We start from the raw sequence: 144,179 nt of genomic DNA on the forward strand, positions 1-144,179 counted from the left end.
GGCAGAGGCCGTCACCGCTGTGGCCCTAACACCACGGACAGGCACCCAGTGCCACAAGAAGGTGAACGACCTCATCAGAGCAGGCAGGGTGAGCCTCCCCATATCCCCCATATCCCCCCCTCCCCCATATCCCCATATCCCCCCTCCCCCATATCCCCCCTCCCCCATATCCCCCCTCCCCCATATCCCCCCTCCCCCATATCCCCCCTCCCCCAGATCCCCCCCTCCCCCATATCCCCCCCTCCCCCTTATCCCCCCTCCCCCATATCCCCCCTCCCCATATCCCCCCTCCCCCATATCCCCCATATACCCCCTCCCCATATCCCCCATCCCCCATATCTCCCCCTCCCCCATATCCTCCCTCCCCCATATCCCCCCTCCCCCATATCCCCCCTCCCCCATATCCCCCCTCCCCCATATCCCCCATATCCCCAAGTGAATCCAGCCCTAACCTTAACCTCTGCAATGCACGCGCAACCGATGGCGTGCATTCATATACCTGCCTAACACTGTTGCCTTTTACCCCTGCCACCACCCCCCCCCCCCCCACAGGAGAAGCGCGCACACAACAATAGGGAGCATGTGAGGACTGGAGGAGGGCCCGCTGATGAGAGGCCACTGACCGAACACGAAGAAAGGGCCCTGGAACTGGCTGGCGGACCTGAGGACCGGGAGGTTGCTGATGCAGAGGTCGGGGCCCCACGAGCAAGTGAGCCACCAACAGCCCGTCCCCATATCCCCCCTCTCCTATATCCCCCTCCCCGTATCACCTGATCACTGCCTGATGTCTAACCATGCATGCTTCATTGTGTATCGCAGGACCAAACGTCCAGGCACCCATCCCCGCAGATGCACACCGCCCGCAGGATGCCCCTCGGAGACCACAGGAGACGGAGAGACCCGCACCCTCCAGCATGCGACGCCCGCAGGATGCCCCTCGGAGACCACAGGAGATGGAGAGACCCGCACCCTCCAGCATGCGACGCCCGCAGGATGCCCCTCGGAGACCACGGGAGACGGAGAGACCCGCACCCTCCAGCATGCGACGCCCGCAGGATGCCCCTCGCACACCACGGGAGACGGAGAGACCTGGAGCAACAGGGAGACGACACCCCCGTCACGTGCGGGAGCGACCACCCAGCGATGAGGGGGGCAGCCACAGGCCCCCGTCACATCCGAGCCAGGACACCACTGCCCAGGACACCACTATCCAGGACACCCCTACCCGGGACACCACTACCCAGGACACCCCTACCCGGGACAGCACTACCCGGGACAGCACTACCCGGGACAGCACTACCCAGGACACCCCTACCCGGGAAGACGAAATACCGGACAGTGACTCAGAGTGGATGGGTGGAGACGAACCCCCACCCCAAAGTGCCATGGACTCAGAGTGGGACGAAGAGCACGACACAACGCCACTGCTGTCACCAACACCCTCCACCATCGCAGAAACACTCACCACGGTTGGGCACTTTAGTGATGAGGCGTCTGGTACACTCACTGGTGCGCACAACACAGCCGTCCCGGTACAGCAGGTGGAGGTAGGAGCAGCAGAGGGACCGGGCAGTCGGAGGGCAGCCCAGGCCAAGCGAACATCTGCCGCCCAGATGGATCCCGGGTTCCTGCAGTTACCACACCCACACATAGATCCGATGCAACCACCGACACGGAGACGAGCGAATAGGGTGACGGGTGGCTTGCGGCGGCTGCGGTCACAGGTGGAGGAGTCCACCCGCGTCCAGGAGCTGGGAGTGGTCCCGGTCATGCGTGCCACCCAGGCTGACACCGCACGGGTGGCGTCCGCGGTGGAGGCAATGGGTGAGACGGTGTCAGACATGGGGAACGGTTTGCGAGGCCTGGGGCCTTCCGTGCAGGCGGCGTCTGTGGCCCAGGAAATGGCTGCCCTCTCACAGGAGGCCATGAGCCAGTGCCAGCGCCAGATGGCAGAGGCCCTCAACGCCATGGCCCAGTCTCAGCAGGCCATGGCCCAGTCTCAGCAGGCCATAGCCCAGTCTCTGCAGGCCATGGCCCAGTCTCTGCAGGCCATGGCCCAGTCTCAGCAGGCCATCGCTGAGGGCATCGGCGCCAGTGGCCATGTGCGAGCTGGCGTCGCACTGTTGCAGACAGGGTTCGACAACCCCCTGGGCTCCATGGCTGCAAACCTGCAGACCCCTATCGATACCAGCACGGGCCTCCAGGACTGGCAGCGCCAGATGTCGGGGGCGCGTCGGATGGCCAGTCCGTTCGCATCCCCCACCCATGTAGAGGCCTGGGGGCCATCGGGCACCCCGAGGGAGGAGGAGGTGGTGTGGTCCGTCCCGGCTCCCTCTGTAGGGGAGGTCCCGGTACACCGCGACACCTCGGACTCCCCCCCTTCCGTCCCAGGTGCATCGGGTGGGCAACGGGCAGGACAGGCTGGCAGCTCGCCATCCCAGTCGCCCGGGCCGCAGCCTGGCCCATCTAGGCCAGGACGCCTCAGGAAACGGCCGCCAAAGGGATCCGGTGTCAGAGGGCAGGAATCACAGGAGTCCACCTCCAGTTCTGCTGTACCGTCTGGGGAACCACGTAGACGTAGTCAAAGGGCCCGTAAGGCCAAACAATTAGACACTGAGTAAGTTGGCACGGGTGCAGGGCACAGATGAGTTTTAGGGGCTAGGGCACGTGCATGAACTCCTTTGGTTATTAAAGTCAATGTTACACCTACCGAAGCTGCCTTTTGCTCTGTCCAAAGTGTGCGGGCGTGTCATGTACGTTGAGCGCAAGTGTGTGTGTGAGACGGGTGGTCTTACCTCAGCCCCAGGTGAGTCTGCCCCCTTCCCCCTGGGCCGCCATCAACATCCCCCGGGCAGAGGACGGGACCGTGCGCTGCAGTGTCACAGCCGCATGCAGGGATGGTCCGGGTGGATGGTGGTACTGTGGCCATGGGTCAGACATAGTCCAACGATGTAGAGCCAGGAGCTCATCGGAGGCAGGTTGTCATCATCCTCCATGGCCTGTGATCGACACGCGTCCACCCGCAACTGGGTGAGCCCGGCCCGTTGTGCCGCCGGTGGATCGGCAATTGGGGGTGGGGGGGTGGTGTGCATGCGGGTGGGGTGTGTGGGGTTGGGGAGGGGGGTGAGGGTGCTGGGTGGGTGGATGGGTGGTGGGTGTGGGTGGTCGGCTGTTGTCATGGTGTGCGGTCTGTGGCCATACTACCCGATTCCCACGCCCATCTAGTCAGTGAAGCGGGCGGCTATCAGTCTGTCCCGTGCCCGCTGGGCCAGCCGGTAACGGTGGACAGCCACCCGCCTGTGTCTACCCCGTCTGCCCTGACCATTGCCCCCATCCCCCTCATCTGGGGAGGACTGGGCCTCTTCCTGCTGCTCCTCCACTCCGCCCTCCTCTGCCTGCGGCACATCGCCCCTCTGCTGGGCTATGTTGTGCAGGACGCAGCACACCACAATGATGCGGCCGACCCTGTCTGACCGATACTGGAGGGCGCCCCCAGAGAGGTCCAGGCACCTGAAACGCACCTTCAGCACGCCAAAGCACCTCTCGATCACTCCCCTTGTCGCTACATGGGCATCATTGTAGCGGTTCTCCGCCTCATTGCGTGGCCTCCGTATAGGCGTCATCAGCCACGATCGCAATGGGTAGCCCCTGTCGCCCAGCAACCAGCCCCTCAGCCGGGGATGGCGTCCCTCGTACATGCCGGGGATGGATGACCGCGACAACACGAATGAGTCGTGTACACTGCCTGGGTGACGGGCGCAGACGTGCAGGATCATCATGCGGTGGTCGCAGACCACCTGTACGTTCATTGAATAGGTCCCCTTCCTATTAGTGAACACGGCCCTGTTCTCTGCAGGTGGCCGCACGGCGACGTGCATCCCATCGTTCGCGCCCTGGACCATGGGGAACCCGGCAACGGCAGAGAAGCCCATGGCCCGGGCATCTTGGCTGGCCCGGTCCACGGGGAAGCGGATGTAGCGGTGCGCCATGGCATAAAGGGCATCTGTCACTGCCCGGATGCACCGATGCACCGATGTCTGCGATATGCCGGACAGGTCCCCACTCGGTGCCTGGAATGACCCCGTTGCATAAAAGTTCAGGGCCACCGTAACCTTGACGGACACGGGGAGAGGGTGTCCCCCGCCAGTGCCACGCGGTGACAGGTGTGCCAGCAGGTGGCAGATGTGTGCCACGGTTTCCCGGCTCATCCGGAGTCTCCTCCTGCATTCCCGGTCCGTGAGGTTCTGGTATGACTGCCGGGGCCGGTACACACGGGGCGCCCTCGGGTGTCTCCGTTGCCGTGGGGCCACGACGTCCTCCTCCCCCTCCTCGTCCTGTCGGTCAGGTGTCCCTCCAGCTTGGGCGGCTGCCGCCTGCCCCTCTGCGGCAGCCTGCGCCGCCTCTCTGGCACGCTCCTCCCCCTCCTCCTCCTCCTCCTCATCCAGGGCAACATAGACATGAGCAGCTGCCACCACGGCGGCCAACATCGCTGGATGGTCTGAAAACATGACGGCCTGTTGGGGGGGGGAGGGGAACGACGACATGTCATCATTGCCCATATCCCCTCCTCCCCCCAGCCAGGTGGCATGGACCGCATGGGTCCAACTGTTGGAGGCTGGCACCTGGCCAGGTGGACCAACTCATTTGCCCTCCCATCACCCACCCCGGCACGGACCACCTCCCCAACCCCCAACCTCCACCCCAGCACGGACCCCCCCCCAACCTCCACCCCGGCACGGACCCCCTCCCCAACCCCCAACCTCCACCCCAGCACGGACCCCCCCAACCTCCACCCCGGCACGGACCCCCTCCCCAACCCCCAACCTCCACCCCAGCACGGACCCCCCCCCCCCAACCTCCACCCCGGCACGGACCCCCTCCCCAACCTCCACCCCGGCACGGACCCCCTCCCCAACCTCCACCCCAGCACGGACCCCCCCCCCCAACCTCCACCCCGGCACGGACCCCCTCCCCAACCCCCAACCTCCACCCCAGCACGGACCCCCCCCCAACCTCCACCCAGGCACGGACCCCCTCCCCAACCCCCAACCTCCACCCCAGCACGGACCCCCCCCCAACCTCCACCCCGGCACGGACCCCCTCCCCAACCCCCAACCTCCACCCCAGCACGGACCCCCCCCCAACCTCCACCCCGGCACGGACCCCCTCCCCAACCTCCACCCCGGCACGGACCCCCTCCCCAACCTCCACCCCAGCACGGACCCCCCCCCAACCTCCACCCCGGCACGGACCCCCTCCCCAACCTCCACCCCAGCACGGACCCCCCCTCCAACCTCCACCCCGACAAGGACCCCCTCCCCAACCTCCACCCCGGCACGGACCCCCTCCCCAACCCCCAACCTCCACCCCAGCACGGACCCCCCCACCAACCTCCACCCCGGCACGGATCCCCTCCACAACCCCCAACCTCCACCCCGGCACGGACCCCCTCCCGGCACTCCCCCGGAGCCCAGCCTACTCTAACCACCACCCCCCCCCCCCCGCCGCACACACACACAAGCCGAGACACACCTCTCCTCACGCAATCAGTCTGCGGCCACGCCATTTCCTGCCCAGAGCCAACCCCCCAGGCCGTCACTCACCTCCTCGCTGGTCGGCGTGAGCCTGGAGCACCGGGTCACACCGATGAAAAGGAGGTTTGATTGACGTCGACGTGAACGGTCATCACGTCGACGGGACTTCGGCCCATCCGGAAGGGAGAATATCGGCAGGCCGAAAATCGGCTGCCTTGCGCAGACCCGTGACATTCTCCGCGGCAGCGGCGCCATTAACGCCCCGCCGACTTTTCTCCCTTCGGAGACTTCGGCGGGGGCGGGGGCGGGATTCACGGCGGCCAACGGCCATTCTCCGACCCGGCGGGGGGTCGGAGAATGACGCCCCTTATCTCTTGTGCCAGATCACCGGAGAACAGGGTTCTGTTACAGGTGAAACAAATGTGGACTTTGATGGCCGCTATACAGGGGCACGCGATGACGGTGTACACCAAGGTGTTTTGTACATTTGGCAGGCCTGTCAGACAGCCTTCTCTCACTGCAAATAGCATGGAGGATTCTGTCTGCAACATCTCAAAGGGCATTGCCTACTTCTTGGACACTATTCTTTCCTGTGAGGAAATGATTGTTGACTCCATGAAGCCCTTGCAGGCCTGGCCATGGTGCAATATCCAGTGGGTTCCTGTCTAATAGAATTCCTACAGTGCAGAAGGAGGCCATCAAGTCTGCACTGACCCTCTGAAAGAGCAACCGACCTAGCCCACACCCACAAACTATCGGCATAACTGCACAGCCCCACCTAACCTTTGAACACAATGGGCCAATTTAGCATGGCTAATCCACCTAACTGCACATCTTTGGACACTATGGGGTCATTTAGCGTGGCCAATCCACATAACCTACACCTCTTTGGACACTGGGGCAATGTAGCATGGTCAATCCACCTAACCTGCACATCTTTGGACACTAAGAGGCAACTTAGCATGGCCAACCCACTTAACCTGCGCATCTTTGGACTGTGGGAAGAAACCAGAACATCTAGAGAAAATCCACGCAGACACGGGGAGAATGTGCAAACTCCACACAATCACCCAAGATCGGCATTGAACCCAGGTCCTTGGCGCTATGAGGTGGCAGTGCTAACCACCATGCCTCCCCAGGAACATAGGGACGTAGGAGTAGGAGAAGGTTATTCAGCCCATCGAGCCTGCTCTGCCATTCAATTAGGTCATGGCTGATCGTCTACCTCAACACCACTTTCCTGCACTATCTTCATATCCCTTAACCTCATTAGTATCCAGAAATTAGCAACTTCTGATCTGAACATGTTCAATGCCTGAGCTTCCACAACCTTCTGGGGTAGAGAATTCGATGGATTCATGACACTCTGAGTGAAGAAATTCCTCTTCATTTCAGCCTTATTGGGAAGGTCAATGAGGTATACATATGTTAATGTATGGTCAAGGAAGTTGATAGTGGCAGACAGCCGAATACATAGAGGTATAATTGGTCCAACAATCAGAAGCCAGGGAGGCAGATAACCCAAATGGCCACCTTCTGCACTGTAGGAATTCTATGATTCTATTCCATGGTTCAAGGAAACCCATGCAGACACAGGGAGAATGTACAAACACCACATAGTCACCCAAGTCTAAATTGAACATCAGTCCCTGGTGTTGTGAGGCAGCAGTGTCACCCATGTTATTATGTTTCTGCCTTATTTACTTCAATTATCTTATTAATTTATAATTATTTCATAATTAAATGTGTTTTGATGCTTCAGTAAGTCATTTGAAGAAGCTTGTAACATTTAATGTAAAACATTTAACAAAATAATTTTAGAAATACTAAACTTTGAAACCAGTTAACATTTAACTTAACATTTAACTTTATCAGCTGAACAATTACATTAAATTACCTCAACTTTTACAAATTTCTCCCAATAAAATTCATTTTCTCACTTAAACACAATGGTCAATAAAATATATTTTTCCACATAAACACAACAGTTCTGTCTATTTGTAAAGGGAGGGATACAGGGAGGGAAGAGGGGAGGGAGGGATGCAGAGATGGAAGAGGGGAGGGAGAGAAGAGGGGAGGGAGGCAAGGGTTTTGACGTATCAATTTTTAATGTTACAAGCTTAAAGCAGCAGCTGCTGAAGCACAGTATCCTGCTCATCAAAGACACCTTGAAGACTGATCTCAATAAATGGAATATCGGAGTCAATGCCCAGGAGATCTTTGCTCAGAATAGATGTACTTGGAGGAACCTGATTGAAGCGTCACAATTCTTCGAAAACACCCAACGAAAAAAAGAGTCCATAAAAGAAGCCTGAGAAAGGAATCCAAGGACCGATTCCACCTATTGGAAACTCCGGCCAAGTGAGTGATTGAAGATGCGGCTCCAGGATTAAGTTCATCAGCCTCGCAAAGACCCACAGAACCTGTGACCAGTAACACGGAGCACCTTAGGTGGACAATCAGACTCGTTAGTGAGTGATCACCGCATTCTATCCATTATAGTTCATTTAATGAATTAATATCCTCATGACAAACCAAATTTTTGTGTTAAATATTTTTTTCACTTTCTGTGACTCCAAACTGACTTTATACAGCAAAGCACCCTTTTAATGGAATTAACAGCATCATGACAAACTAAAGTTTAAAAAAATGTATTTTCCTTTCACTTTATTTGCATTTTCTTCCCAGTTAAGGGGCAATTTAGCATGGCCAATCCACCTACCCTGCACATCTTTTGATTTGTGGTCAGGCATGGGGAGAATGTGCAAGCTCCACACTGACAGTGACCCGGGGCCAGAATCAAACCCGGGTCCTCAGCGGTGTGAGGCAGCAGTGCTAACCACTGTGCTTTTCATTTGCATTTTAAACATATTTATGAATGCTACACACTGATAATATAAACATTAATCTACCAAAACAATGTCTCCCGATGTCTCCTGCCTCAGCTGGACTGAAAAATAAAAGTACAAATAAAATGTATAAAAACTCACCTAATATTGGGGCAAATTGCCCAAGCTAGTGCTGTCCCTGCATTTTACATTGAGCAGCTCCAGCACAGCGCATGACTTCAGGCAGGGAAATAAAAAATGGCCGGGTGTTTAAATGCCGTGCGCTTCCAGTGCGCATGCCCATATGCCCGCACTTCTGGATCGTCACGCCACATATGTGTGGTGGACCAACGACTTAAGTTGCTGACTGGGGAGGAAGTTACGGACCAATTATCTCTGCAGGCTGCAAAAGCACATTAACTCTCCAGGGACCTCCCTAGTCAATCCACTGTGTATTAGCACAGACTGATAAACACATTCTTGTATCAATTTCACTTACTGGCTGCTAGAATCACCCAGGCTCTGCAAACAGAATTGTTTTAAACAAACACATTCCAATCTCAGGCTTTTGACCCTTAATTTGCCCACTACATTTTCAATCCAATTTTCCTAACATCATCCAATTGTCACACCTTGCTGACAACTCTCAGCCAGCCAGGCCAGACCGTCACACCTAGCTGAGATAATGCAGTCTGAAGCCAGTTCTCAAATTCCAGAGCTGGTTAAAGGTATCCTGAAGTTAGTGGACTTACAGTAGACTTACTACAGTCACTGGGATAGCGTTGCACAGCAGCAGTAGCGGAGGTAAAGGCACCCACAAAATAAGCACACAAAGGAATACAGAAGAGTGAATGGTTCATTTCTGTTTGTAAAAGTAAATGCAATTTTGGATACAGTTGTTATGTTAGTGGAGTTTAAAATTGGAAGTTGGCCAATGCGAAACTCTAACGTGTGTCCCAGTTGTATTGTAAAGTGGAGAACAGTGGAATAATGGTGGTAAAGGGAATTTGTCATTTTGGCAGAGGAGCCTGAGCAGATTCTCTTGAACAACCATCTGGAGTGAAGGTGCCCTGCATGCCTCCTCCCTGTCCCCTCTTCTTCCTCTTCCCAAGGTATCCTCAAGATGGCAATGTTGTGGAGGATGCACCAAACCACCACAAAATTGATGACATGCACTAATTTACACCATAATGGTCACCAATGTGGGTTCATGTGTCAGAAACAGTGCTTCAGCACACAAAGTCTGTAACAATGATGTCCCTGGTGGCTCCGCCGCTCTCGTGAGACTACCAACTGTGGTAACCATCAACCATGTGTTCTTGAGCGGCCATCTTGGTGTTATCAGAGGTGGGAATGACAGGCTGCCTCAGAATGACAGGGATTGGGACTGTTGCTGATATGATGTACTGCACATTTGGGACTTCTGTAGTGTCCAGGGACCAATTTTACAGCAGATGAGCCAGTCAAAATGCCCCTCAAGTAATGCATTAGAATTGTGTGCTGATAGGTTAATAAGGCTCTCACAAGAATTGCAAGACAAACATGTTTTTAATCCAGTCAAAGCTCGTCTGTCTTTTTCAAGGTGTGATGAAACATTGATTTAACCTCTATAAAGTCAAAGCAAACACAAACAAAGAATGCACCAGACCGCAAACCAGGCAAAAGCCAGTGCTGAAACTCACACCTTCTGCAGTTGGGGTGAGGTAAATGTGTAACCTGGGAGGAGGATCTGTTAGACTATCTGAACAATATTTACAATGACTTTTGTATTACCTTCTGTGTAAACTGAATAGTAATCGGGATCAGCCACTGATCTCTAACTAAACGCGGTAGAATGAGAACACTTCACAGCAAATTATCCATTCATGTGTCCCATTCATTGTACACTGCAGCAGATGCCACTCTTCCAGTTACTGTCCCTACCCAGAGGCCTACCAAGCTCAGGTCTTCCTCAGTGGTTCCTTTGACCTCAGGTGGATCCCATAAGACGTAGAAGCAGAAGTACGCCACTCGGCCCATCGGGTATGCTCTGTCATTCAATGAGATCCTAGCTGACCTGATATCCTCAAGTCCACTTTCCCGCCTTATCCCCATAACCCTTGATTCCCTGATTAAAAATTTGCCTATCCCTGTGCAAGCTTAAAGAAAGAGGAGTCTGAAGCTCCACTGAGTTTGAATTTTTGCTGTAGGAACAGGCAACAATTTCTCGATCCCTCCTAATAGTACCCATAACAGATTAAATAAGCTATACCGCTAATGATAAGCCCTTTGCCTGAGCTCTATCGTTCTGCTTTCACCCTTTTAGTTTTGAGCACATGTCAGGTTCAGGCCTCAATGTGTTCGCTCACCTCATCTAAGTTGATGTGTTCTTGATGCTGTGACTGACCTGTGCACTACTGGTAGAGCTGTTGCCATGGAAAAATGGCCCTTAATTGCCCCTTTAAATATTTCAGTTTACTTCCTGCTACTGCTGCGCAGGTTCCTGACAACACATACAACCTGTACCATGCCTTTTGTGACCAGTGGGCACCACGGGGGCTGGGGTGCATTATTGACCCACAGAACAACATTTTGATTTGATTTGATGAGTTACCTTTGAGACGTGGTCTTTTTAGTTACGATACCCCTTTAAGGGTACCTTGATCAATTTTTCTTGATTTGTTCGATGTCGGAGCCAGGTCTCTCGATGGCTGGCGTGACCTGGGGTAACGGTGGTAACGGCATATGAGGTGGCAGCATAGGTGCCCGACTGGGCTAGATCTGGGCGTCTGGGACTGGGTTTGGTGTGTAGGAAACGAGGCCGCGGAGATGGTCCATGTGTCGATTAGATTAACGCCCCTGTGCCTGAACTCGATACGAGACCAGCCTTGTCTGTGCCAACATGATGCCTGGAATCCATGTGGATCCTTCTCCGAAGTTCCGGACGTGTACCAGATCGTCAAGGGAGAACGTGCACAAAGGCATAAGCCAGCCTGCATCAACCTCGGTCCTGTCCTGGCTATAGCAGATTTTCCCGCCAATGTCTGGGATGACCAAAACTCAACCAGGTGCGAAAGCAGCGACCCATCAGCAACTCGGCCGCAGAGACTCCCCCCGTCGTGCCGTGCAGTGTAATTTGGCAGCAAAATAAGAAACGTGCCAGTTGAGTCTCCCAGGAATCGGCATTCTGCTTCTTCATGCCGAGCTTAAAAGTCTCGGCGACCCGCTGCACTAATCCATTTGATCTGGGTGATAGGCGCGGTACGCACATAGCGAATTCCATTTGCCACTCCTCAAAGGGTTTCCCTCCCCAATCTATACCCAAGTTGGGATTTATATACAAGTGAGGGTTCCCCTAGTTGAGGGGATGCCCCCCCCCCCCATTACCAGGGAAGTTCAAATTCCATGGAGGTTATGGGGAATTGGAATGTTGTTATACTGTGATATGGGGGGTTAAAACACTGGAAAAATGGGAGGAGGAGAAAACATTTGATACCATCCCATGACTCCTTTTTCACAAGCCACCACAGCCCCCACTACCAACCCCTCCAAACCCAGCTCCAACATTCTGAGAATTTTCCACCCCTCCAACATCTTTATCTGAAGAATATCAAGTATTTTTTAGTAATTTACCAAACAAAATAATAAATGTAAGAGCATATGCATCATTCAGAATATGATCACTTTCTATGATAAGAAAGTTAATGACTAGAGGGATAAGCTTCAATTAACCAAATTACCCATTCTCATTCCTGGATTTTACTGACCTCTCTCAGCCTACCAAAACATTTTTTTAAATGCACCAAAAGGGAAACCTACTATTAACCACAAGAACATAAAAGTTCAGCTTCGCCAAGAAATAATACAATTTGGGGAAGTTCATTACAAATATTTTGTTGGTGACTCAGCGTGATTCACTAAAACAGGGGCAAATGGGAACAAGCAAGTTAATTCCAACCTCATCAATCAGATTTGAATCATGATGTGGAGATACCGGCGTTGGACTGGGGTGAGCACAGTAAGAAGTCTTACAACACCAGGTTAAAGTCCAACAGGTTTGTTTCAAACACTAGCTTTTGGAGCACTGCTCCTTCCTCAGGTGAATCAAACACCACTTCTGGTTCACATTTTATTGTTTAAGCAGTCATAAAATTTATTTTTACCCTGACTATATATTGTAGATACACACACCAACAGATTACACCATAAATATATAAAACTGGCCCGTGCTTTTTTAGATATTTTTCATTCTCTGTCAAACTCTAATGTTGCACTAATGTTTGAGCCTCTGGGTTACAATCTGATGGATGCGATGCTAGTTCCTCACTGCATGTATCAATCTGGGGTTGTGACTGGCGTGAGAGACCTATTGAATACAAGCAGCTGTCAGAGTTATCTAGCCGCCTTGCTGTGACCGTGTTAATCCCTACCACAACATCTAATCGTGATTTGTTATAGACCCATTCAGTGCAATCTTGGGGAATTAGGGAGGTGCCTACTTCTCCAAGGAGACGCGTTAAATGCATTACTGTTGGTTATCAGTAACTCGTGTTTTTATCAGACAATCATCTCATTTGTTCACAATAGTAAATGGTGGCAGGTGTGGCAAAGACAACTGCCTAACAGTCGCAGGACCTGTTTCACATTAGATAAGCCAACTTCACACATTTGTGCCTCTCCCACACAGAAGCAGCAACAGTTTTATTAAATATCGCACATTTTGGAAAGGTGAGACTTTATTTTTGTTGCTTAGATTCTGACTGAAAACTGTGTTAAAGCTGGGTGGTAGGTTAATGCAGGATATTTCCCATACAAATATGTGGCAGGACCTGTCTTTCTAGTTTTCAGTTCAAAATGTGGTCTGAAGTTTCTTTTCCTTTAACAGAAACTTACTTTGTGTGTTAGGTCAACATTTTTTTTTTCTAGTCACAGTTCAAATTTGCTGTAACTCAAATCGATACTAACAAATAAACCAATCCTGATAATATAGTTTCAATTTGTTCCAAGGCTGACTAGCCAAGCTGGATGGTACTATCAACGGGTTGAAGGCAATTACGTATATGTTCAGGCAAGTAGTAATTTCTTTAGGTGCTGGCACATCTTAGCAGGAAAGTGAAGTTGATTTTTGAAACTGTAGTGAAATGCATCTGAAAGGGTAACAAGAGAATGAATAATGTCTGAAACTTTGACCTGAAAGAACGACTAAAAACTGCAATTGGCTTTGTTTAAAATGTTTTTTGATTGGATTTGGTTATGGGTTACTTTTACAAATCCAGTTACTTTTCTTTCTCAGATAGTCAGAAGTGGAGAATATACAAGAGTTTTTTGGGAGAAATGTGTGCTTCTACCGTGTAATGAGTTACAAACAAAAATACTACGATAGACAAACTGGCTGTAAACTCCACCTGCAATAGTGATCCCTTGATGTTAATAAGAATGTTGTAAAACAGTTGGGTGTTCAGTTTTAACCATTTGAGAGAATTCTAGTTTGTCAATTAAGCCTTGCAAAGGTAACCTTTATTACAGCGAAACAATGATTTTTAGTAGGGGAGGGCAGCCACCTCCTGCACAAGACAGACTCCAAGTGGTGCCATATATTTCTGAAAGAATCAGTCCTGTCTCAAATCTGGCTGCAAAGTGGAATATGTTTCAAGCATAATAGTAAGTTATGAATATTTTGTAAAGCATGTATGTGAAGAATAATATGCAGAATTAAATGAAGAATATTATGCAGAATATGCCTGTGCAGGGCAGCAGGGTGGCACAGTGGTTCGGGTGGCATGGTGACACAGTGGTTAGCACTGCTGCTTCACAGCACCAGGGACCCGGGTTCAATTCCAGCCTCGGTGACTGTCTGTGGAGTTTGCACATTATCCCCGTGTCTGCATGGATTTTTTTTGGGTGCTTCGGTTTCCTCCCACAGTCTACTTGCAACTATAAAGATTATTATATGGGCAGCACGGTAGCACAAGTGGATAGCACTGTGGCTTCACAGCGCCAGGGTCACAGGTTCGATTCCCCGCTGGGTCACTGTCTGTGTGGAGTCTGCACGTTCTCCCCGTGTCTGCGTGGGCTTCCTCCGGGTGCTCCGGTTTCCTCCCACAGTCCAAAGGCGTGCAGGTTAGGTGGATTGGCCATGATAAATTGCCCTTAGTGACCAAGAAAGTGTTAAGTAGGGTTATTGGGTTACGGGGATAGGGTGGAAGTGAGGGCTTAAGTGGGTCGGTGCAAACTCGATAGGCCGAATGGCCTCCTTCTGCACTGTATGTTCTATGTTCTATATTATATTATCTTTGGACTGTGGGAGGAAGCGGGAGCTCCCGGAGGAAACCCATACTGACACGGGGAGAAAGTGCAAACTCCAAACAGTCACCCAAGGCTGGAATCGAATTTGGGTCCCTGACGCTGTGAGGCAGCAGTGCTAACCACTGTGCCACTGTGCTGCCCTTTCTGTACAATGAGTTCTTATTGGATTGCTTCCTTGCCTCACTGAGATGTGCTGCAGTCAGTTGATGGCTGCTTCTCTATTCTAGCATTGTCTGACTAATGGATGTACTGCCTGGAGGTCGCAATGTCTGTGTCATCGTGTCTTTAGAGGTTGAGGCTTTTCTTGTTGCTGATTCATCTCTTGGCTGTCTTCCACTGGAGGTGTGGTTTTTACCACCTGACTGGTTGGCTGGTCTAGTCAGCAAGGAGTTTCTGGCATCACCAAATAATCTGAACAAGCCAGCTTTGCAAAGAGTGAAGACCTGAAGCAATTATGAAAATATAGAATGTTTTTCTGCAATTTCCCCCATGTTGTGATTGGTCTGGGCCTTGGATGAATCCAAACTGTTCAGTGAAGGTTGATTTTTGATCCATGATCATTTAAAATTAAAAGTATGTACAGACTTAAATGCGTAAGGAAATCCAAGATGGTGCAGCCCATACGCTTCTTCTCATTGAGGTTTCCCGTGCTTGTCAGTTTTGGTAGGCTCCTGCAGGAATGGCGGTCATGATTTCTCTGTTAATGTTTCCGCAGCGGCTCTATGGATTGACTTTTCTGAGTCTTCCCAATAGTATCCAAATATTCCATGGTTATTAACCATTAATTCCCAGTTTTGGGTGGAGCTTAGAGTCATAGAAGCCAACAGTGCAGAAGGAGGCCATCCGGCCCATCGAGTCTGCACCGGGCCTCACCCTACCTAGGCCTAATCCCCACCTAACTTGCACAACTTTGGACTTTGGGAGGAAACCGGACCAGCCAGAGGAAGCCCATGCAGACATGGGGGAAAGTGCAAACTCCACACGGTCACCCAAGGTCAGAATCAAACCTGGGTCCCTGATGCTGTGACGTTACAATGCTAGCCACTGTGCCACCTTGCCGCCCAATGCTACAATGCAATTTTTTTAAAAATTAAATTAGTTTGGAGTGAGCTCAGCCCCCATGTTGTCAGACGCCTACTCGGGACTCGGACTACTCCCAGTACTTCTTAAAATGGCAATTCTGACTGCTGCTGACTGATAGGCTTTTTTAATCTCATTCTGGCCAAGAACATTTTTGTTTAGTTCAACCCGCTAGGTCTTCTGACTCTGCACTCTTTAGTTATTGAAGTTGGACTACCATGGTCAATGGAACTTTTTGTTGCAGTGTTGAGTTTTATTTCTGCCTTCAGCTTCCAGTCCTGCTTTGAAGCTTTTCTCTGGTGATCCCACTCTGTGCCTTCGCTTCAGGTGCTTTCCATCAGGTCAGACTGCTGCTCTTTACTTAGTAATGCTTTCAGGATTTTGGGTTCCATCCTTCACTGTCACCATGTTGTAAAATGTATGTATCATGAAGTGGTTCTGAGTCTGGTATAGTTCAACAGTAAGTGTTTATTACCAGCTGCGGACTGACCCATAATATGCAGCCATCTGTATCTTGTGTGAGTTGTGTTCTGGATCTTAAATTAAATATTCTATCTCTTGTGAATTTTCATCCCTGCACTACAATGTAGAGCAATAATTAAAATAAGTTGATGGAATTGCTGAATGGAAATGGGAATTAGTTGATCATAGTGCTTTTTTAAAAATTCCTTTAAGGAGCGTGAGTGATGCTACCAAGGCCAGCATTTATTACCCATCGCTAATTGTCTTTGAGAAGGTGGTGATAAGCTGCCCTCTTAAATCATTACTATCCATGCGGTGTAGGTACACACGCAGTGCTGTTACGGAGGGAGTTCCAAGATTTTGACCCAGTGATAGTGAGGGACTGACAATATAGTTCCAAGGCTGGGAGGCACTTGAGTTGGTGGGGATTTGCAGTGGCAGTGTTCCCATGCACTTGCAAGTCCCCACTGACCAGTGTTTGTAGGTGGTAGAGGTCACAGCTTTAGAAGATGCTGTCGAATGTGACTTGGTGAGTTGCTACAGGTTCCTTTGGTGTGTCTTTTCTTGATTGTGCACCATTTACATAGATGAACATCACGTGTTGGTCGTGTATAATTTTGTTGTGGAGGAGCTGTGTATCAATAACGCTACATTAATACAGTGGAACAATTGCAATTGTATCCTTACCGTCAGGGTTGTAACACTAAAGGGGGTGATAGGTAACCATGCCAAAAATGTTTTAAAATGAAGTACATACATTTGGCTTTCATAAGTATTACAGAAGAGAAATATTTGTTAAATTGCTGTTTAGTATCTTCATAAATTAATTTGTCAAGCTTTCCAATGTAAAACTCAGGTCTTCCCAAACTTTTGTACCATTATATTTTAGTACAAGTACAGCACATCTTGACAAATACACTTCTATATGTGACACTGGTGGAAACACTCAGCAGGTCAGGCAGCACCTGCAGAGAGAGGAGCAGAGCTAATGGATTTGATTTTCCCTCATGCACATGTCCCATGCTGCTCCAATTTCAAAATTCCCTTTCCATTCCTGGTCCATGTCATCTTCCCCTGTATGGGAAAAGTGTTGGCTCATGAACCCACACGCACATCCTGTAATGCCGGGGTTATAATTATAAATGCCTACGGGCAATTTGAATTTAAAGCCCCAAAGTATTTTAGTCACAAGAGGAAGGATCTTGAAGTCTGTGGGAATCTGCAAGGTAAGTCAGTTCATAATCCTTGGGAAAGGTGCTGAGAAGTTGGGGATTCTCTGACAAGTATGTTTAAAAGGCCTTGACAACTGCAATTGCCATTATTAGATTCTATCTGTTAAGTTAAATATGTGTTTAATGCAGTGATTGATCCTTGGGATATATAGCAAGACGGTAAGTTGGCTATACATTGACCACTGTTGCATATGTGTTGAGATGGCTCAGAGTACTTTTCACAACGTAGAAAGTATTCTTCTGCAATCAAATTATTGAAAATTGCATCAGAGAACTGTCATGATTTGAACAATGATTTAAAATTCTAGACTGCAGAAAGTTAAAGAGAACTCATCTTCTGCTCCTGGACTCTTTTGAATGACATGCCATCAGCTGTAGTGTAGAAGAAAAAGCTTGCCAATTGTTCCTTCAGTTTCAAAAGGATACATTATATTGAGCTCCAATTGTGTTTTTTGACAAAACTAGGGTCATTGTGAATGCTTGGCTGAATTTCAAAAACCATTCAAGGTCTGAACACAACAGGGTAATGTTGACACAGTTGTCCAGGGGAAATAAGAAATTTGTGTAATTGACAGTTTTATTAGGTTATAATGGAATTATCTATTTTCCATGGAGGTTGAGGGTGGGATAAGTGGTGAGAGCTAGGTGGCCAGACAGAGAACCGAGGTGAAACTTATAGCCAGCCTACCTTGGCAACTGCCCACCTCTGTCGCTGCCTCAGGCATCCTTCGGGATAAAGTAGACCTGAAACTTCCCCATCCATATCTCACGCAGATGAAAATTCTGTCAGAGTGAGAGGAAGTGATGGATTTGGGACTGCAAAGTCGGGAAGAAGTGGAGGGAAAATTGTAGCTCAATGATTCAGATCAACTACCTTTCATCGTGCTCTGATGATCCAATGACATAAGGGAACAACAATATAGTTCCAAGTCAGGGTGGTGTGTGGCTTCAGAGAGGAACTTGCAGGTGGTGATGTTCCCATTTATCTGTTGCCTTTTTGTTTTAAATGGTAGAGGTCACAGGTTTGGAAACTGCTAGCTAAAGACCCCTGAGTTGCTGCAGTGCAGATTGTAGAAGTATACACTGTTACCACTCGACAAGGGTGGTGGAATGAGTGAATATTTAAGGCAGTGGATGGGGTGCTGACACACCTGGCTGCTTTGTCCTGGATGACGTTGAGTTTCTTCCGCGTTGTTAGATCTGCACTCATCCAGGCAAGTGGAGAGTGTTCCAGCACATTCCTGACTAGTGCCTTATAGGTTATGGAGAGCACCAAGGGAGTCAGGGGGTGAGTGACTCATCAAAGGATATTCAACATCTGGCCTGTTGGGGTTGTAACCATAGTATTTATGTAGCTGGTCCTTAAGTTTCTAGCGAATGGTAATCCCAAGATGTTGATGTTGGGGCTAATGCAATGCTATTGAATGTCAAAGGAAAATGCTTAGACACTCTCTTATTGGAAATGGAGTTCCTCAGGGTAGTGTCCTAGACCAACCATCTTCAGTTGCTTCATTAATCACCTCCCTTCCATCATAAGGTCAGAATTGGGGGTGTTTTTGCAGATGACTGCACAATGTTTAGCACCACTCGTAGCTCCTCAGATAATGAAGCAGTCCATGTCCAAATGCAGCAAGACCTGGACAATATCCAGGCTTGGGCTGACAAGTGGCAAGTTACATTCATACCACACAAGTGCCAGGCAATGACCATCTCTTACAAGAGAGAACCTAACCATCGCCCCTTGACATTCAATGGCATGACCATCGCTATATCCCCCACAATCAACATCCTGGGGGTTACTATTGATCAGAAACTGAACTGAATATAGCCATATTAATACTGTGGCTACCAGGGCAGATCAAAGACTAACAATCCTACAATGAATAACTCACCTCCTGACCCATCATCTACGAGGCACAAGTCAGGAGTATAATCAAATACTCTCCACTTGCCTGGATGAGTGCAGCTCCAACAACACTCAAGAAGCTCGACACCTTCCAGGATAAAACAGCCCGCTTGATTGCTCTCCCTTTCACAAACATTCAAACCCTCCGCCACCAAAGAACAGTAGCAGCCTTATGTACCATCAAAAAGATGCACTGCAGTAAGGTTTTTTAGACAGCACCTTCCAAACCCACGGCCTCTAATATCTGGAAGGACAGGAGCAGCAGCTACCAGGGAACCCCACCACCTGGAGGTGCCCGTCCAAGTCACTCACCACCCCGACTTGGAAATATATTGCTGTTCCTTCATTGTCGCTGGGTCAAAATCCTGGAACTCCCTCCGTAACAGCATGGTAGGTGTGCCTACACCTCAAGGACTGCAGCAGTTCAAGAAGGCAGCTCACCACCTCCTTCTGAAGGGCAACTAGGGATGGGCAATAAATGCTGGCCTAACCAGCGACGCCCACATCTGTAAATTATATTTTAATAAATGGTGGTTGCCTGGCACTTGTGTGCTGCAAATGACACTTTCTCACACATTAGGATTCAGTCATTTTGAAACCTTTCTGAAAGTAGGATAGTTTATGGAAGACTCACTTCTGTTTTTAATGAGAAACCAGATCGAAAAACTGCTATCACAGAACTGTCTGCCAACCTCTCTTTATTGAAGAATCACTGCTCAAAGCCTTTATTATTGCCACCTATACCGGAGATTACATATGTTTGTGTTAGGACAGCCTGCACTTATTTCAACAATAGCTATTGGGCAAACAATCATTTTTATTGTAATTCCTGTGGCTTTAAGCAGCTAGTCACACACCCCAATCACCACATACTTTATGGAAACATGCAAAGGGGACTTTGTGGGTGTGTGTGGGTGTACGTCTTCTGCATTTTAATGAAAATGTTTTATGTGCCATACCTGCAACATATTGTTTGGCTACAGATCAGGTTGGATAACAGAGTCAGAAATTGTCCAATATTTAGCCTGAAGGCAGACTATTGGAATTAAGTGTGATCTCGACTGGAGTAAACTGCTTTGCATGGTTTTAGCTTTGCGCTCACTGCTAAAGAGCTACCTTCAAATTTGAATTCCTGAATCGGATGCGCTTACCTCCTTTCTAAGTTTTGATGTTAAAGGGCCTCCTGTTCATTCTACTATTTGCAAATACTGCACTAAGTTTGCAAAGAGGAGCTTGAAGTACATTTGTGGTTGATTAGTTACTCATAAGTATTGAGATGCATCTGTCAAGGTCTCGAGTTTTTGGACTGGGATCCGAAATGACAGCATTGAGCAAAGCTGCAGAAGCCGGGATGTTAAATTTCAATTTGCTTTCGGCTCTCAGGAGAGATACGGGCAATTATTCTATCTGCTCACAGACCAGCACTGCAAAGTGAGCAGGCGTTACTCTGTAAGGAAAGAACTAGATCTTAAAGGAAGATGGACACTATCAGTTGAGAAGTAAAGCATTTAGATGCTGAACAAGGTGTTATTAGTTACAGAGAGTGAGCAGACGAATGAATGGTGCCTGATAAAAGATGGCTATGGGTATTATATGACCGCTGGAGACATTTGCAACTGTTTCAAGAGGACAAAGTTCATTCCAGAAAATGTTGTCTTAGTTTGACAAGATGTGGAATGCACAGTTTGACGTATATTAACAGAGCCGAAAATTGTTGGATCACTCGTGGATTATTCTGGATGCCCCATATTTATTGGAACTCCATCCAAATTGGAATGAATAGTGCAGCTTACTCATAAAATCATTGCGCCTTCCGGTTGGGCGTTTAGTTTGTGAATTGGTGCTGCAGGGAACATTGGATAACTTACAACCTAGTTGTCATCCTGACCACAGGAAGATGCATTCTTTTCTGATCTCTTTCTCTCATTGCTTCATTGTCCTGTCAGGATGCAATAACTTGGTACACCGTCATCCTACTTATCAGGGTACTCTATGGCCAGCAGCATTTCCTAAATATACAATTATTACATGTTGAACAATCCAATAGAATGTTTATTTAACTGCAGCAATTAGTTTAATACAGGATTTCCCAAAGTTTCCAGCCGAGGATCCTTTTGACCTCCCAAGGGGTACTGAAGGAACCTCTGAGAAACATAGGGCGCGATCTTCCGGCCTCATTACACTCACGCTCAAGCGTAACGAGGCCGGTGAATAGCGGGAGAGGCTAAAAGCAGGAACCGCTTTAGGCGCCAGTTTGCGATGCAACCGGCGCACTCCCTAGGCGAAATCGGAATCTCGCCGTAGCTTGGCGAGAAACCAGTTGTTATCACGTAAGCCCCATTTCCATACAATTAACGAGAGTAACCCCATATCCAATGGCCTCTCATCATTCAGCGGCCTCCCCAGCAAGTACTCACACTGCGCCGATTTCAAAAATGTGAACCTGCTTGGAAGGGTTTCTATGGGGAGATGAGGAGGTGAGTGGCCATCTTTGCTCACAGGCAAAGAGCCCAGGGGCGCTGGGCTAGCTGCCCCTATCCTCAGTAGAGGATGGGGGACCCTTGGCTGGGGCGGGGGACCGTCCGCTGGGGTGGGCTACCATTGGAAGGAGGGGGTACTCTGGGGGGCCAACCGGGGGGGGCAACTGCTTGCTGCACCACCATGCCAACCCCTGGATCGTGTGTACCCATTCGGGGGGCAGCACTTGTCCCTGCCCATCTGCCCATAACTCCACCGACTGCCAAGGCCTCTGGCTGCGCTGATGAAGGCTTTAGCCTCAAGGGAATTGATAATCGTGGTTCAGTGAGCATTTCACACAACCCAAGTGGATTCCACATGGATAAGCGTGCCGTGTAGCATGTGGGAGTCAATGCCTAGCATCCCAATCAGACCGCGATGCCTGGCCACTGTGCCAGAACACTGCGGGAGGCAACACCACACACGCAGCAGCCAACGTCCAAACACCCAGGGGATGGGACACGACTCCGGAGGACATGTCTCTGGAGGGTGGGTGAGTGCCAAGGGAAGAGGACCAGTGCCCAGTCTTGGTGGTGTTGTAAGCAGGTATGCAAGGTACAGGTCTGAGGCCTGATGTGTTGGGTGCTTTGGATCCGTGGAACACATACATAAAATAGAACAACACTATTTTATTAAGCTAGAAACTGTTGAACATACTTTCACTGTGGGTTAACACGATGTTAGATTAAACTAAAGACCTATGCCTATTCTAACCAGTCTATGCACTCAGCACATGGTGAAGATCTGTGCTGTAAGCTGTAAGCTCTGTCCTTCTGAGAGGCTGCATCCCGAATGAGTGGGAAAACTGATGCCCTCTGTCTTTATAGTGAGTGTGCTCTAACTGGTGATTGGCTGCGGTGTTGTGTGTGTTGATTGGCCTTGCTGTGTGTCCATCAGTGTGTGTGTCTGCACCATGATATACTGGTGTATATTATGACAAGGCCCAGTGAGGGGGGCCCGCTGTGGCCTGGAGTCTCAGCAGGGCGTTTTGGGTAGGGTGATGGGGGGGATCAATGGGGGAATAGAGGGTCCCAGGGTGGGAGCCACTGCTGTTTGTCAGCCTAACACCCTCTCTCAATGCCTTACAGATATTGAATGTTATGGCCAGGATGATGATTGTTGTAGTTGTCCTAGTGATACTGGTACTACGTCACACCGGAGAAGGCAGCAGCAGCAGCATCTGTAGATTCTCGAGGCAGCGGCCCATGTGCCGGACCCTGCCCCACACCCTGAGGACCCGGCCGTCCATCAGGCTAGGGAGGGATGCAGAGGAGGCGTCCCGCGACGGCCAAGGGTGTACAGGCATCGCTGGTCGTTTGAACAAATGGCGGACAGCACGTGCCGCAGGAGGCTCCGTCTTAACAAAGAGATGGTGCGACACCTGTGCCATATCCTCACAGACCTGGCACCATGTGGAGGAGGAGGACACCCGCTCCCGGTGGCCGTCAAGATCACTGCAGCCTTGAACTTTTTGCCATGGGATCATTCCAGGGTTCGAGTGGGGACCTGTGTGGTATCTCACAGGCCACAGCCCACACGTGCATTTAGCAGGTCACAAATGCCCTGTATGCCCGGACGGAAGACTACATCATTTTTGACATGGACCAGATCCAACAGGATGCCCGGGCAGCAGGTTTCTCCACCATCGCCGGAGTCCAGGTCCAGGGAGTCATAGATGCCACGTATGTTGCCCTGTGCTCACCGGGTTATCTGGGGGTTCCCAATGTTAACCAAAAGGGGTTCCACTCCTTCAACATACAACTTGTGCGCGACCACCAATTGCAGATAATGCACGTGTGTACAAGCTTCCCAGGAGTCTCCATGACAGCTACATCCTGGGGCAGTCGGACATCCCTAACCTCTTCGAGGAGCACCCCAGGATGGCCTGTTGCCTTTTGGGGGATAAGGGGTATCCGGTGAGGACCTGGTTAATGACACCGGTATGGAGGCCGGAGACCGAAGCTGTGATTGAACGGTACATCAGACTGCTCAAGATTCGATTCCGATGCCTCGACCGCTCCGGAGATGCCCTCCAGTACACCGCCCAGAGGGTCGCCTGCATTGTTGTGGTCTGCTGTATCCTCCACAACCTGGCACAGCAGCGGGGTGACGAGCTGGAGGTTGGTGATGAGGAACATGTGGCCATCTTGGAGGGGGACGAGGACGAGGATGGTGAGGAGGCGCAGGATCAGCGGGGACTGTAGGACGAGGCCGGGAAGGAACCTGAGGCCCAGCCGGAGGCTGCAGGACAGGCGGTAGCGGTGAAGGTCGAGCAAGCCTGGAGGGCCATGGAGGCCCTCATACTCGCCCGATTCACTTAGCACGTGGCCTGGTCCATCTGCACATTCTTACCCACTCGCCACCCCTATTTCCCACCCTCCCAGAGTATGTGTCACATCACTCCAGGGTGCTGGGACTGTCAGCGGGTCACTGTTGAGGGCAGGGGGGTGATGATAACCCGCAGAGAGCTGGGCGTTGCTGCTCAATCTGTGCCGTAGCCTGACCCCTGCCTGTCAGCTGAGTGCTTGCTCACACTCATCACCTGCACGTGGTGATGCATTGCGGAAGAAAGTGACAGAGGGATGCTACTGGTTGTACACAAGGGTGTTTATTTTCCAATATGTCCCCATTCTCCCGATGGTGCAGGACCCACCCCCCCACACCACCTCACCCCCCCAACAACCCCTCACCCCCTACCTACCACATCCCCCCCTCCTCCAGTGCCCTCAGTGATCCTCGATGTACTTTGCCCTCCTTCGCCCACTCCCCAGGATGCACATCTGAGGTGGAGACAGCCAGCTGCTTACCTCGTCCAGTGGCCTTCCCTGGCTGGCATCATCTGGTGGCTCTGGGCCCGCCCCGGCTCACTTGTCCACGGTGCATACACTGCCCGTCTCGTGTGCTGATCCCCGAGATACGGCCTCATCAGAGGGGTGGAACTCGGGGGAGCTGATGGCGCACCATAGGATGGGTCCGGGTTGGCACTCAGCGCCCCGTCCTCCCAGTCGGTGACCGTAGGGCCCTGGGGTTCACCTTGGGATGGAGGGGCACCTGGTTTGAGCCCCGGCTGCTCCAGCATTATCTTGCTCTGCCAGTCCTGGAGGTCCCCATGGCCCACACCATCATGTCGACACCCTCGGCGATGCTCCTCTGCAGTGCCTCAGTCATGCCCACCTGTGACTGGGACAAGCTCTGCAGTGCCTCAGCCATTCCCATCTGAGAACGGGACATGTCCCACAGAACCTCATCAAGGTCGGCCTGGTACTGGGTGACATCCCCCAGCGAGTCGGACATTCTGCCGAGACCCTCAGCCATGGCTGTCACCGACTGCCTTGGACACCTTCACTCATGGTGTCGATGTTGTGCACCAGGCTCTCCACTGTGGTCGCCACCCTAGCAGTGTTGGCCTTGGTGCCACTCAATGCCAGCGCTATCTCCTGCACCCGTAGCCTCTGGGACTCCTCCAATCAGCTATGGATCTGCTGGAGTGATGCTGACATCTCCCTCTGAATGTCCTGGCAGCTCCCTATCATCTCCATCAGCTCTGGGTAACCCTGTTCCAGAGGCTCAGCATCAGGCTGGGGCCCAGCTGGGTTCAGGGATCCAGCAGCCCTCTGAATGCTGTCTCGCCTGAGGGTTCCTGCCTCCACCAGATGTACATCATCAGCAGTGCGGTGCTCACCAGATTGTGTATCAGACGTCTGTCCACTAACATGTCTCACCGAGATGTGTGTGTCTGCGCTGGTGGAGGGTGGGGATGGCAGCTGTGCCGCGACTATAACAGTTGCATCCTCGGAGCTCTCCTCCGAGGTGTTCTCAGAGTCAGGAGAGGGGCCGCCCGGGACGGGCTGGCACCGTCGGCTGAAGGAGCTGCGGGAGAATGGACATGTGGTCAGTGGGAGGGATGGGTCAGTCAGTAAGTCAATCACTACTCACATTTGACAGGTCCTCCGGGTGGAGCCTGGTAGTTCCTCACCTCTGTGGCGTCCGTCAGCCTCCATGTTGGTGACTGCCCAGTCCTCAGCCACAGCAGTCATCTCCAGGACCTACTCCTCGCAGGAGGTGAGGATTCTCAATTCCGGCACCCCACCGCCAGTCTGGGCCCTCTCCCGCCGATTATGGGAGAGCTTTTCCTGAGGAAGCACAGAGTGCCGTAAGCCACACGCATGATTCACAGTTGTTGGGGGGGGTGAAGGGAAGGTTGGGGTGGGTGGAGGGAGGATTGAAGGGGGAGGTGGGTGGAGGAAGGATTGAAGGGGAGGGGGTGGAGGGAGGGTTGAAGGGGGAGGGGGTTGGGTCGTTGGTGTCTACTCACTCTGGCTGCCCGGAGTAGGTCGTTGACCTTCCGACACTAGAGGCCAGTCTGCCTAAACGTACTGCTGCCGCCACCTCCTCCCAGGCAGCACTGGCTGCCTTGTGGCTGACTCTCTGGGGGAACAGGACATCCCTCCTGGCCTCCACCACGTCCAAGAGCCTCCCCAGGTCAGCAACCCCGAATCTAGGGGCTGGTCTCCTTGGCGCCATTGTTGCGAGCTGTCTGGGGATTGGTTGAGCAAGTGCAGCTTAAGTGCAGCTCGACCTTGTTAGCGGGGGGACTGGCTAGCGCGGTCCCAGTGAATCAGCTCACGAGCCGGCATTCGGGGCGAGAATCCCGTGAAGCCTCGTTATATGGAGCATTTTACGTTGAATAGCGACCCCGGTCTCGCTGGGCCGAGGCTGGGAATCCCGCGACAATTCCCACTCGCTACCAGACTGAGACATTTTCCGGAGAATCGTACCCATTCTTATTGTGTTGAAGAGCCAAACCACAAAAAAGATTGTTTTACAACAGGTAGAAACATTTTTAAAAACTAATTTCTGGAAGTGTTTTCTATTTCTTGGACATATACATTGACCCGTCTAACATACACTCGCACACATTCACCCCCTCACTCTCACACATTCACCCCCTCACTCTCACACATTCACATCCCTCACTCTCACACATTCACCCCTCTCACTCGCACACATTCACCCCTCTCACTCTCACACATTCACCCCTCTCACTCTCACACATTCACCCCCCTCACTCTCACACATTCACCCCTTTCACTCGCACACATTCACCCCTCTCACTCGCACACATTCACCCCCTCACTCGCACAAATTCATCCCTCTCACTCTCACCCATTCATCCCTCTCACTCGCACACATTCATCCCTCTCACTCTCACCCATTCATCCCTGTCTCTCGCACCCATTCACCCCTCTCACTCTCACCCATTCATCCCTCCCACTCGCACCCATTCATCCCTCTCACTCGCACACATTCATCCCTCTCACTCTCACAAATTCATCCCTCTCACTCGCTCACATTCATCCCCTCACTCTCACCCATTCAACCCTCTCACTCGCACACATTCATCCCTCTCACTTGCACACATTCACCCCCTCACTCGCACACATTCACCCCTCTCACTTTCATACATTCATCCCTCTCACTCGCACACATTCACCCCCTCACTCTCACCCATTCATCCCTCTCACTCGCACACATTCATCCCTCTCACTCTCACACATTCATCCCTCTCTCTCGCACACATTCATCTCTCTCTCTCGCACCCATTCGTCCCTCTCACTCTCACACATTCATCCCTCTCACTCTCACCCATTCATCCCTGTCTCTCACACCCATTCACCCCTCTCACTCTCACCCATTCATCCCTCTCACTCGCACACATTCATCCCTCTCACTCTCACCCATTCATCCCTCTCACTCGCACACATTCATCCCTCTCACTCTCACCCATTCATCCCTCTCACTCGCACCCATTCATCCCTCTCACTCTCACACATTCATCCCTCTCACTCTCACCCATTCATCCCTCTCACTCTCACCCATTCATCCCTCTCACTCTCACACATTCATCCCTCTCACTCTCACCCATTCATCCCTGTCTCTCGCACCCATTCACCCCTCTCACTCTCACCCATTCATCCCTCTCTCTCGCACCCATTCATCCTTCTCACTCGCACCCATTCATCCCTCTCACTCTCACCCATTCATCCTTCTCACTCGCACCCATTCATCCCTCTCACTCGCACACATTCACCCCTCTCACTCGCACCCATTCATCCTTCTCACTCGCACCTATTCATCCCTCTCACTCTCACCCATTCATCCCTCTCACTCTCACCCATTCATCCCTCTCACTCTCACCCATTCATCCTTCTCACTCGCACCCATTCATCCCTCTCACTCGCACACATTCACCCCTCTCACTCGCACACATTCATCCCTCTCACTCTCACCCATTCATCCCTCTCACTCTCACACATTCACCCCTCTCACTCGCGCACATTCACCCCTCTCACTCTCACACATTCACCCCTCTCACTCTCACACATTCATCCCTCTCACTCTCACACATTCATCCCTCTCACTCGCTCACATTCACCCCCTCACTCTCACACATTCACCCCTCTCACTCGCACACATTCACCCCTCTCACTCTCACACATTCACCCCTCTCACTCTCACACATTCATCCCTCTCACTCTCACCCATTCATCCCTCTCACTCGCACACATTCACCCCCTCACTCGCACACATTCACCCCTCTCACTCGCACACATTCATCCCCTCACTCGCACACATTCATCCCTCTCACTCTCACCCATTCATCCCTCTCACTCTCACACATTCATCCCTCTCACTTTCACCCATTCATCCCTCTCACTCGCACACATTCACCCCCTCACTCGCACACATTCAGCCCTCTCACTCGCACACATTCATCCCCTCACTCGCACACATTCATCCCTCTCACTCGCACACATTCACCCCCTCACTCGCACACATTCACCCCTCTCACTCGCACACATTCATCCCCTCACTCGCACACATTCATCCCTCTCACTCTCACCCATTCATCCCTCTCTCTCCCACCCATTCATCCCACTCACTCTCACCCCTCCATCCCTCTCACTGTCACCCATTCATCCCTCTCACTCGCACACATTCATCCCTCTCACTCTCACTCATTCATCCCTGTCTCTCGCACCCATTCACCCCTCTCACTCTCACCCATTCATCCCCCTCACTCGCACACATTCATCCCTCTCACTCACACCCATTTATCCCTCTCACTCTCACCCCTCCATCCCTCTCACTCTCACCTATTCATCCTTCTCACTCGCACCCATTCATCCCTCTCACTCACACCCATTTATCCCTCTCATTCTCACCCCTCCATCCGTCTCACTCTCACCTATTCATCCTTCTCACTCGCACCCATTCATCCCTCTCTCTCGCACCCCTCCATCCCTCTCACTCTGACCCATTCATCCCTCTCACTCGCACACATTTATCCCTCTCACTCTCACCCATTCATCCCTGTCTCTCGCACCCATTCACCCCTCTCACTCTCACCCATTCATCCCTCTCACTCTCACCCATTCATCCCTCTCACTCGCACACATTCATCCCTCTCACTCTCACCCATTCATCCCTCTCTCTCGCACCCATTCATCCCTCTCACTCGCACACATTCCGCACTCTCACTCTCACCCATTCATCCTTCTCACTCGCACCCATTCATCCCTCTCACTCGCACACATTCATCCCTCTCACTCTCACCCATTCATCCCTCTCACTCGCACACATTCCGCACTCTCACTCTCACCCATTCATCCTTCTCACTCGCACCCATTCATCCCTCTCACTCGCACACATTCATCCCTCTCTCTCGCACCCATTCATCCCTCTCACTCGCACACATTCCGCACTCTCACTCTCACCCATTCATCCTTCTCACTCGCACCCATTCATCCCTCTCACTCTCACCCATTCATCCCTCTCACTCTCACCCATTCATCCCTCTCACACGCACCCATTCATCCCTCTCACTCTCACCCATTCATCCTTCTCACTCGCACCCATTCATCCCTCTCACTCTCACCCATTCATCCTTCTCACTCGCACCCATTCATCCCTCTCGCACGCATTCATCCCTCTCACTCTCACCCATTCATCCCTCTCACTCTCACCCATTCATCCCTCTCACTCTCACACATTCACCCCTCTCACTCGCTCACATTCACCCCTCTCACTCTCACACATTCACCCCTCTCACTCTCACACATTCATCCCTCTCACTCTCACACATTCATCCCTCTCACTCGCTCACATTCACCCCTTCACTCTCACCCATTCATCCCTCTCACTCGCACCCATTCATCCTTCTCACTCGCACCCATTCATCCCTCTCACTCGCACACATTCACCCCTCTCACTCGCACCCATTCATCCTTCTCACTCGCACCTATTCATCCCTCTCACTCTCACCCATTCATCCCTCTCACTCTCACCCATTCATCCCTCTCACTCTCACCCATTCATCCTTCTCACTCGCACCCATTCATCCCTCTCACTCGCACACATTCACCCCTCTCACTCGCACACATTCATCCCTCTCACTCTCACCCATTCATCCCTCTCACTCTCACACATTCACCCCTCTCACTCGCACACATTCACCCCTCTCACTCTCACACATTCACCCCTCTCACTCTCACACATTCATCCCTCTCACTCTCACACATTCATCCCTCTCACTCGCTCACATTCACCCCCTCACTCTCACACATTCACCCCTCTCACTCTCACACATTCATCCCTCTCACTCTCACCCATTCATCCCTCTCACTCGCACACATTCACCCCCTCACTCGCACACATTCACCCCTCTCACTCGCACACATTCATCCCCTCACTCGCACACATTCATCCCTCTCACTCTCACCCATTCATCCCTCTCACTCGCACCCATTCACCCCTCTCACTCGCACACACTCTCCCCTCTCACTCTCACACATTCACCCCTCTCACTCTCACACATTCACCCCCCTCACTCTCACACATTCACCCCTTTCACTCGCACACATTCACCCCTCTCACTCGCACACATTCACCCCCTCACTCGCACAAATTCATCCCTCTCACTCTCACCCATTCATCCCTCTCACTCGCACACATTCATCCCTCTCACTCTCACCCATTCATCCCTGTCTCTCGCACCCATTCACCCCTCTCACTCTCACCCATTCATCCATCACACTCGCACCCATTCATCCCTCTCACTCGCACACATTCATCCCTCTCACTCTCACAAATTCATCCCTCTCACTCGCTCACATTCATCCCCTCACTCTCACCCATTCAACCCTCTCACTCGCACACATTCATCCCTCTCACTTGCACACATTCACCCCCTCACTCGCACACATTCACCCCTCTCACTTTCATACATTCATCCCTCTCACTCGCACACATTCACCCCCTCTCTCACCCATTCATCCCTCTCACTCGCACACATTCATCCCTCTCACTCTCACACATTCATCCCTCTCTCTCGCACACATTCACCCCCTCACTCTCACCCATTCATTCCTCTCACTCGCACACATTCATCCCTCTCAGTCTCACCCATTCATCCCTCTCACTCTCACCCATTCATCCCTCTCACTCGCACCCATTCATCCCTCTCACTCGCACACATTCACCCCCTCACTCGCACACATTCATCCCTCTCACTCTCACCCATTCATCCCTCTCACTCTCACACATTCATCCCTCTCACTCTCACCCATTCATCCCTCTCTCTCGCACCCATTCATCCCTCTCACTCGCACCCATTCATCCCTCTCTCTCGCACCCATTCATCCCTCTCACTCGCACCCATTCATCCCTCTCTCTCGCACCCATTCATCCCTCTCTCTCGCACCCATTCATCCCTCTCACTCTCACCCATTCATCCCTCTCACTCGCACCCATTCATCCTTCTCACTCGCACCCATTCATCCCTCTCACTCGCACCTATTCATCCCTCTCACTCTCACCCATTCATCCCTCTCACTCTCACCCATTCATCCCTCTCACTCTCACCCATTCATCCTTCTCACTCGCACCCATTCATCCCTCTCACTCGCACACATTCACCCCTCTCACTCGCACACATTCATCCCTCTCACTCTCACCCATTCATCCCTCTCACTCTCACACATTCACCCCTCTCACTCGCACACATTCACCCCTCTCACTCTCACACATTCACCCCTCTCACTCTCACACATTCATCCCTCTCACTCTCACACATTCATCCCTCTCACTCGCTCACATTCACCCCCTCACTCTCACACATTCACCCCTCTCACTCGCACACATTCACCCCTCTCACTCTCACACATTCACCCCTCTCACTCTCACACATTCATCCCTCTCACTCTCACCCATTCATCCCTCTCACTCGCACACATTCACCCCCTCACTCGCACACATTCACCCCTCTCACTCGCACACATTCATCCCCTCACTCGCACACATTCATCCCTCTCACTCTCACCCATTCATCCCTCTCACTCTCACACATTCATCCCGCTCACTCGCACACATTCATCCCTCTCACTCTCACCCATTCATCCCTCTCACTCTCACACTCACACATTCATCCCTCTCACTCTCACCCATTCATCCCTCTCACTCGCACACATTCACCCCCTCACTCGCACACATTCACCCCTCTCACTCGCACACATTCATCCCCTCACTCGCACACATTCATCCCTCTCACTCGCACACATTCACCCCTCTCACTCTCACACATTCATCCCTCTCACTCTCACCCATTCATCCCTCTCACTCGCACACATTCACCCCCTCACTCGCACACATTCACCCCTCTCACTCGCACACATTCATCCCCTCACTCGCACACATTCATCCCTCTCACTCTCACCCATTCATCCCTCTCTCTCCCACCCATTCATCCCACTCACTCTCACCCCTCCATCCCTCTCACTGTCACCCATTCATCCCTCTCACTCGCAAACATTCATCCCTCTCACTCTCACTCATTCATCCCTGTCTCTCGCACCCATTCACCCCTCTCACTCTCACCGATTCATCCCCCTCACTCGCACACATTCATCCCTCTCACTCACACCCATTTATCCCTCTCACTCTCACCCCTCCATCCCTCTCACTCTCACCTATTCATCCTTCTCACTCGCACCCATTCATCCCTCTCACTCACACCCATTTATCCCTCTCATTCTCACCCCTCCATCCCTCTCACTCTCACCTATTCATCCTTCTCACTCGCACCCATTCATCCCTCTCTCTCGCACCCCTCCATCCCTCTCACTCTGACCCATTCATCCCTCTCACTCGCACACATTTATCCCTCTCACTCTCACCCATTCATCCCTGTCTCTCGCACCCATTCACCCCTCTCACTCTCACCCATTCATCCCTCTCACTCTCACCCATTCATCCCTCTCACTCGCACACATTCATCCCTCTCACTCTCACCCATTCATCCCTCTCTCTCGCACCCATTCATCCCTCTCACTCGCACACATTCCGCACTCTCACTCTCACCCATTCATCCTTCTCACTCGCACCCATTCATCCCTCTCACTCGCACACATTCATCCCTCTCACTCTCACCCATTCATCCCTCTCACTCGCACCCATTCATCCCTCTCACTCGCACACATTCATCCCTCTCACTCTCACCCATTCATCCCTCTCACTCGCACCCATTCATCCCTCTCACTCGCACACATTCCGCACTCTCACTCTCACCCATTCATCCTTCTCACTCGCACCCATTCATCCCTCTCACTCGCACACATTCATCCCTCTCACTCTCACCCCTCCATCCCTCTCACTCTCACCTATTCATCCTTCTCACTCGCACCCATTCATCCCTCTCACTCACACCCATTTATCCCTCTCATTCTCACCCCTCCATCCCTCTCACTCTCACCTATTCATCCTTCTCACTCGCACCCATTCATCCCTCTCTCTCGCACCCCTCCATCCCTCTCACTCTGACCCATTCATCCCTCTCACTCGCACACATTTATCCCTCTCACTCTCACCCATTCATCCCTGTCTCTCGCACCCATTCACCCCTCTCACTCTCACCCATTCATCCCTCTCACTCTCACCCATTCATCCCTCTCACTCGCACACATTCATCCCTCTCACTCTCACCCATTCATCCCTCTCTCTCGCACCCATTCATCCCTCTCACTCGCACACATTCCGCACTCTCACTCTCACCCATTCATCCTTCTCACTCGCACCCATTCATCCCTCTCACTCGCACACATTCATCCCTCTCACTCTCACCCATTCATCCCTCTCACTCGCACCCATTCATCCCTCTCACTCGCACACATTCATCCCTCTCACTCTCACCCATTCATCCCTCTCACTCGCACCCATTCATCCCTCTCACTCGCACACATTCCGCACTCTCACTCTCACCCATTCATCCTTCTCACTCGCACCCATTCATCCCTCTCACTCGCACACATTCATCCCTCTCTCTCGCACCCATTCATCCCTCTCACTCGCACACATTCCGCACTCTCACTCTCACCCATTCATCCTTCTCACTCGCACCCATTCATCCCTCTCACTCTCACCCATTCATCCCTCTCACTCTCACCCATTCATCCCTCTCACTCTCACCCATTCATCCTTCTCACTCGCACCCATTCATCCCTCTCACTCTCACCCATTCATCCTTCTCACTCGCACCCATTCATCCCTCTCGCACGCATTCATCCCTCTCACTCTCACCCATTCATCCCTCTCACTCTCACCCATTCATCCCTCTCACTCTCACACATTCACCCCTCTCACTCGCTCACATTCACCCCTCTCACTCTCACACATTCACCCCTCTCACTCTCACACATTCATCCCTCTCAATCTCACACATTCATCCCTCTCACTCGCTCACATTCACCCCTTCACTCTCACCCATTCATCCCTCTCACTCGCACACATTCATCCCCTCACTCGCACACATTCATCCCTCTCACTCTCACCCATTCATCCCTCTCACTCGCACCCATTCACCCCTCTCACTCTCACACATTCATCCCTCTCACTCTCACCCATTCATCCCTCTCACTCTCACCCATTCATCCCTCTCACTCTCACATATTCATCCCTCTCACTCTCACCCATTCATCCCTCTCTCTCCCACCCATTCATCCCACTCACTCTCACCCATTCATCCTTCTCACTCGCTCCCATTCATCCCTCTCACTCGCACCCATTCATCCCTCTCACTCTCACCCATTCATCCCTCTCACTCTCACCCATTCATCCCTCTCACTCTCACCCATTCATCCCTCTCACTCGCACCAATTATCCCTCCCACTCGCACCCATTCATCCCTCTCACTCGCACACATTCACCCCTCTCACTCTCACCCATTCATCCCTCTCACTCGCACCCATTCATCCCTCTCACTCGCACCCATTCATCCCTCCCACTCTCACCCATTCATCCTTCTCACTCGCACCCATTCATCCCTCTCACTCTCACCCATTCATCCTTCTCACTCGCACCCATTCATCCCTCTCGCACGCATTCATCCCTCTCACTCTCACCCATTCATCCCTCTCACTCTCACCCATTCATCCCTCTCACTCGCACACATTCATCCCTCTCACTCTCACCCATTCATCCCTCTCACTCGCACACATTCATCCCTCTCACTCTCACCCATTCATCCCTCTCTCTCCCACCCATTCACCCCTCTCTCGCACACATTCATCCCTCTCACTCTCACCCATTCATCCCTCTCTCTCACACCCATTCACCCCTCTCACTCTCACCCATTCATCGCACTCACTCTCACCCCCCATCCCTCTCTCTCGCACACATTCATCCCTCTCACTCTCACCCATTCATCCCTCTCTCTCGCGCCCATTCATCCCTCTCACTTGCACACATTCATCCCTCTCACTCTCACCCATTCATCCCACTCACTCTCACCCCTCCATCCCTCTCACTCTCACCTATTCATCCCTCTCAACAAACAAAGAACAAAGAAATGTACAGCACAGGAACAGGCCCTTCGGCCCTCCAAGCCCGTGCCGACCATGCTGCCCGACTAAACTACAATCTTCTACACTTCTTGGGTCCGTATCCTTCTATTCCCATCCTATTCATATATTTGTCAAGATGCCCCTTAAATGTCCCTATCGTCCCTGCTTCCACTACCTCCTCCGGTAGCGAGTTCCAGGCACCCACTACCCTCTGCGTAATAAACTTGCCTCGTACATCTACTCTAAACCTTGCCCCTCTCACCTTAAACCTATGCCCCCTAGTAATTGACCCCTCTACCCTGGGGAAAAGCCTCTGACTATCCACTCTGTCTATGCCCCTCATAATTTTGTAGACCTCTATCAGGTCTCCCCTCAACCTCCTTCGTTCCACTGAGAACAAACCGAGTTTATTCAACCGCTCCTCATAGCTAATGCCCTCCATACCAGGCAACATTCTGGTAAATCTCTTCTGCACCCTCTCTAAAGCCTCCACATCCTTCTGGTAGTGTGGCGACCAGAATTGAACAGTATACTCCAAGTGTGGCCTAACTAAGGTTCTATACAGCTGCAACATGACTTGCCAATTCTTATACTCAATGCCCCGGCCAATGAAGGCAAGCATGCCGTATGCCTTCTTGACTACCTTCTCCACCTGTGTTGCCCCTTTCAATGACCTGTGGATCTGTACTCCTAGATCTCTTTGACTTTCAATACTCTTGAGGGTTCTACCATTCACTGTATATTCCCTACCTGCATTAGACCTTCCAAAATGCATTACCTCACATTTGTCCGGATTAAACTCCATCTGCCGTCTCTCCGCCCAAGTTTCCAGACAATTTAAATCCTGCTGTATCCTCCGACAGTCCTCATCGCTATCCGCAATTCCACCGACCTTTGTGTCGTCTGCAAACTTACTAATCAGACCAGTTACATTTTCCTCCAAATCATTTATATATACTACAAAGAGCAAAGGTCCCAGCACTGATCCCTGTGGAACACCACTGGTCACAGCCCTCCAATTAGAAAAGCATCCCTCCATTGCTACTCTCTGCCTTCTATGGCCTAGCCAGTTCTGTATCCACCTTGCTAGCTCACCCCTGATCCTGTGTGACTTCACCTTTTGTACTAGTCTACCATGAGGGACCATGTCAAAGGCCTTACTGAAGTCCATATAGACAACATCTACTGCCCTACCTGCATCAATCATCTTAGTGACCTCCTCGAAAAACTCTATCAAGTTAGTGAGACACGACCTCCCCTTCACAAAACCACACAACTCACTCGCACACATTCACCCCTCTCACTCTCACACATTCACCCCTCTCACTCGTACACATTCATCTCTCTCACTCTCACACATTCACCCCTCTCACTTTCATACATTCATCCCTCTCACTCGCACACATTCACCCCCTCACTCTCACCCATTCATCCCTCTCACTCGCACACATTCATCCCTCTCACTCTCACATATTCATCCCTCTCACTCGCACACATTCATCACTCTCACTCGCACCCATTCATCCCTCTCTCTCGCATACATTCATCTCTCTCTCTCGCACCCATTCATCCCTCTCACTCGCACACATTCACCGCCTCACTCGCACACATTCATCCCTCTCACTCGCACCCATTCATCCCTCTCTCTCGCATACATTCATCTCTCTCTCTCGCACCCATTCATCCCTCTCACTCGCACACATTCACCCCCTCATTCTCACCCATTCATTCCTCTCACTCGCAACCATTCATCCCTCTCACTCTCACACATTCATCCCTCTCACTCTCACCCATTCATCCCTCTCACTTGCACACATTCATCCCTCTCACTCGCACCCATTCATCCCTCTCACTCGCACACATTCATCCCTCTCACTCTCACCCATTCATCCCTCTCACTCTCACCCATTCATCCCTCTCACTCGCACACATTCATCCCTCTCACTCTCACATATTCATCCCTCTCACTCGCACACATTCATCACTCTCACTCGCACCCATTCATCCCTCTCTCTCGCATACATTCATCTCTCTCTCTCACAAGTCATGAATGGGTGCCATTCATCCCTCTCACTCGCACACATTCACCCCCTCATTCTCACCCATTCATTCCTCTCACTCGCAACCATTCATCCCTCTCACTCGCACACATTCATCCCTCTCACTCTCACCCATTCATCCCTCTCACTCGCACACATTCATCCCTCTCACTCGCACCCATTCATCCCGCTCTCTCGCACACATTCATCTCTCTCGCACCCATTCATCCCTCTCACTCGCACACATTCACCCCCTCACTCGCACACATTCATCCCTCTCACTCTCACCCATTCATCCCTCTCACTCTCACCCATTCATCCCTCTCACTCTCACCCATTCATCCCTCTCACTCACACACATTCATCCCTCTCACTGTCACCCATTCATCCCTCTCTCTTGCACCCATTCATCCTTCTCACTCCCACCCATTCATCCCTCTCACTCTCACCCATTCATCCCTCTCACTCTCACCCATTCATCCCTCTCACTCACACACATTCATCCCTCTCACTCTCACCCATTCATCCCTCTCACTCGCACACATTCATCCCTCTCACTCACACCCATTCATCCCTCTCACTCTCACCCATTCATCCCTCTCACTCACACACATTCATCCCTCTCACTCTCACCCATTCATCCCTCTCACTCGCTCACATTCACCCCCTCACTCGCACCCATTCATCCCTCTCTCTCGTACACATTCATCTCTCTCTCTCGCACCCATTCGTCCCTCTCACTCGCACACATTCACCGCCTCACTCGCACACATTCATCCCTCTCACTCTCACCCATTCATCCCTCTCACTCTCACACATTCATCCCTCTCACTCGCACACATTCATCCCTCTCACTCTCACACATTCATCCCTCTCTCTCCCACCCATTCATCCCACTCACTCTCACCCCTCCACCCCTCTCACTCTCACCCATTCATCCCTCTCACTCGCACACATTCATCCCTCTCACTCTCACCCATTCATCCCTCTCACTCTCACATATTCATCCCTCTCACTCGCACACATTCATCACTCTCACTCGCACCCATTCATCCCTCTCTCTCGCATACATTCATCTCTCTCTCTCACAAGTCATGAATGGGTGCCATTCATCCCTCTCACTCGCACACATTCACCCCCTCATTCTCACCCATTCATTCCTCTCACTCGCAACCATTCATCCCTCTCACTCGCACACATTCATCCCTCTCACTCTCACCCATTCATCCCTCTCACTCGCACACATTCATCCCTCTCACTCGCACCCATTCATCCCGCTCTCTCGCACACATTCATCTCTCTCGCACCCATTCATCCCTCTCACTCGCACACATTCACCCCCTCACTCGCACACATTCATCCCTCTCACTCTCACCCATTCATCCCTCTCACTCTCACCCATTCATCCCTCTCACTCTCACCCATTCATCCCTCTCACTCACACACATTCATCCCTCTCACTCTCACCCATTCATCCCTCTCTCTTGCACCCATTCATCCTTCTCACTCCCACCCATTCATCCCTCTCACTCTCACCCATTCATCCCTCTCACTCTCACCCATTCATCCCTCTCACTCACACACATTCATCCCTCTCACTCTCACCCATTCATCCCTCTCACTCGCACACATTCATCCCTCTCACTCACACCCATTCATCCCTCTCACTCTCACCCATTCATCCCTCTCACTCACACACATTCATCCCTCTCACTCTCACCCATTCATCCCTCTCACTCGCTCACATTCACCCCCTCACTCGCACCCATTCATCCCTCTCTCTCGTACACATTCATCTCTCTCTCTCGCACCCATTCGTCCCTCTCACTCGCACACATTCACCGCCTCACTCGCACACATTCATCCCTCTCACTCTCACCCATTCATCCCTCTCACTCTCACACATTCATCCCTCTCACTCGCACACATTCATCCCTCTCACTCTCACACATTCATCCCTCTCTCTCCCACCCATTCATCCCACTCACTCTCACCCCTCCACCCCTCTCACTCTCACCCATTCATCCCTCTCACTCGCACACATTCATCCCTCTCATTCTCACCCATTCATCCCACTCACTCTCACCCATTCATCCTTCTCACTCGCTCCCATTCATCCCTCTCACTCGCACCCATTCATCCCTCTCACTCTCACCCATTCATCCCTCTCACTCTCACCCATTCATCCCTCTCACTCTCACCCATTCATCCCTCTCACTCGCACCAATTATCCCTCCCACTCGCACCCATTCATCCCTCTCACTCGCACACATTCACCCCTCTCACTCTCACCCATTCATCCCTCTCACTCGCACCCATTCATCCCTCTCACTCGCACCCATTCATCCCTCCCACTCTCACCCATTCATCCTTCTCACTCGCACCCATTCATCCCTCTCACTCTCACCCATTCATCCTTCTCACTCGCACCCATTCATCCCTCTCGCACGCATTCATCCCTCTCACTCTCACCCATTCATCCCTCTCACTCTCACCCATTCATCCCTCTCACTCGCACACATTCATCCCTCTCACTCTCACCCATTCATCCCTCTCTCTCCCACCCATTCACCCCTCTCTCGCACACATTCATCCCTCTCACTCGCACCCATTCATCCCTCTCACTCGCACACATTCATCCCTCTCACTCTCACCCATTCATCCCTCTCACTCGCACACATTCATCCCTCTCACTCTCACCCATTCATCCCTCTCTCTCACACCCATTCACCCCTCTCACTCTCACCCATTCATCGCACTCACTCTCACCCCCCATCCCTCTCTCTCGCACACATTCATCCCTCTCACTCTCACCCATTCATCCCTCTCTCTCGCGCCCATTCATCCCTCTCACTCGCACACATTCATCCCTCTCACTCTCACCCATTCATCCCACTCACTCTCACCCCTCCATCCCTCTCACTCTCACCTATTCATCCCTCTCAACAAACAAAGAACAAAGAAATGTACAGCACAGGAACAGGCCCTTCGGCCCTCCAAGCCCGTGCCGACCATGCTGCCCGACTAAACTACAATCTTCTACACTTCTTGGGTCCGTATCCTTCTATTCCCATCCTATTCATATATTTGTCAAGATGCCCCTTAAATGTCCCTATCGTCCCTGCTTCCACTACCTCCTCCGGTAGCGAGTTCCAGGCACCCACTACCCTCTGCGTAATAAACTTGCCTCGTACATCTACTCTAAACCTTGCCCCTCTCACCTTAAACCTATGCCCCCTAGTAATTGACCCCTCTACCCTGGGGAAAAGCCTCTGACTATCCACTCTGTCTATGCCCCTCATAATTTTGTAGACCTCTATCAGGTCTCCCCTCAACCTCCTTCGTTCCACTGAGAACAAACCGAGTTTATTCAACCGCTCCTCATAGCTAATGCCCTCCATACCAGGCAACATTCTGGTAAATCTCTTCTGCACCCTCTCTAAAGCCTCCACATCCTTCTGGTAGTGTGGCGACCAGAATTGAACAGTATACTCCAAGTGTGGCCTAACTAAGGTTCTATACAGCTGCAACATGACTTGCCAATTCTTATACTCAATGCCCCGGCCAATGAAGGCAAGCATGCCGTATGCCTTCTTGACTACCTTCTCCACCTGTGTTGCCCCTTTCAATGACCTGTGGATCTGTACTCCTAGATCTCTTTGACTTTCAATACTCTTGAGGGTTCTACCATTCACTGTATATTCCCTACCTGCATTAGACCTTCCAAAATGCATTACCTCACATTTGTCCGGATTAAACTCCATCTGCCATCTCTCCGCCCAAGTTTCCAGACAATTTAAATCCTGCTGTATCCTCCGACAGTCCTCATCGCTATCCGCAATTCCACCGACCTTTGTGTCGTCTGCAAACTTACTAATCAGACCAGTTACATTTTCCTCCAAATCATTTATATATACTACAAAGAGCAAAGGTCCCAGCACTGATCCCTGTGGAACACCACTGGTCACAGCCCTCCAATTAGAAAAGCATCCCTCCATTGCTACTCTCTGCCTTCTATGGCCTAGCCAGTTCTGTATCCACCTTGCTAGCTCACCCCTGATCCTGTGTGACTTCACCTTTTGTACTAGTCTACCATGAGGGACCATGTCAAAGGCCTTACTGAAGTCCATATAGACTACATCTACTGCCCTACCTGCATCAATCATCTTAGTGACCTCCTCGAAAAACTCTATCAAGTTAGTGAGACACGACCTCCCCTTCACAAAACCACACAACTCACTCGCACACATTCACCCCTCTCACTCTCACACATTCACCCCTCTCACTCGTACACATTCATCTCTCTCACTCTCACACATTCACCCCTCTCACTTTCATACATTCATCCCTCTCACTCGCACACATTCACCCCCTCACTCTCACCCATTCATCCCTCTCACTCGCACACATTCATCCCTCTCACTCTCACATATTCATCCCTCTCACTCGCACACATTCATCACTCTCACTCGCACCCATTCATCCCTCTCTCTCGCATACATTCATCTCTCTCTCTCGCACCCATTCATCCCTCTCACTCGCACACATTCACCCCCTCATTCTCACCCATTCATTCCTCTCACTCGCAACCATTCATCCCTCTCACTCGCACACATTCATCCCTCTCACTCTCACCCATCCATCCCTCTCACTCGCACACATTCATCCCTCTCACTCGCACCCATTCATCCCTCTCTCTCGCACACATTCATCTCTCTCTCTCGCACCCATTCATCCCTCTCTCTCGCACACATTCACCCCCTCACTCGCACACATTCATCCCTCTCACTCTCACCCATTCATCCCTCTCACTCTCACCCATTCATCCCTCTCACTCGCACACATTCATCCCTCTCACTCTCACATATTCATCCCTCTCACTCGCACACATTCATCACTCTCACTCGCACCCATTCATCCCTCTCACTCTCACCCATTCATCCCTCTCACTCGCACACATTCATCCCTCTCACTCTCACCCATTCATCCCTCTCACTCTCACCCATTCATTCCTCTCACTCGCAACCATTCATCCCTCTCACTCGCACACATTCATCCCTCTCACTCTCACCCATTCATCCCTCTCACTCGCACCCATTCATCCCGCTCTCTCGCACACATTCACCCCCTCACTCGCACACATTCATCCCTCTCACTCTCACCCATTCATCCCTCTCACTCTCACCCATTCATCCCTCTCACTCGCACACATTCATCCCTCTCACTCTCACCCATTCATCCCTCTCACTCGCACACATTCATCCCTCTCACTCACACCCATTCATCCCTCTCACTCTCACCCATTCATCCCTCTCACTCACACACATTCATCCCTCTCACTCTCACCCATTCATCCCTCTCTCTTGCACCCATTCATCCTTCTCACTCCCACCCATTCATCCCTCTCACTCTCACCCATTCATCCCTCTCACTCTCACCCATTCATCCCTCTCACTCGCACACATTCATCCCTCTCACTCTCACCCATTCATCCCTCTCACTCGCACACATTCATCCCTCTCACTCACACCCATTCATCCCTCTCACTCTCACCCATTCATCCCTCTCACTCACACACATTCATCCCTCTCACTCTCACCCATTCATCCCTCTCTCTTGCACCCATTCATTCTTCTCACTCCCACCCATTCATCCCTCTCACTCTCACCCATTCATCCCTCTCACTCGCACCCATTCATCCCTCTCTCTCGTACACATTCATCTCTCTCTCTCGCACCCATTCGTCCCTCTCACTCGCACACATTCACCGCCTCACTCGCACACATTCATCCCTCTCACTCTCACCCATTCATCCCTCTCACTCTCACACATTCATCCCTCTCACTCGCACACATTCATCCCTCTCACTCTCACACATTCATCCCTCTCTCTCCCACCCATTCATCCCACTCACTCTCACCCCTCCACCCCTCTCACTCTCACCCATTCATCCCTCTCACTCGCACACATTCATCCCTCTCATTCTCACCCATTCATCCCTCTCACTCTCACCCATTCATCCCTCTCTCTCGCACCCATTCATCCCTCTCACTCTCACCCATTCCGCCCTCTCACTCTCACCCATTCATCCCTCTCGCTCGCACACATTCATCCCTCTCACTCTCACCCATTCATCCCTCTCACTCTCACCCATTCATCCCTCTCACTCGCACACATTCATCCCTCTCATTCTCACCCATTCATCCCTCTCACTCTCACCCATTCATCCCTCTCTCTCGCACCCATTCATCCCTCTCACTCTCACCCATTCATCCCTCTCACTCGCACCCATTCATCCCTCTCTCTCGCAGCCATTCATCCCTCTCACTCGCACCAATTTTATCCTCCCACTCGCACCCATTCATCCCTCTCATTCTCACCCATTCATCCCTCTCACTCGCACACATTCATCCCTCTCACTCGCACCCATTCATCCCTCTCACTCGCACACATTCACCCCTCTCACTCTCACACATTCACCCCCTCACTCTCACCCATTCATCCCTCTCACTCGCACCCATTCATCCCTCTCTCTCGCAGCCATTCATCCCTCTCACTCGCACCAATTTTATCCTCCCACTCGCACCCATTCATCCCTCTCACTCTCACCCATTCATCCCTCTCACTCGCACACATTCATCCCTCTCACTCACACCCATTCATCCCTCTCACTCGCACACATTCATCCCTCTCACTGTCACCCATTCATCCCTCTCACTCGCACACATTCATCCCTCTCACTGTCACCCATTCATCCCTCTCACTCGCACACATTCATCCCCCTCACTGACACACATTCACCCCTCTCACTCTCACACATTCACCCCCTCACTCTCACCCATTCATCCCTCTCACTCGCACCCATTCATCCCTCTCTCTCGCATACATTCATCTCTCTCTCTCGCACCCATTCATCCCTCTCACTCGCACACATTCATCCCTCCCACACGCACACATTCATCCCTCTCACTCTCACCCATTCATCCCTCTCACTCGCACCCATTCATCCCTCTCACTGTCACCCATTCATCCCTCTCACTCTCACCCATTCATCCCTCTCACTCGCACACATTCATCCCTCTCACTCTCACCCATTCATCCCTCTCACTCGCACACATTCATCCCTCTCACTCACACCCATTCACCCCTCTCACTCTCACCCACTCATCCCCCTCACTCTCACCCACTCATCCCTCTCACTCTCACCCACTCATCCCTCTCACTCACACCCATTCATCCCTCTCACTGTCACCCATTCATCCCTCTCACTCGCACACATTCATCCCCCTCACTGACACACATTTACCCCTCTCACTCTCACACATTCACCCCCTCACTCTCACCCATTCATCCCTCTCACTCTCACCCCTCCACCCCTCTCACTCTCACCCATTCATCCCTCTCACTCTCACAGATTCATCACTCTCACTCGCACCCATTCATCCCTCTCTCTCGCATACATTCATCTCTCTCTCTCGCACCCATTCATCCCTCTCACTCGCACACATTCATCCCTCCCACACGCACACATTCATCCCTCTCACTCGCACCCATTCATCCCTCTCATTCTCACCCATTCATCCTTCTCACTCGCTCACATTCATCACTCTCACTCGCACCCATTCATCTCTCTCTCTCGCACCCATTCATCCCTCTCACTCGCACACATTCATCCCTCTCACTCGCACACATTCATCCCTCTCATTCTCACCCATTCATCCCTCTCACTCGCACCCATTCATCCCTCTCACTCGCACCCATTCATCCCTCTCACTCGCACACATTCATCCCTCTCACTCTCACCCATTCATCCCTCCGACACGCACACATTCATCCCTCTCACTCGCACCCATTCATCCCTCTCACTCGCACCCATTCATCCCTCCGACACGCACACATTCATCCCTCTCACTCGCACACATTCACGCCTCTCACTCGCACCCATTCATCCCTCTCACTCGCACACATTCATCTCTCTCACTCGCACACATTCATCCCTCTTACTCTCACACATTCACTCCTCTCACTCGCACCCATTCATCCCTCTCACTCGCACCCATTCATCCCTCCGACACGCACACATTCATCCCTCTCACTCGCACACATTCACGCCTCTCACTCGCACCCATTCATCCCTCTCACTCGCACACATTCATCCCTCTTACTCTCACACATTCATCCATCTCACTCGCACCCATTCATCCCTCCCACACAATCATCCCGCTCTCTCGCACCCATTCATCCCTCTCACTCTCACCCTTTCATCGCTCTCTCTCGCACCCATTCATCCCTCTCACTCGCACACATTCACGGCTCTCACACGCACCCATTCATCCCTCTCACTCTCACCCATTCATCCCTCCCATTCGCACCCATTGATCCCTCGCACTCACACCCATTCATCCCTCTCACTCGCACCCATTCATCTCTCTCACTCTCACCCATTCATCCCTCCCACTCGCACACATTCATCCCTCCCACACGCACACATTCATCCCTCTCACTCTCACCCATTCATCCCTCTCACTCTCACCCATTCATCCCTCCCACTCGCACAAATTCATCCCTCTCACTCTTACCCATTCATCCCTCTCACTCGCACACATTCATCCCTCTCACTCTCACCCATTCATCCCTCTCACTCTCACCCATTCATCCCTCTCACTCGCACACATTCATCCCTCCGACACGCACACATTCATCCCTCTCACTCTCACCCATTCATCCCTCCCACACGCACACATTCATCCCTCTCGCTCGCACACATTCATCCCTCTCACTCGCACCCATCCATCCCTCTCGCACCCATTCATCCCACTCACTCTCACCCATTCATCCCTCTCACTCTCACCCATTCATCCCACTCACTCTCACCCATTCATCCCTCCCACTCGCACCCATTCATCCCTTCCACTCGCACACATTCATCCCTCTCACTCTCACCCATTCATCCCTCTCACTCTCACCCATTCATCCCTCTCACTCGCACCCATTATTCCCACTCACTCACACCCATTCATCCCTCTGACTCGCACCCATTCATCCCTCTCACTCACACACATTCATCCCTCTCACTCACACCCATTTATCCCTCTCACATGCACCCATTCATCCCTCTCACTCGCACCCATTCACCCCTCTCACATGCACCCATTCATCCCTCTCACTCGCACCCATTCATCCCTCTCACTTGCACCCATTCATCCCTCTCACTCTCACCCATTATTCGCCCTCACTCTCACCCATTCACCCCTCTCACTCGCACCCATTCATCCCTCTTACTCGCACTCATTCATCCCTCCCACTCTCACCCATTCATCCCTCCCACTCGCACCCATTCATCCCTCTCACTCGCACCCATTCATCCCTCTTTCTCGCACTCATTCATCCCTCCCACTCTCACCCATTCATCACTCCCACTCGCACACATTCATCCCTCTCACTCACACCCATTCATCCCTCTCACTCGCACCCATTCATCCCTCTCACTCGCACCCATTCATCCCTCTCACTCGCACCCATTCACCCCTCTCACTCGCACCCATTCATCCCTCTTACTCGCACTCATTCATCCCTCTCACTCGCACCCATTCATCCCTCTCACTCGCACCCATTCACCCCTCTCACTCGCACCCATTCACCCCTCTCACTCTCAGCCATTCATCCCTCCCACTCGCACCCATTCATCCCTCTCACTCGCACCCATTCATCCCTCTTTCTCGCACTCTTTCATCCCTCCCACTCTCACCCATTCATCACTCCCACTCGCACACATTCATCCCTCTCACACACACGCACTCATCCTACTCACACACATATGCATTTATCTCTCACACACTCAGTTCTCTCTAAGGCCCGATTCCCCCATCCCCCCACCATACCCTTCGCATGCCCTGCTCCCCTTTCTTGAGTCCAAAACCACCCTCCCCCTCTCTGTCGGCCCTGCACTCCCCTGCTCTCTAACCCCTCGCAGGCCCCACTCTCCCATCCCTCGGAGGCCCACAGAGCCCTGTTTGGTAACCCCTACCATCTCTCATTTCATATTCTTGTACGTTATGTTGGGAAGGGCAAACATGAATTACATAGCTGTACAGAATCTGTTCATTTATTTTGATGGAGTAAAACCTGAAAGAGATACATTTACAACCCTTTCCCAGGATTGCAGTAACTAATTAACAATTAGATCATTGCCCAAAGCTCACTCCAAAAAATTTCCTCAATCTCAATAAAGAAATGATTGTATCTGCTGAGTCCAGTACAAGGGGGTAAGACATACCAGCTTGGTAGGCAGATCACAGGTTCCAAAAACGCTTCACAAGCAACATAAGAACATAAGAACTAGGAGCAGGAGTAGGCCATCTGGCCCCTCGAGCCTGCTGCACCATTCAATGAGATCATGGCTGATCTTTTGTGGACTCAGCTCCACTTTCCGGCCCGAACACCATAACCCTTTATCCCTTTATTCTTCAAAAAACTAAATATCTTTATCTTAAAAACATTTAATGAAGGAGCCTCTACTGCTTCACTGGGCAAGGAATTCCATAGATTCACAACCCTTTGGGTGAAGAAGTTCCTCCTAAACTCAGTCCTAAATCTACTTCCCCTTATTTTGAGGCTATGCCCCCTAGTTCTGCTTTCACCCACCAGCGGAAACAACCTGCCCGCATCTATCCTATCTATTCCCTTCATAATCTTATATGTTTCTATAAGATCCCCCCTCATCCTTCTAAATTCCAACGAGTACAGTCCCAGTCTACTCAACCTCTCCTCGTAATCCAACCCCTTCAGCTCTGGGATTAACCTAGTGAATCTCCTCTGCACACCCTCCAGTGCCGGTACGTCCTTTCTCAAGTAAGGAGACCAAAACTGAACACAATACTCCAGGTGTGGCCTCACTAACACCTTATACAATTGCAGCATAACCTCCCTAGTCTTAAACTCCATCCCTCTAGCAATGAAGGACAAAATTCCATTTGCCTTCTTAATCACCTGTTACACCTGAAAACCAACTTTCTGCGACTCATGCACTAGCACACCCAGGTCTCTCTGCACAGCAGCATGTTTTAATATTTTATCATTTAAATAATAATCCCTTTTGCTGTTATTCCTACCAAAATGGATAACCTCACATTTGTCAACATTGTATTCCATCTTCCAGACCCTAGCCCATTCAATTAGCCTATCCAAATCCCTCTGCAGACTTCCAGTATCCTCTGCACATTTTGCTTTACCACTTATCTTAGTGTCGTCTGCAAACTTGGACACATTCCCCCGCATCCTTCTAAATTCCAACGAGTACAGTCCCAGTCTACTCAACCTCTCCTCGTAATCCAACTCCTTCAGCTCTGGGATTAACCTAGTGAATCTCCTCTGCACACCCTCCAGTGCCAGTACGTCCTTTCTCAAGTAAGGAGACCAAAACTGAACACAATACTCCAGGTGTGGTCTCACTAACACCTTATACAATTGCAGCAGAACCTCCCTAGTCTTAAACTCCATCCCTCTAGCAATGAAGGACAAAATTCCATTTGCCTTCTTAATCACCTGTTGCACTTGAAAAACAACGTTTTGCGACTCATGCACTAGCACACCCAGGTCTCTCTGCACAGCAGCATGTTTTAATATTTTATCATTTAAATAATAATCCCTTTTGCTGTTATTCCTACCAGAATGGATAACCTCCATTTGTCAACATTGTATTCCATCTGCCAGACCCTAGCCCATTCACTTAGCATATCCAAATCCCTCTGCATACTTCCAGTGGCCTTTGCACTTTTTGCTTTACCACTTATCTTAGTGTCGTCTGCAAACTTGGACACATTGTCCTTGGTCCCCAACTTCAAATCATCTATGTAAATTGTGAACAGTTGTGGGTCCAACACTGATCCCTGAGGGACATCACTAGCTACTGATTGCCAACCAGAGAAACACCCATTAATCCCCCCTCTTTGATTTCTATTAAATAACCAATCCTCTATCCATGCTACTACTTCCCCCTTAATGCCATACATCTTTATCTTACGCAACAACCTTTTGTGTGGCACCTTGTCAAAGGCTTTCTGGAAATCCAGATATACCACATCCATTGGCTCCCCGTTATCTACCGCACTGTTAATGTCCTCAAAAAATTCCACTAAATTAGTTAGGCACGACCTGCCCTTTATGAACCCGTGCTGCGTCTGTCCAATGGGACAATTTCCATCCAGATGCCTCGCTATTTCTTCCTTGATGATAGATTCCAGCATCTTCCCTACTACCGAAGTTAAGCTCACTGGTCTATAATTACCCGCTTTCTGCCTACCTCCTTTTTTAAACAGTGGTGTCACGTTTGCTAATTTCCAATCCCCGGGACCACCCCAGAGTCTAGTGAATTTTGGTAAATTATCACTAGTGCATTTGCAATTTCCCTAGCCATCTCTTTTAGCACTCTGGGATGCATTCCATCAGGGCCAGGAGACTTGTCTACCTTTAGCCCCATTAGCTTGCCCATCACTACCTCACTGGTGATATCAATCCTCTCAAGGTCCTCACCTGTCATAGCCTCATTTCCATCAGTCACTGGCATGTTATTTGTGTCTTCCACTGTGAAGACCGACCCAAAAAACCTGTTCAGTTCCTCAGCCATTTCCTCATCTCCCATTATTAAATCTCCCTTCTCATCCTCTAAAGGACCAATATTTACCTTAGCCACTTTTTTTTGTTTTATGTATTTGTAGAAACTTTTACGATCTGTTTTTATATTCTGAGCAAGTTTACTCTCATAATCTATCTTACTCTTCTTTATAGCTTTTTTAGTAGCTTTCTGTTGCCCCCTAAAGATTTCCCAGTCCTCTAGTCTCCCACTGATCTTTGCTACCTTATTTCCTTAGATATCATAGATTATCATAGAATTTACAGTGCAGAAGGAGGCCATTCGGCCCATCGAGTCTGCACCGGCTCTTGGAAAGAGCACCCTACCCAAAGTCAACACTTCCACCCTATCCCCATAACCCAGTAACCCCACCCAACACTAAGGGCAATTTTTTGGACACTAAGGGCAATTTATCATGGCCAATCCACCTAACCTGCACATCTTTGGACTGTGGGAGGAAACCGGAGCACCCGGAGGAAACCCACGCACACACGGGGAGGACGTGCAGACTCCGCACAGACAGTGACCCAAGCCAGAATCGAACCTGGGACCCTGGAGCTGTGAAGCAATTGTGCTATCCACAAGGCTACCGTGCTGCCCCACACGGGTCCACAGTCGATTTTCCCTCTTTTTACCGTCCTTCCTTTTTGTTGGTATAAACCTTTGCTGGGCACTGTGAAAAATCACTTGGAAGGTTCTCCACTGTTCCTCAACTGTTTCACCATAAAGTCTTTGCTCCCAGTCTACCTTAGCTAGTTCTTCTCTCATCCCATTGTAATCTCCTTTGTTTAAGCACAAAACACTAGTGCTTCATTTTACCTTCTCACCCTCCATCTGTATTTTAAATTCCACCATATTGTGATCGCTCCTTCCGAGAGGATCCCTAACTATGAGATCCTGAATCAATCCTGTCTCATTACACAGGACCAGATCTAGGACCACTTGTTCCCTCGTAGGTTCCATTACATACTGTTCGAGGAAACTATCGCGGATACATTCTATAAACTCCTCCTCAAGGCTGCCTTGACCGACCTGGTTAAACCAATCAACATGTAGATTAAAATCCCCCATGATAACTGCTGTGCCATTTCTACATGCATCTGTTATTTCTTTGTTTGTTGCCTGCCCCACCATTATGTTACTATTTGGTGGCCTATAGATTACTCCTATCAGTGACTTTTTCGCCTTACTATTCCTGATTTCCACCCAAATGGATTCAACCTTATCCTCCATCGCACCGATGTCATCCCTTACTGTTGCCCGGATGTCATCCTTAAATAACAGAGCTACACCACCTCCCTTACCATCCACTCTGTCCTTCCGAAAGGTTTGATACCCGCGGATATTTAACTCCCAGTCGTGACCATCCTTTAACCATGTTTCAGTAATGGCCACTAAATCATAGTCATTCACGATGATTTGCGCCATCAACTCATTTACCTTATTCCGAATACTACGAGCATTCAGGTAAAGTACACTTATGTTGGCTTTTTTACCTCTGTTCTTAATCTTAACACCTCGATCAGTAACCTCTCCTAAGTTATATTTCCTCTTAACCTTTCTCCTAATTTTCCTTGTCGTCGAACCCATATCTTCCTGCAACAACCTGCCACGTCGCTTACCATTAATGTTTTCACTTCCCGTTTTATTTCTTTTAGTATTCCTGGTCCTATTCACTGAGCTCCCCTCAGTCACTGTACCTTGTACTGTCGCCCTTTTTGATTTTTGACTATGGCTTCTCTGCCTTACACTTTCCCCCTTACTGCCTTTTATTTCTGTCCCTGTTTTATTACCTTCCAACTTCCTGCATCGGTTCCCATCCCCCTGCCACATTAGTTTAAACTCTCCCCAACAGCTCTAGCAAACACCCCCCCAGGACATCGGTTCCAGTCCTGCCCAGGTGCAGACCGTCCGGTTTGTACTGGTCCCACCTCCCCCAGAACCGGTTCCAATGTCCCAGGAATTTGTATCCCTCCCTCTTGCACCATCTCTCGAGCCACGTATTCATCCTCTCTATCCTGACATTCCTACTCTGACTAGCTCGTGGCACTGGTAGCAATCCTGAGATTACTACCTTTGAGGTCCTACTTTTTAGTTTAACTCCCTGAATTGAGCTTGTAGGACCTCGTCCCGTTTTTTACCTATATCGTTGGTGTCTATGTGCACCACGACAGCTGGCTGTTTACCCTCCTCCCCCCAGAATGCCCTGCAGCCGCTCCGAGACATCCTTGACCCTTGCACCAGGGAGGCAACATACCATCCTGGAGTCTCGATTACGTCCGCAGAACCGCCTGTCTATTCCCCTTACAATTGAGTCCCCAATCACTATAGCCCTGCCATTCTTCCTCCTGCCCAGCTGCGCAGCAGAGCCAGCCACGGTGCCATGAACCTGGCTGCTGCTGCCTTCCCCTGGTGAGCCATCTCCCTCAACAGTATCCAAAGCGGTATATCTGTTTTGCAGGGAGATGACCGCAGAGGACACCTGCACTGCCTTCCTACTCTCGCTCTGTCTTTTGGTCACCCATTTACTATCTCCCTCAGTACCTTTCACCTGCTGTGTGACCAACTTGCTAAACGTGCTATCCACGACGTCCTCAGCATCACGGATGCTCCAAAGTGAGTCCATCCGCAGCTCCAGGGCCGTCAAGCGGTCTAACAGGAGCTGCAACTGGACACACCTCTTGCACGTGAAGGAGCCAGGGACAGTGGATGTGTCTCTGAGCTCCCACATCTCACACGAGGAGCATGACATGGGTCTGAGATCTCCTGCCATGTCTTAAAACACAGTTCACTATAAATGTAAGAGCATTATCGTCATCCTCCAGACCACACAAGAGCACTCAACTATATCCGGGGAAACTGGCAGGTTCTGAAAGAGTAACAGCATCTGTATCAAGCCCTGCAAATATGAATGTGTTTTCTCAAATCTGGCATCCCATACACCTTTCGTTGTTCTGCTATGTACATTCACTTGGCAGCACCTGTGCAAACTGCACGTGGTATCCTAGACCTTGATATCCCAATGCTGTTTACTGTGCTTACTCATCATTAGCTGCTTGTCGCACCAGCTATGACTCAATTGGTAGCACTCTCACCTATGAGTCAGAAGGTTGTCAGTCAAGTCTTGCTCAAGCAACTTGAGTGAAAAAATTTAAGGTGACTGCAGGACTGCTACACTATCAGAGATGTCATCTTTTGGATGAAATGTTAAACCAAGCCCTTATCTTCCCTCTCAGGTGAACATCATTTCCAAGAAGATTGGGTGGCCCTGTGGATATCTCAACCAATGTTAACCAACTCAACCAATATCACTGAAACAGATTATCTGGTAACTTTCACAGCTGTGCATAAAATTGGCTCCCAAATTTCCTACAGGAAAGCAATTGTGGAACTTCAAAAGTAATTCATTTATTATGAAAGGCACCAATATAGAGGCGGGTGTTTCTTTATTCCCCATACCTCCTGTCACTGCACTGGACAGGAAGTGATGTCGTAATTGCACGCCTGGAACTGCAAGGCACCACACACGCATGTGCAGCACCACTTGCATCATCGTCGTCGGGCAGGTGAACATTTTCCACCCACATGCTCATCTCATTCACCTACCCACTCATTGTTTGCTTGCCCTCATTCACTCCACTTACTGCTTTGCTTACCACCCCACTCCCAACTCTGGCCTCTTTGTTCACCACACTGCTCACTGCCTGTGGACAGCGAGGGCACAGGGCGGTGAGTGAAAGGGAAGCAGTGAAGGGTTGGGAGTGGGACCAGTGAGGTAGCCAGCAGAGAGTTGCAATCACAATCCCAGGAATTTTAATTGGTATTTTGGGGTTCAATATTCTGTGAAAACTATAATCCTTAACCAAGGTAAAAAAAAATATTTTATTGATGCTACACTTGTTTAAATGTCTTTACGTGACTCAATACTATGGATCATCCTATTCTTTGATGCAGGCAGCTACCTGTGGCTGAATTATGTCACAGGCACTGTGACTGCACATCCAGTGAATGCGCCCTCTGCAGTGGCAGCAAATGCAACCATTTTATTACTGATGTGATTTTATTACTGAGCCAGGGACTTACTACCGTGAGATGACACCCCCACAAAAAACATGCTTAATGGCAGAATCTCGCCATAACTGTCCTCCCATTAAACCACAAATCCACTCCACATTTTGTTTAGATCTTGTATAAGAACCAAAGGACACCTAGAGGCTTGCAACCATGAAGGAGCATTATTTGGACAGTTGGTTGAAGTATTGACTGCATTAGTACTTTAGTCATTCTCTGCCTTCAAAGACATCAATGTGTTCTTTTTGCCTTTACTTCAACAGGGTTCTTAAAGGCCGCTTCAAAGTTGCAGCTGACATCAAGGACTCCCAGGTACTGATATGAAGCCAACAATGGCACAATCCATGCGCTTGAGATCCCCCTTTGAGTTGTGTAAAATAATTCTGTAGTTTGGAATATCAATCACTGGACTCAATTTGGTTAGCCTACAGTTGTAAGACAATGGTGTTAATTTTTATGCCCAGTGCAATGGAGGACTTAGCAGGAATTCAAGTACGCTGTGAGGACTGATGGCCTGCCTGATTCCCCGTTTATCAATCATTATGGACAGTTAATTATACAGGTTTTACTGGTCTGTGCACAAATGCCTAATGTGTGCCCAGGTCTCTGAAATGGACTCCTGTTGTATGTAATTCTGTGTTGAGAATAGTATTTTGTAAAGTCTATTCTAAATCCCTGGGGAGAATAGCAAGAATATAATACTACTGAAAAAGGAATGTTGCATTTCTTTTCTAAATGGCTATAACTGATGCTCTGAAATTTATTCTTAAAGTATCATATACTCATCATTATTGAAGATACTGAATAAAATAAGTGGCAGTGGACAATTTTGCCTTACTCCTCTTCATATTGGGGGATTTTGGAGTTTGCATTCTGAATCAATAAAAGATTCAGTCGTGTACTGCAATGGAATTCAGTTTCATCAAAAAGGCTGTGTGAGGTATTCGTACTAACATTGCACAAAAACCCACAGGGGCAATCTAAATGTGTTTTCTAACATTTTGTACTCTTGTATAAAACACAACAAGTATGGGGCGGCATAGTGGTGCAGTGGTTAGCACTGCTGCCTCACGGCACCGATGACCCAGGTTCAATCCCGGCCCCGGGTCACTATCCATTTGGAGATTGCACATGTCTGCAAGGGTCTCACCCCCACAAGCCAAAGACGTGCAGGGTAGGTGGATTGGCCACGTTAAATTACCCCTTAATTGGAACCAATAAAAAATAAAAAACACAGCATGTATTATATGTTCCTATATATAACATGAAACATACAGTATAGAAGGAGGCCATTCGGCCCATCGAGTCTGCACTGACCCACTGACCCTCACTTCCACCCTATCCCTGTAACCCAATAACCCCTCCTAACCTTTTTGGTCACTAAGGGCAATTTATCATGGCCAATCCACCTAACCTGCACAAGTTTGGACTGTGGGAGGAAACAAGAGCACCTGGAGGAAACTCAAGCAGACAAGGGGAGAATGCACTAATTCCACACAGTCACCCAAGGTCGGAATCAAACCCGGGTCCCTGGCGCTGTGAGGCAGCAGTGCTAACCTCTGTGCACAGTGATCCCTTTAGCCTAGAAGGTCCTGGAGATGCCTCAGGTAGGATGGGTGTCAGTGACTTTTCTGGTTATTACATTATGTATATCAGATACTTTGGATGCCTAAGGAGGAATTAGAAAGTTGGATTAAGTCCACATCAGGAGGACACAAAGAGACCACAAGGAGATATGAATATCAAACCTGTAAATGATAATGTTCAAGGGGCGTAGATATACCTTGGGCAGCATGGCAGCACAAGTGGATAGCACTGTGGCTTCAGAGCGCCAGGGTCCCAAGTTCGATTCCCCACTGGGTCACTGTCTGTGCGGAGACTGCACGTTCTCCCTGTGTCTGCGTGTAAGTATAGGTTAGGTGGATTGGCCATGCTAAATTGTCGCTGAGTGTCCAAAAAGGTTAGGTGGGGTTACTGGGTTGCAGGGATAGAGTGGGGCATGGGCCTAAGTGGGGTGCTCTTTCGGAGGGTAGGTGCAGTCTTGAAACTAAAGAAATTTGCATGCCTGCATCGACTCTCACAAACCTCTACAGATGTGCGATAGAGAGCATCCTATCCGGCTGCATCACAGCCTGGTATGGCAACTGCTCGGCCCAAGATCACAAGAAACTGCAGTGTGGTGAACTCAACCCAATGCATCACACAGGCTTGCCATCCGCACGTTGATTCTGTCTACTCCTCCCGCTGCCTCAGGAAGGCAGACAGCATTATCAGAGACCCCTCCCATCCAGGCTTTGCCTTCTTCCAGACCCTTCCATCAGGCAATAGAGACAGAGGTCTGAAGACCCGCACATCCGGACATGGGAACAGCTTCTTCCCAGCTTCGAAAGGGGCTGGTTTAGCACAGGGCTAAACAGCTGGCTTTTAAAGCAGACCAAGGCAGGCCAGCAGCGCAGTTCAATTCCCGTACCAGCCTCCCCGAACAGGCGCCGGAATGTGGCAACTAGGGGCTTTTCACAGTAACTTCATTTGAAGCCTACTTGTGACAATAAACAATTTTCATTTCATTTCATTTCCCCACAGCTACCAGGCTCTCCCTCGGACTGATCTGCTCCCTGTAAGATTTAAATTCACGATGTCCGAAACCGTGTATTTACTCATGTATTTGCTTTATTTGGCCCCTTAAGACCATAAGACATAGAAGCGGAAGTAAGGCCATTCGGCCCATCGAGTCCACTCCACCATTCAATCATGGCTGATTTCAACTCCATTTACCCACGCTCTCTCCATAGCCCTTAATTCCTCGAGAAATCAAGGAAACTAAGGAAATTCAGCATTGTCATGATATTCAGATAAGCATCATGGTGCAAACACACACACACACTGATGGACAGATCAACGGACCAATCAACACACATGCAACATCACAGCCAATCGCAAGCAAGGGCACACGCACTATAAAACGGGGAACACCACAGTTCCCGCTCATTCCAGCAGGAGACAGCTCAGGGCACAGAGCTCACAGCGTGCCACTCAGACATACACCATGTACTGAGTGCCTCTCTAAGATAGTGTTAGGGTTGGGTCCACAGTTTAAAGGGTAATGAACGAACCACAGTAACAAGTTTACAGATGTTGTTATTGATAGTAATAAAACAGTTGCACCATCTGCAACCATGTTGGTTTGTCTGTGTAGCAGAGTACCCAACACAACATAGTACCAGGATTGGAATCCAGCAACTGTGAGACCTGCCTACACATCTTCAGGAATCCGCCATCCTGCGCCATGGACACCATCAGCCCGCCGCAGCCGCTCCAAATCGCTGGAAACCTCGGCGTCAACTGGAAGCTGTTTAAACAGTGCTTCCAGTTCTTCCTGGAAGCCACAGAAAGGGAGAATGCTTCAGACACCAGGAAAATCGCCCTTTTCCTCTCCACGGCAGGGCAACACGCCATCCACATCTACAACTCCCTGGTGTTCGCGGAAGGTGAGGACAAGACGTAGTACAAGACGGTCCTTCTTAAACTCGAGCAACACTTCAGCGTCGAGGTAAATGAGAGTTACGAGAGGTACCTCTTCCAGCAGCGCCTGCAGGGTAAAGATGAGCCTTTTCAACTTTCCTAACACACCTCCGTATCCTTGCGCAGTCCTGCGGTTACCAGGCCACCTCCGATTCCATGATTCGGGACCAGATAGTCTTTGGGGTCACCTCGGACGCCCTATGCCAGCAGCTCCTCAAAATTAAAAGCCTCACCCTAGCCACTGCCATCGAAGCCTGCGTCCTCCATGAAAACGCGACCAGCCACTACTCCCAATTTCAGGCGGCCGAATCGGCACGGCAGGGGTCCTACACGGCCGAATCGGCACGGCAGGGGTCCTACGCGGCCGAATCAGCAAGGCTGGGGTCCTACGCGGCCGAATCGGCACGGCAGGGGTCCTACGCGGCCGAATCAGCAAGGCTGGGGTCCTACGCGGCCGAATCGGCACGGCAGGGGTCCTACGCGGCCGAATCGGCACGGCAGGGGTCCTACGCGGCCGAATCGGCACGGCAGGGGTCCTACGCGGCCGAATCGGCACGGCAGGGGTCCTACGCGGCCGAATCGGCACGGCAGGGGCCTACGCGGCCGAATCGGCAAGGCTGGGGTCCTACGAGGCCGAGCGGGTCCAGGCGATCAAATTCCTCCCGGCCCGTGGCCCGGACGAGGGTGGCCATTTTGCGCGTTTTCCGCGGCCTCCCGCGCTTGTACGCGCCAAAAGACACGTCAACGCAGAGGGACGTGATGCGCAGATGTGCTCTACGCAGGACCGAACTGCGCATGCGCGATGGCGCAATGAACGCCATGACGTCACGACGTGCGGCATCTGTGGATCTGCACATTTAAAGCGGCAATGTCCAGCAAAGAACCGACAATGCCTCCGCTGTGGCAAGATGGGCCACTACGCTGCCTGCTGTCGAGCAGCTCAACCTGCCAATGCTCCCCAATTCCGCCAGCCTCGCAGGGACGTGCGGACCATTCAGCCTCCATACACTGTGTCATACCCTGACGATATACAAACCGGTGATTCAGACGACCCGGAAGCCTTCCGCGTTGCGGTCATAGACAGGAATTGGATGTCCCCAAGCAGGACACACCAGCCGATGCCAGTGGACAGTGTCAGTCCGGGTGATGAATGGTGTGCCATCCTAATGGTCAACCGATCACCAATCACATACCGTTTAGACACTGGTGCCTCCACCAACCTTATTGCATGGTCAGCCTTCTACGCCTTGAAGGTCAGACCACCGATTTGGCCATCCCGTTGTAAGATGGTCGACTACAACGGAAACGCTATCCCGGCCATGGGATCCTGCCAGCTCCAGGTGACACACACTGCATACACAGCATCACTGTCCTTTGAGATAGTTGGATCATCGAAGGACTCCCTGCTAGGCGCACAGGCGTGCAAGATTCTCCACCTCGTTCAGCGGGTACACGCTCTGTCTCCAGAAGGCACGTCAGACTTCCCGGATGCAGAATTTAGGGCACAGCTCCACTCGCTCCTCGTCCACAACCAGGAGGCATTCGACGGCATGGGCACACTGCCCTACACTTACAGAATACGGCTCAAACCGGACGCCACCCCGGTCATTCACGCACCTCGTAGAGTCCCAGCGCCACTCAAGGATCGCCTCAAGCAGCAGCTGCAGGATCTCCAGGACCAAGGAGTGCTTTCCCGGGTCACGGAGCCCATGCCATGGGTCAGCTCCATGGTGTGCGTAAAAAAGCCCTCTGGCGAACTCCGGATCTGCATCGACCTGAAAGACCTAAACAACAACGTCATGAGGGAACACTACCCCATACCCAAACGGGAAGAGATCACGAGGGAAATGGCCCGGGCTAAAATTTTTACAAAGCTTGATGCCTCGAAGGGTTTTTGGCAGATTCAACTGGATCAGTGCAGCAGGAAGCTGTGCATCTTCAACACTCCCTTTGGCAGGTACTGCTACAACAGAATGCCGTTTGGCATCATCTCGGCATCCGAGGTATTTCACAGAATCATGGAACAGATGATGGAGGGCATCGAAGGGGTGCGCGTCTATGTTGACAACGTCATCATCTGGTCCACCACACCACAGGAGCACATCAGTCGTCTCCAGCGTGCTTTGCTCGGATACGAGAACACGGCCTGCGCCTCAACCGAGCCAAGTGTTCTTTTGGCCGAACTGAGCTAAAGTTTCTGGGGGACCACATATCCCGGTCAGGAGTGCGTCTGGATGCAGACAAAGTGAGCGCCATTACAGCCATTCCGCAGCCGACAGATAAGAAAGCAGTGCTACGCTTTCTCGGGATGGTCAACATCCTGGGGAAGTTCATTCCCAACCTTGCCTCCCACACAACGGCTCTTCGCCACCTAGTGAAGAAGACCACGGAGTTCCAGTGGCTGCCCGCACACCAGAAGGAATGGAAGGAGCTCAAGATTAAGCTCACCACCGCCCCGGTATTGGCGTTCTTCGACACCTCTCGAGATACGTAGATCTCGACTGATGCCAGCCAGTTCAGCATTGGGGCGGTACTCCTGCAACGGCATGACACTGCATCATGGGCCCCGGTCGCCTATGCTTCGCGGGCCATGACCCCCACAGAACAGCGCTATGCGCAGATCAAGAAGGAGTGCCTGGGTTTGTTAACCGGCATAGATAAGTTCCACGACTACGTGTATGGTCTCCCTCAGTTCACCGTGGAAACCGACCATCGCTCCCTGATCAGCATCATACAAAAGGACCTGAATGAGATGACCCCTCGCCTCCAGCGCATTCTGCTCAAGCTCCGGAGGTACGACTTCCAACTGGTCTACACCCCGGGAAAGGACCTCATCATCGCGGATGCCCTATCCAGAGCAGTGAGCACACCATCCGATTCGGAGGGGTTCGTTGGTCAGGTCGAAGCACATGTGGCCTTCACATCGGCCAATCTGCCAGCTGATGATTCAAGTCTGGCCCGTATTCGCCGGGAGACTGCGGCTGACCCCCTTCTACAAAGTGTGATGCGCCACATAGAACATAGAACATAGAAAATACAGCACAGAACAGGCCCTTCAGCCCACGATGTTGTGCCAAACATTTGTCCTAGATTAATCATAGATTATCATTGAATTTACAGTGCAGAAGGAGGCCATTCGGCCCTTTGAGTCTGCACCGGCTCTTGGAAAGAGCACCCTACCCAAACTCAACACCTCCACCCAACACCAAGGGCAATTTTGGACACTAAGGGCAATTTATCATGGCCAGTCCACCTAACCTGCACATCTTTGGACTGTGGGAGGAAACCGGAGCACCCGGAGGAAACCCACGCAGACACGGGGAGGATGTGCAGACTCCGCACAGACAGTGGTCCAAGCCGAATTGAACCTGGGACCCTGGAGCTGTGAAGCAATTGTGCTATCCACAATGCTACCGTGCTGCCCTTAAGAACAAAGAAATCTACACTATATCATTTTACCGTAATCCATGTACCTATCCAATAGCTGCTTGAAGGTCCCTAATGTTTCTGACTCACATGACGGGAGGGTGGCTCAAAGGACAGTGCCCACAATTCTACAATGTCCGGGACAACTTGGCCGTCATTGACAGTGTCCTCCTAAAGTTGGACCGGATTGTGATTCCACACAGCATGCACAGGCTGGTCCTCGACCAACTACACGAAGGCCATCTCGGGGTTGAGAAGTGCAGGCGGAGGGCCCGAGAAGCTGTCTACTGGCCGGGCATCAGCGATGACATTGCCAACATGGTGCTCAACTGTCCCACCTGCCAAAGGTTTCAGCCAGCGCAGCCCCCTGAGACGCTTCAGCCCCATGAGTTGGTGACGTCCCCCTGGGCGAAGGTGGGTGTGGACTTTTTTCAAGCGCTTGGCAGGGACTACGTCATCATCATAGATTACTTTTCGAATTATCCAGAGGTCATACGCCTGCACGATTTGACATCGTCCGCTGTCATCAGGGCATGCAAAGACACCTTCGCTCGCCATGGCATTCCGCTTACTGTCATGTCGGACAATGGGCCCTGTTTTGCAAGCCAAGAATGGTCTTCTTTTGCTGCTTCGTATGGCTTCACACACGTGACGTCCAGCCTTCTGCATTCCCAGTCAAATGGCAAGGCGGAAAAGGGCGTTCATATCGTCAAGCGACTCCTCTGCAAGGCTGCTGATGCCGAATCTGACTTCTGTTTAGCCCTGCTGGCCTATCGCTCGGCCCCACTAGCCACTGGCCTCTCACCAGCCCAGCTGTTGATGAGTCGTGCCCTCAGGACCACTGTGCCATCCATTCTTGTTCCTACACCCGACTATGCTCCAGTACTGCAAAGGATGGGACAGCAGCGTGCTCAGCAGAAGGTGGCACATGACACTCGGGCAACTGATCTTCCTGCCTTGGCGCCTGGAGACAACGTCCGCATCCACCTACCAGAGGGTGGCTGGTCGGCAGCTGCCGAAGTTCTCCGATGCGTGGCTCCCCGCTCGTTCCTTGTTCGCATGCCTGATGGCTCCATTCGCCGGCGCAATCGCCGGGCTCTTCGTCTGCTTCCGCGCTCGGTACGTGATCATACACCGGTGCCACGCCCTCCTGTTGTTCCTGATGTCGACTTTGTTGTGCTTCCTGCCACACTCCCCATTCCTCTGTCGCCTGTGGCCAGACCCATTCCTCAGCCGGTGGATCCTGACCCACCCTTGAGGCGGTCAACCCGAATTCGTCGCCCACCTACTAGGCTGGACTTATGAGCCTTTTTGAACATTGGACTCACTGAAGTTTTATGCCACAATGTTAATATGTTTCTCTTTTTGTCGTTACAGGAGTTTGTTTTGATGCTTGATGTTTACACTTGTTTTGTTTATGGTACAACCTCATTGCTATGTTGCACCTGACACCTTCCTATGTATATAGTTTAGCCTCATGTACATGTTGTAGATATTGCACACACACACATTCAGCTGCACTCAGTACACATCTATATTAATTAACACATAGGTACATATTTTTGCAAAAAAGGGGATGTCATGATATTCAGATAAACATCATGGTGCAAACACACATACACACTGATGGACAGATCAACGGACCAATCAACACACACGCAACATCACAGCCAATCACAAGCAAGGGCACACGCACTATAAAACGGGGAACACCACAGTTCCCGTTCATTCCAGCAGGAGACAGCTCAGGGCACAGAGCTCACAGCAAGCCACTCAGACATTCACCATGTGCTGAGTGCCTCTCCAAGATAGTGTTAGGGCTGAGTCCACAGGTTAAAGGGCAATGAACGAACCACAGTAACAAGTTTACAGATGTTGTTATTGATAGTAATAAAACAGAAATGTACCATCTGCAACCGTGTTGGTTCGTCTGTGTAGCAGAGCACCCAACACGATAAGCATGTCCACATTGACTCTTACCAACTTTTACAGGTGCACCATAGAAAGCATCCTATCTGGCTGCATCACATCCTGCTATGGCAACTGCTCGGCCCAAGACCATAAGAAACTACAGAGAGTTGTGAATACCGCCCAGTCCATCACACAAATCTACCTCCCATCCTTTGACTCTGTCTACACCTCCTGCTGCCTTGGGAAAGCAGGCAGCATAATCAAAGACCCCTCCAACCCGGCGGACTCACTCTTCCAACTTATTCGATCGGGCAGGAGATACAAAAGTCTGAGAACACGCACTAACAGATTCAAAAACAGCTTCTTCCCCGCTGTTACCAGACTCCTAAACGACCCTTTTATGGACTGATGGACTTATGGACTGATCTGATCTCCACTGAGTAGTACTACACTCCTGTATGCTTCACCCGATGCCTGTTCTAAATATTTACATTGTTTATTTTATGTTTGCCCTATTGTGTGTTTTCTTTTCATGTACGGAATGATCTGTTTGAGCTGCACGCAGAACAATACTTTTCACTGTACCTTTGCACACATGACAATAAACCAATCCAACCTTTGCTCCAGCACTGTGAGCATGACTGAATCTATGTAAACACTCACAACTTACACATGTGCAGTGGCAATCCAGGTTTTGTAGGCAGTCTAATCTCGCTATAACTGTATAAACACTGCTAGCAATGCACTTAAAAACTGGTTAAACCAGAAGGGTTTCATTTCCATTACAAAAACAGAAAATACCGGACAATCTCAGCATGTCTGAAAGCATCTGTGGAGAGAAAAGGGAGCTAATGTTTCGAGTCTGAATGACTATTTGACATTTCCATTAACTTTTGAATGCTGAAGTGGTTTAACCTGAATTCAAATAAAATCCTCATTGGTGACAAATTCGACAGTGACTCACAGTGGTTTAACTTTCATAAATGTAACACATTATTCCAGTTAACTGGATTGGATTCACAATAGGACATTCTTGGTCCATATACAGATAATGAAAGTTTTATCACTGAATTAGAAGGCATTGACAAGCCCCCGAATTTTCCAACAAGGAGTGTATTATACATTAATTCTGTGTTCTGATATATGTTACAAATAAAACCATCTTCTCCCACTGTCTCACATTATTCAATCAATTTATTATCTGGTAACCATCCCTCCCAAATGTTTGTACTCCCATTAAATTGATTAGGCAATAAGTTATGTAAATGTGGAGGATATATTCTGAAAACTGATGGAGTACAATTTGTATCCATAAATAGACTGATATGGTAACTCATAATGGCTTGACAAATGCATCATGATTAAATAAATTCCACCCAACAGATATTATTGATTTTGTTGCTAAATTGACAGTCAGTGCTGGGAGGGAAATTCAGTTCTCAATTCGGATATTGCACTGTAATGTTGAAACAAATTCTGATATTACAGAAATAAAGCAATTTACATGTCACCAACTTTTACTGTACCATTAACCCCAAAACACGAAAATAAACACCAAAGTATAATTTGTACATTTTAAATACTAATTCTACTCCCGCTGTCATTGCATACCATTTTCTTTTCTTTCATCTTTTATCAGATGAAAGGTCATCACCCTGAAACCATAGAAGCAGAGAATTGTTGCAGTGCAGAAGGAGGCCATTCGGCCCATCGGGTCTGCACCGACCCTCTGCAAGAGCACACTACCCAGGCCCCCTCATCCCCGTAAGCCTACCTAACCTGCACATCGTTGGGCAACCTTAACTCTGTGGCCGGCATTTCCTGGCCGCTCAAGATCCCGCCGACGGCGCACCCGTCGCAGGTTTCTCAGCGGCGGGACCAGAAGACCCCATCGTTGGCTAATGGTGGGCTGCCTCCACCACCATGAAAGAAGGAGCGGAATGCGTGAGAAATCCCTCCCTTGTTCTTTCTTCACAAATGCTGCCTGTCTTTTTGAGCATTTCCAGTATTTTCTGTTTCGATTTCAGACTTCCAGCATCTGCAGTAACTTAATAATGTCTGAATATAGTGACACTCATCTGTTAGAAATCTCAAGTAAACATTTCATTGTTGGAAGGGTTAAAGTGAACCGTATAAAATTAAATAGGTCGAAGACAGGTGGAATAACATATTATTTTCCTCTGTGGTTTGATTCCAAAGAGATGGTCACTTAGCCAAACATCTTCAGTGTTTGCACTTCAAACTTCAAAACAAATGTTAAAGTAGTCACATCAGTAGTAGGCAGCTCACCACCACCTTCTCAAGGGCAATTAGGGATAGGCAGCAAATGCTGGCCTAGCCAGCGAAGTCCTCATCCCCTAAGAAATGAACAATTAAAAAAAACATTATTTTAATGTTACCATTTCTGAGCACTGGTGAGCTTTCCATTGATTACAGCTTATAGAGAGCTGGGCTGCCAGGGAATGTGGGCTGACAGCTTGGATTGCGGAAATGTTATTCTTAGCTACTTCATGAAGTTGCATGAAATATGGCATGGAATTCAGCCTGGAAATGGTTCCAATTGGGTAGTCAATAATAGAAAGTACCTTTTTTCAATGTGGAGTGACAAATGGTAAATAAAATGACCCGATGGTATTTGTGAGCACCCACAGTCATTTAGCATAGATGGTCAGAAACAGGCCATTCGATGCATCCTGCCTGGGCCAGCCCTCTTGAGTTGCCAATTAGCCTCACTCTCCTGCTCTTTTTCCAGAGCCCTGCAAATATTCCCCTAAGTGGAGATCCAGTTCTCTTTGGTGACCAATCCTCCTGCCAGACCAAACCGCTTCTCCACAACTACCCTGTCAAAACTCCTCATAACTTTGAAAATTTCAGGCAGCACGGTGGCGCAGTGGTGAGCACTCTGGCTCATGGCACCGAGGTCCCAGGTTCGATCCCGACTCTGGGTCACTGTCCATGTGGCGCTAGATTTAAAAGGATGGAGCTCAGAATCAAGCCGGAATGTCTGCAACTCAGCCCCCACGCGGCGAACTCAGCGGCAACCTTCAAACACTGGCTGGCGTGTTTTAAAGGAGATCTCGGAACGGCCGAAAACACACCCACGGGAGAACAGAAATTGCACTTGAGGTGAGCCGGGAAATTTACACCCTCATCGAGGACGCGGACGACTTCGATGCAGCAATGGAGCTGCTAAAAGGATATTATATTCACCCGGTAAACCAGGTCTACGCCCGAAATCTGCTAGCAACGGGGCGGCAAATCCCAGGGGAATCGCTGGAAGAATTCTACCGTGCACTCCTGGCGTTGGGGAGAAACTGCAGCTACCCGCAGGTTTCGGCGAGGGACCACACAGAACTCTTGATCCGGGACGCTTTTGTAGCAGGTATGCTGTCCTCCCAGACCCGCCAGCGATTGCTGGAAAAAGACACCCTAGGCCTCAAGGAGGCATGGGCCCTTGCAGGCTCCCTGGATGTGGCCTCCCGAAACGCCCGCGCTTACGTTCCCGACCGCAGCTGACCCCGAGACATCTCCCATCCCCCCACAAGCTTGTGCTGCAAGGCGGCCTGGCAACCCCGGGAGGGACCCGCTGCTACTTTTGCGGGCAGGCCAAGCACCCCCGGCAGCGCTGCCTGGCCTGCGCATCCACCTGCAAGGGATGCGGTAAAAAGGGCCACTTCGTGGTGGTATGCCAGGCCCGTGCGGTCGCCACGCTCCCTTGTGGTGAATGCGGACTGCCACCACAAACCTCTCCACGGTCCCCATGCAGCCAGCGGGCGCCGCCATCTTCCTCCTCCAGGGCCATGTGTGGCCCCCGGGCACCGCCATCTTATCCCGCGGATGCCCCGTTCGATGGATGGGTGCCGCCATTTTGTGCACCCCCAGCCATGTACGACCAATGGGAGCTGCCATCTTGGGTGGACTCCCAGGACCCCAACTCGGCTGACCACACACCGCCCGAAGAGAACACTCAACTGCTGCGATTAGCCTCAGTGACCCTGGACCGGTCCCGGCGTTGAACACTCTCAACTGCTACAACAACAGTACTAATCAACGGGCACGCGACGTCCTGCTTAATCGACTCTGGGAGCACGGAGAGCTTCATACACCCCGACACGGTAAGGCGCTGTTCTCTCCTAGCCTCCGGTTCCCACTCAGTAGAGATAAAGGGGTTTTGTGTAGCAAACCTCATGGTCCAAGGAAGGGAATTTAAAAATTACCGGCTCTACGTCCTTCCCCACCTCTGCGCTGCCACACTCCTAGGTTTAGACTTCCAGTGTAATCTCCAAAGTCTAACTTTCAAATTTGGCGGCCCTATACCCCCCCTTCACTGTCTGCGGCCTCGCGACCCGCAAGGTCGATCCGCCTTCCCTGTTTGCGAACCTCACCCCGGATTGCAAACCCGTCGCCACCCGGAGCAGACGGTACAGTGCCCAGGATCGGATCTTTATTAGGTCAGAGGTCCAAAGGCTACTGAGGGAAGGAGTCATTGAAGCTAGCAACAGTCCCTGGAGAGCTCAAGTAGTGGTGGGAAAGACCGGGGAGAAGCATAGAATGGTCATCGACTACAGTCAGACCATCAACAGGTTTACGCAGCTGGACGCGTACCCTCTCCCCCGCATATCGCGCATTACAAGGTCTTCTCCACGGTGGATCTTACGTCTGCCTACCACCAGCTCCCCATCCGGACTAGTGACCGCAAATACACTGCCTTCGAGGCAGATGTGCGGCTCTACCACTTCTTAAGGGTTCCCTTCGGTGTCACTAACGGGATCTCGGTCTTCCAGCGCGAGATGGGCCGAATGGTTGACCGGTACAGTTTACGGGCAACATTCCCGTATCTCGATAATGTCACCATCTGCGGCCATGACCAGCAGGACCACGACACCAACCTCCGAAAATTCTTCCAGACCGCAAAGATCCTTAATCTTACGTATAACAAGGATAAATACGTGTTTAGCACCGACCGCCTAGCCATCCTCGACTACGTAGTGCGAAATGGAGTTATAGGCCCCGATCCTGAACGCATGCATCCCCTTATGGAGTTCCCCCTCCCTCACTGCTCCTAGGCCCTGAAACGCTGCCTAGGGTTTTCCTCTTACTATGCCCAGTGGGTTCCCAACTATGCGGACAAGGCCCGTCCCCTGATCCAATCCACAATGTTTCCCCTGTCGATAGAGGCCTGCCAGGCCTTCAGCCGCATCAAAGCAGACATTGCAAAGGCCACGATGCGCGCCATGGACGAGTCCCTTCCCTTCCAGATCGAGAGCGACGCGTCTGACGTAGCTCTGGCCGCCACCCTCAACCAAGTGGGCAGACCCGTGGTCTCCTTCTCCAGGACCCTCCATGCTTCCGAAATCTGCCACTCCTCAGTCGAAAAGGAGGCCCAGGCCATAGTAGAAGCTGTGCGACATTGGAGGCATTACCTGGCCGGCAGGAGATTCACTCTCCTCACTGACCAACGGTCAGTCGCCTTCATGTTCGATAATGCACAGTGGGGCAAGATAAAAAACGATAAGATCTTGCGGTGGAGGATCGAACTCTCCACCTACAACTACAAAATCTTGTATCGTCCCGGGAAGCTAAACGAGCCTCCTGAGGCCCTGTCCCGCGGCACATATGCCATCGCACAAGTGGACTGCCTCCGAGCCCTCCACGAGGACCTCTGCCACCCGGGGGTCACTCGCTTTTTCCACTTTATCAAGACCCGCAACCTGCCCTGCTCCATCGAGGAGGTCAGGTCAGTCACCAAGAACTGCCAAATCTGCGCGGAGTGCAAACCGCACTTCTACCGGCCAGAGAAAGCGTACCTGATAGAGACTTCCCGTCCCTTTGAATGCCTCCGCATGGACTTCAAAGGCCCCCTCCCCTCCACCGACCGCAACACGTACTTCCTGAACATGATTGACGAGTACTCCCGGTTCCCATTCGCCATCCCCTGCCCCGACATGACCGCAACCATCATCAAGGCCCTCCATAGCATCTTTACACTGTTCGGGTTCCCCGCTTACATACACAGTGATAGGGGGTCCTCCATTATGAGCGACGAACTGCGTGAATTCCTGCTCAGCAAGGGCATCGCCTCGAGCAGGACGACCAGTTACAACCCCCGGGGTAATGGACAGGTAGAGAAGGAGAACGGAACGGTCTGGAAGACCGTCCTACTGGCCCTACGGTCCAGGAATCTCCCAGTCTCCCGCTGGCAGGAAGTCCTCCCGGATGCCCTCCACTCCATCCGGTCACTGCTTTGTACCGCGACCAACCAAACACCTCACGAACGTCTCCTTGTCTTCCCCAGGAAGTCCTCCTCTGGGACCTCGCTCCCGACCTGGCTGGCAGCTCCCGGACCCATCCTGCTCCGAAAACACGTGCGGGCGCACAAGTCGGACCCGTTGGTCGAGAGGCTCCATCTTCTCCACGCTAACCCCCAGTGGCGTACCCCGACGGCCGACAAGATACGGTCTCCCTATGAGACCTGGCGCCCGCCGGATCCCCACGCACACCCCAGGCACCAGTCCCACCTTCCCTCCGACTGGTGCACCTTACAGGAGGATCGTTCCTTCCGCCGGCCCCGTCTAGGCCCCCCCACCCACCGACGCACCCCGCAGACGCTCCCTTCCCAGGTCAACCATTTTCCCCACCAGCGTCGTCTAGGGGTGTTGAAGCTGCTACAGAAATCAAGGCCACGATCCCGGAGTTACAGACGCCCGAGCCTCCACCGGCGTCACCACCGAAGCTGTGACGATCACAGAGGACGACCAGGGCCCCCGATCGACTGATTACTTCATTTTAAAGTGTATACTTAATTTTGAATCTGTAAATAGTTACAAAACGCTGTACGGAGGTATTACGGTACCTCCATAACTATAATTTCTACCACGTTACCGTGTTGTAATATCAAGCCACCACCCCCGCCGGACTCTTTTTTAACAGGGGGTGAATGTGGTAGTCTGTGTAGAGGTATTACGGTACCTGGTAATGCTGGAACACCATTGGTAGATATTGTATGTTTCCATTGGTCAAGCTGTATGGTAGCTCCACCCTGCAAGGCGGGGTATAAGAGCCCGTGCCGTCCCCGCAGCCTTCTTTCTGTACCTGAGCTGCTGGGGGAAACATCTAGCTTATTAAAGCCTTCAGTTGGACTACAACCTCGCTTTAGTGGTCATTTATCGTACATTAAGTACAAACTTATTCATGAAGTAAAGGATGCTTCAGTTTTTTTTTAAAACAGCTTCATCAACTTGCCTTTTCAGAGATTTGTGTGAGTGTGTAAATCTCCAGGCCTCTCTGTTCCTCTATCCTCTTTAAAATTGTACCATTTAGGTGAAACCGCCATTCCTCGCTAGTCCTTCCAAAGCGTAACACTGCACACTTCTTCTCTGCATTATATTTAATCTATCAATCCTCTGCCCATTGTACCAGCCCATATCCCCCTGAGGTCTGCCAACATCTTCCTCACTGTGTGCTATATGTCAGTGCCTCATCTGCAAACCATGAAATGATGTTCAGTTCCAGCGCATTGATATATATCAAAAGGAGTGGTCCTAAAATCGACCTCCTTCAGTTTGAAAACAATTGTTCATTAGTATTCTCTTCTTTTGATTTGATTTGATTTGATTTGATTTATTGTCACATGTACCGAAGTGCAGTGAAAAGTATTTTTCTGCGGCCGAGGGAACGTACATAGTAGACAAAATAATAATCAACAGAGAACATTGACAAATGGTACATCGACAAACAGTGTTTGGTTACAGTGCAGAACAAGGGGCCAAACAAAGCAAATACATGAGCAAGGAGCAGCATAGGGCGTCGTGAATAGTGTTCTTACAGGGAAAAGATCAGTCCGAGGGAGAGTCGTTGAGGAGTCTTGTAGCTGTGGGGAAAAAGCTGTTCCTATGTTTGGATGTGCGAGTCTTCAGACTTCTGTACCTTCTGCCTGATGGAAGGGTCTGGATAAGGCAATGCCTGAGTGGGAGGGGTCTCTGATAATGCTGTCTGCCTTCCTGAGGCAGCGGGAGGTGTTTACAGAATCAATGTGGGGGTGGCAAGCTTGTGTGATGCATGGGCTGAGTTCACACTCTGCAGTTTCTTGCGATCTTGGACCGAGCAGTTGCCATACCAGGCTGTGATGCAGCCGGATAGGATGCTCTCTATCGCACATCTGTAGAAATTTGTGAGAGTTGATGCAGACATGCCAAATTTCTTTAGCTTCCGTAGGAAGTAGAGACGTTTTTGAGCTTTCTTTACTGTTGCATCAACGTGAGTGGACCAGGACAGACTGTTGGTGATGGTGACCCCCAGGAACTTAAAGCTATCGACCATCTCCACTTCGCAGCCATTGATGCAGACGGGAGTGTGTGTCATGCTGTGATTCCTGAAGTCGATGATCAGTTCCTTGGTCTTTCCAACATTTAGAGAGAAGTTGTTTTAGGTACACCATGCAACCAAGTAATTTATTTCCCTTCTGTAGTCTGATTCGTCGTTGTTTGAGGTACGGCCCACCACAGTCTTATCATCCGCAAACTTATAGATTGAGTTGGAGTTAAATCTTGCCACACAGTCATGTGTGCATAGGGAGTACAGTAGAGGGCTGAGCACACATCCTTGCGCAGCTCCGGTGTTGAGGACTATTGTGGAGGAGGTGCTGTTGCCTATCATGACAGATTACGGTCTGTTGGTGAGGAAGTCGAGGATCCAGTTGCACAGAGAGAGGTCAAGTCCAAGATTGCAGAGTTTGGTTATTAGTCTTGTTGGGATAATGGTGTTGAAGGCAGAGCTGTAGTCTATGAACAGCAGTCTTACATAGGTGTCCTTGTTGTAAAGGTGCTCGAGTGTAGATTGCAGAGCCAGTGAGATAGCATCTGCTGTGGACCGGCTGCGGCGATAGGCAAACTGCAGTGGATCGAGACTGTCTGGGAGGCAGGCATTGATCCGTCTCATGACTAACCGCTCAAAGCATTTCATGATAACAGACGTTAGGGCCACCGGTCGGTAGTCGTTGAGGCAGGCTACCTTGTTTTTCTTTGGTACTGGTATTATGGTTGTCTTCTTGAAGAAGGTGGGGACCTCAGAGCAGAGGAGTGAGGTGGTGAAGATATCTGCGAACACACTTGCCAGGTGGTCTGCGCAGGCTCTGAGTGCTTGCCAGGGTCTCCGTCGGGGCCCGTCGCTTTCCGCAGATTCACTTTCAAGAAGGCAGCTCTTCTCTCTGAGGCTGTAATAGTGGGTATGGGAGTGTCCAGGCCTGTTGGGGCGGGTGGCACTGATACATTGGCTGACTGCTCAAAGCGGGCATAGAACTTGTTCAGATCATCGAGTAGGGATGCTCCAGCTCCAGATATTCTGCCTGGCCTTGCTTTATAGGCTGTGATCTTGTACAGGCCCTGCCATAGTAGTCATGGGTTAGTGTCGTTGGCCTGGGACTCTAGTTTGATGCGGTATTGTCTTTTTGCATCCCTGATAACTTTCTGTACCTGGTGTGGGTCGTCAGACTTGAACACCTCCGTCCAGAACTTCAGCAGGGAATGAACCTTTTGGTTGAGCCAGGGTTTTCGATTGGGGAATACCCGTATTGTCTTCTTTAGTACACCGTCCTCGACACACTTATGATGAAGTCTGTGACGGTGGTTGCGTACCCGTCCAGGTTAGCTGCCGTGGCCTTGAATATGGACCAGTCCACAGACTCCAAGCAGTTGCGGAGGATGTCCTCAGATTCCTTGGACCAGCACTGCACGGTTTTCTTGACTGGCTCAGCACACTTGAGTTGCTGTTTGTAAGCCACAAGTAGGAATACCGACTTGTGGTCGGATTTGCCGAAGTGAGGTCGGGAAATAGAGCGGTCGGCTCCTTTGATGCTCATGTAGCAGTGGTCCAGGGTGTTTGCGCCTCTGGTGGAGCAGGAGATATGTTGATGGAGTTTGGGTAGGACTTCCTGAGGTTGGCCTGGTTGATGTCTCCAGCCATGATTGTCAGGGCTTCGGGTGATTTGTTTCTTGGTTGTTGATGGTGGAATGCAGTTCGTCAAGTGCTTTCTTCACTTCCGCCTGGAGCGGGATGTAGATTGTTGTGATGAGTACAGAGGTGAATTCAAGTGGGAGGTAGAAGGGGCAACACTTCACGTTGAGGTATTCTAGGTCTGGGGAACAATGGCACGTTAGGGACACCACGGAGACATTCTGTCTCACACCTAGTTTTGAATCCGATGCTGCAACTGCCTCTTTAAATCCATGGCTTTTTCTAAAAACTGATAAAACAAGGTAGTCATCTCTGAGGTTTATAATTTGTATGCGAATCATTAGATTAAATCATTGGCCTGAAATCAATTCCATGCAGATTATGTTAATTATGCGCTGAAGTGAGATGGGGTTGGATTTTTACTCTTGTGGTAGAGACCTCTTATTCCCAGGTGAACATCCCATGCAGTTGAAGGAATGGTAGCGATTTGCGGAATTGTTAAATACAAACGTATATTAATAACTTTTTGAGTCAATTAAGTGTTACCTTTGAGCAAGGGTGTCAGTTTCATGAATACTGTTGATTCCAGAACCTGCCTATGATGCTCAAGGTTGCTGTGTGTGCTTGACTGAGTCTTTTGAACTTCAAGCTGCAGCAGCAGAACCATCACCTGAACTGGTACGCGTGTAGAGGGATTGGGGTCTCAGCGGCTGGGAGACTGAAAGATGTCACTGGGAGGGAGGCTGAGGGCAGCCACTGGGAGGGAGGCTGAGGGATGGCACTGGGAGGGAGGCTGAGGGCAGCCACTGGGAGGGAGGCTGAGGGATGGCACTGGGAGGGAGACTGAGGGATGGCACTGGGAGGGAGACTGAGGGATGGCACTGGGAGGGAGTCAGAGGGATGGCACTGGGAGGGAGACAGAGGGATGGCACTGGGAGGGAGGCTGAGGGATGGCAGTGGGAGGGAGGCTGAGGGCAGCCACTGGGAGGGAGGCTGAGGGATGGCACAGGGAGGGAGACTGAGGGATGGCACTGGGAGGGAGGCTGAGGGATGGCATTGGGAGGGAGGCTGAGGGATGGCACTGGGAGGGAGACTGAGGGATGGCACTGGGAGGGAGGCTGAGGGATGGCACTGGGAGGGAGACTGAGGGATGGCACTGGGAGGGAGGCTGAGGGATGGCACTGGGAGGGAGACTGAGGGCTGCCACTGGGAGGGAGTCAGAGGGCTGCCACTGGGAGGGAGTCAGAGGGCTGCCACTGGGAGGGAGGCTGTGGGCTGCCACTGGGAGGGAGGCTGAGGGATGGCACTGGGAGGGAGACTGAGGGATGGCACTGGGAGGGAGGCTGAGGGATGGCACTGGGAGGGAGGTTGAGGGCTGCCACTGGGAGGGAGTCAGAAGGCTGCCACAGGGAGGGAGGCTGAGGGATGGCACTGGGAGGGAGACTGAGGGATGGCACTGGGAGGGAGACTGAGGGATGGCACTGGGAGGGAGACTGAGGGATGGCACTGGGAGGGAGACTGAGGAATGGCACTGGGAGGGAGACTGAGAGCTGCCACTGGGAGGGAGGCTGAGGGCTGCCACTGTGAGGGAGACTGAGGGATGGCACTGGGAGGGAGACTGAGGGAAGGCACTGGGAGGGAGACTGAGGGAATGCACTGGGAGGAAGGCTGAGGGATGGCACTGGGAGGGAGGCTGAGGGATGCCACTGGGAGGGAGACTGAGGGATGGCACTGGGAGGGAGACTGAGGGATAGCACTGGGAGGGAGGCTGAGGGAAGGCACTGGGAGGGAGACTGAGGGAATGCACTGGGAGGAAGGCTGAGGGATGGCACTGGGAGGGAGGCTGAGGGATGCCACTGGGAGGGAGACTGAGGGATGGCACTGGGAGGGAGACTGAGGGATAGCACTGGGAGGGAGGCTGAGGGAAGGCACTGGGAGGGAGACTGTGGGCTGCCACTGGGAGGGAGGCTGAGGGAAGGCACTGGGAGGGAGGCTGAGGGATGGCACTGGGTTGGAGACTGAGGGAATGCACTGGGAGGGAGGCTGAGGGATGGCACTGGGAGGGAGACTGAGGGATGGCACTGGGAGGGAGACTGAGGGATGGCACTGGGAGGGAAACTGAGGGAAGGCACTGGGAGGGAGGCTGAGGGATGGCACTGGGAGGGAGACTGAGGGATGGCACTGGGAGGGAAACTGAGGGAAGGCACTGGGAGGGAGACTGAGGGATGGCACTGGGAGGGAGACTGAGGGATGGCATTGGGAGGGAGGCTGAGGGATAGCTTTGGGAGGGAGGCTGAGGGATGGCACTGGGAGGGAGGCTGAGGGATGGCACTGGGTGGGAGACTGAGGGAAGGCACTGGGAGGGAGACTGAGGGATGGCACTGGGAGGGAGACTGAGGGAAGGCACTGGGAGGGAGACTGAGGGAAGGCACTGGGAGGGAGACTGAGGGAAGGCACTGGGAGGGAGACTGAGGGAAGGCACTGGGAGGGAGACTGAGGCATGGCACTGGGAGGGAGACTGAGGGAAGGCACTGGGAGGGAGACTGAGGCATGGCACTGGGAGGGAGACTGAGGCATGGCACTGGGAGGGAGACTGAGGGATGGCTTTGGGAGGGAGGCTGAGGGTTGCCACTGGGAGGGAGGCTGGAGGCTAAGGGCTGCGGAATGTGGGAGACTGAGACTGCGGGACCTCAGGAAACTGCAATATTGAACTGGGGGCAGGGGGGCGGGTGATTGGATGAGGGCTAAGAGAAGAATGAGATGGAGCAAGTGTTGTCTCGGTATTTACCTGGAGCTGGGAGCAGTAACCTGAATGACTGGAATCAGTGCCGAGATGGCAATGGAGGGGTGGGTGAAACCAGAAACCGCGGATAAACCATAAAAGGTTATTTCTACTGCTGAGCGAATCGACCAGGTGGTAGAGGGTGAGAATTCTCCATAAACCTCAGGAAGCATCACAAGCAGGAAGGCGCAAAGGTGAGATACAAGCTGGAGGGTGAAAGGGTGAGATACAAGCTGGAAGATGGAAGGGTGAGATACAAGCTGGAAGGTGGAAGGGTGAGATACAAGCTGGAAGGTGGAAGGGTGAGATACAAGCTGGAAGGTGGAAGGGTGAGATACAAGCTGGAAGGTGCAAAGGTGAGATACAAGCTGGAAGGTGAAAGGGTGAGATACAAGCTGGAAGATGGAAGGGTGAGATACAAGCTGGAAGGTGGAAGGGTGAGATACAAGCTGGAAGGTGCAAAGGTGAGATACAAGCTGGAAGCTGGAAGGGTGAGATACAAGCTGGAAGGAGGAAGAGTGAGATACAAGCTAGAAGATGGAAGGGTGAGATAGAAGCTGGAAGGGTGAGGTACAAGCTGGAAGGTGGAAGGGTGAGATACAAGCTGGAAGGGTGAGATACAAGCTGGAATGTGGAAGAGTGAGATACAAGCTGGAAGGGTGAGATACAATCTGTAAGGTGAAAGGGTGAGATACAAGCTGGAAGATGGAATAGTGAGATACAAGCTGGAAGGGTGAGGTACAAGCTGGAAGGTGGAAGGGTGAGATACAAGCTGGAAGGGTGAGATACAAGCTGGAATGTGGAAGGGTGAGATACAAGCTGGAAGGGTGAGATACAAGCTGGAAGGTGAAAGGGTGAGATACAAGCTGGAAGATGGAAGGGTGAGATACAAGCTGGAAGGAGGAAGAGTGAGATAAAAGCTAGAAGATGGAAGGGTGAGATAGAAGCTGGAAGGGTGAGGTGCAAGCTGGAAGGTGGAAGGGTGAGATACAAGCTGGAAGATGGAAGGGTGAGATAGAAGCTGGAAGGGTGAGGTACAAGCTGGAAGGTGGAAGGGTGAGATACAAGCTGGAAGGGTGAGATACAAGCTGGAATGTGGAAGGGTGAGATACAAGCTGGAAGGGTGAGATACAAGCTGGAAGGTGAAAGGGTGAGATACAAGCTGGAAGATGGAAGGGTGAGATACAAGCTGGAAGGGTGAGATACAAGCTGGAAGATGGAAGGGCGAGATACAAGGTGGAAAGGTGAGATACAAGTTGGAATGTGGAAGGGTGAGATACAAGCTGGAAGGGTGAGATACAAGCTGGAAGGTGGAAGGGTGAGATACAAGCTGGAAGGTGGAAAGGTGAGATACAAGCTGGAAGGTGGAAGGGTGAGATACAAGCTGGAAGATGGAAGGGTGAGATACAAGCTGGAAGGGTGAGATACAAGATACAAGCTGGAAGCTGGAAGGGTGAGATACAAGCTGGAAGGTGGAAGGGTGAGATACAAGCTGGAATGTGGAAAGGTGAGATACAAGCTGGAATGTGGAAGGGTGAGATACAAGCTGGAAGGAGGAAGGGTGAGATACAAGCTGGAATGTGGAAGGGTGAGATACAAGCTGGAATGTGGAAGGGTGAGATACAAGCTGGAAGGGTGAGATACAAGCTGGAAGGTGGAAGGGTGAGATACAAGCTGGAAGGTGGAAAGGTGAGATACAAGCAGGAAGGTGGAAGGGTGAGATACAAGCTGGAAGATGGAAGGGTGAGATACAAGCTGGAAGGGTGAGATACAAGCTGGAAGGTGGAAGGGTGAGATACAAGCTGGAAGATGGAAGGGTGAGATACAAGCTGGAAGGGTGAGATACAAGCTGGAAGGTGAAAGGGTGAGATACAAGCTGGAGGGAGGAAGGTTGAGATACAAGCTGGAAGGTGGAAGGGTGAGATACAAGCTGGAAGGTGGAAGGGTGAGATACAAGCTGGATGGAGGAAGGGTGAGATACAAGCTGGAAGGTGGAAAGGTGTGATACAAGCTGGATGGAGGAAGGGTGAGATACAAGCTGGAAGGAGGAAGGGTGAGATACAAGCTGGAAGGTGGAAAGATGAGATACAAGCTGGAAGATGGAAAGGTGAGTTACATGCTGGAAGGTGGAAAGGTGAGATACAAGCTGGATGGAGGAAGGGTGAGATACAAGCGGGAAGGTGGAAAGGTGAGATACAAGCTGGAAGGTGGAAAGGTGAGTTACAAGCTGGAAGGAGGAAGGGTGAGATACAACTGGAAGGGTGAGATACAAGCTGGAAGTAGGAAGCGTGAGATACAAGCTGGAAGGAGGAAGGGTGAGATACAAGCTGGATGGAGGAAGGGTGAGATACAAGCTGGATGGAGGAAGGGTGAGATAAAAGCTAGAAGATGGAAGGGTGAGATAGAAGCTGGAAGGGTGAGGTACAAGCTGGAAGGTGGAAGGGTGAGATACAAGCTGGAAGATGGAAGGGTGAGATAGAAGCTGCAAGGGTGAGGTACAAGCTGGAAGGTGGAAGGGTGAGATACAAGCTGGAAGGGTGAGATACAAGCTGGAATGTGGAAGGGTGAGATACAAGCTGGAAGGTTGAGATACAAGCTGGAAGGTGAAAGGGTGAGATACAAGCTGGAAGATGGAAGGGTGAGATACAAGCTGGAAGGGTGAGATACAAGCTGGAAGATGGAAGGGCGAGATACAAGCTGGAAGGTGGAAAGGTGAGATACAAGTTGGAATGTGGAAGGGTGAGATACAAGCTGGAAGGGTGAGATACAAGCTGGAAGGTGGAAGGGTGAGATACAAGCTGGAAGGTGGAAAGGTGAGATACAAGCTGGAAGGTGGAAGGGTGAGATACAAGCTGGAAGATGGAAGGGTGAGATACAAGCTGGAAGGATGAGATACAAGATACAAGCTGAAAGCTGGAAGGGTGAGATACAAGCTGGAACGTGGAAGGGTGAGATACAAGCTGGAATGCGGAAAGGTGAGATACAAGCTGGAATGTGGAAGGGTGAGATACAAGCTGGAAGGTGGAAGGGTGAGATACAAGCTGGAATGTGGAAGGGTGAGATACAAGCTGGAATGTGGAAGGGTGAGATACAAGCTGGAAGGGTGAGATACAAGCTGGAAGGTGGAAGGGTGAGATACAAGCTGGAAGGGTGAGATACAAGCTGGAATGTGGAAGGGTGAGATACAAGCTGGAAGGTTGAGATACAAGCTGGAAGGTGAAAGGGTGAGATACAAGCTGGAAGATGGAAGGGTGAGATACAAGCTGGAAGGGTGGGATACAAGCTGGAAGATGGAAGGGCGAGATACAAGCTGGAAGGTGGAAAGGTGAGATACAAGTTGGAATGTGGAAGGGTGAGATACAAGCTGGAAGGGTGAGATACAAGCTGGAAGGTGGAAGGGTGAGATACAAGCTGGAAGGTGGAAAGGTGAGATACAAGCTGGAAGGTGGAAGGGTGAGATACAAGCTGGAAGATGGAAGGGTGAGATACAAGCTGGAAGGATGAGATACAAGATACAAGCTGGAAGCTGGAAGGGTGAGATACAAGCTGGAACGTGGAAGGGTGAGATACAAGCTGGAATGCGGAAAGGTGAGATACAAGCTGGAATGTGGAAGGGTGAGATACAAGCTGGAAGGTGGAAGGGTGAGATACAAGCTGGAATGTGGAAGGGTGAGATACAAGCTGGAATGTGGAAGGGTGAGATACAAGCTGGAAGGGTGAGATACAAGCTGGACTGTGGAAGGGTGAGATACAAGCTGGAAGGTGGAAAGGTGAGATACAAGCTGGAAGGTGGAAGGGTGAGATACAAGCTGGAAGATGGAAGGGTGAGATACAAGCTGGAAGGGTGAGATACAAGCTGGAAGGTGGAAGGGTGAGATACAAGCTGGAAGATGGAAGGGTGAGATACAAGCTGGAAGGGTGAGATACAAGCTGGAAGGTGAAAGGGTGAGATACAAGCTGGAAGGAGGAAGGTTGAGATACAAGCTGGAAGGTGGAAGGGTGAGATACAAGCTGGAAGGTGGAAGGGTGAGATACAAGCTGGATGGAGGAAGGGTGAGATACAAGCTGGAAGGTGGAAAGGTGAGATACAAGCTGGATGGAGGAAGGGTGAGATACAAGCTGGAAGGAGGAAGGGTGAGATACAAGCTGGAAGGTGGAAAGATGAGATACAAGCTGGAAGATGGAAAGGTGAGATACAAGCTGGAAGGTGGAAAGGTGAGATACAAGCTGGATGGAGGAAGGGTGAGATACAAGCTGGAAGGTGGAAAGGTGAGATACAAGCTGGAAGGTGGAAAGGTGAGTTACAAGCTGGAAGGAGGAAGGGTGAGATACAACTGGAAGGGTGAGATACAAGCTGGAAGGAGGAAGCGTGAGATACAAGCTGGAAGGAGGAAGGGTGAGATACAAGCTGGATGGAGGAAGGGTGAGATACAAGCTGGATGGAGGAAGGGTGAGATACAACCTGACGGTGCACCAAATTCCAGGAGCACACTTGCTTCTCCACACTTCACAAAACAGATGAGTTTTTTTTTTAAACTGGCCCCACCATTTCCTTCAGGAGGAGGTCTTGTGTTGCAGTGGGCAGTGTTATTGCCTCCGAACCGGTTCAAGTCCTACCTCAGGACATGACAGCCAAGGAAGGTGTGTTCATAGCAGATTGAGTATCAACCTGTAAATCCTTCCAAACCCTTCCAGTGGCAGGTGATAAGAGCCAGAGAGATTCCTGGTCAGCCGTGTGATATAAAGATAATTGGAGTTTCCAGCACTAAACCATGTCTGTAACACTTGCGTTGCCACAGCAACTCTGACTGGGCAAGTAGCCCCCAACATTTCCTTTGATCACTGCTGTCGAACCTGAAAAAACAATCTGAGGTTACCGGGTGGTTATTCGCACATTTCCCAAAAGGGTCCTCAAACAGGTGCAGGAAGGATCCTTCCACAGTTAACTTGGTTCAACAGTCATTTGACATCCAACGAAAACAGTGAGGACCAATATGCCATGTCACTGGCAATGATAAGGTTGTAGAATCATGCATGTGGAAATTGGTATACATCACACCCATTCTACCGAATACACGTGAGATGTATATCAATTTCTACATGAATGTGTACAAATACTTTTGCTGAATGTAGCCTGAGATGTTGGTTCAGACTCACCTTGTATATTCAAGTTTGACACCCTACTAAAGAATACCCTTACAATGTGAATATGTTGTGAATGTGGATCTCTAAAAGGTATTATAGTTTGTATGTGTATGCCGAATGGCATATAGGACTAAGAGAAATGCAATCGCATCTGTTGAGGAGTTAATCGAGGAATACGTTTTTTTGACTGGAAAGGTGTGATTGAGGTTCCACAGAAAGCAGGTCACTCTTATTTCCTATGTTTGTAAATGACTATAACTTGGGAATTGAGATGAAAACTATTTAGGGCAGCATAGAATCATAGAATATGCAGTGCAGAAGGAGGTCATTCGGCCCATCGAGTCTGCACTGGCCCTTGGAAAGAGCACCCTACTTAAGCCCACACCACCACCCCATCCCCGAAACCCAGCATCCCCGTCTAACCTAAGGGCAAGTTAACATGGCCAATCCACCTAACCTGTACACCTTTGGACTGTGGGAGGAAACCAGAGCAGACACAGGGAGAATGTACAGACTCCGCACAGACAGTGACCCAAGCAGGAATCGAACCTGGGCCCCTGGCGCTGTGAAGCCATAGTGCTAACCACTATGCTACAATGCATAGTGGTGGCACTGCATGGTTGCACAGTGGTTAGCACTGCTGCCTCACAGCGCTGAGGACCCGGGCTCGATCCAGGTCCTGGGTCACTGTCTGTGTGGAGTTTGCACATTCTCCCTGTGTCTGTGTGGGTTTGACCTCCACAACCCAAAGATGTGCTGGTTAGGTGGATTGGCCACGCTAAATTTCCCCTTAATTGGAAAAAAATAATTGGGCACTCTAAATTTATTTTAAAAAGAGAAAAACACCAATTTGCTGGCAACGAACTGGGAGATGTAATAAATTGTGAAAGACTATGGGCGTCATTCTCTGACCCCCCGCCGGGTCAGAGAATGGCCGTTGGCCGCCGTGAATCCCGCCCCCGCCGAAGTCTCCGGTACCGGAGATTGGGCGGGAGCGGGAATCGGGCCGCGCCAGTTGGCGGGACCCCCCGCTCAATTCTCCGGCCCGGATGGGCCGAAGTCCCGCCCAGAAATTGCCTGTCCTGCCGGCGTAAATCAAAGCTGGTATTTACCAGCGGGACCAGGCGGCGTGGGCGGGCTCCGGGGTCCTGGGGGGGGCGCGGGGCGATCTGACCCCGGGGGTGCCCCCACGGTGGCCTGGCCCGCGATCGGGGCCCACTGATCCGCGGGCGGGCCTGTGCCGTGGGGGCACTCTTTCCCTTCCGCCTCCGCCACGGCCTCCACTATGGCGGAGGCGGAAGTGACTCTCCCCACTGTGCATGCACGGGAAACTGTCAGCAGCCGCTGACGCTCCCGCGCATGCGCCGGGAAACTGTCAGCGGCTGCTGACGCTCCCGCGCATGCGCCGCATTTCCACGCCAGCTGGCGGGGCAACAAACGCCATTTCCGCCAGCTGGCGGGGCGGAAATCCCTCCGCCGTTGGCCTAGCCCCTCAAAGTTGGGGCTCGGCCCCCAAAGATGCGGAGCATTCCGCACCTTTGGGGCGGCGCGATGCCCGTCTGATTGGCGCCGATTTGGGACATCGCGCCGTTGTGGGAGAATTTCGCCCTATATTGGACATAAGAAAGTTTGCAGGAGAGGCAAATGGGTACTGTATACATTTCAATGTAGAAAAATGTCAGATAATGTATTTTGGAAGTAACAGTACAGATGTGGAAACATTTTAAATGGAGTAAAATGATCTTGACCTGCAAATGTACATGTCATTGAAGATAATTGCATACGCCCAAGTTCTCAAAACTTTATCTCAAGGCACAAGTTCCAAAAACAATTACGTACAAGAGCATACTTAGATTGCAATTGGAGTGTTCTGTATCATTTCAGCTTCGCCCAATATAAGAAAGATATAAAAGTAATTGGAAAATTGCAGAGTTTGGCTTGTAGAAAGTTACCCAGATAAAGGGTTCAAGTTATGAAAATGAACTTGAGAGATGCCTTGCTCCCTTGAGACCAAGAGGTGCAACTTGACTGTATCTTGTACAAGATACGACTGGGAAATAACAAGTCCTGTCAGGCTCTAATCTCCTCTGCTGAAATTGCTCACGACTGCATGCTTGAATCCAAAAATAGTATCTGACTTAATTTCTGCACCATCAACCATCTCCTTAAAATACATCTTCCTCCATCCACCCACACCTCAAATAAGTGTGATGAGCTCATGAGCTTCTTTGTCTCAAGCTTAGCGACAATCAGCTGGTTCCTCTGTCCCTACTATAGCTCTCCTTCCCTCTACTCAACAAGCCAAATTCTCCACAGTCTTCTCTCTGCCATGGCTCTGGATTCATGTTTTCCTCTATTTTCTCTCCTATCTCCTCTCATTCTATCTCCATGCTTATCTTGTACAGAAGACCCACTTACCTCTCTCTCCACTCCAATCCTACCAAACTGCTGACCACCAAACCTACGTTCTGCATACTCATGTCAGCCGATAGTGTTAACAGATCTCCCCTTGAAGCACTATCCTCTTTCCTTTCAAACCTGCCGACATCCGTCCTCAATATCCAGCATGGATATTGGGCTGGATTCTCCTGTTTTTTGTGGGTTGAGCTTAGAGTAACAATTCTGAGCAAAGTGATTTTTTCTTTTGCATCTGGAACAAAACTTGCCAAACACGGGACACTTAATTTATGCCTTTGACCACATCTTTTACACAGATCCTTAACCTGTTTGTCGGTGTGCGAGGAGCTGCAGGAACTTTCCTGCCTTATTTTGGAACTTTCACTATCCGCTGACATGAGTACGCAGAAGATAAGCTTGATAAATACATAAATAGGGTGGGAATAGAGGGATACGGACCCCAGGCGTGTAAAGGTTTTAGGTTAGACGGGCAGCATGGTCGGCACAGGCTTGGAGGGCCAAAGGGCCTTTTCCTGTGCTGTACTTTACTTTGTTTGTGTTCTTTTTAATCCTCTAACCTCTATTCTGTTTAACACAATGATTTTAGATCTTAATGATAATTACATATTTTGAAATTTGATTAATGCAGTTACAGGAAATGAGTGTGCTATGGTTGGGATCTTTTTTTAAAACAAATAATATATTTTATCTTATTTGGATTGTTCTTTGAAATGGCGGCACGGTAGCACAGTGGTTAGCACTGTGGCTTCACAGCGCCAGGGACCCGGGTTCGATTCCCGGCTTGGGTCACTGTCTGTGCGGAGACTGTATGTTCTCCCCGTGTCTGCGTGGGTTTCCTCCGGGTGCTCCAGTTTGCTCCCACATATCCAGAAAGACGTGCTTGTCAGGTGAATTGGACATTCTGAATTCTCCCTCAGTGTACCCAACCAGGCGTCGTAATGCGGGATTTTCACAGTAGCAGTGTTAATATAAGCTTACCTGTGATACTATTAAAGATTATTATTATGTCTTGTGTAAGTTGTCAACATTTTTCATAATTAATTTTCAGGAAGTTATATTTGACAGTGGAACATTTTCCAATTGTGCAAAAGTCAAGTAACAATGACAAAAGTGATGGATTTATCTGTGACCTTTATCCTAATTAAATTCCTTCTTCATTTAGGTTAACTCTGTTCTGCACACAGAGTGAATGAAATGGATGTGAAAGGTGTGAAGGATACCCTATCCTGGCTGTTTTACCAATACCTGCTTGTCACATGCAGTTATGTACTGGAGCCCTGGGAACAAACCGTCTTCAATTCAGTTTTGCTCATCATCGTGGCTATGGTTCTATATACAGCCTATGTCTTCATTCCAATTCACATTCGTCTGGCACTGGAGTTCTTCTCTGGCCTCGGAGCAGGTCAGCTTGAAAGCACAGTGGCCATCATGACTTAACACATATTAATTGTAAATATCAAGACTATTTTGAAAAAGGAAACTCCTGTGAATCTAAGGACCTTATGACAACTCTGGCATGGGCTTTGAACTTACTTTCTGGCTGCAGTCTTATTTCTTATGCATCTCAATCAACTTGTGATCCAAGTAATGCAGTAAATGGCATTCTATGTAGAAAATAAAGCATTTAGTAGTTAAAGTGGTGAATCCACAGACGTAAGGTAACAAAAATGTCACTTTAATGTTAAAGTATCTAAAATATAATATCATAGCAACTGGAAGCAATAACCACGGGTCAAATATTTACTCACCCAATCTTGTTTCTGACTAAATTCAATTCAGACATTGCTCACATCCACAACCTTCTCTATTTATGTTTCATATAACCTTTTATTGTGTTGTGACAGTTTCATTTTGGACCTTTTTGGAAAGAAACAAGTCAATGTTCTATCTTTTTCCCCCAATTAAGAGGCAATTTAGCGTGGCCAATCCACCGACTGTACATCTTTGGATTGTGAGGGTGAGACTCACGCAGACATGGTGAGAATGTGCAAACTCCACACCGACAGTGACCCAGGTCCGGGATTGAACCATTATTCAATATTCTAAGACATATTTCTGTAAGTGGATCATGGCTTTGACTTTGTCTCAAAATCAACAAACTGTAAAGGACAAACAAATGCCAATGTATTTGATAACTCCATCATATTCAAGTCATAACATGACATAAACGTGACATTTGGGTGCTGGAACAATGCTGCTGCTTGATGTTAAAATTCAGGGGCATAACAGGGTGAATTTAATAATTCCAGCTACATTTAAAGAAGAATTATTGAAATGTCTGATCTATAAAGGAGCCATTTTTCTTGCAATTGAATTGATTCGCTGCTAAGCTGATTATAAGAAAGTTAGAAACATTTTAAAATGTATTTAAATTCTGTTTGACAGTAATGCATGAAACGTGCGTCCATGTATTATATGCAATGATATCATATTCATGTAGTTGTAAATGCCTATGGTACTATCAGGCAAGGTCATGGTAAATGAATACTTTGCTAATAAACCATGAGACTGATTGTCACATGAAAACCTTCCATGCATCTAAAGGCTGTTTAAAATATTGTACTATTTTTATGCTGGTAATAATTAACCAAATCAGATCCGGTGGAAAATTTGATTCAAAGGCTGTGTGCCTATTGTCCAGCTAAATGCATTGTAAATTAGCATTAAGCTAACATATTATTCAGGAAAAGTGATGGTTTTACATTATGATTTTTCAATAAAGTCAGTTTAGCTTATCACTTTTCTTATTCCACCATAGTTTGGTAGGTTTAGATTCAGTTCTTTACTTGTAGTTGTGAAACTATGGTAAAATTGTCTGAATTTATGTCCTTTTTTTATGTTGGTGTCACTGGCTATTTGCCCTCTATTTCAGGGGGCACTTAAGAGTCAACCATATTGCTGTGGATCTGGATTTGCATGTAGGCCAGACTATGTAAGGATGGCAGATATCCTTCCTTAAAGGGCATTAGCGAACCAGATGGGTCTTCCCCCCATTGAGGTTTTCATGGTAGCAAAGGGAATTGAAAATTGAGGGGTTCTGAAGTGAGTGGGGCAGGGGGGGGGGGCTGAACACCTATCCCAGTGGGAGAAGAGCCAAAGAAAGTGACGCCTTAAAGTTGTGCACAAGAAGAGATTTTACTAAGGTGGAAAGTGCAATTGTGACATTTCAGTATGATCCCCAACTATCTGTGTGTAAATTCACCAATCCCTACTCCGTGCCCCTACAACTCCCTACACTTGCAAACCCACCCAATACATCTCGGTGTATTCACAGGATGCACTTCAGAAGTGGAGGCGGCCTGCTGCCTTCCACACACTGTTGCCTGAGATGCCCTTGGCAGGCGTCCTATCGAGGGCCAAGGCCTACTTTCAGATGGCATTGATATTGGCGCATCACCCTGTTATGCCCGCTGCCCCTGAGATGTGCTGGTATCAGGAAGGTGGGATTCAGAAGGGCTCGTCATTTCCAGGGTCTCCTGTGTGGAAGGCCCTGGGATTTGCTCCAGCACTTCCCCCTCCCTCCAGGTACTCATGGGTTACTCCATGGGACAGGGGGAGCTCCAACATCATCTGGCACTGGCAGTCTTGCAGTGTCTGCACCATGGTGTTGAACCACCCAACCATGGTCCTCAGGGACTTGAGCCATGCTTCGAAGTTCTCCAGTCAGGGCTCTGATGTCTTACCTCAGGCTTTCCAGTGTGGACCCCACCTTGCAGTATTGGCCTGAGTGCCATGCACCATCGTCAACATCTCCTGAGATGCCTCCATTTGCCTTGTAGTTGCAGGAATGTCACTGACAACCCATCCTGGAATTCGCAGCTCGCCTTTACATCTCAAGCAGATGCGGGACAAAAGGGTCCAGAAGAACAGCACCTGGCTAGGGCACAGCTGATCTCTGGGAGTCAGCAGACCTCCAACTGTCCCATCCCTGGGACGTTCCTGTCTCCAGCTGATGTGCAACAGAAGCAGTGTGTGCTCACCTGATAGGACACAGAAGTCTGTCTGTTAAGTTCTCTCACTGAGGTGCTTAAATCTATGATGGTGGATGGTGTGGGTAATAGCTGTAATGCGTCATTTGTGTTCTCCTCAGTGACCTCTGCTGAGGTGGTGTCGGGTGTGGCCAGAGGGGAGGGGGGGTCACGCGGGGAGGCGCTGTTGTTAACGACCGAGGCTCATTTGGACAACAAAAAATTCACTTCAGACTTGTCATCTGAATTAAGGCTCCTCACTTTCTGTCACAGGCCAACCTTGGTCTCTTTGCAGGCCCGCTCCTGGTTCTCGTGCAAGCTCCATAGCTCTCTCCTCAAAAGGAGTTATGATCCTTGAATCGAGCATTCAACCGCCCATCTTCTCTCTCTCACTCAGGGGAACAATCTTCGCTAACAGGGACTCAAAAGAGGATAATGTGAGCCAGGCAGCCTGGTGAGTCTGAGCTTGAGGATAACTGGCATGTGTGGGCACAGCGCTTAAGCAGAGAGGGGGTCTGATTAGGAGTGCTTGGGTGGGGGCGGGGGGGGGGGGGGGGCGGGGGGCGGTTGTAGATGATGCTGAGAGGTCAGGTCTTGGGATCTTTGAGGTGCGGTGGCATGTGGGTTGAAGGTGACATTCCAGGGCTTGATGGAAGGGTGGAGTGCCAAGGGGAGACAGGGAGCACTTACCCTTGCAGCTCATAGGAGGTCATTCATTTTTTACCTACATTGAGCCCCCGTGCTGTTGGTCAGGCTGCTGGCACTAACCAGTGCTCCCAACGTCGCCCAGGGAGGGTTGGTGACCTTGCTGGAGGACCTTCTGCCAACCTGTGGGTAAATTGTGGCCCCTCTCCTCCACTGTGTCCATCAATTGAGTGAGGAACCCCTGCGAAAATCTTGTGGACATCCTCCTGGCTTGAATGAGGCATCACCTTTTCCAGCCTGGGATTTTTCTCCTTTTTTTTGAGCAATCTTGTCCTACATCAAGACAGATGGACAGACTGGGATAAGGATAGATGCAAACATAGGTGATAAGAATCCTGCCTTCTGTGGGTGCTGAGTGGACTTCTGTAAGGAGTGAGGAGGCGGGCTGCACAGGATGTGAGATGTGATGAAGATGTCAAAGTATGTGTGAGAGAATCAGTGATGGAAATCCCTTGTGTTGGTCGGGTATGAGATCCCTGTGGACTGGAAACTTGCGAATGCCTGATAGGCTTGTGAGAGTGTGAGTTGAGAGAAAGAAGAAGGTTGCCTTAGCCTGAAGGAGTGGATGAGATCATTCATCTTCTTCCTGCACTGAATGGCTTATGACCGCCTTGCCAAACTGCTTCCAAGTCAGCATGACCTCCTTCTCACTGACGGGGTGTCTCAACAGTTTTGAGTACCCCCAGCACCATTGTTGCTCAACCTGGAGGCAGTCAGCAGATCTTTCGGGCTGTCATTCACCATGACCAGTTCAGGACTGTAAACAGTGCTTGATTGTGCGCCGGTCAGTTTTAGATATGATGCCTGGATAGATGAGGGTACCAACCGTTGGACGAATCCAAGCCTGCCCTGTCACAAGATACGAGGCAGTTCACATTCATGCATAAATTATGAGCTGAAAAGCAGTGGCCTGGCGTAGAAATCTGCTATGCCAGCTGGCAGAACATTCTCCACTTATCCCCCTTGCCAGCACACGGAGCCTCCAGAGCAGAATATTCCGCCCTTTGACTAGGTTGAGGCCCTCTGTCCTCGGAAGTACCCATTTGGATTGCTGTGAAGTCTCCTGAGCTCCATGGTGAAATCCAGCTGTATCAAGTTGTCATATGCAAATGCATAAATGTGGCTCATGCTCTCCATAATGACTGTCAGATCTTTTAAGGGTGTTATAACCTGCCTGCTTACCATTGGCTGGGGACTAATGACAATCCCACAATCCTGTGGGAGTATGAGCTTCGCCAATGAGGGGGGCGGAGAAATCATTAGCAGACTCCCTGTATAAATAAAACTGGCCAGTTTGGAGCCAACCAGGAAGGAGTGAGCAGCAAGTGAAGTTGTTGCTGCTGTTGTATATATATGTTATTGTAAATAAATGTTATTTCTTTGTATCCTTAAAACTCGTGCTGGATTCTTCGTGGCCCTCACAAAACTCGCAACGAGGGTTGAAGTGAATAGCTGTCTACACTGCTGAAGCCACCTCCCTGGATTTTTGTTGGATACAGGTTGGAAGTTGTTTTCTATTACACCATGCCTCTGTACAGACGTTTGGATGTTTTTGATGCTGCGCTGGAAAGCTGGAACCAGTACACACAACGGATGCGTTACTATTTCCGGGCAAACAACATCACCGAAAACGAGCACCAGATGGTCATATTGCTCACCGCCTGCAGCCCGCATATGTTTGGGGTGATTAGGAGCCTTACGTACCCAGCTGCGCCGGACACCAAAACGTTTGAGCAGCACGGTAGCACAAGTGGATAGCACTGTGGCTTCACAGCTCCAGGGTCCCAGGTTCGATTCCCCGCTGGGTCACTGTCTGTGCGGAGTCTGCACGTTCTCCCCGTGTCTGCGTGGGTTTCCTCCGGGTGCTCCGGTTTCCTCCCACAGTCCAAAGACGTGCAGGTAAGGTGGATTGGCCATGATAAATTGCCCTTAGTGTCCAAAAAAGGTTAGGAGGGGTTATTGATTTATGGGGATAGGGTGGAAGTGAGGGCCTAAGTGGGTCAGTGCAGACTCGATGGGCCGAATGGCCTCCTTCTGCACTGTATGTTCTATTGTTTGATGAACTTGTGAACTTAGTGGGGCAACATTTTAACCCAATCCCGTCCACGATAGTCCAATGTTACTGGTTTAATACTGCTGAGAGGACCCCAAGAGAATCCCTTGCCGACTTTCTATCCAGGCTACACAGGATTGCAGAGTACTGTGACTATGGTGAGACCTTGTCAGAAATGTTACTCGACCATTTGGTTTGCGGTATTAACAATGCGGCCACCCAGAGAAAGTTGTTAGCTGAGCCAACATTGACTTTGCAACAGTATTGTCCTGAGAGAGCGCAGAACAAGGAGTGCAGGAGCTACAGGGAATGGAGGTGCATGCCTTGGGGCACAACCCCTTTCGTCCGAAAACGTCACCCCGCACTCCTGCAGTATTTTGGGCGAGGCGACGTCTAGATCGACGCCAATGGCCGTTGGATATTCCTCCCCGAAGGGAGCCTTCTCCAGAACCAATGGATGAGGAGCCATGTCCGTGTCAGACTTGTAGGCGCCGACACCGCCACGGACGCCGGTCCTGGGGGCGCCAGAGGCACTGTCGTTCCGACCGAAACTGGGACCAGCCCAGGGGCCGTACCTTCCATGTGGATGAACCTGCGGCGACTACTCCTGAGGACGTGGAGACGGAGGATGACTGCCTGCAGCTGCATTGTGTGGCAGCTCCCTGTGTGGCCCCCATTAAGGTGACAGTACGGGTCAATGGTCACCCACTTGAGTTGGAGTTGGACACTGGCGCAGCGGTCTCCGTGGTCGCCCAGAGGACATTCGACCGCATCAAGCAGGGTATACAGACCCTTACATTAACCGACACACTGGCCAGGTTGGCCACCTACACGGGGGAACCATTGGACATTGCAGGAACTACGATGACCTCTGGTGCTTATGGACGCCAGGAGGGGCGTTTCCCACTTATCGTGGTGCGCGGCCACTGGCCCAGCCTGTTGGCATGGGACTGGTTGTGCCATTTCCGGTGGCAGTGGCAGCACATCCTCCAAACAGTTTCTGGAGGGTTGACTGAGGTGCTAGGACGATACCCAAATGTATTCCAGCCCGGTTTGGGGAAAATAAAAGGGGCCGTAGCCCTTATCCAAGTCGAACCAGGAGCCACGCGCGCTATTTCCAGGCATGCCCGGTGCCTTACGCCTTGCTCGAGAAGATAGAAGGGGAGCTCACTCGTGTGGAGACTTTGGGTATTATCAGGCCCGTCCGTTTCGCTGACTGGGCAGCACCAATTGTACCTGTAATGAAGCCAGATGCCACAGTTCACTTGTGCGGTGACTAAAGGCTTACAGTGAATACGGCTTCCTGACTCAACCGATATCCAATGCCTCGCATAGAGGATCTCTACGCAAAGCTTGCAGGCAGACTCTCGTTCACAAAATTAGATATGAGTCACGCCTACCTACATTTGGAGCTGGACCCTGCCTCCCGACCATATGTAACGATTATTACACACCGGAGCCTGTATGAATATACACTTTTGCTCTGTGGAGTATCCTCTGCCTGTGCTATTTTTCAATGCGTTATGGAGGGCATTTTGAGAGGTTTACCGCATGTCGCTGTCTACTTAGATGACGTTTTGACCACAGGGACGTCGGAGCAGGAACATTTGGAAAATCTGGAGGCTGTCCTTAGACACTTTTCGGAGGCTGGAGTCCTCAAGTGCGTCTTTCAGGCGAAGGAAGTAGTCTACCTGGGTTATCGGATGGACCGCAAAGGTTTGCACCCCGTCGCAGAGAAGGTGCGCGCGATTCAACAGGCCCCCGCCCTGACTGACGCTTCGCATCTTCGTCCTTTCCTCGGCTGCTGCTGTTGTGTATATATATGTTATTGTAAATAAATGTTATTTCTTTGTATCCTTAAAACTCTTGCTGGATTCTTCGTGGCCCTCACAAAAAGGGGTGGGATTCTCCGACCCCTCCGCCAGGGGGTGGCGTGAATCCCGCCCCGCCACTCCGATGCCGGCTGACGAATTTCCCGGCGCCGGGGTTTTGGCGGGGGCGGGAATCGCGCCGCACCGGTCGCCGGCTGCTGGCAGCGCCCCCCCCCCCCCCCCCCCGGGCGATTCTCCGGCCCGCGATGGGCCGAGCGGCCGCCCGTTTTCGGCCAGTACCGGCGGGACCTGGCTCTGCGGGCGGTCTGCAGAGTCCTCGGGGAGGCGCCGGGGGATCTGACCCCCGGGGGTCCCCGATCCGTGGGCATACCTTTCCCTCTGCGCCGGCCGCTGTAACGGTCCTTCATGGCCGGCACGGAGACGAACCGCCCTGCGCATGCACTGGGATTACGCCAGCACACGCTGGTGCTTCCACGCATGTGCCAACTCGCGCCAGCCGGCAGAGGCCCTTCGGAGCCGGTTGGCGTGGCGCCAAACTCTCCGGCGCCGGCCTAGCCCCTGAAGGTGCGGCCTCCGCACCTTCCGGGCAGCCCAACTCCGGAGTGGTTCACGCCACTCCTCGGCGCCGGTGCAGCCTGCCCCGCCGGTTAGGGGAGAATCCCTCCAAAGGTGTATCGCACAGTCTGTATGAAATATGGTGCCAAGGGAGCAGCATTCTTTCATTTTCAAGCCCAAAGATGTTTAATCCCTAAACTCTACAAGTGAAGAAAGTTGCTGAGCAGGTCATGCTCCACAGGTGCCAACTCTACTTCGTAACTTTGACCCATTCCTGGGGCAGCACGGTGGTTAGCAGTGTTGCTTCACAGCTCCAGGGGCCTGGGTTCTGCACGTTATCCCTTTGTCTGCGTGGGTTTCCCCCGGGTGCTCCGGTTTCCTGCCACAGTCCAAAGATGTGCAGGTTAGGTGGATTGGCCATGTTAAATTGCCCTTAGTGCCAGAAAAAAAGGTTAGGTGGGGTGACTGGGTTACGGGGATAGGATGTAGATGTGGGTTTAAGTAGGGTGCTCTTTACAAGGGCCAGTGCAGACTCGATGAGCCGAATGGCCGCCTTCTGCACTGTAAATTCTGTGATTCTATGATCTCAAAAGATTTATTTCAGTGGTGGTGCAAATTGGTGAATCCAACATGAGGTGTGATTCAGTCATTGCATTGCGCCAGGTGTGGAGCTGGATGTGAGAGGTGAATCACGGGAGAGGCCCAAATCGGGTTTCGCTGAGCCGATCGCGAGTCACCCAACATGTGGCGCCCGGTAAGATCTGGAGAATGCCCTCACTGGGTGTGATCCAGGTAATGATATTTAAATGCACCGCCACCTTGGCTCCAGGAATCACTGGCCGCACCAGCAAAGCCTCAACCAAGAGCCGATAGGTACTGGTTTCCACAAGCGGGACCACTCATGATGACCAGTCAGGGGTCTCGGAAGCCACTAGAGCCCCCGACGTGGTCAGGGACAGGAATTGGCAGTACCCTGGCACACTCCCCCGGATCCCCTGGTAGTGCCAACTGGGAACCCTGGCAGTGCCAACAGGGTGACAGGGTACCAGGTTGGCACTGCCAAGGGTTGGGGCCTGAAGTGGGCCATGCCCATGAAAGGGGGGAGATGGTGTCTTTAGGTTGGGGTGGTGAACGGGGTATTTGAAGGGGCTTGGTAAAGATTTGGGGGGGGAGGTGAAGACGGGAGGTCCTGAAGGAGGGCCTTCTGAAAAGAGGGCCTGAAAGGGAGTTTTGGGAGGCTGAAAATGGGAGTCAGTGACCCCACACGGCTGGGTGTCCTCACGTGTTGCAGGGGGAGGGTAATGCCCATGTCTGCAGGGGGTGGCATTGCTCAGAGGTGACGGGTGTCCTCAAGCTCATTTTGAGATCAAGGCACCCTTTCAAAATGGCACCCCGACCTCTGAGGGTTCAGTCTCGCCGGTGAGTTCAGCTCCCACTGCTGAAAAAATGTAAGTGTGGGCTAGACTGGGGAGAAACTCGCCACGGTGCAATGAAATGACTCAGTGTGAACCAATCAAAGTCTGGATCTCACTCAAAAAGCCAACAGGCAACACCTTGCCAAACTTATCCAAAATGATACTTAGAAATGTTTTGGTTGAATCGCGCCATGATGTACAATGGGGCATCAGAATCCCCTGTGTCAGCGCAATCAGGTCACTATTGGAGGGTGAATGCTCTCATGCAAGGAATAATGGACAACCAGAGGAACAGCCGTTCTTAATAGTTTTTTTTTTTTTAAATTTAGAGTACCCAGTTCATTTTTTTACAACTAAGGGGCAATTTAGCGTGGCCAATCAACCAACCCTGCACATCTTTGGGCTGTGGGGGCAAAACCCACGCAAACACGGGGAGAATGTGCAAACTCCACACAGACAGTGACCCAGAGCTGGGATCGAACCTGGGACCTCGGCGCCATGAGGCAGCAGTGCTAGCCACTGCACCACCGTGCTGCCCACGTCGCTCTTAGTAGTTGTCTATTGATTGACATTTATTCCATCTAGTTTAAATAAATTATTTTAAAGGTTGGTAAATCTTAACTAAAATTATTTTACAAATTTTGACAATTGGTAATCCAATTTATTTATTCGCATTGAAGTTTCAGAGCAGCTCAAACTTTGCGCCTCCAAATGAAAAATCACTGAATGTGCTAGCTAAACATTCGGCTTTAGAAAAGGCATCACCTTTATCAAATATATTTTTGTATATGTGCCATATTTTAATAGATTTAGTATTGCAGAGGATGAAGGACATCATCAATGACAGCTAGGCAGTTAGCTGCTAATGGGGATTTATTAAAAGTTGAGTGATACTTCTTTTTAACTTTAGGTAGCACGGTTAAACCTCTTCTGATGCCTTATTCTGATAGCAATGAGATGCATTTCAATTATTCTTATGATAAATATCATGCCTGGTTGTAATTATGCTTTGTGACCATTGATAATATTGCATTGGATTCCAGAGCATGAAATTCACCTTGGGAAGTTGAGGCAGGCACCAGCTTGTCCCATGCCCCACCACTGTACATGATTGTGCCTCGGATATGGGAACGGAGATCAGGGTTTAAGATTTCATTCAGGCTCTTCTTTCTTCATAGTTTTAAAATGTGGTTGCAGAGAGAGCAATCTCTGTGCAGAGGGAATAGAAGGAGGACTCCAATCAAAAGGCCCTATCCAGCATGGGTTTTTTGGGAGCGCTTTCCATACATTCACCGCTCCTGGAGTTGCCCAAGGCAACTCACATTCAACAAAGAGGCGTTCACAAAATTGTGGCATCTCCATCAACAAGACCTCAATCCTCCCACCAGGGTAAGGGTGGCTCGGCCAGTGGCCGTCAGGGTCACCATGAGTCCCACTTTCTACACCTCTGGACCATTCCAAGCAGACGCAGGTGACAAAGCAAACTCTCCAGTCTGCCATCCATTGCCGCCACCAAGAGGTCCTGGATGTAAGGAAAGGTGAGGTTATCATTTTTCTCAAAGCAGAGAGAGGTGCAATGAGCAGTTTTGTGATAGGGCGGCACGGTGGCACAGTGGTTAGCACAGCTGCCTCATAGCTCCAGGGTTCCGGGTTCATTTCTGGCCTCGGGTGACTGTGTGGAGTTTGCACTTTCTCCCCTGTGTCGGCGTGGGTTTCCTCCGGGTGCTCCGGTTTCCTTCCACAGTCCAAAGATATGCATGTTAGGTGGACTGGGCACGCTAAATTGCCCTTTAGTGTCCAAAAGGTTAGGTGGGGCTACTGGGTTATGGGGATAGGGTGGAGGCATGGGCTTGGGTAGGATGCTCTTTCCAAGGGCCACTGCAGACCCGATGGGCATAATGGCCTCTTTCTGCACTGTAAATGCTATGATAGCAGAAGTTCCATTGACACAAGGAGCCATCAACTGAACACCACGTCAACAGGAACTACAAGTGCGACTACTCCATGTTGGGCAGTTGATTTGTAACTGTGCACAAACCATCATGTTGCTGAATTCCTGTTATCCCGGCAGTAGCCACAATGACATCATCCAAACAACCATTCCTACCATCTCCAAGCCCCCAAGAAGAAGCCGGGGGTAGCTGCTTAGACAAGGGTAACCACTCACCATGATGACACCCCATTGTTACCTTACTGTACAAAGATAATGAGTGCACGATAATGGGTGCACCCCTTCACTCTGCTCACTCTCTTTGTTCTGCTCTGCCTCTTCTGTTGTGTGTTATATTTTCCTACAAGAGGAAGGGAAGAATGTCAAATTGTTTATTGTACTGTATATTGGTGATGTGCCAGCCATAATCAAATAGCTAGAGGAATGTGGAGGCTGCGATAGGTGGGAATGAGGTTTGCATCATTAAATGTGAATGAGGGTGAGGAGGAAGATCTGAATGTTAGGCCTACACCCTAATGTTTATTGCGCATTTCTAATTGTCCTTAAAGTTAGAATAAGCCACTTCTTCAAACACTTACAGTCCATGTAGTGTATGTACACCCACAGTGTTGAGAGAGGGAATTCCAGGGTTTTGACCCAGTGACAGTCAAGGAATGGCGATATAGTTCCAAGTCAGGACTGTGTGTGTGTTGGAGAGACAGCAGTGGTTCAAGTTGAAGGCATATAAAAGATTTAAAAATAAGTGTGACCACAGCTGCTGCTAGGCCGTCATTGTGGCGGGAAAAATTCTCCACAAGATAACCTGTGGCTATAGCTGTGACCCTCTAACAGACACAAATCTGCGAAGGTGGGAGATAATGGAGGTCTCGCTGGTCCGCAGCCTATCACTGGGAGATCGCCACCTGCCATCTTCTGCGACTTGGCCTCAGCAGGAGCTCATTTGTCACTGCTAAGAACTCCCCATTGCTGCCTGGATAACCGGTGCCGGTATGACCCCACCTCCAGTTATCCTTAATCCTAAATGCCCCCCTATTTCAGGGTGTGAGAGGAAAGGTTTGGATTGAGGGTGTAGAGAGTTGGGGAAGAGAGCGAGGGAGGGGGTATAGATTTGAAGAGATGTGGTAGAGAATTAGATGGAAGGAGAGTAGAGAATGGAAGGGAGGATAGCTTTGAGTGCACGTAGATAGCTTTGAGTGTGCGTGGATAGCTTTGACTGCACATGGTTAGCTTTGACTGCACATGGTTAGCTTTCAGTGAACATGCATAGCTTTGAATGTACATGGATAGCTTTGAATGTACATGGATAGCTTTGAGTGCACATGGTTAGCTTTGAGGGTGCATGGATAGCTTTGAGGGTGCATGGATAGCTTTGAGGGTGCATGGATAGCTTTGAGGGTGCATGGATAGCTTTGAGGGTGCATGGATAGCTTTGAGGGTGCATGGATAGCTTTGAGGGTGCATGGATAGCTTTGAGGGTGCATGGATAGCTTTGAGGGTGCATGGATAGCTTTGAGGGTGCATGGATAGCTTTGAGGGTGCATGGATAGCTTTGAGGGTGCATGGATAGCTTTGAGGGTGCATGGATAGCTTTGAGGGTGCATGGATAGCTTTGAGGGTGCATGGATAGCTTTGAGGGTGCATGGATAGCTTTGAGGGTGCATGGATAGCTTTGAGGGTGCATGGATAGCTTTGAGGGTGCATGGATAGCTTTGAGGGTGCATGGATAGCTTTGAGGGTGCATGGATAGCTTTGAGGGCGCATGGATAGCTTTGAGTGCACATGGATAGCTTTGAGTGCACATGGATAGCTTTGAGTGCACATGGATAGCTTTGAGTGCACATGGTTATCTTTGAGTGTACATGGTGTAGCCACCTGGGTTGGCCAACTCCTGACGTATAATGGAGAACAGCAGTGGCTGCAGGGAAATTCAGCCAACAGAGGCAGAAACTAGCAGGTGCAAGTTACTGTGTATTAAACTCTGCAAAAGCCCAGACAGCATCGATACAAGCAGCCATCTGCATAATGTAGCAGCCATCTACATACTAATGAGCGATCCCCGGGAACAATCAAAACATTTGGGATAAACAAAGCCAAGCCAGACTCCTCGGTGCCAGCAGGAGCCAACCTAAAAGAGTTTAACGGACACCTCCAGACTGCCCATCGATCAGGGAACCGCTCCAGTATTGGAGGAATCGAACCAAGCGATTGGAACGAAGTCCAATCACTTGGAACCAGGTACAGGAACTGGCCCGAAAGGCGGGAAGCCCCTGGGGACTATAAAGTTAAGCCCCCAAGTTCAAATCCTTCTTCTTGACCGGGTCACTCAGCAACGCAAACCAACCCTTGACAGTGACTGGTGCAGCTTCCGCCGATATCCAGTAAGTCTTAAGTCAACGCTTGCTACATGATAGGCGCTCCTAGCTACCAATCCGTACCAACTACGAAGCCCGCAGACTCAGAACCCGAACGAAAGGCCATTTGTTCCCCTGACTTGTTGGGCCTGTCCGAAGCTAAGTATAGGCCTGTTAGTTGTAGAAGTAGCTTAGAAGTAGAATTTGTGCATGAATAGCGATTACTGTGTATAATATATGTGCTTTGATTTGAATCTTACTAATTGGTGTATTGAGTTATTGATCATTACTTGAACTTGAACCTCGTGGAGGTATCATAAAGATACCTGTCGACTCGAGAGCAAAGGATATAAAACAGAGCCAATTGAACCAACCAAAAGTTAGCAACAGTGGTTAGGTTTGACTGTGCATGGATAGCTTTGAGTGCACATGGTTAGCTTTGAGTGTGCATGGTTAGCTTTGAGTGTGCATGGATAGATTTGAGTGAGCATGGATAGCTTTGAGTGAGCATGGATAGCTTTTAGTGCGCATGGTTAGCTTTGAGTGCACATGGTTAGCTTTGAGTGCACATGGTTAGCTTTGAGTGCGCATGGTTAGCTTTGAGTGCACATGGATAGATTTGAGTGAGCATGGATAGATTTGAGTGAGCATGGATAGATTTGAGTGAGCATGGATAGCTTTGTGTGTGCATGGATAGCTTTGTGTGCGCATGGATAGCTTTGAGTGTGCATGGTTAGCTTTGAGTGCACATGGATAGCATTGACTGCATATGGATAGCTTTGAGTGAGCATGGATAGCTTTGAGTGTGCATGGAGTGCTTTGAATGTACATGGATAGCTTTGACTGCATATGGATAGATTTGAGTGTGCATGGTTAGCTTTGAGTGTTCATGGTTAGCTTTGAGTGTTCATGGTTAGCTTTGTGTGCGCATGGATAGCTTGGAGTGGGAGTGGATAGCTTTTGAGTCCATATGGATAGCATTGACTGCATATGGATAGATTTCAGTGAGCATGGATAGCATTGACTGCACATGGATAGCTTTGAGTGTGCATGGAGTGCTTTGAATGTACATGGATAGCTTTGACTGCAATGGTTAGCTTTGAGTGTGCATGGCTAGCTTTGAGTGCACATGGATAGCTTTGAGTGCACATGGATAGCTTTGAGTGCACATGGATAGCTTTGAGTGCACATGGATAGCTTTGAGTGCACATGGATAGCTTTGAGTGCACATGGATAGCTTTGAGTGCGCATGGTTAGCTTTGAGTGCGCATGGTTAGCTTAGAGTGTGCATGGTTAGCTTTGAGTGCACATGGATAGCTTTGCGTGCGCACGGATGGCTTGGAGTGGGTGTGGATAGCTTTGAGTCCATATGGATAGCTTTGACTGCATATGGACAGCTTTGACTGCGCATGGATAGCTTTGAATGTACATGGATAGCTTTTCGTGCCCATGGATAGCTTTGAATGTCCATGGATAGCTTTTAGTGTCCATGGATAGCTTTGAATGTACATGGATAGCTTTGAATGTACATGGATAGCTTTGAATGTACATGGATAGCTTTGAATGTACATGGATAGCTTTGAATGTACATGGATAGTTTTGAATGTGCATGGATAGCTTTTCATGTGCATGGATAGCTTTGCGTGCGTGTGGATAGCTATATGACTGCACGTGGAGAGCATTGAGTGTGCATGGATAGCTTTGCATACTCATGGATGGCTTTGAATGAGCATGGATAGCTTTGCGTTTTTTGAGTACTCATGGATGGCTTTGAGTGAGCATAGAATCATAGAATCAAAGTATTTACAGTCCCGCGGGAGGCCATTCGGCCCATTGGGTCTGCACTAGCCCTCGAAAGAGACCCTACGTAAGGCCACACCTCCACCCTATCGCTGTAACCCAGTTACCCCACCTAGCCTTTGGATACAAAGGTAATTTCTAATCCACCTAACCTACACATCTGAGTATGGACATCTTTCAGTGCACATGTATAGCTTTGAATGCACATGTATAGCTTTGAGTGCACATGGGTAGCTTTGAGTGCACATGGGTAGCTTTGAGTGCACATGGGTAGCTTTGAGTGCACATGGTAGATTTGAGTGCACATGGATAGTTTTGAATGTTCATAGATAGCTTTGAGTGCACATCAATAGCTTTGAGTGTGTGTGGATAGCTTTGAGTGCATGTGGATATCTTTGAGTGTGCGTCAATAGCTTGGATCAAATGTCAATGGCATGAGGTGCATCAATAGCTTTGAATGTGCGTCAACAGCTTTGAGTACACATGGAAAGCTTTGAGTGCACATAGAAAGTTTTGAGTGCACATGGAAAGTTTAAGTGCACGTGGATTACTTTGAATATGCGTCAATTGCTTTGAGTGCGGGTGGATAGGTTTGAGTGCACCTGGATAGGTTTGAGTGCGCGTCAGTTGCTTTGAGTGCATCAATTGCTTTGAGTGCACGTACTTTGCTTTGAGTGCACGTCAATAGCTTTGAGTGCACGGCAGTTGCTTTGAGTGCACGACAGTTGCTTTGAGTGCACATTTATAGCTTTGAGTGCACATTTATAGCTTTGAGTGCACATCAATAGCTTTAAGTGCGCAACAATAGATTGGAGTGCACAGCAGTTGCGTTCTGTGCACGCCTGTAGCTTTGAATGCTTGTCAATAGCTTTGAGTGCCTGTGGAAAGCTTTGAGTGCATGTGGATAGCTTTGAGTGCGCGTCAAGAGCTTTGAGTGCGCGTGGATAGCTTTGAGTGCATGTGGGTATCTTTCGTGTACATGGATAGCTTTGAGTGCGCATCAATAGCTTTGAGTGTGCATCAATAGCTTTGTGTGCATAGATAGCTTTGAATGTGCGTGGATAGCTTTGAGCACGCTATCAAATTGGATATCAGATTAATTCCAAGTGGGAACAATTGATGTCTAATTACAATTGAGAGCATTGAGTAATCGTGAGAGCAAAGATAATGTAACAATTTTTGGTTGATGTTGGAATAACATTTTCTTATTGTTACTTTTAATCTTATTTAAAAGTCTACAGCAAGCACATTGCTGAAAAATATTTGTAGTTAAATCTCCATGTTCATCAAAATATCCTCCAAGCAGCTGCAATAATCCATTGGCAGTCTGCTAATAGAATTGTTTGATTTGCACATAATCATGAATACTCTTGTTTTCAATTATACAAACCTGTATATTTTTACATTTGAATTATTTATTTTAAATTCTTGTAACAATGCATGAATGAATGTACTTTGTCATTTTCTAAATACATAAAAGGATAAGCCAACTCAAATTCCTTCCCTCATTTTAGAATCTTGCACTATCATTTGAAATCTTGAGATTCAACAATCAAGTATCACTTTCTACTATTTGAAATACAACACAAAGACCTATTTATTCAAGTGGAATGCTTTGTCGACTGACTACTGTTTGTGATACTTGCTTTGAAAACAAGCCTATTCAGGTCAATACCTCAGGTACATTTGTTACAAGTTTGTGCATTTTTAATTTGTTCTTTATAGCTTTCCATTTCTTGTGTCAATGGTGCCAATAAATGAATCATTTGTAACAAAATTGAGTAAACGATAAATAGTGAAAATGTTGTTATACCTTGACATATCTTTCTAGATTATAATTCTTCTGGGTTGTTACCTCACACTAAACCCCAAAACATAACATGTTTATTGATCATAGCAACTAGCCAGAATAACTAAAATTCTAAAATAACTAAAATGCAATCATTCCGAATAATTATTATAAAGAGATCCAGATTTTATCTGGCTCAGGAATTAAGAAATACTTACTTTTAATTGCAATGCTGTTTATTTATTCTAAAGTCACATTTTGAAGATCTGTGCTGAGTTTGTTGAGAAGAAAGTATAACTATGAGAAGAAAAAAGTTTTGTTAAATCAAGTTTGGGTTCTAAATGGCAATACCACTGTCAGAAGAAACTAATAAAATAAAGCAACAAAAAATAGGCTCCTATCACCAGCCAGTCCCGATACATGGAGTCCTTTTGCTCTCCGTTAAACAGTCAGAACATGCAATGGCTTCCCAGGTTACAGTCTTTTATTTTGAGCGTTTGTTGTTTGGTTCATCATATTCAATGTTTCCAGCGATTTGAATGAAAGTTGGAATCAGAATAAATTAAGTAAGGCACATTAAATAAAAGTATAAAACTTCCCAGCACATTAGACCGTGTAAGGAACATGTTTAATGGCAGAAACAACTTTCTTGTCCATAAGAAAACCATTACACACCAGAGAATAAATAAACTCTCTTAGTTTCTGGAAATCCGGAATTCTGGGATGTGTACCGCCACTCTCTGTTCAGAACTCTCTGTTCCTACATTTTCCAAAATTACACACATGCATAATTCAGAGAGTTTGGAATGTTCTGCCTGAATGACCATTGCAGTACATCCCTCCCTCACCTGTCCAACTACTGAGCAATCATGGAAGAGGAGAGAAAGCTGGTTGACCAGTGTGCTGACGAGGGTATCTTTGGAGGGGGTTTCCTACAAGGTTTATGATAGGAACATGGTGAATTTTTATGATCTAAGGATTTACATTGATTTCTCTACCTCCTGTGATGAGGCAATCACTATAATATCTCTTCAATGCGTCTTTTTCCAGTCTTCTGTTTATCTTCAAAATTGATTCAAATCTCTGAGTTTATCCTTCTGCACACCATTTCATGGGTGGGATTCTCCGTCCCACTGCGCCCGTTTTCTGGTGCGCCACACTCCTGCCGTCAGCAGGATTCTCCGTCCCGGCAGCCGACCAATGGGGTTTCCCATTGTGGACAACCCCACGCTGCCGGGAAATATGTGGGCGTGAGTGCGCTGCCGCTGTTGCGCATTAATTCCCGCGATCGGGAATACCACGATAGATGGCTCCTCAACCTTCCCGACATCCGCCCGCGAAACCCCTACGGGACGCAACCCAGACTTTGAAACTGACTGGTATAGGGCATGGTGAGGCCACACCTGGAATATTGCATGCAGTTTTGGTGTCCTTATCTGAGGGGGGATGTTCTTGCTCTGGGGAAAGTGCTTACCAGGCTAATTCCTGGGATGGCAGGACTGTCACATGAGGAGGGACTAAGTTTTTTAAAATAAATTTAAAGTACCCAATTAAGTTTTCCAATTAAGGAGCAATTTAGCGTGGCCAATCCACCTAACCTGCACATCTTTGAGTTGTGGGGGTGAAACCCACGCAGGCACGGGGAGAACGTACAAACTCCACACGGACAGTGACCCAGGGCCTGGATTCGAACCCGGGTCCTCAGCGCCGTAGGCAGCAATGCTAACCACTGTGCCACCATGCTGCCCCAGGAGGGACTAAATTGATTAGGATTATATTCAATGGAGTTTAGAAGAGTGAGGGGGGGGGGGGGGCGGTCACATAGAAATGTATAACATTTTAACAGGATTAGACAGGGTAGATTCAAAAAGAATGTTCCCAATGGTGGGGGAGTCCAGAACTAGGGATCATAGTTTGAGGATAAGGGGCAAATCCTTTAGGACTCAGGTCAGGAGTTATTTCTTCACCCACAGAGAGGTGAATCTGTGGCATTCACTACCACAGAAAGTAGTTGCGGCCAAATTGTTGTGGAATTTCGAGAAGGAATTAGATATAGCTCTTTGGGCTAAAGTTTCAAGGGATATGGGGGAAGGCAGGATCAGGGTATTGAACTTGATGATCAGCCATGATCATAATGAATGGTGAGCAGTCCCAAAGGGCCAAATGGCCTCCTCCTGCTTTTATGTTTCAACTTAAAATCCTATGGCAAAACTGAAAAACTACAGACATACCTGGCTCCTCCCATTAATTACATCATCTGAATCCCAAGCATAAGGTATCCTTCAGTCTCCTCCCGCTAAGGTGTCCCATGACCTGCTTAGCTTGGACTAAAGATAATCCCTCATAAATGATCTACACCCATGAAACCACCGAAACATAAACAATATTCCATTAGCCATCTACATGTAAACAAGCAAATGGTTAAAACTAATGATTATGACACTTTTGTGACTCCTTAATCACAGTTTTAGCAGACATATTGCCTGTATGTATAGTAACCCAGGGTTTTTAATAACATTACTGCAACAAAATACAATAGATAACAATTTCCTACATTCATCACACAATTCATTTTCATCAATTGTCTCTACCTCCTTCGCCTATTTCCTCAGTGTCTGGAACTCTTGGACAATTTCAGAGTGTGACAAATGTGATAGAGACTACAGATAGATACTTGGGATAATTCAGAGTTCAATTTTTGAGTTTGGTTTCAGGAATCTGAATACATGTTAAACCAATCTATAACCTAAAGGTGTGGCTAACAACCACAAACATTTTGGATTGGTCTCCTACAGACTTTGTTGCACTCATTTCATTCATAATTCATATTTTTTAGAGGCATAACTTTTAGTTTTAGGAATATAATTTTTAGGTTGGGAATTAAACAAATATAAGATAATAGAAACATTTGATTGAGAACTGATAACTAACCCTGAAACATCTTGCTTATTATAGTTCAATGTGTTTATTTAATAACATCAGTATATGAAGCAGGTTTTTTTGTGGAGACAGGGAATCTGGACATCTATTAACAATATAAATTAGGGCAGCATGTTGGTGCAGTGGTTAGCACTGCTGCCTCACGGCGCTGAGGTCCCAGGTTTGATCCCGGCCCTAGGTCACTATCCATGTGGAGTTTACACATTCTCTCCGTGTTTGGGTGGATTTCACCCCCACAACCAAATATGTGCAGGGTAGGTGGATTGGCCATGCTAAATTGCCCCTTAATTGGAAAAAATGAATTGGGTACTCTAAATTTATTTTAAAAAAACAATATAAATTAGTCTTGTAGATCTCAGAATCAAATAGGTTGTTTTAAAAGTAAAAGATGATAATTTAAATTTCTGTTTGGAGCATCCCAAGTATGGCATATTGCCTTGGGGATGGGCTGTGTCAGTTAAGGAGGTTGCTTTGGTTTAATGTGTATGTGCGTGTGTGTGTATATGTGCGTGTCTGTGTGTGTACAGAAGCAGCAGTCAGTTTAGGAACAGAGAGAGATGCAGCTCATTACGTTCTGAGAGGAAACATCTTAGCCAGGCCTGCACTTTAAACAGAGTAAATACAAATGTTATTGCTCATCGCATAGAGTGGGGGTGGGAATTTGAATTCAGTTTGGAGACAGTTTGTCAAGGGAAGAGAGGCTGGAAGATTTGCATAACTGGAGCTCGAGGAAGAAATCTACAGTAACCCACATTGTCAAAAGAAACAGTTCAGCTTGAAATCAGGTAGAGAGAAATAACATGTGCCAGGAGCAGTGGAACAGCTGTGGATCATGAGAATACAGCTATTAGAAACCATGAGTGTTTCTAATTTTCTGCTTCAGCCACTGAGCAAGCGAAGCCCAGTTGAAAAGGCAGAGCAGACAGGGAGAAGCTGCTGAACACAGCGGGTCTGGTGGCCTGAAGTGCATATGTTTTAATGCAAGAACTATTACGGGTAAGGCAGATGAACTTCGAGCTTGGATTAGTACTTGGAACTATGATGTTGTTGCAATTACAGAGACCTGGTTGAGGGAAGGGCAGGATTGGCAGCTAAACGTTCCAGGATTTAGATGTTTCAGGCGGGATAGAGGGGGGTGTAAAAGGGGTGGCGGAGTTGCGCTACTGGTTAGGGAGAATATCACAGCTGTACTATGGGAGGACACCTCCGAGGGCAGCGAGGCTATATGGGTAGAGATCAGGAATAAGAAGGGTGCAGTCACAATGTTGGGGGTTTACTACAGGCCTCCCAACAGCCAGCGGGAGATAGAGGAGCAGATAGGTAGACAGATTTTGGAAAAGAGTAAAAACAACAGGGTTGTTGTGATGGGAGACTGCAACTTCCCCAATATTGACTGGGACTCACTTAGTGCCAGGGGCTTAGACGGGGCAGAGTTTGTAAGGAGCATCCAGGAGGGCTTCTTAAAACAATATGTAGACAGCCCAACGAGGGAAGGGGCTGTACTGGACCTGGTATTGGGAAATGAGCCCGGCAAGGTGGTAGAAGTTTCAGTAGGGACGCATTTTGGGAACAGTGACCACAATTCAGTAAGTTTTAAAGTGCTGGTCGACAAGGATAAGCGTGGTCCTAGGGTGAATGTGCTAAATTGGGGGAAGGCTAATTATAACAATATTAGGCGGGAACTGAAGAACCTAGATTGGGGGCGGATGTTTGAGGGTAAATCAACATCTGACATGTGGGAGGCTTTCAAGTGTCAGTTGAAAGGAATTCAGGACCGGCATGTTCCTGTGAGGAAGAAGGATAAATATGGCAATTTTCGGGAGCCTTAGATAACGAGAGATATTGTAGGCCTCGTCAAAAAGAAAAAGGAGGCATTTGTCAGGGCTAAAAGGCTGGGAACAGACGAAGCCTGTGTGGAATATAAGGAAAGTAGGAAGGAACTTAAGCAAGGAGTCAGGAAGGCTAGAAAGGGTCACGAAAAGTCATTGGCAAATAGGGTTAAGGAAAATCCCAAGGCTTTTTACACGTACATAAAAAGCAAGAGGGCAGCCAGGGAAAGGGTTGGCCCACTGAAGGATAGGCAAGGGAATCTATGTGTGGAGCCAGAGGAAATGGGCGAGGTACTAAATGAATACTTTGCATCAGTATTCACCAAAGAGAAGGAATTGGTAGATGTTGCGTCTGGAGAAGGGTGTGTAGATAGCCTGGGTCACATTGAGATCCAAAAAGACGTGGTGTTGGGCGTCTTGAAAAATATTAAGGTGGATAAGTCCCCAGGGCCTGATGGGATCTACCCCAGAATACTGAAGGAGGCTAAAGAGGAAATTGCTGAGGCCTTGACAGAAATCTTTGGATCCTCACTGTCTTCAGGTGATGTCCCGGAGGACTGGAGAATAGCCAATGTTGTTCCTTTGTTTAAGAAGGGTAGCAAGGATAATCCAGGGAACTACAGGCCGGTGATCCTTACGTCAGTGGTAGAGAAATTACTGGAGAGAATTCTTCGAGACAGAATCTACTCCTATTTGGAAGCAAATGGACGTATTAGTGAGAGGCAGCATGGTTTTGTGAAGGGGAGGTCGTGTCTCACTAACTTGATAGAGTTTATCGAAGAGGTCACAAAGGTGATTGATGCAGGTAGGGCAGTGGATGTTGTCTATATGGACTTCAGTAAGGCCTTCATGGTAGACTAGTACAAAAGGTGAAGTCACACAGGATCAGGGGTGAGCTGGCAAGGTGGATACAGAACTGGCTAGGTCATAGAAGGCAGAGAGTAGCAATGGAAGGATGCTTTTCTAATTGGAGGGCTGTGACGAGTGGTGTTCTGCAGTGATCAGTGCTGGGACCTTTGCTGTTCGTAGTATACATATAAATGATTTGGAGAAAAATGTAACTGGTCTGATTAGTAAGTTTGCAGATGACACAAAGGTTGGTGGAATTGCGGATAGCGATGAGGACTGTCAGAGGATACAGCAGGATTTATATTGTTTGGAGACTTGGGCGGAGAGATGGCAGATGGGGCTTAATCCGGACAAATGTGAGGTAATGCATTTTGGAAGGTCTAATGCAGGTAGGGAATATACAGTGAATGGTAGAACCCTCAAGAGTATTGAAAGTCAGAGATCTAGGTGTACAGGTCCACAGGTAACTGAAAGGGACAACACAGGTGGAGAAGGTAGTCAAGAAGGCATACGGCATGCTTGCCTTCATTGGCCGGGGCATTGAGTATAAGAATTGGCAAGTCATGTTGCAGCTGTATAGAACCTTAGTTAGGCCACACTTGGAGTATAGTGTTCAATTCTGGTCGCCACACTACCAGAAGGATGTGGAGGCTTTAGAGAGGGTGCAAAAGGGATTTACCAGAATGTTGCCTGGTCTGGAGGGCATTAGCTATGAGGAGCGGTTGAATAAACTTGGTTTGTTCTCATTGGAACGACGGAGATGAGGGGCGACCTGATAGAGGTCTACAAAGGTATGAGGGGCATAGACAGAGTGAATAGTCAGAGGCTTTTCCCCAGGGTAGAGGGATCAATTACTAGAGGGCATAGATTTAAGGTGCGAGGGGCAAGGTTTAGAGTAGATGTACGAGGCAAGTTTTTTACACAGAGGGTAGTGGGTGCCTGGAACTCGCTGCCGGAGGAGGTGGTGGAAGCAGCGACAATAGTGACGTTTAAGGGGCATCTTGACAAATACATGAATAGGATGGGAATAGAGGGATACGGACCCAGGAAGTGTAGAAGATTGTAGTTTAGTCGGGCAGCATGGTCGGCACGGGCTTGGAGGGCCGAAGGGCCTGTTCTTGTGCTGTACTTTTCTTTGTTCCACCTTTATAAGGCACCTGTGGAAACACTTGGAGTCAGTGCCAGGAAAGTGGATAACCTTCAAGAACCTGACAAGCAGCAAATGATTTTCTGGAGATGAGGCATAGGGCAAAACCTTTTTTAGCTGTCTGGGCAGGGGCAGATCTGGAAAATGCAATGAATCATTCAAACGTCCATTGGCTTCAGCCGAACAGGAACAACCCGTCGGTGGTAGGGGGCATAAAATCACACCCATCATGAAAAAGGAAAAGTTCAAGTGAGGGTTTTAGACTAAAATATTTATGAATGTTTATTCTACTTTTCAATGTAAAGTATAAGTGCTTATCTAAGACAATTGTTTCAGTCACAGCTGTTGTCACAGCTGGATAGTCACTGGACTGCCAATTAACTTTTAACAACTATTAAAACATTTATTCAACAAAAGATTACTTATAATGCACTACTCCTTCACTGCCACTACTTCACAAGTATGTACAGATTTATAAGAATTACACATGTTACAAAATGTGTCTTATACTTTAATGTTCTCTATACTTGGTGAAATATGGTCAGACACCACACTCTGACACCAAGTAACAGATGCCACCCAATTCAGCTTCTGTGGATTTCTCCTCCAATCTCCGCAGATGCTTGTCACACTGTGAAGCAAGTGGTCTCACTGAAACTCTGACCTCCACATGAGTATTTCCAAATTCCACACTTGAAAAAATGCATCTTGGAATCTTCTCCAAAGCAACACTCTCTCTTGGGTGCCAGGGATGCGCTTCCAGCATTTCAAACTCTCCTTGAAATATTCATCAGCCTTGGATTGCCACGTACATTCAGGCTCCACACAATCTCTTAGGTACCCAGCCATGCCAACATAGCAACACTGCTTCACAGATTTATTAAGATGTCTCTTTAACTCAGAGCGCACTCTCTGCTTTTTTTCTTGAATTCTCCTGAACAGGATCTTGTTCAATTTGCTTCTTTCATTTAACTGTCTTCCTGAGACATTCTTTTTGTCCCAACTCCCTGTTTTCTGGACTTTAGTTTGCTCTTTTGGGAAGTCTACTCCCAGCTTCTCCTGGGTCCAACCTAAAATTAAACTCAAAAGTTTTTTTTTGAACCTAAGGTGGCCCTTAGCAACAGCCTAGTCTTTCTTTAAACCCTGTTTTTTTCAGTTCATAAACCCTGATTGCCGTACATGCATCTAAACCAAACTGAAGTCATTAATTCTTCCAAATACAGAAACACACAATTCAACTTACTTAAAGCTAGAACTTATTTTTAATGCCCACAAATTCAAATATAGATTACTGAAAACTACCTCTGTTTCCTGACAGTGTTTATTTCATAAAGCAAACTACTGCAGGTTCTGGAAATCGGAAGTAAAAACAGAAATGCGCAAAAATCTCAGCATCTGTGGAGAGCGAGTTAATATTTTGAGTCCATTTGACTCTTCTTCAGACCTGCTGAGTTTTCCCAGCATTTTCTGTTTTTATTTAGTAATTTTTGCTTTCCTTGATTCTCAGTAAAATTTATTTGTCGAGTGTTATGGTGTAATTGTTTTGAGTTGATTCCTGTGTTCAATTTCTCATTAAACTTTGACACCCTCTATGGGGATCGTAACATCTTGAAAAAGATATACCCATTTAAATGGAACATTATTCTTCCAAAGGGTCCAATTATCTTGATACACAAAGGTCAGATGAAAAGAATAATCACCAATTGATTACTATCTCCTCCCTCTTCTCACTAGATTGCCAGAAACAAAATGTTCCCAGTCATATGCCTGCTTCCTTGATGTTGAACAGTTGCATCTTCCCACATTATCATATGATTTCAATCCTATTGCATTTTCCATGTGGCTTTTTCTCTTTCCATATCTGCCAAAAGTGTTGGTATTTATTCTTTGAATGTATCCTAATCATGCTTGAATTACTCCATGGTGCTGGATATTGCGGTTGCATTCCCCGCCATGTGAATGCCACTCTACATGCTGTTTATCAAAAATTGCCTCACCAAAGCAATTAAAATACAATTTAACATCTTGGTGGCACAGTGGCTAACATTGCTGCCTCACAGTTCCAGGGACCCGGGTTCAATTCTGGCCTCGGGTGACTGCCTGTGTGGAGTTTGCACTTTCTCCCAGTGTCTGTGTGGGTTTCCTTCGGATGTACTGTTGTGAAACTTGATCCGGAGTGAGCGGTTGATTCTGATGAGCAGGGGACTTATAGCGAGATGCAAAAATATTGGAATTAGGCTCCTGATGTGCGGAAATGTGACAGGCAGAGCAGGTGATTGCAAACTGGTTTTACGACGATCTGAAACTGATTTTTACGATCTCCCGATATTTCCGCTCCCGCCCGCTCTGACATTCACCACGAATAGGAGTGGAAAATCTCGGCCTACTTTCCCCAGATAAACTGTAAGCCCAATGCCATTATCTTCAGCTCATGACACAAGTGCCCCTTGCCTACTAACACACTGGGCTAAACAGCTTGCTTGTAATGCAGTACAAAGCAGCAGCGCGGGTTCAATTCCTGTCCGGCCTCCCCGAACAGGCGCCGGAATGTGGCGACTAGGCGCTTTTCACAGTAACTTCATTGAAGCCTACTTGTGACAATAAGCGATTATTATTATTCACTCCGTTCTCTGCCATCATTTCAGGCTAAACCAGACAGGTCACAATCCCAGTGTCCTTCCCAACTACAAGCTGAGGGGCTGGGTTCTCTGATCGGCGACGCCAAAATCGCGTTTGGCGATCAGCTGGAGAATCCCCGTTTACGCCGGAATGGGGGTGGCGCCATTTTTGCGATGCTCTGCCCCCTCAAAAACGGCATACTCGGGGAGCTGCTGGGAAACCACTGTGCTACCATGCTGCCCCACTACTGGTTAGCACTACTGCCTCAGGGCGGCTAGGACCCCGGTTCGATCCCAGCCCGGGTCACTGTCCGTGTGGAGTTTGCACATTCTCCCAGTGTCTGCGTGGGCCTCATCCCCTGAATTGGAAAAAAAAGAATTGGGTAGTCTAAATTTAAAAAAAAAAAAGACTCATCAAGGAACGGTCAGGGGGCTGATTAGGAAACTGGTTTTCCTTTGAGGTTGGCGAGGCACACCTGACTCATTTGAAGACTGCAATTAGCATGTCAACGTCACGTTTGGAGGACACCCTCAATCCTCCAGCTTGGCCTCCATAACTAGTGGCGGTGAACTTCCAAACAACTCATGTCCTCTGGCTTCACATTGCTGCCTGAATGTGGAGGTTCATTCTCACTGCAGTTGTCCTCCACACTGTGTGATGGTCTTCAGGCCTCATGAGGCTAGAGACCCCACTCTGCCCATGCAGCCTTGCCTCTCACAAGACCCCATCAAGAATCCCAGTCACCCCCCCCCCCCCCAGTGCTGAGTCTGTGGATTCACCTGCTCCCACCCTCTTTCCAGCTACCACTCTGGAAGGGAAATCCCTCAGTGGTGATATCTCCCCAGCAACGAGGATAAAAGCCTTTTACACCTCCAGGCTCACAGATGTAAAGGGCTGCTAAAGTCTGTCCGAGACTGAACCCCCACTCCGGCCCTAAGTTGAACCTCTCTGCGTCCCCCGTGTTCTCTCCGCTACCCCCTCTCCGGCTGGCACCCCGGATGGTAAACTCACCTCCGATATCCCCTTCAGAGGTGATGTCACCAGGTACTTGTTTTTATACAGCTGTTGTAAATTGCACAGCGGCAACTGCTGAATATTAAGTGAGTGGGGAAGTCCTGGATGGAGGGCTCGCTAATTGTATTATAATGCATTAAAATTAGCTTCCTGGTCTCCCGCGGCGCATTTCTTATCACACCGCCACCAAGGGGCCTGGAAAACTGGAGCCGCAATCTCACCAGAGAGAATTGCGTTTTCCGATTCTCTCTATCTTCTGCCCACATCGCCACTCTCACTGACGGCTAACATGGGCTAAAAATCATCCCGTCCCCAACTTTCCCAAATTTGCTCATCCACCACTTGAATTACAAAAAAATGGAAATAGTGGCCCCACCCCATGAAAAAGTTGAAACTGTCTGGTTGAAGTTAACCCCTCTTTTCAGCCAAACAGGCTATAATCACTTGATACATCCTTGCGGAGATTTCCCTGTGCATTTTTTGCATCGATCTCTAACATCTTGCACGTTTCTTTATGTTCCCGAATTTACCAGAGGCTACACCATGGTTATATTGGTGATTTTGTTTTCTGTTCTTCTCACGGTTAAGCAAACTTCTTCCCATCTCACTAAGTAGCTGGCCATGGACGGCAAACGCCCACATTTCATTTTTCATTTTCGTTTGCTTCTCTAAAATGTATTTTTATATAAATATTTTCCAACGTTTGTTTTTTTTAAATCAGCAAGTTCAGATTTCAAAATCACGAGATGGTGTAATTGAATCAGTGGATCTTGAATTATCATTAAAAACAGATATTCCTCTGGGCTTCATTTTTTTTAAAGAGGATAATCTCGCCTTAAATTGCATAAATGTCGCAATCACACTTTTTTCATTCCATAAATTCAGCTGACTGATCCATGATCATAGGGACAACCATCCACTGGAAATTCTAATTATCATTATGTTAAATTATACTAATTTAATATATTACAGAATCACTCTACATTTATTTCAAATACTGACGCTCATTACCATGATAGAATTTTACATCAGTTCATTAACTAAAAGAAGTCCAAGTTTCTTTAGAATGATTGCTATTATAATCTACCTGACAAATGTGGTAAATTGCCTAGGTATGTCCTTCCCACAAAAATCAGGACAAATTCAATCTACTTTTGATGTTCAGCAAAGTGATGGAAGATGTCATCAATAGTGCCATCAAATAGCACTTACAGAGCAATAACTTGCACACCAATGCTCAGATTGTGTCCTGTCAGACCCAGCCAGGTCCTGACCTGACAGAATGTGATCCAAATTTGGACAAAAGAGCTGAACTCAAGAAGTGAAGTGAGAGTGACTGTCCTTCACATCCAGTCTGATTAAACCGAGTGTGCCAACCAGGACCCCATGCAAAATTGGAGTCTTAACAAAAGTCAATGGGGATCAGAGGGAAACCCTCCACTGGATGAAATCATGCCTAGCACAAAGGAAGATTAGTGTTGTTGTTGGAGGTCAGTTATCTCAGTCCCAGGACATCACTGCAGGAGTTCCTCACAGTAACGTCAGCTATTTCATTAGTGACCTTCTCTCTATCATAAGGTCAAAGTGGAGATGTTCGCTGATGATTGCACAATGTTCAGTACCATTCACAGCTGCTCAGATACAGAAGCAGTCCACAACTGCAGCAAGACCTGTATAACATTCAGGTGGTGATATGTACGAAGTAACATACACATCGCATGAGTTTCAGGGAATGACCATCTCCAACAAGAGGGCATCATACAAGCTTCACTTGACATTAACCAGCATTACCATTGCTTAATCCCCATCATCACAGCACGGGGTGGATTTACCATTGATCAAAAACTGAACTGGATCAGCCATATACGTATTGTGGCTGCAAGAGTAGATCAAAGACTGCGGATTCTGTGGCGGGTAACTAACCTCCTGAATCCCCCAAAACTGTCCGAAAACCACAAGGCACAAGTCAGGACAGTAATCAGATGCTTTCCATTTGCCTGGATGTGTACCAGCCTCCCCGAACAGGTGCCGGAATGTGGCAACTAGGGGCTCTTCACAGTAACTTCATTTGAAGCCTACTTGTGACAATAAGCGATTTTCATTTCATTTCATGAGTGCAGCTCCAACAACCCACAATAAGCTTGACAACATCCAGGATAAAGCAGCCCGTTTGATTGGCATCCCATCCACAAACATTCACTTCATCCACAACCAGCACACAGGAGCAGCAATGTGTACCAGATGCATTACAGCAACTCACCAAGGCTCCTTCAGCAGCACCTTCCAAACCTGAAAATGTTACCACCGAGAAGGGCAAGGGCAGCAGACATATACAAAATTCCCCTCCGATTCACATGCCATCCTGACTTTTTCATTTTCATTTTATTTTTGTTTCTTCCATCAATCTGTTTTTCCCTCAACATTGTCTCCCCATCCCACCCATGGGGCAGCACAGTGGCACAGCGGTTAGCACTGCTGCCTCACAGCACCAGGGCCCCAGGCACAATTCTGGCCTCGGGCGACTGTCTGTGTGAAGTTTGCACTTTCTCATGTCTGCTTGGATTTCCTCCGGGTGCTCTGATTTCCTCCCATAGTCCAAGGATGTGCAGGTTAGGTAGAATGGCGATGCTAAATTACCCCTCAGTTTCCAAAAGGTTAGAATCATAGAATTTACAGTGCAGAAGGAGGCCATTCAGCTCATCGAGTCTACACAGGCCACTGAAAGAGCACTCTACCCAAGCCCATACCTCCACCCTATCCCCGTAACCCAGCATCCCCACCTAACTTTTGGATACTACAGGGCAATTTAGCATGACCAATCCACCACATCTTTGGACTGTGGGAGGAAACCGGAGCACTCGGAGGAAACCCACTCTGACACGGGGAGAGCATGCAAACTCCGCACAGACAGTGACCCAAGCCGGGAATCGAACCCGGGTCCCTGGCGCTGTGAAGCAACCACTGTGCTACCGTGCCGTTAGGTGGGGTTACTGGGTTACGGGGATAGGGTGGTGTATGCTTAAGTAGGGTGCTCTTTCCAAGGGCTGCTGCAGACCCGATGGGTCGAATGGCCCCTTTTTGCACTGTAAATTCTACGATTTCCCCACCAGGGCCATCTGTTCCTTGTTCCAAGTTGTCCTTTGACACACTGCTTACCACTGTTCTGCTATTAACACAGTCTGAGATCTTAATGTGCGGCTATCAGCAATCTTCTGAGTCATTATCACTACCATTTACATTTCCGTGTCTTTTTGTCTATGACAGCTTTATCTATCTCTACCTACTGCTGGCCCTCTGGCCATCCCCACTGCTCCTTCAAAGGAGCTGTGCTCCAAAAGCTAGTGATTTGAAACAAACCTGTTGGACTTTAACCTGGCGTTGTAAGACTTCTTACTGGAACCATGTTGTCATTCCTTCAATGTTGCTGGGTCAAATTTCTGGAACTTCCATCCTAACGGTGCTATGGGTGTTCCTACACCAGATAGACTGCAGCAGCTCAAGTAGGCAACTCGCCATTACTTTCTCCTGGACAATGAGGAAAGGGAAATAAATGGTGGCCTGGCAATGATGTTCATATCTCATGAAACATTTTCTTAAATGTAAGGCTGATCACACATGTGCAGCATTGGCACAACCCAAAGAATCTCTGCGAATTTGCATATGAATTATTTCAGGATCTGTTTTGTTCACTTACACAATGCTCCTTTCTAGTTTTCCACCCCCCTAACAATCTGGTGTGAACCTTCAATTTTAACAATTATTTTTCACCTTTAAACTCGTTTAAATTCTGGTGACTGGTGTGACTCAATTTGTTAAAAACAAAATCACTTTCTGTGATTTGTGGTGTTTGCACTATACTCTGCTTGCTTCAGTTTTGATATAGGAATGTTGTTGATTTTCATGTATTCATTAAGAATTTTATTTTGATGTAATATATTGTGGATTACACAGTATACCGGTCCTGCCATTACAAACTAGCACATTCTCCAACTCACTGTGAGAAACCCCATGGACTTGTGCAATTGATTTCACAATGTGAAGGAAAACATTTCAATCTCAAAAATTGGATGTGCAAATTCATTCTTTATCCCAATTCCTCCGACTAACTTAAAGGATAAACATTTCCTTTTAAAACATAATTAAACCATAATTTACAAGGTATTCATGCTAAAACAAAATCTGGCCTTCTCTTTCGTATTGCTATTAAACCTATGCTCTGTCTGGCTACAAACACAACCTTCATGGTAACTGTTTTATTACCTGTGTGGTAGGTAACATGGGCTACTTAAACCTTGGTTAGTGATGAGGGGCGACATTCTCCGACCCCCCGTGAATCTCACCCTCACCGGTTGCCGAAGTCTCCGGCACCGGATATTCGGCGGGGGCGGGAATCGCGGTGCGCCGGTTGGCGGGCCCCCCCGCTCGATTCTCCGGCCCGGATGGGCCGAAGTCCCGCCAATAAATTGCCTGATCCGCCGGCGCAAATTAAATCACCTACCTTACCGGCGGGACAAGGTGGCGTGGGCGGGCTCCGGGGTCCTGGGGGGGGCGCGGGGCGATCTGGCCCCGGGGGGTGCCCCCACGGTGGCCTGGCCCGCGATCGGGGCCCACCGATCCGCGGGCGGGCCTGTGCCGTGGGGGCACTCTTTCCCTTCCGCCTCCGCCACGGTCTCCACCATGGCGGAGGTGGAAGAGACTCCCTCCACTGCGCATGCATGGGAAACTGTCAGCGGCTGCTGACACTCCCGTGCATGCGCCGCCCGGAGATGTCATTTCCGCGCCAGCTGGCGGGGCACCAAAGGCCTTTTCCGCCAGCTGGCAGGGCGGAAATTCCTCCGCCGCCGGCCTAGCCCCTCAATGTTGGGGCTCGGCCCCCAAAGATGCGGAGCATTCCGCACCTTTGGGGCGGCGCGATGCCCGTCTGATTGGCGCCGTTTTGGGTGCCAGTCAGCGGACATCGCGCCGTTTCCGGAGAATTTCGCCCGAGGTCTTCTGAATCTCGATGAAGAAGACTCGAACTCGTCCAGTAGTAACAAAACATTTATTGAGTAACTATAACAATAATTGCATGAGTTCTTTACTTTAACTTTGATACTAGTGATAAGATTAACAAGATCTAACTACGGTAACTATACGTAACTCCACTAGCCATCTGAACTAGTCTGCTATCGCCCTGGTCACAGTGCACCCAAGAGAGGGAGAGAGAGAGACCCAATGTGGTTGCTTTTTATACCCCTGTTGGTCCGGCCCTCTAGTGATCATGTGGGGCTACTGATTACACATTAACCCCTTGTGTACATTGTAGCCACCTAAATTGGCCAACTCCCGATTTAAAATGGTGAACGGCAAAGGCTGATGGGAAAGTCAGCCAACAAGACAGAAACCAGCAGCTGCAGGTTTGCTGTGTATTTACCTCTGCAAAGGCCAGACAACATCGATACCAGCGACCATCAGCATAACAATGTGGCAGCCATCTGCATACTGATGAGCAATCCCCCGGAACAATAAGTAACATTTTGGACACACAAAGCAAAGCCAGACTCTTCAGCGCCAGCAGGAGCCAACACAAAGGAGGTGAACAAGCAACTCAAGACCGCCCATCGATCAGGGAACCGCTCCAGTATTGGAGAAAATCGAACCAAGCGATTGGGACAAAGTCCAATCACTTGGGACCAGGTATAGGGTCCACCCTGAAAGGTGGGAAGCCCCTGGGGACTATAAGAGTTAATCCCCAAGTTCAAATCGCTCTCTTCAGCTCTCTTTTCCTCTCTTCACCTCTTCCTCCTGCCCGGGTCACCCAGCAACACGAATCAACATTGACCGTGACCGGCGCAGTGACCACCGAACAAAGTAAGTCTTAATTCAATGCTCACTACGAGATAGGCGCTCCTAGCTACTAATCCGTACCAACTTCGAATCCCGCAGACTCAGAACCCGAACGAAAGGCCATTTGTTCCCCTGACCTGGTGGGCCAGTCCGAAGTTAAGTATAGGCCTGTTAGTTGTAGAAGTAGCTTAGACGTAGAATTGGTGCATGAGTAGCGATTACTGTGTGTAATAAATGTGCCTTGATTTGAATCTTACTAATCGGTGTATTGGGTTATTGATCATTACTCGGACTTGAACCTCGTGGCGGTATCATAAAGATACCTGGCGACTCGAGAGCAAAGGTAATAAAACAGAGCAATTGAACCAAGGAGAAAGTTCGCAACAACATGCACATATAGAGATCACCACATCCCCCTTTTTTTCGAGTTACATATTTTCTGTATGTTGTAAAGAAAATTGAACAAACAATAATGGATGCAGTTTGCAAATGCATTACATAAAATCAATGAGTTAGTCCGTCAAATGTTAATACATTTAGCCTCTTAGGTTTTTTGCTTGCGTGAAATAGGTAGACAAATGATGTTATGTACAAGTTGTGATGATTATCCAAAGCCAATTAATATTTCTGAGTCCAATCTTAATTTTAAAAAAATTTGTGAGTCCATACTTTATGAGTTTGTTCGGTCGAATTGCTTTCTTCTTCTGTTGAAGTGATGATGTTGATGTTGTTATTTCTTTGTGAGCGTCGTCACTGTTCCAGTGTTTAAGTAACCAAGAAGTCATCAAGGAGGTATTTGAATAGTCAAATCACTTTGTTGTCTCATTTATGCTTTTTTTTTCTCTGCTTGCGGCAGCGATTCTGTGTTACATCTTTGTTGTCTGACCTGGACTTTTTCCTGTGTTTGTGGTTTTGATTCTGTATGTCATCTTTGTTGTCTGACCTGGAATTTTTCTTGTATTTGTGGTATTGATTCTGCAAGTCATCTTTCTTGAAAGCTGGTTTGCTTGTTTGTTGTGGAGCAAATGTGAATTCGTGAGATTTGTTGCCATGCCTTGACATGTTTGTACTCTTGCCATTGTTTTGCAGTGTGCTGTGGCATTGTCCTTCATGTGCAGAGTTGTACCATGTTGTACAGGTCCTTGTTTCATTGTCGTTTCTGTCTTGGTTGTTTTCATTGTCATTCTTGTTGTTGTCATTCTTGTTGTTGTTTTTGTCGTGCTTGTTGTTTCTGTTTTTGTTATGCTTCTTGTTGTTTTGTTGTTCTTGTAGTTTTTGTTGTTGTGCTTGTAGTTTTTGATGTTGCTGTGTTGTTCTTGTTTCTGCAGCGCTTGTTGTTGTTGTTGATCCTGTTGTGCTCAATGAGTGTTCCGTGTGGATGATGTGAGTCATTGTCACAGTTATTGGTGTCAGTGTCCTTTGTGGAATCTGTTATATTGAGCGTTTCTTCTTGAGAATTGTGAGAATGATCTGATGTTGCATTGATGTTGGTGACATCAGTCATTTGTGGTGGATTTAATTCCTCTTCTTTGCTTCCTTGGTACTCCTCTTCCAGAGTCATTCCTGGTTCACTTGAAACATCTGTGATCTCTTTGTGCTCCTCTTCTGGAGTTATTTCTGGTTCATTTGAATCACCTTTGGTTTCTTGGTGCTCTTCATGTGGAGCCAAAATCTTCAAGATTTCTATTGACGTGCTCCTCGCTGGACTCTTGATGCTCCTCTTCTGGAGTCAAAATCTTCACAATTTCATTTGACGTGGTCTCTCTGGACTCTTGAGTAGCCCTCCTCTGATTATTGAGTGCTTCTGTGCAGACGAGCTGAGATATGTCAGTGATCCTGCACATCCTGTATGGGAATTGTGATTTCTTCGTCACTTGTCTCACATACAGTGGGTAGACATTCAGTGTCTTCTTGTTGGTTAAATGAGCTTGGTAGACTTTCATAGTTTTCTTCTGGTGGCTCAAATAAGCTGGGTAGACTGTCTGCTTGGTGGTTAAATAAGCTGGGTTCTGGTGGCTCAAATAAGCTGGGTAAACTGTCATAGTCTTTTTGTTGTTCACGTGAGCTTGATAGACTTTCATAGTCTTGTTCATTAATGGCGTTCGCTATGGAGTGTTTGCTTGCTTCCATTTTTGAGTCTGTAACCGAGCTGTCTGGGAGGCTTGCGTCGCTCTCTCTGTAGAGTCTTTCATCGCTCTCTCTGTGGAGTCTTTCATCGCTTGCTCTGTGGAGTCCTTCATCGCTCTCTCTGTGGAATCTGTCATTGCTCTCTCTGTGGAGTCATGCAGTGTTCTCGCTGTAGAGTCGATCTGTGCTCCCTCAACGGAGTCGTTCTGTGCTCTCTGTGTGGCGTCATCTTCTTCTTGGGTATTGCTGTCATCCAATGTATCGACGATCTGCCATGGCATCATGGTATTGGATTTATCTACCATGAGAAGAGTCGTGTTGAGCTTTTCAACCTTGTTGCTGATGCTGTGATCAGTATACCTGAATAACTCAGCCATGTCTGAGTAGTATTGTGTGTATTGTTCGATGGACAAATCATCTCTTTTTGTTTTGGAGTTGTTTTCGTTCTCTTCATGTACAATGAACAAATCATTTTCTTTGGTTTCGGATTTGTCATTGGGCTCTTCACTTTGCGTGGTGCAGACTGCTTGTTCCAGAGTGTTGTGAAAGTTATTTTCAATTGCTGGTGTAGGTTCGGGCATCATTCTGTTTTTTGAGATAAGAAAATTGGGTTTTGCAGCTTTATTTTCGTGCATTTCCCTTTTAAGTGGACGTGCTCCTGGTCCTCTGACATCATGACGCTCGTGACACATGCGTAGGACTCGATTGCACATGCACACTCCGAGTTTCCTGTACTGCGCTGAACACTGTTTTACCGGTTTGCGTCTTTTAGGAAAGTGCGCATGTGCGGACTGGTCAGGCTGCACATGCGCAAGCTGGCTGCCGCTCAGAACTTCCGTCTTCTTCAACTATAATCCTGCCTCTGCCTCGTGGTGAGTATTCGCGCCATTTTTACCGATTTTGTTTTCCAGATACTTATTCTGTGTTTGTAGAGATTCAAAGTATTGATTTTGTTTTTGTTCATAAAGAAGGCATTTTTGTATAGCAATTTCTTGAGTTAGATACTTACGTTGTGATAGTTTTCCCTCAAAGTTTTATCAGATAGTCCAGAAATTAATTGATTCATTATCACAGTGTCTCTGAAATCAGCATAATCACAGCCTTGTGGTATTAACTTGAGATTTGTAATAAAATCAGTGATGGGCCCTCCGTTTCTCCGGCATTTATGACAATTGTTAAATCTTTCCAGCATCTCACCGGACTGACTTTTACAATGTTCATCAAATTTTTGAGTATTACTTCTATTTTGGTGTTGTCTTCACATTCTAAGTAATTAAAGCAATTATAGATTTGTCTAGCTTCATGCCCTCCTATTGAGAGTAGTAGTGCTTTTTTTGTTGCATCAGAGACCGTGCTTAAATCATTAGCTGTGATAAATATTTGGAATATCTGTTCGAATCTTTTCCAGTCATAACTTAAATTACCGGTTGTTTCCTGCTGCCCCAGCGGTCCAATAGGTCCCATAGTTAGTCATCAAGGGTCCATTTGCTGCAAAGTCTTCCACAGTTGAATGTCCAGTCTGAATTTTCTTCTCTTTTTGTCTAACCTAATCTAACTAGTTCTGTTAAAGCCACTCGCCTGGTACCATGTTTTGTTACCTGTGTGGTAGGTAACATGTGCTACTCAAACCTTGGTTAGTGATGAGGTCTTCTGAATCTCGATGAAGGTGACTCGAACTCATCCAGTAGTAATAAAAGGTTTATTGAGTAACTATAACAATAATTGCATGAGTTCTTTACTTTAACTTTGATACTAGTGATAAGATCTAACTATGGTGACTATATGTATCTCCACTAGCCATCTGAACTAGTCTGCTATTGCTCTGGTCACAGTGCACCCGAGAGAGAGAGACCCAATGTGGCTGCCTTTTATACCCCTGTTGGTCGGGCCCTCTAGTGATCATGTGGTGCTACTGATTATACATTAACCCCTTGTGTACATGCACATATAGAGATTACTACAAAAACTCCGTTCTGCTCTAATATCTCTTCATGGGAAATTACAGAAGCACTTTATTAAAGTCATCCTCTTACTTTGAAAAGTCACCCAAAACTGCATGCTCCCATATTTAGTTATATTTATCATTTTGTTGCATTTTGTGTTGATTCTTCGTTCCTCATAAATGGCAGAATCAGTTTCTTGGAATCTTTCAGCCTGCTCTCTTTGTATTGATTGCTGAGAAACTCTTCTTTGTTCTCTGATAATGCTATTGCTATTTTCAATTTATAATTGAAAAGGGAAGTGGAGGTGTTTAGAGCTTGTGCAGAACGTGTGTCTGCTGACAGCTGGGGAAGTGGCAAAAATGAACCAGGTGATCGGTGGAGAAATTTCCCGGTCCTGACTGCCCGCCGTGGAAATTGACGCAGGCGGAAGGGCAATTTGTTGGACTATTTGAAGGCTCGTTGATCTCTGGTGGGTATTTCCCATCTCGGGGCGATGTGACCAGAAACCCTCAAATTAGAAAATGGGAGGCACGGAAGCACTGTTGCTTCACAGCACCAGGGTCCCGGGTTCGATTCCCGGCTTGGGTCATTGTCTGTGCGGAGTCTGCACGTTCTCCCTGTGTCTGCGTGGGTTTCCTCCGGGTGCTCCGGTTTCCTCCCACAAGTCCCAAAAGACGTACTGTTCGGTGAATTGGGCATTCTGAATTCTCCCTCTGTGTACCGAACAGGTGCCGGAATGTGGCGATCAGTTGCTTTTCACAGTAATTTCATTGCAAAGTTAATGTAAGCCTACTTGTGACTATAATAAAGATTATTATTGAGTGAGGAAGGAGTCATGGGGAAAGTGGCTGACTGTGCACATGCTAGGATATGAGAAGACAGTGCTGTTAATGAGTGCTGTGAAGACGCAGAGGAAGAGGTGAGTGTATTTGGAGTGAGAGAAAGAGGTGTTACAGTGTGACCTCATGATTGTATTTTTGACAATGTTATGGAGGCGAGAGATTTGCGATTGCTGAGACAGGGGAAGGAAGGAATGTTGAGGGAGGTGAAGAACTCAACTCACCAGATTATTCTTAAGATTTACTGCATCTCTTTCTCCATTGAATCCTCGCCCTGGGACTGCACTGGCCCTCTCAGCTACCTCTGTCTAGGGCTGATAGATGATGACCCTGGGAGTGCCACCATGGTGGTAGAGATCAGTATCCCTCGCCTTGCCATAAACTACAGTGCCAGATAGGACATCTGGAGAGGCATCAGGCAACCAACCGAAGGGCATCTTATCAACTTGTTACTGCCAACAGAATTCCATTTTCACTGTTGCAAAGAACATCTGGCATCGGGAAATGAAAGCTCAAAATAAGAGGTGCATCTCCACTTTAAATAGACCTTGAGTGATTAGCCAGGATCTGTGCAGTGACTATTGATGGGCTGTCCATTTTCCAATATGATTGGGTGGAGGGCCATCAATCTTATTCAAGTGAGGCCTAGTTAAAATCATCCGGGCCTTATGCCGACAATGTTAGTGAGGGCCGCTGCTGTCCCAACCCGATTCCCAAACCCAGTTAAAATACTGGCTCACAAATGAGTGAATGCTGTCGTGTTGGGTGTTCCGATACACAAACGAACCAACACGGTTGTAGATGGTACAACTCTGTTTTATTATTCTGTACAATAATAACTATTAACTTCTGGCTGTGGTTCGTACTTCACCAGCTAACCTGTGGACCCAGCCCTAGCACTATCTTAGTGAGGCACTCAGCACATGGACTATGTCTGAGTGGCGCGCTGTGAGCTCTGTGCTCTGAGCTATCTCCTGGTAGAATGAGCGGGAACTGTGGTGTTCCCTGTTTTATAATGCGTGTGCTCTCACTGGTGATTGGCTGTGATTTTGTGTGTGTGTTGATTGGTCCATTTACCTGTCCATCAGTGTGTGTGTGTGATTGCACCATGATATGTTAATATGGATATCATGACATCCCCCCTTTTCATAAGGATATGTGCCTACATGGTGATAAATATTGGTATGTACTGAGTGCAGCTGAGTATGTGTGTGCAATATTTACAACATGTACATGAGGCTAAACTATATACACAGGAAGGTGTCAGGTGCAACAGAGCAACGAGGTTGTACCACAAACAAAACAAGTGCAATCAACAAACATCGAAAGAGAACTCCTGGAACGACAAAAAAAAGAAACTGGTTAACATTATTGCACAACAATTCAGTGAGTCCAATGTGCAAACAGGCTCATAAGTCCAGTCTATTAGGTCGGCGACGAATTCGGGTTGACCGCCTCAAGGATGGGTCAGGATCCACCGGCTGAGGAATGGACCTGGCCATGGGCGAGAGAGGAATAGGCAGAGTGGCAGGAAGCTCCACGAAGTCGACATCAGGGACAACAGGAGGGCGTGGCACCGGCGCATGATCACGCAGCGAGCGCGGAAGCAGCCGGAGGGCCCGTCGATTACGCCGGCGAATGGAGCCATCAGGCATGCGAACCAGGAACTAGCGGGGAGCCACGCGGCGGAGAACCTCGGCAGTTGCCGACCAGCCACCCTCTGGGAAGCATATGCGGACGTTGTCTCCAGGCGCCAGGGCAGGAAGATCAGTTGCCCGAGCGGCATGTGCCACCTTCTGCTGAGCACGCCGCTGTCGCATCCTTTGCAGTACTGGAGCATGGTCTGGTTTAGGAACATGAATGGACGGCACAGTGATCCTGAGGGTGCGACCCATCAACAGCTGTGATGGTGAGAGGCCTGTGGACAGTGGGGCCGAGAGATAGGCAAGCAGGGCTAAACAGAAGTCCGATCCAGCATCAGCAGCCTTGCAGAGGAGCAGCTTCACGATATGGACGCCCTTTTCCACCTTGCCATTCGACTGGGGATGCAAAGGGCTGGACATCACGTGTGTGAAGCCGTATGAAGCGGCAAAAAGAGGACCATTCTTGGCTTGCAAAACAGGGCCCGTTGTCAGACATGACGGTGAGCGGAATGCAATGGCGAGCGAAGGTTTCTTTACATTCTCTGATTACAGCTCATGATGTCAAGTCGTGCAGGCGTACAACCTCCGGATAATTGGCAAAATAGTCAATTATAATGACGTAGTCACTGCCGAGTGCATGAAAAAGGTCCACACCCACCTTTGCCCAGGGGGACGTGACCAACTCATGGGGCTGAAGTGTCTCAGGGTTGCGCCGGCTGAAACCTTTGGCAGGTGGGGCAGTTGAGCACCATGTTGGCGATGTCGTCGCTGATACCCGGCCAGTACACAGCTTCTCGCACCCTCCACCTGCACTTTTCAACCCCGAGATGGCCTTTGTGTAATTGTTCGCGGAACAGCCTGTGCATGCTGTGTGGGATCACAATCCGGTCCAACTTTAGGAGGACACCATCGATGACTGGCAAGTCGTCCCGGACATTATAGAATTGTGGGCACTGCCCCTTGAGCCACCCTTCCGTCATGTGGCGCATCACACGTTGTAGAAGAGGGTCAGCCGCAGTCTCACAGCGAATGTGGGCCAGACTTGCATCAGTAGCCGGCAGATTGGCCGATGTGAAGGCTACTTGTGCGTCGACCTGACAAACTAACCCCCCCCCGATTCGGGCGGTGTGCTCACTGCTCTGGACAGGGCATCCGCGATGATGAGGTCCTTTCCCGGGGAGTAGACAAGTTGGAAGTCGTACCTCCAGAGCTTGAGCAGAATGCGCTGGAGGCGAGGGGTCATCTCGTTGAGGTCCTTCTGAATGATGCCGACCAGGGGTCGATGGTCGGTCTCCACGGTGAACTGCGGAAGACCATACACAGTCGTGGAATTTATCGATGCCGGTTAACAAACCCAGGCACTCCTTTTCAATCTGCGCATAGCGCTGTTCTGTGGGGGTCATGGCCCACGAGGCATAGGCGACCGGAGCCCATGATGCAGTGTCGTCACGTTGCAGGAGTACCGCCCCAATGCCTGACTGGCTGGCATCAGTCGAGGTCTTCGTATCTCGAGAAGTGTCGAAGAACGCCAATACCGGGGCGGTGGTGAGCTTGATCTTGAGCTCCTCCCATTCCTTCTGGTGTGCGGGCAGCCACTGGAATTCCGTAGTCTTCTTGACCAGGTGATGAAGAGCCGTTGTGTGCGAGGCAAGGTTGGGAATAAACTTCCCCAGGAAGTTGACCATCCCGAGAAAGCATAGCACTGCCTTCTTGTTTGCCGGCTGCAATAGCTGCCACTTTGTCGGCATCCGGACGCACCCCTGACCGGGATATGTGGTCCCTCAGAAACTTTAGCTCAGTTTGGCCAAAAGAACACTTGGCTCGGTTGAGGCGCAGGCCGTGATCTCGTATCCGTGCAAAGACACACTGGAGACGACTGATGTGCTCCTGTGGTGTGGTGGACCAGATGATGACGTCGTCAACATAGACGCGCACCCCTTCGATGCCCTCCATCATCTGTTCCATGATGCGATGAAACAACTCGGATGCCGAAATGATGCCAAACGGCATCCTATTGTAGCAGTATCTGCCAAAGGGAGTGTTGAAGGTGCGCAGCTTCCTACTGGACTGATCCAGCTGAATCTGCCAAAAACCCTTTGAGGCATCAAGCTTGGTAAAAATTTTAGTCTGGGCCATTTCGCTCGTGATTTCTTCCCGTTTGGGTATGGGGTAGTGTTGTTCCCTCATGATGTTATTGTTCAGGTCTTTCGGGTCGATGCAGATCCGGAGCTCGCCAGAGCGCTTTTTAACGCACACCATGGAGCTGACCCATGGCGTAGGCTCCGTGACCCGGGAAAGCACTCCTTGGTCCTGCAGATCCTGCAGCTGCTGCTTGAGGCAGTCCTTGAGTGGTGCTGGGACTCTACGAGGTACGTGAATGACCGGGGTGGCGTCCGGTTTGAGCCGTATTCTGTAAGTGTAGGGCAGTGTGTCCATGCCCTCGAAAACCTCCTGGTTGTGGGCGAGGAGCGAGTGGAGCTGTGCCCTAAAGTCTGCATCCGGGAAATCGGACGTGCCTTCTGGAGACAAAGTGTGTACCCGCTGAACGAGGTGGAGGATCTTGCACGCCTGTGCGCCTAACAGAGAGTCCTTTGAGGATCCAACTATCTCAAAAGACAGTGTGGCTGTGTATGAATTGTGTGCAACCTCGAGCTGGCAGGATCCCATGGCCGGGATAACATTACCGTTGTAATCGACCAGCTGACAGCGGGATGGCCGAATCGGTGGTTTGACCTTCAAGGTGTGGAAGGCTGACCATGCAATGAGATTGGCGGAGGCACCAGTGTCTAAACGGAATGTGATTGGTGATCAGTTGACCGTTAGGGTGGCACACCATTCATCGCCTGGATTAACGCTGTGCACTGGCATTGACTGGTGGGTCCTACTTGGGGACATCCGATTCCTGTCTATTACCGCAATGCGGAAGGGTTCCCGGTCGTCGGTATCACCGGTCTGTACGTCGTCAGGGTATGACTCGGTGTATGGGGGCTGAATGGCCCGCACGTCCCTGCGAGGCTGGCGGAATTGCAGAGCATCGGCAGGTTGAGCTGCTCGACAGCAGGCAGCGTAGTGGCCCATCCTGCCACAGCAGAGGCATTGCCGTGTTTTGGCTGGACATTGCCGCTTTAAGTGTGCGGATCCACAGTTGCCGTACGTCGTGATGTCATGCCGTTCATTGCACCACCGCGCATGCGCGGTGCGGTCCTGCGTAGAGCGCGCCTGCGCATCAGGTCCCTCTGTGTCGACATCTCCTCTTTAGTCGTATACAAGCGGAGGAGGCCTCGGAAAGCGTGCGAAATGGCCGCCCTCGTCTGGGCCACGGGCCGGGAGGAACTCGATTGACTGGACCCGCTCGGCCTCATAGGACCCCTGCCGGGCCGATTCGGCCGCCTGGAATTGGGAGTACCAGCTGGTCGCGTTTTCGTGGAGGACGCAGGTTTCGATGGCGATGGCTCGGGTGAGGAGCTTTACTTTGAGGATCTGCTGGCGTAGTGGGTCCGAGGTGACCCCAAAAACTATCTGACCTCGAATCATGGAATCGGAGGTGGCCTCATAGCCTCAGGACTATGCGAGGATACGGAGGTGTGGCAAATAATATTGAAAAGGCTCATCCTTGCAAATGAACCAACACGGTTGTAGATGGTACAACTCGGTTTTATTATTCTGTACAATAATAACTATTGACTTCTGGCTGTGGTTCGTACTTCACCAGCTAACCTGTGGACCCAGCCCTAGCACTATCTTAGTGAGGCACTCAGCACATGGACTATGTCTGAGTGGCGCGCTGTGAGCTCTGTGCTCTGAGCTATCTCCTGGTAGAATGAGCGGGAACTGTGGTGTTCCCTGTTTTATAGTGCGTGTGCTCTCACTGGTGATTGGCTGTGATGTTGCGTGTGTGTTGATTGGTCCGTCAACCTGTCCATCAGTGTGTGTGTGATTACACCATGATATGTTAATATGGATATCATGACAAATGCATCTGGGAGAAAAGCTGCTATGCAGAATTAGAGATGGTATAATAGGCCTGTGGTATCATTGTCTATATTTTGTAAGCCACTCATTTTAAGTTATTTTACAGAAATTGAGCGATTAAAACAATTTTTTTCCCTTCTTCATAAAGCAAATATAATGTTTCTACCATGATCAGAATCTACCTATCTTTTTCAATGTTTTTAACCAACTTTTCCCTTCCGTCCTTCTCCTGAAGGTACTGAATCCCTGGTGTCAGGTTTCCATTCGTATCTCATTGAAGAGGCCATTATTCATGTGTGAGACTCTGATAATGGGTGTCACCAGCAATTGTTCCCATGAGGCGCATTACAATGAAGATTAATCCTTTCCTTCGAAAGCCCACACACATGATCCCCTGTCAGGGGTCGTCAGGTTACTTAACCATCAGGAGAGTGGCAGACATTGGCATTTCTAATTGTGGCTGATAAGAAATCTGAGTCCTAACAAAACCTGTCACTGTCTCGCAGGTTACCCACGATTGAGCACTTGCCACCTGGAAAGTGATTATAAGTCAATCCATATGGCACAGAGCCGCAATAATTATTCAAGACACTGCCTAAGGGATAAACCGCTGATAGAATTTCTGCACATAATGTGACAATCAAATCTCTTTCTGCTGAATTATTAAATACAGCAATTTTTGCAGTCACACATTAAATATTAGGGTCAATTTGATTGAAATGTTTTGGAGATTTTCCTTTGTCTTTGGCTCTTGCTCATCTGTTTCTATAGGTGCTGATTTGAGGGAAACGTTGTGGAGACGTTCGATGCTTGATTTCAAGCATCTTTTCTGTTTGGTATATATTCCCTGGGCCATCACAGGCTTGACAGGTCGCTTCATCTGAAAGAGACAAGGGCATTTAAATTTTATATGCACCATCTAGGCGTGCCAACAAAGTCTTGCTACATCACTTTCCTGGAATCTCACCTCCGGTCTGTAATGATATGTATGTTGACTGGGATGTAAAGAGTTAACAAGTTAATGATAATGCTTCTTACCAGTAGAGGGAACCACAGAACAGTCAATTATATCATATGTCATGGGGATTCTGGGATTAGAAAATGATCAGATGATTAGGCATTAAGAGTTTGGAGAGAGCTGGAAGATAGTCAGGCATAGAGAGCAGTTCTGTACTTGAGAGTTCTGTAAGTTAGAGATAGCATAGTTTTTTACAATAACCTTCTCTTTTAGGAATTTGAACGAATCTTAGTTAGTAGTGTAATAAATTTATGGTTTTGTTATTCAACACTACGCATCCGAGCCATCCAGGTAAAGCAGAATAGAGAATAAAATATGGTACAAGGAGTGGACAGCTTTAAATTTTAATGTACCACATTACAGCATGGTACCAGAAGTGATCTTAGAGTAGATTAGTATGGTTAGAGTGAAAGAAAGAATCTCAGCTTGAAAAAAGAAAAAAACGTGGGAAGAAAAATCTCAACCAGACTCCAGTAGCAACAATAAGACTCCAGCAAAAACCAGAAACATCACAGAAAGAAATACCCAACCGAAGCGTCATGGAAGGTCTGCAGTTTCTCCGAGCCATCCAGGTAAAGCAGATAGAGAATATAACAAGGTCTGCCAGCAAAGATACCAGTCCATGAAAACTGGTCACATAAGGTTGTAGACATGTCCCTTCCATTTTGGAAGATATATATATATATTTATATATATATATATATGTAGGCAGACAGAATCGGAACTCTGGGAAGATAAATTGGTAAGAGAGGACTTGATAGATAACCTTACAGTCGTACAGTTTTACAGCTTAAAAAGAGGCCCGTCAGCCCATCGTGTCTGCACTGGCATTAAGCACCTATCTATTCTAAGCCCATTTTCCAGCATTTGGTTCCTTAGGCGTTTCAAGTACTCATCCAAATGTTACTTAAATGTTGTGAGGATTCCCGCCTCTACCACCCTTTCAGGCAGCGAGTTCCAGATTCCCACCACCCTCTGGGGGAAAGGCTTTTTTGTCAAGTCCCCTCTAAATCTCCTGCCTCTGACCTGAAATCTATACAGAGCTGAAGTCCATTGCACTACCGTTTCTGAAAGCAGCCATCAGCTTCCATGTCATAATCTGTCAATGCTGATGCAGATCAAATGAACAACTTTGCTATCCCAGTTTACGGTCTGCCCTGATTCCCAGCAGATTGTCCATCTTGGCACTCAACGCAAAAAGGCACTCATTGAGGTAAAACGGACTGCCAACTCACTGTCACTCATTTTGCACCATCACGCAAAGCCAAGATCAATTGCGCGATCAATTGAACAAAGACTAGAATTGGATACAACTGAGGCTTTATTGCTCTAAGATGTGTGGCCTCCCACAGTAGCTGGTGAAATGGCTGCTGAATGGAGGACACACATATTTATACTCCACCTACTGGGCGGAGCCAGCAGGCAGGGACCACCGGCGAACCTGTAGTACAGGTCCTACCTTACATCACCTAATACAGGTGCAACAGTGGTTTACCACATTCACCACCTGTTAAAATTGAGTCCGGCGGGGGTGGTGGAGAACTATATACAGCAGTGAATTTATATTTACAGTATCTGATCAGAAAAAAAATGTCTTTTGAAGTCCGGTGCCAGTTAGAGATTTAACCGGTCTGGTGCCTTGATGTTCCGCTGGGAGCGACGTAGCGGTGGCAGCGATGTCGATGCTGGCCTCATGTTCGGTGATTCCGGGAGCGTGCCAAAATCCTCTTCATCCTCGGGCGTGGGCAGGGGAAGGACGGATGGCCTGGTGGGGTTAATGCTGGGAGCGCCGGGGGAGGGGAGGGTGGAGCCGGGCCGGAGAGGTGTGTGTGTGTGGAACCTGCTGGTGCCAGGTCCCTGAGGGAGTCAGTATCCTGGCGGCCGTCGGGGTACACCACGTAGACATACTGGGGTTGGCATGGAGCAATTGCACCTTTTCCACCAATGGGTCTGCCTGGTGGAGGCGGACGTGCCTACGGAGCAAGTCTGGTCCTGGAGCTGCGAGCCAAGTCGGGAGCGACACCCCGGATGTGGACTTCCTGGGGAAGGTAAAAAGACGTTCATGGAGTGTGTTAGTAGTGGTGCACAGCAGTGACCGAATGGAGTGGAGTGCATCAGGGAGGACCTCCTGCCAGCGAGAGGCTGGGAGGTTCCTGGACCGTAGGGCCAGTTGGACGGCCCTCCATACCGTCCCGTTCTCCCTCTCTACCTGCCCATTTCCCCGGGGGTTATAGCTGGTCGTCCTGCTGGAGGCGATACCCCTGCTGAGCAGGAACTGACACAGCTCATTGCTCATGAATGAGGATCCCCTGTCACTGTGGATATAGGCGGGGAAACCGAACAGAGCGAAGGTAATGTTTACGGCTTTGATGATGGTGGCAGACGTCATGTCGGGGCATGGGATGGCGAATGGGAACCTAGGAGTACTCATCGACCACATTAAGAATATATGTGTTTCGGTCGGTGGAGGGGAGGGGCCCTTTGAAATCCACGCTGAGGCATTCAAAGAGGCGGGAGGCCTTCGCCAGGCGTGCACGGCCCAGCCAGTAGAAGTGTGGCTTGCAGTCCGCACAGACCTGGCAGTCCCTGGTGATTGTCCATACTTCCTCGATGGAGTAAGGCAGGTTGCGGGCCTTTATGAAATGGTACAACCGTGTGATTCCCGGGTGACAAAGGCTGTCGTGCAGGGTCCGGAGTCGGTCTACTTGTGCACTGGCACATGTACCTCGGGATAGGGCGTCTGGGGGCTCGTTGAGTTTGCCGGGGTGATACAAAATCTCGTAATTATAGGTTGAGAGCTCGATCCTCCACCGCAAGATTTTATCGTTTTTGATCTTGCCCCGCTGTATGTTGTTGAACATGAAGGCTACCGACCGTTGGTCAGTGAGGAGAGTGAATCTCCTGCCGGCCAGGTAAAGCGTCCAATGCCGCACAGCTTCAACGATAGCTTGGGCCTCTTTTTCGCCGGATGAGTGCCGAATTTCTGAGGCATGAAGGGTGCGGGAAAAGAATGTCACGGATCTGCCTGCCTGATTGAGGGTGGCGGCTAGGGCGACGTCCGATGCGTTGCTCTCTACTTGAAAGGGCAGTGTCTCGTCTACTACATGCATCCCGGCCTTGGCGATATCGGCTCTGATACGGGCGAAGGCCTGCTGTGCCTCGGCCGTCAGGGGAAAATGGGTGGACTCAATGAGTGCCTTGTCCGCATAGTTTGGGACCCACTGGGCGTAGTACGAGAAGAACCCCAGGCAACGTTTGAGGGCCTTGGGACAGTGGGGGAGGGAAAGCTCCATGAGGGGGCGCATGCGGTCGGGACCACATAGCCGAGTATGGTTAAGCGGGTCGTGCTAAACACGCACTTCTCCTTGTTGTAGGTGAGGTTGAGGATAGTGGCGGTGTGGAGAAATTTGGCAATGTTGGCATTGTGGTCCTGCTGGTCATGGCCGCGGATGGTGACGTTGTCTAGGCACAGGAAGGTGGCCCGCAAACTGTACTCGTCGACCATTCGGTCCATCTCCCTTTGGAAGATCGAGACCCCGTTAGTGACGCCGAAGGGAACCCTGATGAAGTGATAGAGATGACCGTCCGCCTCGAAAGCGGTGTATGGACGGTCTGATTTACGAATGGGGAGCTGGTGGTGGACGGATTTGAGGTCTACCATTGAGAAGACCCGGTACTGTGCAATCTAATTGGCCTACCACAGCAGCTGGCAAAATGGTTGCTGAATGGAGGACACGCATATTTATACTCCGCCTACTGGGCGGAGCCAGCAGGCAGGGACAACCGGCGAACCTGTAGTACAGGTCCTACCTTACATCACCTAACACAGGTGCAACAGTGGTTTACGAGACCTGGCCAATTCTTAACTTGAAGGTGAAGTAACTCTGGACTCCTGGATGTAGATTAATTACCGTGAATCCTTGGGCGCAATTTAGCAGACTTGAGTTAAAGTCCGCTGAATGGCACATTTAGTGGGCTGTTTCATGGCATTACATCCCGCTTCTCAATGGCACTTTGCCGTTTTATTTGGCCTCAAGTAGATTCTCCCCACCAAGGCCACACTTAGGCTCCCCGGCAGGATTATGGTGCCATTTTGGAAGGCAGCACGATCTTCCACGCCCTTGGAGGCTGACCCTCACCCCCCTCCCCAACCTTGGGGAGGCCCTCAGGAAACCCCCTCAACCTGACAAGGCCCCCGCCCCACCTCCCTGGGCCTGAATGTTGGCAGTGCCAAACTGGTACCCGGGCACCCTGACACTGACAGTCTGGCACCCTGGCAGTGCCCATGCCAGCCTGGAAGTTCCACTTCCTGCCAGGAAGGCACTGCCAGTGTACCCGAACAGGCGCCGGAATGTGGCGACTAGTGATTTTCACAGTAATTTCGTTGCAGTGTTAATGTAAGCCTACTTGTGACACTAATAAAGATTTTGTCTTTAATAAAGAAATGTGAGGAAGAATTTTTTAAAGCAGTGAATGATAATGACCTAGAACTTGCTGCCTATTAGGGTGGTGGATGCAGAAACAATCAATGATTTCAAAAGGAAATTTGATGACCACTTGAAGGGTATAAGCCTTTTGGGCTAACGGGATTGAGCAGGGCCAGAATTCTCTGTTTGGGAGACTATGGGCTGGATTCTCCGATTTTGCGGCTCTGTCCGGAGGAAGCGTCTGGTCTTACGACCAGAATGTCGGCGCCGCCACAGCACTGATACTCCGCCTAGTGAGAGGTTAGCAGCCGCACCACGTATAGTCCACGGCTTTACCTGCAGATGCGGCCGGAGAATGGCCGGATCCATAGCCGCGCATGCGCACGGCGATGACCTACAGCGGCTGCGCCGTACAACATGGCGCCGGCCACGCACGGACCCGGCCTGCCAGATTATGCCCACTTGTAACACCGCTCGCCACCCCCAGACCACCACCCACCAGTCCCCCCCAGCCCCCGCCGAAGCCCCAGCTGCCAGTGGAACGGCTCCCCCTCCCCCCGACTGTGGCGGTGCTGGACACAGTCCACAGCCTCTGATTTCGGCATATAAATGGATTCTCCGGCCAATCACCAAACGCGATTTTGATGTATGCAATCGGAGAATCCAGCCCTATGTTCTCCCACTGGAGGGGAACTGCAACTGATTTACGCTCCCTCAGGAAGCAATTCACTGTCCTTCGCCATGCAAATTTATGTGTGGTGAGCTATCAGGTCACCATATTGAGCAGGCAGCCCGATAGCAAGGTGGCTGGCCACCCCGAGCCCTGCATTGAAAATCCGACCCCACCCCTGGATTTTCTGGGTCCCCCCTTTCTCCAAGCACGGGTGTGATCCAACCCATCACCCCAGAGACACCCTAAATAGAGGGACGCTTACAGAGACCCCCTAAATAGGGTGACACCCCACAGAGACCCCTTAAATATGGGGACGACCCACAGAGACCCGCTAAATATGGGGACCCCCCCACAGAGACCCCCTACATATGGGGACCACCCACAGACCCATAAAGAGGGGGACCCTCTAAATAAGGAGACCCTTCATTGCCCCCCCCCCCCACAGAAAAGAGACCCTGTCAGAATGTCCCCCTGAAAAGAGAAACCTGTCAGGATGCCCCACCCTCCCAGAAAATTGAATCCTGTCAGGAAGCCCCCCCCCCCCCCCCCCCCCGAAAAGAGAAACATGTCAGGAAACTTCAGCAGTCCAGACCGAGGCAGTGAAAAACTTACTGTTGGAACACTCACCTGGGCATACATCTGCTGGCTCAGACAGAGGAAGCACCACTTGTCTATTCCAAGAAAGAGAAACAGTGACCTGTGTTTAAACCCCTCAGGTCCTTGAGCTGCAAGCTATTCATTCATTTCCTTCACTGGGCTGTGATTGACATCTTCCACACACACACATACACACACACACACACACAGCTGTCAGCCTTGCTTCATTCATCTTCCTTCACGGTTGAGTAACTCTAAAATGCTCTAACCACAACATTTCTAAACATCAACCACATCAAGGAAAGTTAAGTGCATTTCAATCACCCCCCCCCCCCCCCCCTCACACTTGAGTGATTTTGAAATGTTCAGATGGGAATTGACAGCACTTAACTCTCTTTGAAGTGGTTGATGTTTATAAACATTGTGGGGTGGGTAGGTCTTGCATTGTAGCGGGGTGGTCCTCAAATGGACAGTGGCCCACTGTGAGGTCCACCACATCAGGGACATTCTGGGAAATTTTTGCAGTGAATCCCGCCCATGTGATTCCTGGCCCAGAGGACAGGGGAATCACGAAGGCCTAGAGAATATGGTGCCTGACCCATTAAGTCTTAATGACCATTTGCATCCTCCCACTGTGCAGGTGCAAATCTCTATCCCGCTGCCAGCCGGAGGCCAGAACATCGGATGGAATGGGACCCATTTATTCCCTGAGGCCCGATTCTCCACCCTCTTCGGAAACACGACTACAGGCGGCAAGCGACGGAGAATCCAGCCCATTGTTTCAGCATGCCGGTACACTGCTGTATCACATTTCATCTAGCTTCATGATTTTATGTTGTAAGCATGCTGTACTCGTGCACATGTTGTGCGCCTTGAAGGCATGAGCCATGTGGTCAATGGATAGCTCTTATTACACAGTAGCCACCTTTCAGTTTGCCTGAAGCTTACACAGTAGACTGACGCAAAATGAAGGCATCATGATGGCTGCTAGGATTGACCTGAATGATGAGTTGAGTACATTCGCATATCATCTGAATGTTGAGGAAGTAGAATCCTTTTTGTTTGCAGTATAAAGCAGAGTTAACATGTGTTGTCAATAAATTGATGTACATGCCATCAATTGCACCCTCGGGAAGCCTATAATCCTGGTGAAGGTGTGTGTCCACTCTGCCTGCTACCCTCTGGCAAGGGAGAATAACATACATATGCCACACACCCACAAGATCTGGGCGCCCATCAGGTTGAGGAGGGGACCTGAAGAAGAGACCAACGACAAGTGAGGGTATACATGAGTTGATGGTCTTCCAATGAACTGACGGACAACATGTGCCGCAGAAAACTTTGTCTCAACAGGGAGACAGTGTGGCACCTGTGCCACGTCCTCCCAGACATGGCACCCCATGGAGAAGGAGGACACCAGTTCCTCATGGAGTCATAGATGTTTACAGCATGGAAACAGGCCCTTCGGCCCAGCTTGTCCATGCCGCCCAGTTTCTATCACTAAGCTAGTCCCACTTGCCCGCATTTGACCCATATCCCTCTATACCCACCCTGCCCATGTAACTATCTAACTTTTTTAAAGGAAAAAATTGTACCCGTCTCAACACTGCCTCTGGCAGCTTGTTCCAGATGCTCACACCCTCTGTGAAAACATTTCCACTCTGGTCTCTTCTGTATCTCTCTCCTCTCACCTTAAACCTATAACCTCTAGCTCTAGACTCCTCTACCTTTGCGAAAAGCTGCTGACTACCTTATCTATGCTCCTCATTATTTTATAGACCTCTATAAGATCACCCCTAAGCCTCCTACGGTCCAGGGAAAAAAGTGCCAGCCTATCCAGCCTCTCCTTATAACTCAGACCATCAAGTCCTGGTAGCATCCTCTTAAATCTCTTCTGCCCTCTTTCTAGTTTAACAATATCCTTCCTATAATAGGGTGACCAGAACTGAACACAATATTCTAGGAGTGGTCTTACCAATGTCTTGTACAACTTCAACAAGACGTCCCAACTCCTGTATTCAATATTCTGACTAAAACCTAGCGTGCTGAATGCCTTCTTCACCACCCTGTCCACCTGCGACTCCACCTTCAAGGAGCTATGAATCTGTACCTTTAGCTCCTGGTTGCGTGAAGATCATGGCGCTCCTTATTTTTTGATGCCACTGGTTCATTCCAGGGCTCAAGCTGGGACCTGTGTGGAATCTCACAGTCGCCAGCCCACAGGTGTACCCGGCATGTGCTCTGTATACCAGGGCTTCCAACTACATCACCTTCGATGTGGACAAGGACGATCAAGATTCCCGGGCTACAGGATTTTCTGCCATTGCCTGGTTACCTGAGGTCCAGGAAGCCATCAATGGCAAGCACCAGGGCATCCAGCAGTGCCTTATACTAACAGGAAGGGGTTCCACTCCCTGAATGCACAGATCCTGTGCGACCACTGTGTAAGAGCCCTTCCTGTTTATTCCCTTATTTCCCCTTTCTTTTATTTTAGCCCTTACAGTTTTGATCCATAGAAATTGTGTCTTTAAAGAAAGCAGCGGCCTGTGCCTTTAATTCGAGCAGAAGCCTGTGCTGGATTGGACTGGAGTTGTGGACAGACCGGCACCAATGACAAAGATTGACTAGGTTTTGGTTTTACTAATTTGGCTGGTGGCCAATGGATTGGCCCCAGGGACTGTGTTCTGCCCGGTAACAGGTGGTGATTGGATATTACCCCGTTCAGGAATGTTTCTCAGAGTCACAAGGCTAATGTTTTCATTTCACTTTTGATTCTGCAAGCTGAATGGAGGAATCTTAACCAACTCACTCCAGAAATACCCAGTTAATTCTCACCAAAAGGCCGCTGGGAGAATTTGGTAACTCTCTCTCTGCAGAGAAGGCTGTGCAAGCAGAATCCAGAATCTGATAGCTGTCTCGCTCTGCAAAAAAAGAGGCTGATGTGAAGCAGAGACCAGAATCTGATAACTCTCTCTGCAGAACAGGATGGTGTGAAGCCAGAGGCCTCTCCTGGAAAAGCTGTGAGTAAGATATACTGCTGAACTGCAAAGAAGATCATTACAGCTTGTAGACCAGAAACTTTAATCCGCACTACTACTCTGAAGAAAGTGCACCAAGGGACTTTTATCTTTTAACCTTAATCCTTATTATTTTACCCATTTCCACCCCCCTGTGTTTGTCTGTCTTGTGTGTGTGGGTAAAGGGTGGAGTTGTTAAGGGGGAGTTAGGTGTTAGCTCAACACTAATTAGCTGCATTTACTGCGTATTTCATATTTGCTCTTGTTTGTGTTTGAACTTACAAACCTGGTAAGGTAATTATTGGGCAGCTAAGGGCCAAAGATTTCAGTTATTTGCAAGAGAATTATTGGTTAATTCACTTGTGCTGTGACTCTGGGATGAGTACGGCTGGAATTCACCGCACACTTGCCCAGGCTGTCATAATAGCTGCCTCAGGATCATGAATGTGTGTGCATGCTATCCTGGGAGCATGCATGACAGCTATATCCTGGTGCACTTGGAGATCCCTGGTATCTTCAAGGACTGCCCCAGGATGATGGGTTGGCTCATGGGGGGGACAAGGGATACCCACAGAGGTCATAGCTGATGCCGCCGGTGCAGAGGCCTGAGACAGAGGCGAGAGATGTTACAATGAGGCCCATGGTGCCACCCAGTCAGTCATTGAGCAGTGCATCAGGCTACTGAAAATGTGGATTCACTGCCTGGCCTGCTCTGGCAGTGCGTTGCAATACAGCCCCCAGAGAGTCTCCCCTTTGTGTTGGTCTGCTGTGCCCTCCACCACCTGGCACAGCAGACCACCAGTGTGGCGACATGCTTAAAGAGGAGGAGGAGGAACAACCAGGAGGGGCTGGAGGATGAGCTCAAGGAGGACATGGAAGATGGAGGACAGGTAGCAGCAAGGGTTCGACTGGCCAGGAGGACCAGTGAGGTCCTCACAGCCGCCAGATTCGCATGAGATGAGGCTGTGTGTCCATCAACCTTCACATCGCCCCTTCCACGATCTCCTTGTTAACCCTCCCACATCCCCCGTCCCGCCTCCCCCATTTCAACAGTCTGTGTAACATCACATCAAGGTGATGGACCTGTGTTGACACTGTCAGCGGGCCACTATTCAAGGCAGGAGGCTGATGACCATTCGCTGTGAGGAAAGCTGTGGTTCTCCTCAGGTTCCGATTAAGTCCGATGCTGTCTTTCTGCTGACAGCGCACTCACATCCATCCTCACGACAGCATCTGCATCGGGGCCTATTTCAACCACTGTGATGGGCATGTGAAGGAATGTCGGTGTCCAGTGAGTCATGGGCTTGCAGTCCCACCACTGTAAGTTTCCTATGCTCTCAACGGTTCCATTTTTGGGGGGGCCTGTAACAGGAAGTGATTCCAGTGGGGAGAGGGACCCACCCTGATGTGAAGATTAAAATGACAGAGGCATTACATGTTTCAGGTGCGACATGTTTTACTGGTGACATTTAATTGTGACATTCCCCCTAGCTACAAATACTGACTTCACCAGTGCCCACTCAGTGCTCTTAAAGCTTCTTGAAGGTGTGTCTCCAGGATGCACATCAGAGTTGGAGGCAGCTAGCAGCCTTCCGGGCCTGTGGCCTGTGATGCCCATGGAGGGCTGGAGCCAGAGGGCCCTTGCCGACTTGCCAGTGTCGCCGGTGTTGCCGTTCCACCCTGCTCTGCCAGCTGCCCTTGAGATGCGCCAGTGTCAGGAGGGGGGAATTCAGAAGGACTGGAAACAGCCTGAGACGCCTTGGTGGAAGGCCCTGGAATGTGTTCCAGTGGTTGTTCCTCCCTCACGGCGCTCGTAGCGTCTTGGGTGACTCCATGGGATGGAGCGACAGCTGGAGTAAACTGCAGAAGCTTCTGAGTCATCTGGCGCTGCCAGTCCTGGAGGCATCCTATTGTCTGCACCATGGTGTTGACGTCCTCAGCAATGATCCTCTGTGACTGGGCCAAGCTCTGGAGTGCCTCAGCAACGTCCACCTGTGTCTGGGACATGTCCCTTTACAAATGGGACATGATGTCGAGGCACTCAGCCATGGTCGTCAGATACTGAACCATGCCTTGGGCACCATCACTCATGGCTTGCACATTGTGCTCAGGTTTTCCACTCCAGTCACCACCCTAGCAGTGTTGGCCTGGGTGCCACACAATGCCAGCACATCTCTGCTCCTGAAGCCTTTGGGACTCATCCAAACAACCTTGCAGTCGCAGAAATGTCATTGACACCCTCTGCTGAATCTCATAACTCTGGCTTTTCATCTCCAGAAGCTCAGGGGAGACCTTATCCAGAGGCTCGGCATCTGACTGGATTCCATCTGAATCCTTAGATCCACAAGACCTCCAATTGCCGTATCCCTTGGATGTTCCTGGCTCCACTTGATACGAATCAACAGTTGTGTGATGTTCACCAGATAGTGTCTGCTGATCTCACCCAGCGAGATGTGTGTCACTGCAGTGGTGGAAGGTGTGGATGATAGCTGTGACGCACTGTTAGTGTCCTCCTTGGAGCTCTCCTCTGAGGTGGTCTCTTGGGTGGCGAGGGGAGGGGGGGGCAAAGACTCCGAATGGCCCAGCCTCATCAAATGGTGATCCTGCAAGACAAGGGACATAGGTTCAGCGAAAAGGATGGATCATTGCATGGGACCTCAACACTTGAGACAGGTTATCTGAATGAAGATGCAGTGGTTCCTCACTGTCAGCCACTGTTCACTCTTTGGGCAATCCCGCAATCTCCATGGTTGTTCCTCACAGAGAGTGAGGAGTCGCAACTCCTAATGGGTCAGGGGATCTATAGCAGGTGGCATGTGTGGCAACGTGCCTAGACATTAAGAGGTTGTGAAGGTGTGTGCCAGGGGGCTCTGAGAAACGAGTTTTGAGGTCAGATGTTGGGAGGGTGTGAAGTGTCAGCCAGTGGATTTGGGGGCATGGTTAGGAGTTGCAGGGTGACAGGCAGAACTGATACTGAGAGAGGTGGTATCTTGCCCTTGCAGCTCATAGGAGGTCATTCATCTTCCTATATATGATGGTGGTCCTCCTGGTCATGCTGCTGCACTCATTCATGTCACAGACTCCCAGGTGGCATTTGACACTGTGCTGTTGGGTATCCTACTCCTTCGGGGGTACAGGGTGCCTCGCCTCTCCTCCACGGCATCCAGAAACCTGGCCAGGTCTGTGTCCACAAATCGAGGACAAGGTCTCCACACTGCCATCCTCCTGGCTTGACTGGGGGGTGAGTGCTGAGGGACAGTTTAAAATGCTGTTCCCATGTTAACTGCAAACTGCTGAGCCACGAGTCTGACGCTTGGAGACTCCAGCATAGCGTGTTTCACATGGGGGCTCGTTTGTCACACTAAATGTGGGTGACTAGCGATCTGGATTGCACCACTACACCCAGCGCAAATCACCCCGCAAATCCCGCCCAAAGGTCATTCTTCGGGTGAATCGCACCCATAGTTTTCAATGACTGGAAGATTCTGTTTGATTATATGATATGGCACCATGCAAGCAGTGAAGCGTATGTGGTTTCCATGATGTAAGTGTAGAAACAAATGGCTTATTCTTTGTGCCACTATTTTATATTTTGGATTTTTTAATTTTTTTCCAATTAAGGGGCAGTTTAGTGTGGCCAATCCACCTACCCTGCACATCTTTGGGTTGTGGGGGCAAAACCCATGCAAACACGGGGGGGGGTGGGGGGGAGGAATGTGCAAACTCCACACGGACAGTGACCCAGAGCCGGGATCGAACCTGGGACCTCAGCGCCGTGAGACAGCAATGCTAACTGATGTGCTGGGTACTCTGCTACACAGATGAACCAACACGGTGGCGAATGGTACAACTCAGTTTTATTGCTAACATATATTTACAGTGGTAAACTGGTTACTGAGGTTCGCTCATGACCCTAGAATCTGTGGACCTACTCCTAATACTATCTTGTAGTGGCACTCAGCACATGGTGGATGTCTGAGTGGCTTGCTATGAGCTCTGTGCCCTGAGCTGTCTCCTGCTGAAATGCTCAGGAAGTGTCGTGTTCCCTGTTTTGTACTGTGCATGCTCTTGGCTGTGGTGTGTGTGTGTTGATTGGTCCGTTGATCTGTCCATCAGTATGTATGTATGTTTGTGCTATGATGTTTACCTAAATATCATGACACTAACCACCGTGCTGCTCTTATATTTGTTTTTTTTGTTGTTAACAATGAGGTTCTTCGCAAGATGAGTTATTTTGCAACCAATAACAATCACTATAATATGAGAAGAGAATCATAAGAAAATGATGTATCGAGAATACCTATTTGGGTGAATTGAATCCCTCCTAGAGACAGACTCACATCCTGTACTAACCATGATGAATATGACTACTGGAGGTAGGTTAACCTGAGTTACAAGCCAGCATGCTGACAACGGGAGCCACAAATTTAGTTTCAAATATATATATATCCCAATTTGGAAAACTAGCAACAGCTGGCCCATAACTTTGAAAATAGCTGATGTAGCCTCTAAAAAGCTGGCAGTTTGAAAACAACCATATGCCAAGCCTACAGGTTATGTCCAGAATTCCATCAAGGGAGCAAAAACCTTGAAACAAATAAGTGCAGCGCGTAGCAACAATGGGTTCAGAAATGATTAAACGGGGAAAGCAGTGAGATTTGCCATCATGGGAGAAGTTGCAGAACGGTGCCCTATCCAGATAATTTCTCCTCAAAGGATATGCTTTAAATGTGAAAATAAAAAATTGCTGGAGGGACTTCAATCCAACTTTCCCTCGTGATTCTGGTACAACGTACATCATGCCAACTTCAGAGTCCAGTCCTGCCTTTGCTGGAAATCTGAAATAAAAACAAAAAATGCTGGAAATATTCTGCAGATCTGGCACTGTCATAATTTGTAAGTTGAAACCTTTTTTGTAATTTGGGCCTACAATAATTCCAGGGGACAGTTCATTCTACATTCATGAGGCAAAACTGGCTCATTGTCTCAAACGTCCTAGTCCAAGAGGCTGTGGTCTAATGGTAGACAGCGTAATAGCGGAATTGAGAACATACCAGTTTAACTACTTTAAAGGAAACATTTTTATTTTTCATCCAGCGAGACAAGGACGAGTCAATATCCCTCGCAATTGAACACTGATAAAAGGCAGCACCCAACCATTAAGACAGAAAATGCTGGAAAATCACAGCAGGTCTGGCAGCATCTGTAAGGAGAGAAAAGAACTAGCGTTTCGATTCCAGGCGACCCTTTGTCAAAGATAAAAGACATGGAAAGTGGGAGATATTTATACTGTAGGATGAGGGAATTAAAGATGAGTTATAACCACAGAAACCAAGGGAAAAGAGTGCTAATGGCAGTCCTCAGAGAGCATAAAAGGTGTGAAAGGCCAAACAGCAGAGAAACTAAAATCAGAGGGTAAGCTGTGACAGATGTAGGTGTGGAGGGGAGGGGGGACATAGGTGGGAGAGAGGTAAAATGAGAAAAGGGGGGAATGAGGAAGCAAAGGGGAGAAAAGGTAAGCAAGGGGGGATAAGATAGGGGGAGAGAGTGGGGGAAAATATATAAAGAAAGACAAGAAAGAAAAACAGGTAAAAGACAATTAAAATGGAATGAAAACAAAGGGGTCAAGGTGGGGTAGAGCTAGT

At 49.4% G+C, this 144,179-nt stretch overlaps 1 protein-coding gene across 4 annotated transcripts; it reads left to right on the plus strand.

Annotated features, from left to right (window-relative positions):
• The first annotated feature begins 12,904 nt into the window (after positions 1-12,904).
• On the plus strand, positions 12,905-86,166 carry sptssb (serine palmitoyltransferase, small subunit B). Of its 4 annotated transcripts, XM_072474454.1 has the most exons (5): positions 12,934-13,069; positions 15,997-16,068; positions 53,646-53,737; positions 54,744-54,792; positions 84,798-86,166. In XM_072474454.1, the coding sequence occupies exon 5, from the start codon at positions 84,830-84,832 to the stop codon at positions 85,070-85,072; it is 243 nt and encodes an 80-aa protein (XP_072330555.1). In that variant the 5' UTR covers positions 12,934-13,069; positions 15,997-16,068; positions 53,646-53,737; positions 54,744-54,792; positions 84,798-84,829; the 3' UTR covers positions 85,073-86,166. The 4 variants fall into 4 exon arrangements, with proteins under 4 accessions (XP_072330556.1, XP_072330557.1, XP_072330554.1 ...); XM_072474453.1 differs by lacking the exon at positions 15,997-16,068 and having other exon boundaries at positions 12,919-13,069; XM_072474455.1 differs by lacking the exons at positions 15,997-16,068; positions 53,646-53,737 and having other exon boundaries at positions 12,905-13,069.
• The last annotated feature ends 58,013 nt before the right edge of the window (positions 86,167-144,179 follow it).

This window comes from Scyliorhinus torazame, chromosome 14, assembly GCF_047496885.1.
Source record: "Scyliorhinus torazame isolate Kashiwa2021f chromosome 14, sScyTor2.1, whole genome shotgun sequence".
In the NCBI taxonomy this organism is placed as follows: domain Eukaryota; kingdom Metazoa; phylum Chordata; class Chondrichthyes; order Carcharhiniformes; family Scyliorhinidae; genus Scyliorhinus; species Scyliorhinus torazame.

Excerpts from the sequence above, each read along its gene's own strand:
- sptssb (XM_072474455.1), top strand. The coding sequence starts at position 84,830 with ATGGATGTGAAAGGTGTGAAGGATACCCTATCCTGGCTGTTTTACCAA.